Below are 144,179 nucleotides of genomic sequence, written 5' to 3'. Positions count from 1 at the left end.
ATTACTCACTTTGTAAGTGACTCTAAATCTTTATCATGACAGGGTTACTATGTTAAATTTAGGTTAGTGGAGACTTAATAATGAATTTACACAAGTTATCTTGCCCCAAGCTAAACATAGCGTGTACTATGGGTACAAGATATGGGTGAGTTCCTGGGTTCGAATCCCGATAGGTGCAAACATTTTTATGATGAATATGGATGTTTGTTTCAGAGTCATAGATGTTTATATGCATATATATTGGTTTAAGTAAGTATTTTGCATTAAATATATCGTTTTTTATTACATGTTGTGTTGGTACCAAGAGTGACCGACGATCTGGTCAAGATCGCCGGAATACGTTGAATACGGATAAAGGCAGCGCAGGACCGATCGTTGTGGGGATCTTTGTCCTGCAGTGAAGGTCTTCGGGCTGATGATGATGATCATATCCAATATTTTAATTTTTTTTAATTATGTATCTGCTTAATTTTTTTTTTAAATTTATAAATATTTAAATACAATTTAAAAATAAACTAGCTGACCCGGCAAACGTTGTTTTGCCATATAAAGTATAATTCACGCGATAGTTTTATAAGTAATAAAATATTGCCTATATTATAGCCTGTACATCATTTTGTTCTATTGTCAATACTTTTTGCAGCGCACGCAAAAATAGGTTTTCGATTTTACACCTTGTGTTACAAAATAGCAATTTTATTACGGATCCCTAATTTTGAAAAAAAAAAACATAGCCTATAGCTCGATAAATAGACTACCCAGCACTGAAAGAATCATTCAAATCGGACCCGTAGTACCAGAGATTAGAGCGTTCAAACAAACAAACAAACACTGCAGCTTTATAATATTAGTATAGATAAATACACTTTGATGAAATAAAATGGCCGACACAAAACTATATCTGAATAACTCAAGCTACAATATCTTGTATATAAAAGTCTTGCAAATTGCTAAGTAAACATCAATTAACTTGAGAACGGGATATACTAATAAATTGCGAGAACCTTGCCATTGTGATAATAATAATATGTCAAATGTTTGCGGAAAAGAAATGAGCTTCCCTCTGGCAAAGCTTTTATTTGTGAAATCAATATTATCTTTATTTGCCTGTACTATGTTCGTAGTGTAGTCACAGATAATGTGTTCTACTTATCTCTGTTATATTTTTTTCTTTGTACATACAACACAGAATTTATTGAGAAAAACATGTTATGAAAAGCTTTCTACAATCAAAATATAATTTATTAAGAAGTGATATTATTATGAATAATATTTTTTATTCTAGAAATTAAATAAATAAATAATTAATAAATTTTGTTTTTTTTTCAAATATTGCATATACATTTTAGTGGTAAAGACTTCCCAGTGAGTTGTCTGAGGAGAACAATATAGAAATAAACAAAAATGATTAAAAACCAAATTTTACAACTATCGCGATTATAATGTTTTTCCTGATCAATATGATTATTAGACTTTCATTATAATTTTTTTTAATTAAAAGAAAATATTTTTACAAAATTTATGTTTTGCCTTCACAATAAAGACCGAGTACTCGACAGGGTTTAAGACTTAGTAAAGTCTTTTCAAAGTCTAAGACTTATTAGTATTGACACCGGAGTAGGTCAGGGATTGGAAATAATACTCCGCTTATAGGAACGAGTCTTTATTTGCGTTCACTTTTTCTGAACTTGCACTTCGCCGATCTGCCGCTGTTCCTCTTGTGGGCGGCGGTACCTTCAACGCGTCACACTGCACCGAACACTACTTCTCTTCTGTCTTCTTCTTCTTAGAACACTTCCACTTTTCACTACTTCTTCTTTTCTTCTTCTTCTTCTTTACACTTTCGAGTCAGAACTAGAACTGCCGTAGGCCACGCTTAGTACGGCTTATATACCCCCGGATCTGTTCTATTTTCAAAATGATTATATATTATATATTCCCCCATTCCATCTTTAAATTTAAATTGAACTAGAAATTTCTTTTAACTATTTTTATCCTGCTTACACATTTTCCATCCCTTTTTTTCTGTTCGATTTGATCCTGAGCTAACTAGAAATTTCCTTTAACTTCACAAAACCCAAAAAAATCCATACACTGGTAAGTGTATCGAACCCGGGTCTACAGCGTCTAAAGTAAACACTTTTCCGCTGAGCTACGAGTAATGCTGACGGAGCTGTTGAAATTAACAATGTCTTGAAGTTTGACAACTCTCGTCATATACTTCGAAGGGTTGCTACGCAACAGTATTTTCATAATCATTAAAGAAATATTGAATTAGGCTTTATTTCAATCCATAACTATCCAAATGTTATGAGACTAAGATTCAATTCTGCTAAGTGCTGTCTTGAACGAGACCGGAGCAGTCTCGTTTCAGAATTCGACAAGTCAACATCTGCTTAACATGCCTCGTGTAGAGGCGAAAGACGTGTCAAATTAGTGATAGACAATACTTAATCAATCAGGAATTAACACTCAAGACTGGCTCATAACATTTGGATAATTGTTATGATCATAATGTAGCCGATCATGGTCCCATAAGAATTTTATATAGTTTGACCCAGTAGTTTTTATGAAATTTTTTGTTTACGTGGATGATGTAATTGTAGTTTGTGTACGTTTTTTTATGAGTTCTCATTCAGGTTAATTATATATTATTATTGTTAACTGAAACAAAACAGTAAGAAATTAAAAAAAACTACTTTTAAAAAAAACTGACTTTAAATAGTAAAAATGTATCACCTTTAATATTAATAAAATATTAATGTTTGTGTATGCTACATATTGATAGGTCGATAGTCGATTCCAAGCTAAATGTAATAGCAGGTACCTACACTTGCCACGCGTAACTTTGAGAGGGATAGCTTCGTCTAGAACCTACCGAACCGAAGCGGATAGGCACTGACTTAAACAATATCAATAGGTAGCACATACAAATAATAGGATGGTTTTGTCATTAAACTTGTGTCTACTATCGAGTCCTCTCTTGAGAAGGTCCCGGAATGGGGAAAATTGAACCTTGTCCAATTTAACCCCCAGAAGACTCAAGTTTGCGCGTTTACCCATTTGTCGTATCACCGCTCTTCGACAACACTTCCCTCAAAGCCTCGCACGACACGCCACAAGTTAGGATATCATCCTCACCATCTGGATGTGTGGCGGTCCTCCACAGTGCGGTTTCCAAGGAGCTTTCTTCCACGTACTACAAAGCTGTGGAATTAGCTTCCTTGTGCGGTGTTTCCAGGATGATACGACATGGGTACCTTTAAAAAAAAGCGCGTACACCTCACTTAAAGGCCGGCAACGCTCCTGTGATTCCTCTGGTGTTGCAAGAGATTGTGGGCGGTGGTGATAGCTTAACAACAAGTGACCCGTACGCTCGTTTGTCCTCCTATTCCATAAAAAAATAAAACACTACTAGCGAAAGCATACAAATATAAATCAGAATTAGTCACAAATTATTGCGCTGCCAGGTTGTCTATAAGCCTGTATATTCTAAATCTATATTCATTACAAAGTCTCCTTAAAATTATAATCTTTGAATGTAAAATATCATTTAAAACGAAATTTCGAAGATGTACTTTTGTTCCCGTGAACACAGAACCTCTCTTAATGGCAAATAAGGTTCATGCTGAATTCGCTTTGTGTAGAAATTATCTTTTGTTAGGGTTAAGTCTAAATTAGATGAAATGGAAACAATGAGGATGACATACACAAGTCGTTAGAGTAAACAGTTTTATTCATGAATAATAGTCATGACTAATGGAACGATTAAAATGTACAAAGCTTGAGTTTGAGATACAGAAAAATCAAAATAAAATGAGGCTAAAAATACGTGACACAACTATAATGAAATGAATACGGGTTTACATAAATTTTGATGATAATAAAATAGGGGCAAGGACTAACAAATAGCTAGGTAACACTGAAAATGTTTAGAAAATGAAAAACGTCTTAATGTAGAAAGTTGCCAATACTTTTATTGTTTTTCGAAGTAATCTCCGTTCCTCTCTACACATCGTCGCAGTGTCGCATGTCGCATCGTCGTCGGAACCACTGAGAAATGCAGTGGGCCTATTCTTCCTTAGGGGTCACTTCTATGGCATTTTCGTACGCTTTCACCGCATCTTCAGGGCTCGTAAAGCGAATACCTCGAATTTTATCTTTAGTTCTTGGGAATAAATAAAATTTTATTCCTGAATTTTAGTCCTGTATGGCGGATGACTCATTATATCGACACCTGCCATAGTCAAATATTCAACAGTCCGTTTTGCGGAGTGCGCTGAAGCGCACGTAGTTGTCGTAGTGAAGAAGGATCCTGTTTCGAGGGCGCTGCTGTCAAATTTTTTCCAAGACAACAGGCAAACAGCGATTAACATACCAGACTGCTGTAACCGTCCTTCAATCTTCTAGCACAACGGTCGCGAAATCACCTTTCCGACCAAAGAATGAGGCAATCATCTTTTTTCATTGACTTCTTCCTTTCTTTACCTTAGTTGGCCGATCCTCGAAAGGAAACTGAGCTGATTGTCTTTTGGTTTCAGGTTCGTAGCAATATATCGAGCTTTCATCACCTGTGATGATGTCAAATACCGCCGTTGAACTTATCATGAACATTGGCGACACCAATCCATGCGAAGGTGTTTCTGGTCGTCAGTTATGTTAAGTATGGGGAATCCATCTGGTACAAAGCTTCCTGACGCCTAAATGTTCGTTTAATATTTTTTAAACTTTACTTATCACTGGTCACTCTCTTATCTTACTCTTTCATGCGTCGCACAGCACTGATGTTATCTTCAGTAGTCGCTGTTAAAGGACGTCCCTCGTCATCATTGAGATTGCTACGTCCACGCTTAAACTCGTTAAACCAATTGTAAATAGTGGCAGAAGGTCGGATTTCATTAAGAAATGCTAATCGCAGCCTATCATAGCTTTGTTTTTGAGTAAGCCCACAACGAAAGTTATAATAAATCATTGACCGAAAATTATCTCGCGTTAGGTTCATTTTCACATGTAACAAGAGTTTTAGATTTGCCGCCAATTCAACAACAGACAACTGTATTCGTATCATGGTAAATATATTGTAATAGAGCTAATTTTATTTTTAATTTCATGTACATTTCCAAACTTTATTTACACTTCACCGAGACTATTTTTTTTTCTCAATAATATTTCTTGCAAAATAGTACAAACGAGTATAATTATTTCAGATGTAATTTTGTCGCGTAGAGGTTTGCAGGTCGACACTGCAGTGCTGTAATTTAACCAATTCATTTACATAGTGTTAACTACTGTGATAAGCAAACTTTATGTAAATATTTAAACCGTTCTTTGTGGCTATTTAGAACACTCTCTGTGGCGTATACAGAAAAAAAAATTAGTTATTGTGTTGCAAGAGAATGTGGGCGGCGGTGATCACTTAACACAAGGTGACCGTGTACGCTCGTTTGTTCTCCTATTCCATAAAAAAAAAAGTTGCACTTCGTAATTCGCTGCGGGTTTATCTTCTTCCAAATTCTTATGTAAGTTGTAAGAGTTTATGTGTGTAAGTAATAATAATAATTAATTATACTAGCCGCTCGCTAACTTACCTAGATTATGTTTGATCGTTTATTCGTACCAATCTGACCATTGATTTGGATTTTGCAGACACTGTTTGGGGGAGGCCTTTGTCGAACAGTGGACGTCTTCCGGATTAGATAACCGTGGGATGGAATTGGCGCTATATACCTACTGTGCTCGTGCGTGGACGTAGATGCAGAGATACCCCACATACGAGTATATGCTACGCTAAATAAGCCGGAGTCAAAAGGAAGAGGCTGGCAGGTACTGGAGAGCCGTAGGTGTGAACAGTACTCTATCTGAGACCAAATTTATACAATTTTTCCATGTTTTGCAAGTAACTTCTTACACAGTAAAGTAACTTCTTAACAAAATAATCATTTTAATGAGTAATTAAGTATAAAAATTGCAATATTTTATCACCTTGTTATCATCAAGCGTAGAGTTTGATTTTGTCACACAAAGTTCTATCCATTTGTAATATCTTTGAATGGTAAATCGCATCAAAATGTCAGAGCTTTCCCTTTGTTCGCGTGAACATGAATTGTTCTTCATAAAGAATAAGTTTTTAGGCATAAATTTTCTCTGTGACAAAGGCTGTAGAAAGCTTTTACTCAATATTTTCTTTAAATTTTTTAATGTTTTATGATTCTGTACAAGAGAAAAAATCAGTGCAAAAATAACTAAAACACATTCTCGGTGTCTTCTCACTGCCGAAGATAATTCAAATTCAAATTATTCCACTGAAAATAGAATTATACAATCACTCATTCATCTTCCAAATTCGAAAAGATACAAACCTGAGAGAAACAGGTGAAAGGAAATTCTTTTATGTGTGTGTAATTATTACATACATTTTTTTAAATATAAAATCACTTTTTTTTTAATTTGTGTCAATATTAAATTTTCAATGCAATGTTGATTGATTTTTTTTTAATGTCCAATACTTGACCATGGCCACCAATTCTGAAAGACATTCAGGTTGGGAAGAATTTGCGAGAAACTCAATGAATCGTTCCTATTAAAATTGTTATTAAATAATGTAATATGAAATATACAAATATGAACTGTTTTATGTATAGTGTAAAAATAGGGTATAAATTTCAAGGAAAACGCTGAGCCACGCCACTCTTCTATTCCTGTATAGTCACATGGGTACCATTAAAAAGCGGTTACTTCTTCCTAAAAGCGGGTATAGATCCTGTATTCTTTCTGGTGTTGCAAAAGAATGTTGGCAGCGGATACTGTCCATTTTATCTAACTTTTCCATAAGTATATGCCAGTATATACCAGTGCCAGGCTACTTATCACAGGATGCCGGCTAGATTATGTGTTCCACAACGGCACCTATTTCTGCCGTGAAGCAGTAATCTAAAGGGCGCCGTAGCTAGCGAAATTACTGGGCAAATGAGACTTAACATCTTATGTCTCAAGATGACGAGCGCAATTGTGATGCCACTTAGAATTTTTGGGTTTTTCAAGAATCCTGAGCGGCACTGCATTGTAATGGGCAGGGTATATCAATTACCATCAACTGAATGTCCTGCTGAAATATATAAAATACAAAATAATAAACACTCCAGAACAGATTACCTCCACATAATTTGTCATTGAAACAACATCGAACAATTAACATAGAAATGTATCAACATTGTCATAATGAGCAATTTGTATACTAATAGTACAGTATATACAACCCTGACGTAAATCATTCCACCCTTGAATATCTTTCAGCGAAAGTTTTATGTTGCGTTATGCTACGAGTATTGTATTCAGAGGTATACTGTCTACTTAGCCTGTGTTTGCCAATCATTATTGTCTTTAAATATCATGATATAATTAAATCTTGTGATTGTTAGGTTTGTTTAGTAATAAAACAAAAAATCTAATAAAAGATAATTAATATTTAGTCAATAAAGTCTAAAAAATATAAAAATGCACGCCCTTGCGTTTAATCATTTGTGTATTTTTTATTGATGTGACAAGAAATAATGCACATTGGTGACAGGGGCGTGCATATCATATAGGCAATGAGCCAGTACCTACCTCGTAAAAAACCTAAATAAATATAGCTCTAGTGTTAAAGTAATTTAGATTCATTTGGTTCCACTACACCCACTCATAAATATTTTCCTTACGCTGATACTAGAGTCCTACAGTAAGCAATCTTTGCATTATTCCACAGCTCAGTGCCTAACTTACTAGACAAGTAATGCACGCCCCTGATTGGTGATCACTTACCATTTTCACCAGTGGGAGGCTCCATTGCACAGGATGCCGGCTAGGTTATGGTTACCACAACGGCGCCTATTTCTTTTGCGAGGCAGTAATGTGTAAACATTACTGTGTTTCGGTCTGAAGGGCGCCGTAGCTAGTGAAATTACTGGGCAAATGAGACTTGACATCTTATGATCTTATGTCTCAAGGTGTCGCGTACAGTTGTAGTCAGACATATCAAAATATTCCAATATTGAATTATTTTAACAACATAAAATGTAGGATAGATTTCATAAAATCATTAAAAGGTGTAATATAAACAAAAGTGGCCATAAAATTGTTGTGTTAAGGTCTAAATTAGGGGATTAACTTTATTTGCAATTACGTTGATCGTAAGAAGACAGTGGGCGGTCCTAGCTCTTAGACGCTCATAATACAGATCCGAAAAACTTTCGTATTTTTGCGTTATGAATGGAAATAGCTAAAGCTTTCAGCGGTATTTTCCGTTGATTTTGTATAGGTTAGAAGTAAAATGAATTAATATAATTCATTCACCAGTAGGAGGCTCCTTTGCACCGGATGCCGGCTAGATTATGAGTACCACTACGGTGCCTATGTCTGCCGTGAACCATTACTGTGTTTCGGTCTGAAGGGCGCCGTAGCTAGTGAAATTACTGGGCAAATGAGACTTGACATCTTATGATCTTATGTCTCAAGGTGTCGAGTACAGTTGTAGTTAGAGAATTTTTGGGTTTTTCAATAATCTTGAGCCGTACTACTTGAAAACTACTGCACGCCCCTGATTTGTGATCACTTACCATCTTCACCAGTGGGAGGCTCCATTGCACAGGATGTCGGCTAGATTATGGGTACCACAACTGCGCCTATTTCTTCTGCGAAGCAGTAATGTGTAAACATTACTGTGTTTCGGTCTGAAGGGCGCCGTAGCTAGTGAAATTACTGGGCAAATGAGACTTAGCATCTTACGTCTCAAGGTGACAAACGCAATTGCAGTGCCACTCAGAATTTTTGGGTTTTTAAAGAATCCTTAGCGGCACTGCATTGTAATGGACAGGGCATATCAATTACCATCAGCTGAACGTCCTGCCCATCATTCGTTCATTATTCATTAAAAAAAACGTGGTCAATAATTCAATAATTGATCTTGGGAATGCTTACATTCAGTCACAAACAATGAAATGACTTGAAAACAATATCCAATTGAAAACAATAAAGTCCCAGCCACTGTTTAGGCATTATCTTTAAATAAATTTAAATGTTTTATAAAAAAATGGCTCCGTTGTAAATCCTATTACTCCACAGCAGAATATCTAAATGATCGGACAGCCTGGGACTAGATTGTGATTATTTTATAGCGATAGAAATGACTGTACAATATTGTATATTTTTATTGAAAATAGCGCAAAAAGAGAATGCTGGGAGAGTTTCTTGCGCCGCTCTCAGAGCGCCATTTTTTTCCGAAGCAGTAGTAGTATCTAGTATATTAGAAATGACATCAAAAAGAATTGTAAAGGAATCAATTTTGAGAAAATAAATGCCTTTATGCCTTTTATGTAAATTTTGCATTTGAAGATAATAAGAGTTTCTTGCGCCCTTTCTTATCAGGTCTGAGTCATACTTTTTCGAATGAGTGGTAGTTTGACTTCAAATAAGTGATATCATATCCTTTTTTGAAAAAAATATTTGAATGGCCATTGCGATAAGATACGCTATACAGATTATGTTAACATTAAAGCGGATTAAAGCGGCACAGCTATGAAATTAATAATAAAAATTATTAATTATTTCTTGAATTTAATGAAGTTCATACAGGAAGGTTGTAACAATTTACAATATTTGGCCAATAATATAATATTATATATTAACAATTCTGTTAGAAGCAAATTATTTAAATATAACCACCTAAAATCATGTGTTTTTTTTTTAATTTTTCAATTATTTGATTATATGTGTAGTTCTAAATATGAAATAATTAACTGTTCCCGCCCGCTTCGCTGGGCGAATTTTGAATGGAAATAAATGAAATTTTATGCATCTTATTACAAGTACAATAAAAATAAGCAGTCATAAAGTATCTAAGATAAATTTCGCATCGAATGGTGGTAGTTTATTGTCAATCCAATCAGTGGTTTAGACATGATTGAGCCTTAATCGAAGACCATTTTCATTATCATATATATAGATAACAAAATATGCAAAAGTATTATGAAGCATGAATAATGTGTATTAAAATCGTAATGGGATATTCGCCTTGATTGCAAATATAGTCGACTGCCTTGTGTGATTGCTTTAACATCGTAATAATTATGGAACAGAGCTAGAAATTAAACGATCTACACAATTTCATATTAATTGCAGTTGCAAATTATGAATCGTTGCGGCATATCTTGCTCTTAAATGTCATTACCTGTGATGGCATCGTAGGGCAGGTTGTTCCCTTCCCTAAAAATGGTCTAGGACAGCGATGGCTGGTACATGCAACATGCTCGTAAGCGGGCGCTTCTTGTGGTGGCTGGATGGTCCTGTTATAGGAAACACTGCTTTATGTTTTTAAAAATTAAATAATCTAATATATAAAATTCTCGTGTCATGGTATTAAACTTTGAACTCCTCCGAAACGGCTTGACCGATTCTCATGAAATTTTGAGTGCATATTAATCCTAAATGTTAAGGGTGGTCCACACGAATTTATTTTTTTATTTTTTTGACATTTTTTTTAATTTGTTTGATTATGAGTCAACATTAAAAAATACATGCAACTTCAATTTTCACCCATCTACAATCAACAGTTACTTTTGTGTCAGCTAGTATATATTTTATAGTTTTTTTTAATCATTTAATTTCTATTATATAAACTTTATTTACACATGACTTAATAAATAACACTCTTAATATAAAAAATAAAACTTAAATTATATGTTACAATTTCAAAATTCAATTATTAAATATTATAGATATATACATCATGAAGATCGCGATCGGCAAGTAAGATGCCCATGAAGCTGGTTGAAATTTAGTTTATTATGAAACGTGCAATGATTTGACATAAGTTTGAAATAGTAATTACAATTGGGCGACGAAGCATAATCCAGCTAAGTGTGATAGTGAACAGTTGCTTAAAGCGTAACGGATTTGCTATCTCCATTTGTTACAAGATTATTGGCCGTTTTCAATAACGTATCTCTAGTTACGGATACATTGCTATCACCGTTGAATGACAAGCTCTTATCTATCCGTAGATAAGTCCAATATAGTTATATTATTAGTTTTAGTCCAATGCTATCGATAGGTAATTGAAGGTTTGAAATGTAAGTAAGCGTAAAAGGATAGATTTTTTTTTATGGAATAGGAGGAGAAACGAGCGTACGGGTCGGGTCACCTGGTGTTAAGTGATCACCGCTGCCCACATTCTCTTGCAACACCAGAGCAATCATTAGAGCGTTGCCGGCCTAAAGACCTCCAAAAAAGCGCGTACACCTTTTAAGGTGTACGCGCTTTTTTTTTACCCATGTCGTATCGTGCCGTAAACACCGCACAAGGAAGCTCCAATTTAAACGGCGTCCACCACCACATTAAAATGAAAATGAAACTAATTCAAATTGGATTTGTCTACCTCTGGTAAGTTAAACTAGGGATAGATAGTTTATTGAAAACGACCGTAAATCCGTCATCTCTCATTCTATCGATGAATGCACGCTTCATACAATCGCGTGAATCACTTTTTTCTTAGAGAGTTTCGCTAGGCTGTTGAGTATTTTTGTTGCATCACTTTACATGGATTGTAATTAAATTAATTTGTACATTTGTGGAAGTCAATGTTGATTTAAAAGCGTAGCAATGAGTTTCCTGCCACTCCTTTTCATTAAAGCTCAACCTTTTCTATAGTGCTTGTAAATGGTAAAAAGAAAAAAAAATCATGTATTGTTCCTTGAATAAAATGAATAAAGTGATTTTGATTTGATTGTCATAAAAATCTTGCAAGTAAATACAACTTTTATTATATCTGAGTACAGACCCAAAAAACAAGTTATTTATATTGTTGTGCTAAACAATACATGGTGCAACTTAAAAATAAATAAATATAGTTTTAAGCATTGTTTATTACACTAACCAGCTACTGTCACCTATACTTACTTTTAAATTGCAATATTACATTAGTTTTTTTAGATACTGTGTCAGAGCACAGTGTCTGAAGACGAAGGTTTTCAAGCAGTGTGTGTTGCCAGTCGACATACGGACGACATACGGGCCTTATGAGGAAGCTCATTGTCGCTCAGTGGGCAATGCAGAGCTCGGAGTTTCCCTGCGAGATCGAATCAGAAACAAGGAGATCCGTAGGAGAACCAAAGTCAGCGACATAGCCCAGTGGATGCGAAACTGAAGTGGCAGTGGGTGGGGCACATAGCTCGACGGACAGATGGACGTCTTCCGGCTGAAAATGAATGAAGAGAACGACGTACATCTCATTAAGCGCATGATCTTCTCCAAACATCTTCCTTTAATCATACTGAACCTAATGCAAGAATTCAGAATAGTATCATATCAACTCCACGTATGACTTAAATTGCATCTCTGTGGGAAATTGTCCTCGAAACCGTAAGCGTTAACTAAGGTAGTTAAATGCACTTGCGAATGCTGAATGCGCCTTCGTTAAGTAGGGGCTTGATATCCTTAACTACCTTTCCTTAATATGTATGCAACAGCAAACTTTAATTAATGTGCTTTGCATTTCAGTTAAAGACTTACGTTGTATATCTACATATCAAATATATACAATTATATACCAACTAGTATTTTATTTCACAATGAGCAGGTCTCCTATTAGTTTCTAAGAGATAAAGGTATCAAATTGATATTTTGTACTGAAGAATATTTTTTATTGAAATTTAATTATCATACACTAGCTGACCCGACAGACGTTGTTCTGTATATAATAAATAAAATGATGTTTTTATGGATTTGTCAATAATATTTCATAACATCAAGATTTATTTCGTAAAATATGCACCCTGTTGTTGTAATGAAATTGTTTCAAACGTATGATTTATCAATCTACATATTATAGTTGGGAAATTCAATTTGTGACAAAACTTGGAAAGGATAAATAAGATTTTTGTTTTTACTTAATTCCGAGCATTTTCATATTTAAATGACCTTTAAACCTTCTCTGGACTTCCACAAATAATTCAAGATCAAAATTAGCCAAATCGGTCCAGCCGTTCACGAGTTTTAGCGAGACTAACGAACAGCAATTCATTTTTATATATGTAGTTTTCTTCTATAACCCTGTGATTTTTTTTTTAGGAATACAAACAGTATTACATGACATCCATACGTCAAAAAAGTATACATCTATTTACCATTGACAGTTTTCGCACATAAGATACTATAGGCGTCTTACAAATAGAAAAGTTATGGCTATTTCTATTGATTTTTTAAGAGAAAGATTTTAACAGCTTAAAAAATGGTAGTCGGTTGGGGTCAGGTCTATCTAAAGGAAGAATTAAGGGAAAAAATGAGTTAAAACGATTTTCATACTTTTTTGTTGCAGACCTCGAACGTGACAGCAATTAAAACAGAATTGTATTTATTTATTTTTTACTTCTTACAGATATCATGGTGTCTGGTAATATTTTACCTTGTTATATCATTGTTGTACTTATAAACTTAACACAAGTGAGATAATCGAGTATGGTGTCCTTATACTTAACCAAACCAGTCCTATATTAATGGGTTGTGAAAAAACGATTAAAAATAATATTTAGGATAGTTATATACAGTTAAATTATAGATTGCTGTAACTTGTATTTCCGCGAGCGAGAACCTATCTACTATTCTACAGTCGCATTACGAAATTTAAACAAACTTACACAGGATTCACCTGTCTGCTTGCTCACTGAACGAGTTTAAAATAGGGGTAGTTGCTGTATGTTCTGGTAATAGTAATTATGTAGGAGTACAAATTGAAATTTAAATATTTTTATTCAAAATAGAATGTGACATCACTTATTGAAAGTCAAAACCTACCACCCATTCCAAAAAGACAGGCCTCAGACCTGAGAAGAATGGGCGCAACAAGCTCAGCGGGATATTTTTCATCAAAAAATATGTTTACAAAGTAATATTGTACAATGCATAATATATAATAATATATAATATAGTACTGAGGGCGGTCGCTCCATTCCAATCTGAATAATCATTAAGAAAGTCATTTATTTACCTTGTCTTCTTGTCATGTCTTGAACATTGTCTGAGATCTTGTTGTAAAAGCATATACATCGCCCCACAAAAAACTTACTAACTCGACTTAGCCGAGTAGTAGGCATAACAAGTTCTGTTTGTCCCTCGTGTTAACATTATGATTGTCACAGTTTCTAGCAAATTACTCAATGTGCTTATGAACATATAGAACACTAGCTGACCCAGCAAACGTTGTATTGCCATATAAAGTAATAAAAAAATTCAATAATTAAAATTTTTTGGGTATAAAAATAGATGACGACCGATTCTCAGACCTACCAAATATACCATACATAAAATTTATCGTACTACAATCATTATATTCGATTGCCATATTGTAACTCTATTGCGTGTCTGTGGATGGATTAGAATAATATTAAAATCGCGATACAAAAGTAAGTGTTGATCGTAGATGGGTGAAAATTTGAAGTTGTATGTATTTTTAATGCTGTATCATAATTAAACAAATTAAAAAAAAGTCAAACAAATAAAACATTATAAACCACCCCTAACATTTAGGGGGATGAAAAATAGATGTTGTCCGATACTCCACCCTAGCCGATATGCACGCTAAGATTCCCGAAAATCGATCGAGCCGTTTCGGAGTAGTTCAATTACGTACACCGTGACACGAGAATTTTATATATTAGATTATCAAGAATTTATTGAGAAGTAACAGTCAAAATGTTTATTTCTTTAAATTTTTCTCTCAATGATTTTTTAGGACCCAAGTTATAAATAGCGCGAATAGCCCTCTTCTGCAGCACAAAGATGGTATTAATATCAGCTGCACCGCCCCCTTATAGTAGCTATAGAATTATAGATTATTCGTAGTCACTCTACGATTTATGTAGTTAATTTAAGTCAAGCCTCTATCGCAATAGATCACTCTGTAAGGATAGGACAGCACATTGATAGATCAATATGGTGAAAGAAACAAACTTATGTGGCAACTGGCAATTCTTATTATAACCCTTTACACCATTGGAACTATATCGTAGTCGGCCCTATATTTCATAAGACAACCTTTATTAAGTTTTATTGCTATTTTAATATATTTTCCCTGAGCAATTTGTGGGACATTCCTATTTTTACGCATTTAACCAAATACAGAGTTATGCCGATCGGCACGATTTTATTCACGATCAAATTTTCCTTTACCAATAATGCTGTCAATATTAATAAAAATGTCTCCGCGAATACTTTAATATCGAATTTGATTTGGTACTGTTTCATAATAACATAAATTTAACCGCTGTGGTTTTATCAATACTAATATACCTTATTTAAAGCTGAATTTTTATTATATTTTAATGAACGCTTTCAACTGAGTCTAGAAGTTAGTATTGAATAGTTCTTTTATGTAATTTTTTTTTATAATTACCTACCACTGTGCTTGTTATTCTTGATTGATACAACCACAGCGTGAATTAAGATTCTACCTATATAAAAATCAGGAGAAAAATCATGTGCCAATAGCTATCGCCCTATTTCAATTTCCAAATTATTTGAAAAAATTATGAGTAAAAGACTTATGTCCTTTCTAGATAAAGAAAATATCTTATCTAAGCATCAGTATGGCTTTAGGGCAGAAAGATCAACAGGGGATGCAGTATCGGATCTATCAGAATTTGTGGCAGCCCGTCTTGATGCTAAAGAAAAATGCGTGGGCATTTTTCTTGACCTTGCGAAAGCCTTTGACACCGTTTGTATACCACTTCTTTTAGACAAAATGGAGGCAATTGGAATAAGAGGAAAGGTGCATTCACTTTTAAGGAATTACCTTACAAACAGAAAGCAAAGTGTAAAAATAGGTGATTATGTAAGCTCTTTTCATCCAGTAACTCACGGTGTACCTCAGGGCAGTGTGCTCGGTCCTGCTTTGTTTCTGATTTATGTGAACGACCTTTGTCATCTTAATCCAATTAACTGCAAAACATTTATGTATGCCGATGATACGGCCTTAACTTTTCATGCCGATTCTTGGGCAGATGTCAAAACCAAGGTTGAAATAGGACTTCGAAAAACTTTTCAATGGCTTCAACAGAATTTGTTAACTCTAAACATTCTTAAAACAAAATATATCACTTTTGGCATTACTACAAGACAAATTCCCTCAGACGAAAATTTTTCCGTACAAGTTCATAATTGTAAGAAAGTCTTGACTCAAAATAAAGGATGCTCTTGTGTTTACCTTAATAAAATGAAAATAATTAAATACCTAGGAGTTCTTATAGATGAGACTTTATCATGGAAACCGCAAATTGATCTACTGTCAGAAAGGACTAGAAAACTTATTTTCGTATTTAAGACCTTACGTCAGTTTGCTGATTTCACTCTTTTGAGAAATGTTTACTTTGCATTAGCACAATCCTTATTAACTTATTGTATTAAATCGTGGGGTGGCGCTCGAAAATCATGTCTTTTGAAGATTGAACGGGCCCAATGTGCTCTATTAAAGGTTATTATTTGCAAACCCTTTCGGTATCCTACTTGTGAACTATACACTAAATGCGATGTCTTGTCTGTAAGACAATTGTTTATTTGGGACACTATAATGGCACAGCACTCAAAACTTATATTTGTTCCAGAAGCAGTAACAAAACGACGTAAAGATAAAGTCTGTCCTACAAACACTTTTAAAACTTTTTTTATACGTAAATTTCAATGCTATCTTGGTCCCATGCTCTATAATAAATTAAACAAAATTATTAATATCTACTCTGAAAACAAATTTAACTGTGAAAAAAAGCTAACTGTTTGGTTTAAAAATAAAAAGTATGATGAAATTGAAAATTTGTTTATAGCTATACGTTAAATTATTAATTATCCAGCCTTACTTACCTTACCGATATACGCACAACAGACAGAAAAAAAAACTTTAAATTTCATTGTTTATTTTATACCATTATCTTATAATATTATAGTATGCATAATAATAGCTTATATTTCACATCTACAATAAATTAATATTTCTATTTATCTATATGTATACATGTACCCTTATACATTTATCTTTAAAATTTTATTATCTTTAATACTTTATTATACATTATTACTTTAAAAGTTCAAAATAAACCCAATCAATAATACCTTACTATATTATTATATGAAAATAGCCCAAGTCAAGTTATTACTGACCGCTCAAGTACTAACCAGTAATATGTATGATAGACAAATGTTATTTATTTTCTCGTAGAACTGTTAAATTTTTTTTCCATAAGTTAAATTCTTATATACGCTTTTATGTATTGAAGTTATCTGTAAAAAACAATGTATCTGGAAGTAACTAGTATTAAAATACAGGCCCGGCCTAGTTTAATGCTAGTGACAACTAAAATAATATAAAATATTTTAACTAACTATTAGAAACACTACTTATCCTACGGGATTAGTGGTGCGATTATTTTCAAAAGCATTGTGAATATTTGAAAATTATTTGATGTATTTGGTGTTGTTTGTCCAGAAAAATGTCGTGTATGTTCCATTACTTGGATTGTTATTATAGTATAATAATATTAAATAGAATTAAGTGAACTAAGTAATGTATGAAGGATTTATAATAAAGATTATATAATGTGTACTAAAAAGTATAAAAATAATTGCGTTTTTTTTTAATTCTAGTTACGATAATTGTAATTTTTGGAGTATCATCGTTCGGTTATTTTGGTTATAGGTGAGATGTGCTTGAGTCGCGAGGAGGTGAGAGGCGAGGGCGGGTCGCGGCGGAAGGACACCGATTCATAAATTACATTAATCGTAACTAGAATTATATTGTAGAAAGAGGTCGGTTTTTTTTTGTTAAAATTGTTTTTATGGAAAGCGTGTGGATCACCTGGTGTTAAGTGATCACCGCGGCCCACATTCTCTTGCTATACCAGAGGACTCACAGGAGCGTTGCCGGCCTTTAAGGAAGGTGTACGCCCTTTTTTTGAAGGTACCCATCATCGTATCGTCCCGGAAACATCGCACAAGGATGCTCATTCCACAGTTTTGTGGAGGACCGCCACACATCCAGATGGTGGGGATGATATTCTAATTTGTGGTGTGTCGTGCGAAGATGGAATTCAGCGGCAGGAATCAGGTGAAACAGCTCTTCGGAAAACTCTCCGTGATAAATGCGGTAGAAGACACACAATGAAGCGCCGTCTCTACGCTCCTTTATAGCAAGTACTCCTTTAAACCATCACTGAAGCCGTAATGCTTAAATGTAATGATAATTGTTTAAATGTTTCCGGATACAGAAAAATCCATGCAACAATAAAACTTTACTATACGACTCTCTTTGCGTACAGTTTAAGAAGTTGTTTAGATGTTCTACCAAATTTAAATTATCAATAAAATAATGACGTATACCAAAATAAATGGTAACTAATAAGTAAAAACACAAAAATTATTATTACTCAGTTATTGAGTACAGTAATATCTATAGATGCTACTGTACTGAATTAACGTCTAAAGGTGCTACTGTAGGTACTCAATAATTGATGCATATCAAAACACACACACTGTGAATAAATACTTCCATCGAGTGAACCCCATGCTCGCCCGTCGATGACTGACAAAAAACTTATTTTCTAAATTGTATAGCATATTTCACCACTAGATAATAAATATAGATTATTTATTTGAATAAACACGCCTAAATATATCGTATTTGATGAGTGAATTGATAAAATACTCATTTGAATGTGCCGAAAAATGAGGTCAACATGTACTAAGATAAATACTCAACATGATAAATGAAATTCAATCACATTTCCCGTCAGCGCTTGTGATATCAAACAAATGGCTCTCGTGAACAACATACATTCCTTTCTATTTTAGATTTTACCACTTTGTTTTGTTTTAAAATAAAGTCTGCTCTTTAAAATTTGACGTAAAACACGACAGTAATTGTGAAAAATATTTATCTACACCCATGCCATAAATACTCTATTAAAGATTCTAAAACAGTTAGCTTTTGCCAACATTAAAACATTCAATGTCCTTACAACCGTTACATCATACAAAAGAGTGTTGTAATAAAATTCAGTACAACTTTACAACACTCGTTTGGATGATGTAATGGCTACTAGGACTAGCCTTTTTTAATAGTAGCAGTAAGCTAACTGTTTCAGAATCTTTTATAGAGGATTCATATTATGAGTGTCGATAAAGTCTTGTATGCAACTGTTGATAATTAGGTATTAAGACACTCATGTGATACTATTATCACACGAGGCGAATTCGAGTAAATAAGCATAAACCCACATTCGTGTTTTAATACCCCTTATTACACAAGAGTTGCATAAATAACTATTACAGAGCCGTGCTCTTGTGCCCTACGCCCGTATTTGTTTTATGCTCGAATTGTCTATAAAACTAAATTTTGTATAAAATCTTTTTTTTTTTCAAAGCAAATTCGATGTTATAGGATCAATGGAAATTACTGGGCCTAAAAGCCTAAAAGCCAGCGATTATGCGAGTAGCGCAGATATCACGAATTTTCTCAAAGCAATTTGTTATAATAATGACTTTTACGTGTGTATGTTTATTTTTTTCAAGTGAAAACTTCTAATATAGGGTAACTCGCTTACGTAACGTAACGCGTTACAGCGCAATCCTGTCTGACTTCCCTTTCTCTCACGCGTACGGCAGCGGTAGGCAGGCTCCTCCTCTCAATCTAACCAATTGTTACTTTTATAGGGTTAAATAATGATACCTACTAATAATATACCTACACAAAAATCTGATTTCCGTATATTCATATACATTTTATTATTCTATAAAGAAATATATGTAAAGAAAAAAATATATTTTATAATCAATAAAAGATTTTATTAATAAAGAACCTTTCCTTACATTATCATATTAATATACATACAATTTAAGTTATAAGATTTTCTCAAGTTGAACAATTTCTATATCAAATAGTTAAAATTAGTTTAGGTTATCATTTCTGTCGGACCCGAGACATACACGTTTTTTTTTTAATAATTGAAGATAAATATTTTGAGTGGAACCCCTGTGATTAGTGTTCACTTAGTGTGCACATGTGGTGCCGGTTTATTTATCTACACCAGCTGAGACTAGCTGCTACATCACAGGTTCATCTTGTACTGCGTCCTACTCGTCTCATCCCTTATTTTTGTAGTTGCGTCTTTATGTCTTCTACTGATTTTATTCGAAAGATCTGTATTACTTGCCGCCGAATTCCATCATCGCACGACACGCCGCAAACGTAGATATCATCCAAAGTCTCTTGGACATCAATCTATATGTGGCATTCTTTTACAGTGTGGTTTTCAAGGAACTTTCAGCCACGTGGTGTTTCCATGACAATTCGACATGGATACCTTCGGAAGAAAACACGTAAACATTTCTAAAAGACCGTGGTGGTCCTTCTGTTGCAGTAGAATGTGGGCAGTCGTGATCTCTTAACATGAGGTGAATATGGCTCACCTCATGTTAACTGCCCTCCTCCTCCATAAAAATGTGCTATGGTTTCATTTCAACACTACTTTTGAGATAATGAGACCGAAATGTATATGTTCATTTATTTTCGCCATACTTTTTTGTGTCATAACTGCGCATTGAATAGTACACTATTCCAAAGGCATATATAGTGCTTTTCTCAAAAGAATGCAGGGTAATAAACCACACATTAACTCTTCGAACTGAAAACATACAATCTTTTAAAGTTGTCCTGAAGGGCGCATAATTTTACTTAAAATATTTTTACATAAATAACTATGTTAAACATGAGTACCTACCTACAATAAATACTATTTATTTAAACAAACTTATTATTTATTATGCATATAAGGGATCTTCGAATAAAAAATTATGAAAAGAAATACTTCCTAGTTTCCTAACTTCTGGTTTCTCAAAAGAATGTTGTGACATTAGTTAAGACAAAAATTTACAATATTATTTATTTTCACTCTCCACGCCATCTATGCGTAGACGGTTAAAACTTAACGAGTTAGTGTAGCGACTGAAAATGAACTTCAGTAAATTACCTACATAATATTAGGATGCCGCTGTATCAATGTTACTTGATAATAAGAGTTTTTTTTAGTCGTTATATTATCACATAGTAAGGAAGGATACTTACGTAATATAATATCTAAATGATAATATTTTAACTGATTATTGAATATTTAGATAAAAAAAATATTAAACTTTGAAAAAACAAAAACAAACAAACGGGCTAATTTTTTATACTTATTGTTATAATATTTTATTAACTTGTGTTTAGATATACCATATTTATTTTAAATTTCTTAAGAACTTAGCTCGCTAATAAATTATAATTGTAACTTCTGAATGGAAATTCCAGGCCGTAACTTCAGTAGGAAACATTAATGTGAAAAGTAAAAGTGTATAAAAGCATTTTATTAAACGTGGAAACCAGAGACCAGGTACCTACTGACATTGTGGAAAATATAAACATTGTTTTTATTTAAATTTTGTATTCTAATTTAAATACTACAACAAGGGAACTACAAAGTGTAAGCAAGGGTCCATAAACTTAGTTAATACTCTCAACAATCTCCAAGGAAAATCGAAGACAAAGGAACTCGTCATCAAAGGGAGCTTTTGACCCTCTACCTTTGCAAAGTGGTTTACCTGATAAACAATTGTCCATCGTCCTAATTCAGACCTCCAAAATTCAAATATGTAAAAGGCTCGGCAATATTAGACAAATTATGAAGTTAATTTTCAATATTGCAGAGACTTTTGCAAGATAACGCGTATATCAGATCTTACAATTTGCTCCATTTCGCTGCCACAAGCAAGGTTTTTGAAATGCAAGTATTTATTTATTTTATTTATTTATAGGACAACCAGTAGTTGTTACATTCTAAATACGCTTAAAATATATCAAATATTAACAAATAATGAGTTGAATGAATAACAAATTAAGGTGTCACAACATGCACAGTCTTTGCTTCTGTGACACCAAGAAAAAAAAGAAGAAGAGCATCAATCATTGGGCGCCTAACAATCCGGTAATATTTTTTTAAACGCAGGTTTAAGAATCTTTAAAAATATCTATTTCACCACGGATGGAGTTATAAGTTTTTGATAGATGTGGTATGGTAGAAATTTTCTAAAGGTTAGTTTTGGCTGATGAAACAGACCAGCTCCGACCTGCGCACGCCTTGGTACTCGGCGGGGAACTCGTAAGCTGATGGAGTGCACGAGTGATGGACAGTCGAGCTGATTTCTAATTATTTTGTATAAAAACATTAGATCTAGCATTTGTCGTCGAACAGAAGGACTTTTCATGTTAAAGTGTTTCAACTTATCACCGTATGATGGCAATTGCTTATGTATGCACAAGAAAAAGCAAGGTGCCATAACAACCGTTTTTGAATGCGTATATTATAACTAAATGCAAGCTTGAAGCAAGAGGGGTTACAAGAATAGGACTTTACTTCCACTGGAAACTACATACACTGATAGATAGTCGAGAGTAGGTATAATATACACACAAGAACACGCACAAACACACAGACACTCAAACACACATAGACATTTTTTTGCTTATCAATAATGTTTTGTTGTTTTATATATTATAAGGGGTATCTTACAAATTCTGATCCTGAAATCTAGGGGTAGGATCTGTAACATAAGGTCAATCTACTTCAGACATCAGCTCCTCACAAATACCAGCTGTTATACAACTCTCTTGCATGTATCTATTGCATGAGTTTAAGATCTATTGTGAGGAGGACACGACAGACGCTGTTCTGTATATTATAATAAACAGAATAATGTTTATTATCAATTTGTCAATCATAGAAAATATGTCTATACAAAACAAATATTGGAAATAAGAATAATTTATAGATTTAGATAGTAAATTTTCTCTCACAATGACAACAGCCACTTCATCAATGGTGGGTGAATTAAACCTCCCTATGTGTTCACCGGCAGGTGTTTTGTCAGCTCGAATGACAATGTTATGGCTGTTTGATTTGCACGAACTCGATACATTCTAAGCCTATATACTTCATTGTCACTCTCAAACTTATGACTTATCAGTCTACATAAAAAATAATCTGATAGATAGTTAACAACTGTTGTTCAGGTACCAACTATAGTTAGCTAAAATTAGGTTTATTTTTTACCTGAGAAATTTAGAAAGATATAAAAATTATTATTAGTTATTCATTTTAAACTATTCGTTCAATTTGATTTCTGAACGACGGGGGACACATAAAAGGAAAAACAGAATTGTTGTTTTTATTTAATTCTGAGCATTTTCATATTTATTCACTTCCACAAATAATTCAAGGCCAAAATTAGCCAAATCGGTCCAGCGGTTCCCGAGTTTTAGCGAGACTAACGAACAGCAATTTATTTTTATATATTTAGATTATTATTACTTTATTTAACATACACCAAATTTAAAAAAAAAATCCTATGTGTTTCGTATGTGTATTTGAAATTCTTATATTAATACAATCTTTGTGATGCAGAAGAGGGTTATTTGCGCTATTTAGAACCTAGGTCCTAAAGAATCATTGACAGCAAAATTTAAAGAAATTAACATCTTGTCTGTTGCTTCTCAATAAATTATTGATAATGTTTTGTATGTACATAGGCACATAAGTGAATTTGCTAGAAACTGTCATAACCATAATGTTACCACTAGGAACAGACATAAGCTTATAATGCCTACTACTCGGCTAAGTAGAGTTAGTGAGTCTTTTATGGGGCGATGTGTATGCTTTTACAACGAGACCCCGGAAAATGTTCAAAACAAAATGTATTCCAAAATTCAAAAGAATTGTTAAAAAACGTTTGTGTGGTTAAGGTTACTATAACATAAACGACTTTCTTAATGATACCAAAGATTGGGAATGAAGGGACAGTCCTCAGGCTATTAAATAAAAGTTAATTGTACGATATTACATTGTTACCTTATTTAAAAAAAAAAAAGAAGTCCGCTGAGTTTAATGCGCCCGTTCTTCTCAGCTCTGAGGCATACTATTAGGTATATGTGGTAATTTTTGACTTTCAATTCGTGATGTTACATCCTATTTTGAATAAAAATATTGGAATTTGTATTTAAAATTTGAATTTGTATAACCACTGTCCACCTATTTAAGATTAGAATTTTCTTAATTAATTTTTTTAATCGTGATATGATATAAGTAGATTATTGGTAGTAAAAAGTAATAGATCTTACTTATTGTTTTATAGAAGATACCTCACTATCACGATTACAGTCCAGCATGCGAAAATTTACTTAGATAATAGTTAACGGTTTTCTTATTAATTTTATCATCGTGAAATAATAATCGTAATGTTACCAGTGGGAGGCTCCTTTGCACAGGATGCCGGCTAGTTTATGGGTACCACAACAGCGCCTATTTCTGCCGTGAAGAACTAATGTGTAAGCATTATTGTGTTTCGGTCTGAAGGGCGCCGTAGTTAGTGAAATTACTGGGCAAACGGAATTTAACATCTTATGTCTGAAGGTGACGAGCGCAATTGTATTGCCGCTCAAAATTTTTGTGTTTTTCAAGAATCCTGAGCACTACTGTATTGTAATGGGTAGAGCGTATCAATTACCATCAACTGAACCCTGTACCTTATTTTCATTACAAAAAAACATTGCGTGCGTGCAAAGTACACATGTCAGAAGTGAAACCTGCATGGTGCATGAACCTCTAAACTGCATCTGAATTCCTGGTACGTATTGCTAGGATGACACATGATTTCAACCGCTATGAAAGACATTCCTACCACCACTAATATATATAATAATATGTTCTCCTGGTGTCTATGTAGTAATACGTCGTGCGCTTGGAGTCAGTATATATTAAGGTATACTCGCGCCATACTTAAGATAATCTCTTCTTTAACTATGATTACTGTCGCTGTTTCGTTTCATCGACTTTCAAATCACAACGATGATAAAGAAGTTTTCACTTCAATAGTATGCATATTTCTGTCTCATTCTTAGCCAGCTTCATCCTACACATTTTTGTATTTGTGTCTTTTACCTGTCGTTTTTTCCGTTGCATTCGGTTTGAAATCACAACGATTCTAAAGAAGTTTCACTTCGAAAAATTCGTGTGAGGGTACGCCTCTTCTCCAACCTGTTATATAAATGCTTACAATATCTAATCAGAATTATGTCAAAAGCGCCAAATAATATTCTTTATCATGATTATATATTACGTCATATTACGTCATAAAATATAATTTTGTATTTCGTCGGGAAAAATAACTGTAGGCTGTGTGCCCTTTATAATGAAGTTGCTTGTTAACTTAATACAATATTGCGACAGAACCTTAATCAACTCCCCTTACGTGTGCTACAACCTTTTATAAGCAAAGAACTGAATTCAGAATTATGTTTGATGTCAACGAAAGTCCTCTGTCACAACATAGAGGTTATTCTTTGATTACTTGTAAGTAACTTTTGTGATAATGTAAGGACTATAAGAGTATTGTATGTAGTAATTAAATGTAGTTTTGTTATGTATTTAAACTATCACTATTTCTTTATTTTACTTCAATTAAAACGGTTAACACCAATAACCACCTTTTCGAAGAACAGTGAGAGGCTCCTTTACACAGGATGCCGGCTAGATTATGGGTACCACAACGGCGCCTATTTGTGCGGTGAAGCGTTATGTAAGTAATGTGTAAGCATTTTTGTGTTTTGGTCTGAAGGGCGCCTTAGCTAATGAAATTACTGGGCAAATGAGACTTAACATCTTATGTCTCGAGGTGACGAGCGCTATTGTATTACGGCTCAGAATTTTTTAATTTTTTTTTAAGAGCTGATTGATTGATTGAGTTGTACTTTTGTGAAAAAGGTATCAAAACAACACTATACCATTCATGAGAAAGTAGTGAAGCTCCTTAACAACACCTTGTTCAATAACTAAGAATGGAACTTCCAGTAAGACTCGGCTACGGGTCATAAATCTTGGTCTACGCATTCTGGGTTGGAAACGAACGTTTGGGACTTTATCAAAGCTGGAGACTGGTTGTTGTCTTCCCCCGATCTTAATCCGCTGGATAATGATTTATGGTCAGTTTTACAGAGTGCGGCTTGCACTAAACGCCATGACAATTTGGAGTTCCTAAAATAATCCCTACGATTGGAAGTGAAAAATTTTCCCATGGAAAGAGTGCATGTTTCAATTGATGACTGGCCTCAACTTTTAATGCATTCTATTGCAGCCAATGGTGACCACTTCGAATGAGGTTTTTATATTTTAAATTATTTTATATTTATATATTAAACTAGCACACTGTAAAACAAAATAAATATTGTTTGCAATAGAAAATGGGAATTTTCGCGGAATGGGATAAATTGAAGATTGTCCAATTTAACCCCCAGAAGACTCAAGTTGGCGCGTTTACCACAAAAAAACCGCATTCGTCGTTTCACCGCTCTTCGACAACATTTCCCATAAAGCCTCGCCTAGTATCGGAATACTGGGTCTCGAAATCTCGAGCGATTGCCTATTCCGTGTTTATCTGGAGGGCAAAGCCAAATTGGCTTCGAAGAAGCTGGGCGTCATAAATAGAGCACGGCAATACTTCAAGCAGGCCCACATTCTAGCGCTCTACAAACCGCAGGTCCGGCCAGATATAGAATATTCCTGTCATCTCTGGCCTGGCGCACCCCAGTATCAGCTCGATCCGTTTGACCGCATGCAACTCAGAGAGGCTCGAATTATCAGAGACCCATTGCTCTGTGAATGGCTGGATCACTCGACGTTGCGTAGAGACGTCGCTTCATTGTGTGTCTTCTACCGCATTTATCACGAGGAGTGTTGCGAAGTGCTGTTTCACCTGATTCCTGTAGCCGACTTCAACCTTCGCACAAATTAGGATATCATCCCCATCATCTGGCTGAGTGGCCGTCCCTCACAGTGCGCTTTTCAAAGAGCTTTCTTCCACGTACTAAAAATTGTGGAATGCTTCCTTGTGCGGTGTTTCCGGGATGATACGACATGGGTACGTTCAAAAACTCCACTGTTGTTGCAAAAGAATGTTGTCGGTGGTGATCACTTAACGCCAGGTGACCCGTACGCTCGTTTGTCCTCCTCTTTCCATAAAAGTTTTTTTTTTGTTTCAGTATTTATAGTAAGACTAGGTATAATATTTCTTATTGTAAGTTAATTTTATTGTCTAGTCAAGTTATTAAACATAAACACATGTAGGTTACCTGGTTGTTACTATAATTCTCTAGAAATTATAACATAAGTTTTATTATTTATTTAATATAAAAAGTTGGTACAGCAATTGTAAAGGGTAGTTGACTTGAAGTAGTTGTTATCTAGAGTTATTGAACAGGCTAGGTTTTATAGTAGATGCTTTATACATAATTTGCAGTCAGTTGTATGTACTATTCTTGCAGAGTGGTTGTACTCCTTTTACGGCCTGAATGCTGTTCAGTGGGTACCCTTGTATTATTGTAGTGCTGCCAAAGACGACATATAACACTACTATGATTGCCAAAATGCCGAGATACCTGAGATTGATTACTTCCCGCTTGTAACATCCCTACAGCTCTTTGCATTTCATTTTCCGTCAAATGACGTCGCTCCATGACTTAAAGAATATCCAACAATTAAATTTATAAAATCAATAGTAAACGTACCATTAAAATATTATATACTACTAGTATATTCTAATATTGTTAATTTCTGTTATTAAAAAGAACTTATAAAGACAACAGCTGTTATTTTTACATAATAGGACCCTAAAAATATTATTTTAAAAATAAAATACAACGTTTATAATGTGAAAAACGATCCTAAAATTTAAATTACGCGTTGTACAAAAATTTCATAATGTATAAGTACTTAAAACTTTTGGCTAGGGACGATTATTACCGTAGTAATAATGCATGTGGTATTATACAATTAGTAATAGTTATGTGCTTTTTTATAAGTTTTATTGTAATAACTTCTTTTAGACCTTAATCCAAATAAATAAATAACATTAGTTAAAGACAATTCATTATTTATTTAGACAATCATCTCGCTCACAGTACTTCAGGCATTCTGACATTATTCCCGTCCATTCATCTGCGAACAATTCACACTCAGGGTTTGCGTTCAGAAGAGCGTTGAGCACGGTAAGGATGTGGGGTATAGGTAGGGTTGCCAGCTGTACTCTTAAATAGAGTATTGTACTCTATATTACCTATAATCTATAACACTAATAGAGTACGCCAAAAATTTTATTTACACACAATGTTTACTATAAATGTATATAAAATAAAACAATATACATTATACTAGCTGACCCGGCAAACGTTGTTTTGCCATATAAAGTATAATTCACGCGATAGTTTTATAAGTAATAAAATATTGCCTATATTATACCTGTACATCATTTTGTTATATTGTCAATAGTTTTTGCAGCGCACGCAAAAATAGGTTTTCGATTTTACACCTTGTTTTACAAAAAAGCAATTTTATTACGGATCCCTAATTTTGAAAAAAAAACATATAGCCATAGCCTATAGCCTTCCTCGATAAATGGACTACCCAACACTGAAAGAATCATTCAAATCGGACCAGCAGTACCAGAGATTAGCGCGTTCAAACAAACAAATACTGCAGCTTTATAATATTACTAGTATAGATTATTGTGTTCTTGGTGTCACGAAAGTAAAGACTGTGCATGTTGTGACACCTTCATTTGTTGTACTGGTTGTCTTATAAATAAATAAATAGCAGCTATGACACTAGACCAGTCATGTAATATTAAACAAACCCATTTTATTTTTATAATTATATTCAAATTAAAAATATAATATAAAAGATAATCTTTTCTGGCAGACCGTTCTCTTTATTTTCCACTTTTGAAATCAGATATACTCTAATTTTTCTCATAAAGGTTGGCTAGCCCTAGGTAAAGGTGACTGTGCAGTGTGCATGCTATGATATATATACTATGCTATATACTATGCCTCATTTATTTATATATTTATTTATTATATAAACTTGTAAAGTTTTACCTAAAGCGTTTACAAGGTAGTCCTAGAAATACAATTAAAATATCAAATTTAGATTTTAAATTAAAGATAAAATAATACAAAAAATTTCAAGTTATATAAGATCAAATAATATCTATAGCGCTAAATAATCAACGTTATAAAAATTAACAAATAATTCAAGTACAAACACTCCTAAAGAACACAGTACATCTTTTTTTATTAAGCTTTCGTTCTTGAACCTTTTAAATATTTAAACATCGAACCCTGCAGTGTGTTTAGCAAGGCCAATCTTATAGCAAAGAACTTTACAGTTAGCGGCAGATTAAATTGGGAAAGTGCTGGCAAAAATGAGATAACTTTTAATCGCATCGTTCCGGTTGATTGAACCCATGGGAATTGGCCAAATCCTGCCCCAAGTGTAAGTTGACCCAGAAAAACCTACTTCGAAATGAAATCTCATACTATTGTGTTGATAAACAAATTTGTCAAAATTATGTATAAAGCATCTACAATAAAACCTAGCCTGTTCAATAACTCTAGATCACAACTACTTCAAGTCAACTTATACCCTTTACAATTGCTGTACCAACTTTTTATATTAAATAAATAATAAAACTTATGCTATAATTTCTAGAGAATTATAGTAACAACCAGGTAACCTACATGTGTTTATGTTTAATAACTTGACTAGGCAATAAAATTAACTTACAATAAGAAATATTATACCTAGTATTACCATAAATACTGAAACAAAAGAAAAGGACTAACGACCGTACGGGTCGCCTGGTGTTAAGTAATCACCACCGCCAAAATTCTTTTGCAACAACAGTGGAGTTTTTGAAGGTACTCATGTCGTATCGTCCCAGGAACACCGCACAAGGAAGCATTCCACAAATTTTTAGTACGTGGAAGAAAGCTACTTGAAAAGCGCACTGTGAGGGACGGCCACACATCCAGATGATGGGGATGATATCCTAATTTGTGCGAAGGTCGAAGTCGGCTACAGGAATCAGGTGAAACAGCTCTTCGCAACACTCCTCGTGATAAATGCGGTAGAAGACACACAATGAAGCGACGTCTCTACGCAACGTCAAGTGATCCAGCCGTTCACAGAGCACTGGGTCCCTGATAATTCGAGCCTCTCTGAGTTGCATGCGGTCAAACGGATCGAGCTGATACTGGGGTGCGCCAGGCGAGAGTTGACAGGAATATTCCATATGTGGCCGGACCTGCGGTTTGTAGAGCGCTAGAATGTTGGCCTGCTTGAAGTATTGCCGTGCTCTATTTATGACGCCCAGCGTCTTCGAAGCCAATTTGGCTTTGCCCTCCAGATAAATACGGAATTGGCAATCAATCGATTTCGAGACTCAATATTCTGATACTAGGCGTGGCTTTATGGGAAATGTTGTCGAAGAGCGGTGAAACGACGAATGGGGTTTTTTTGTGGTAAACGCGCAAACTTGAGTCTTCTGGGGGTTAAATTGGACAATGTTAAATTTACCCCATTCCGCGAAAATTCCCATTTTCTATTGCAAACAATATTTATTTTGTTTTACAGTGAGCTAGTTTAATATATATATAAAAAATTTAAAATATAAAAAACTTATTCGAAGTGGGCAACATTGGCTGCAATAGAGTGCTTGCGTGCGTGAGTGAGAAGCACGCACTCTTTCCATGGGAAAATTCTTCACTTCCAATCCTACGGATTGTTTTAGGAAAACCAAATTGTCATGGCGTTTTAATATCGCAAAATATTGTACAACATATTGGCGCCAAAATGAGAAAAATCAATCCAAAATCATTTGAAAATGACAGATTCCAAATTCAAATGTAATATTTCGTTTATTTTTAATTGTAACAGTATATTTTATTGTCAGACTTAGTAAGTATACACTTCAGTTTGCTAACCTAAACCACAAATGAATTATATTACCCAACGTTGACCTTCAATGGTTCTCTGTAATTATTACGGAAATTTTTACCGAGGCGAACGGATATTTTAACACACAATTTTGTCACCCTATATATAATTAGCGTGTTGACACTGGATTAACTTTCAGAGCAGATGCGTAATAGAGTTTGGTAATCAACTGAAATAAACTTTTGGGGTAATATTCCATTCGTACGACAAATAATGAATGAATTTATTTTGTTTAATGTGTTGCAGAATGAGTAAATGGGCTATACTAAATGTTATTAACCGACTTCAAAAAGGAGGAGGTTATCAATTCGATCGGTATTATTTTTTATGTATGTAAACCATCACTCTTAGATTTATGATCCGACTAACGTGATTCTATAGTTCGATGCAGAACAGATACCATTTGGTCCCATAAAAATTTTACATAGTTAGGCCCAGTAGTATTCATTTTATGAAATGTTTTTATGAAAATCTTTGTTTACCTCGATGATATAATTGTTTTTTGTGTACGGCTTTTTTAGGTTTTCCTTAAGGTTGATAATATATTATAATTATTAACTAACACTCAAAGGTAAAATATAAAACAAAACTACGTTAAAAAAAAACCGACTTCAAAAACTGAAAAGTATATAAATAACTAAAAATTTAATTTAATACACCTTTACCTTTAATATTAATAAAATACTATTATTTGTATGTGCTACATATTGATAGCGTTGAAGTCGGTGCCAAGCCAAATGTAAAATAGTAAGTATCTATACTCTTTGAGCGGGATAGCTTCGTCTAGAACAAAATAACCCAAGCAGACAGACACGCGTGGCTAGACAACCTTAATAATTACAGAAAGTAAGCTGTTTATGATATTAAGTTTTATTTTGTTTAGGGCTTGGCACCGACTTCAAAGCTATCAATATGTAGCACATACAAATAATAGTATTTTATTAATATTAAAGGTAAAGGTGTATTAAATTAAATTTTTAGTTATTGGATACTTTTAGTTTTTGAAGTCGGTTTTTTTACACGTAGTTTTTTTTCAGCAGTGTATAATCTGAGGATGGCGTAGAAGTAGTGCGAGATGGTTTCAACAAAATCGAACTGGACTATCCCTTTAATGTCCGTTTTCCGGATGTGGCGACATAGCACGTAATCCGTGTCCAATTACAAATATGAAAATTCTATTTTATGATAAATTATGTTTCCAGAGATGAAGTATTATTAACTATGAGTGTGGTTTAAAACATGTTCAAAAACGTGATATGTTTTACTTCACTTGATAAAAAAAGAAAAAAAGGGGCGTTAATTTTGAATATGTCTTTCCGTTGTATGTATGTCAAAACTAACCAATATACATATATTTTAAGTATATTAGAAGAAAGGTTGTTGTTTTCTAAAGGGTAAACTCTGGTTAGGTTTATTATAACAATAATTATTAATCAACATTTAAAGCTTCATTATTTTAGAGATTAATTTCAATTATTATAATGTAAAGTGATACATTAAAAATCGTCGACTTTGTAATCAATAAACTTGTAATTAAGGGTAAACGCTTTAAGGTAGAATTGAATCTTAAAAGATTTATTGTGATTATTATCTCGACACTTACTATATTTTGTGATCGTTGTTCTGGCCAGTAAGGATTCAGTACCAAACGTTAGCCCGCACAACTCGGTAGATTGAATTTTCGCATTGCCAATATATAGGCATTAGATGTGTTATAAATAAACGCGAAGTAAAGTTATTCCAAATTTAAAACTTTTTGTCTTAATCTTACCTTGGTCACTACAGAATTACATGACCGGTAGCAGTAATATTAAACTTGGAGTAACTTTACATCGAGTTTATTAATTAGACAGTAGATTTACCATTGCAAGGCTCCTTTGCACGGAATGCTGGCTAGATTATGGATACCACAGCGGAGCCTATTTCACCTGTGAAGCAGTAATGTGTAAGCATTACTGTGTTTCGGTCTGAAGGGCGCCGTAGCTAGTGGAATTACTGGGAATTATGTCTCAAGGTGACAGGTGCAAGAGTAGTGCCGCTCAGAATTTTTGGGTTTTTCAAGAATCCTGAGTGGCACTGCATTGTTATGGGCAGGGCGTATCAATTACTATCAGCTGAACATCCTGCCCATCTCGTCCCTTACTCTCATAATAAATAGTAGGAGTTTAGTGGGTTGTGATATGGAGCTCTTGGCATGGGCTTTTTAATATATTGGAATCTGTTTAGAGATTTTTTATTAAAAAACGATTTTCACCTACATTAAGCAAATTGGATGAGGGACTAAAATTCAGAGTGAAAATAGGTACAATATCATTTCCCTCTTCCCAAATCATTTAGGATTCTTTCAGTGAATTTCCCTTAAACATGAAAGCACAGATTCCGTACCTTTGCTTGGGCCGGATTTGTTGATTGATAGATGCTTTACGTTACTTTTGGTGCTATGGGAAAAAACTGTAAAACAAAATCACCGAATTCCAAACTGACCGACATACATATAAACTCAATATTTACTTTCACGAAAGTGTAATGGTAATGTGCAATTGACTCACTTGATTGAAGAAGAAAATAGTTGCCTCTCATCGTTGGTTACAACGTTACGTTGGTTAAAAGATAGATCCAGAGAAATTATTAAAAATGCGTTGTAAGCCTTTTAGGTAAGAGTATATATACCCTAGTCTCAAAACTGTTTTATCTTTCTTTTATTTTTGCATCAATATAGGAAAGAAAACTGAGATATATGTTTTCTTAATAAATTAAACATCTTCTGCAATATACTAAAGAGATTTGCAAACTTAATTGAAATTCAAATTCAAATATTTTTATTCAAAATAGGATTTAAAATGACTTATTGAACGTCAAAATCTACCACCCATTCAAAAGAGCCTGCCTCACACCTGAGAAGAATGGGCGCAAGAAACTCAGCGGGCTTTTTTTTAAATATAAAATATGGATTAGAATGTATAATAATATAATAATATATATCGTATAATAAACATTTATAATTAAAGAGCCTGAGGGTGTTCGCTTCATTCCCAGTCCGTGGTGTCATTCAGAAAATCGTTTATGCTATAATAACCTTTCCCACACAAACGTTTTTTAACAATTCTTTTAAATTTCGTAACACATTTGTTTTGTACATTTTTTGGGATCATATTGTAGAAGCATATACATCGCCCAACAAAAGACTTACTAACTCGACCCAACCGAGTAGTAGGCATAACAAGTTTATGTTTGTTCCTCTATCTAGTTAAAAGAGTTCCACTATCTAGTGGTTTTTCAGTTAACCGCCATTATTCTAGCCGCGTAACGGTAATTGTGACTTTGCACCTGGCAAAGAATTTATAATAAACCTAAAAAAGTTATGGCATGAAAATAGGTGCGAAACGTGGTTGGAGATCTTACCCTTCCCATTTTTTACATTACTGGTAGTAATGTTGGGGGAATTATATATATGTGGGTAAAATACACTGAACAAAATTTTATAAATAGGTGAAAAATGTCTTAATATCTTCTTATCTCACAGTGAAATTCGACAAAAAATTTGCAAAATTTGAGGCATATTTTTAATCTGAAAAAATTATTCAAATTTAATTTGTATAATATTTGTATCCCTAACTATCTTTCAAACAAACGATTCTCAATTGGTAAGTCTCAATAGACATGGTATTGGAGGATTTAAATTACTTTTGTATAATATTTTTTCTCTGGTTTTAGTTTTTAACTCACTTTAACATTTATAAAGTAATGAAAAGCGAAATTAGCATGTATTGTTTACCTTTAGATTTTGCCTATTCTGTGCGTGTAATGTAAATTGTAAATAGATTTAGAAATATTTTTATGTAAAATCGCTGGTAGACCCAATAAAGAAATAAATAAATCCTAGAAGTGAGGTATATATATCTTTAAAAAAAACAAATTAAAAAAATATATACTCATGAAGGAGCAATTTTGCTGCTGGTAATCGAAATTTCAAAATTGAAACTTGAATCTGAGTCGCTCTTGTATTACTATAAAACTGTTATATTTGACCGTAAATGCCTAAATCAAAGTGCCAAAAATGGGCTGGAAATCTTATTATCGATAAGGCACAGAATAAAAGTCAACAAGGAAATATCTCCACAAAACGTCGCTGTAGCGAATTTGTAAATAAATTTATAAACAGGTAATCTTGTGAATATATTAAAGAGCACGATTCCAAACAATGACTTATATTACGAGATTGTCTATATGGAGCTTTTATTTGTTTTAGCTTAGATCATTATACACCTAGATTTAGAGCTAGACTGTGATAACTGTGATAACGTCAAAAAAAATTTAGATTGACAGTTAACCTCTATTTTGAGCAATGCACGCACACTAACACAAATAGCGTTCTTAAAACATAAAATTTCTAGTTTCTAGTATGTTGACCTAAACATTGCCGTCAGTTGATGGGCGAGTTGTCTTAGATTCCGATATTTATCTTCAGATATAAAACACTAGAATATTGGATCAGATGCTGTGGCATTGAGATGTTTAACTGATATTATCTCCATTAACTCATTTTCAACAGAACATAATTTCATGTTAAGCTGACTTGCTATTTCAGTAGCCAATCCTCAATGTTTTTACACGAAAAAGGATAACTCATAAATGATGTGATATTTACCAATTTACTGAAATCATAAAAACGCATAACTCCCGCTGGGGCAGCAAGTGGGCAACGTCGCGATGTAAAAATTGCCTATTCGTATAAGTGACGTCAAGGTCACCGCATGACGCAACAGCTCGGGTTACAATATAATATTTAGAAGTTCTAAGTTCCCATGCTCAGGTATTGCAACTGATGCACGGCAAATGAGATAAATTTTCTTATCCTTTACCATAAAAAAGAAAAATTCTTCCTCCTAATCCTTATTAAAATAATACGTTTTACTTTTCTTCGCGGCACTCATTTTGGAATATTTACAAACTTCTTTTTTTTATGGAAAGAGGAGACACGAGCGTACGGGTCGGGTCACCTGGTGTTAAGTGATCACCGCCGCCCACATTCTCTTGCAACACCAGAGGAATCACAGGAGCGTTGCCGGCCTTTAAGGAAGGTGTACGCGCTTATCTATGTATTGCCTTCAAGTTACAACTAATACTGATTCCTATTTATATCGGGCGCAATATTTATATCAGCGCGAAAAAATCTCGAATGTTCCCGTCAAACAGGCCGCCCGAAGCTGCTAGAAAAATCGGCGGGAATCAAAAATGCGGTTTTTCTTTGACAAATACCGCGCGTTCCTTTGATAAGGACACCTTTTCCCGCTAGCAGGGGATTATTACGATAAAAGAAAGTGAAAAGGGCGCTTATACTGGCCTAATTGTGGATCAAATAAATGTTAGTAGTTTATTCAAACATACAAATTCTGTAAATAGATCTATACGAGTATCAGATTTATTTTCTCGAGATCGACCGTTTGAGCACCCTGCAATAGACTTTACTAATCACAAAAATTTCATAATTTTAGGTCAATTGGAGTCATTTAGTTTTTATTGCTTTGTTTTTCAATACTAACTAAAACAAACATAACTTAAACAAATATCTTTTACTTGGTATATGGTTATGGTTTGTAAAGGTGTTTTGGTATAGTTTAGTGCACCCCTGTTTCACTGCGACCAATGTCATCTATTGCCACTGTTAACTTTATAGCTCACTGCTAAGATTGATTCTTTTTATGAATTTTATTATATATTTTGCAGTGAGCTGACGTATCTCAAGTGTTTGAATAATTTGTCTTCCAAAAGAGATGTTACGCGGTTTACGTATTAAAGGACCACATTTAGTGAGAATGTGTAACGGGGTTTCATCTGCACTATTATAGAATCTACACGCTCTGTAATCTCTGAGGTAGACCTCATCTTAGAAGATTGAGAGGTGTTCGTTTAATTAGTTTTCTTGGTAAAAGTTGTAATGAGGAGGGCAATCAGTAATTCAATTTTTTCAAAACTGACCATTACTTAATTAATATAAAAACAATATTATTTTCTAAGCATGTGAATAAAAGTCATTTTTTTTCGGAAAATTGATTCCTTTAGAATTCTTTTTGATGTCATTTCTAATATACTAGATACTACTACCGCTTCGAAAACAAATGGCGCTCTGAGAGTAAAGAAGCACTGCTATTGATATAAAATAATCACCAGGCTGTCCAATCACTTACATATTCAGCTGTGGAGTAGTAGCACTTACGACAGAGCCATTTTTTAATAAAACATTTAAATTTATTTATAGATAATGCCTGAACAGTGGCTTATTATAAATAAACATTTACCCTTACAGCTGTTGTATATCTTATGAAGCCTACATGAATTAGTTACAAGCAATCCCTTATTTTACTTTTTTTATATGTACTACAGAATATACATGCTAATTTAATGAGAATCCCAAGACAAGATTAAGTAAAATTCTGTGTACGAAGTAGTTTAGCTTAGGTAATAAATATCTTACACTCAAAATAATTGTTTAAGTTTGAGATCAAGCTCATGAATAAACAACTAACTACTTACAAACTAATATATTTGTACTATGATCGGTTTAGTGAATAATGTAAATGAGCCTAAGTTCTCTACATTAAGTTCGACGTAAGATATTATTGTAATGAGTTTCAGACAGATTTTGGTTAGCTTAGGACGGTCGAGGCTTGTTGATATACCTTCCAGTTTATTTCTAAGAAGTACTTTAGGTACAAAAATTAAGTGCGTTTTTACGAAACGTAAATTATATATACATAAATATAAACTTGAAATATTTTCATTATGTTTATCTGAATTTTAATAGCCTTTAGCTATCTAAAGGTTAGTTGTCTTTAAGTTATAAGTGTATTATTATTGTTTCTGCTTGTGTCTAGGAATAAATACCTTCGGTGGTCCAAACATATATGAACCAAACAAAATTCAAATGGAATTCTAGTGTTATCTCCAGCCATCAGCTGAACATACTGCTTGTCTCTTCTCTTATTGTCATTAAAAAAACATGTTGTAAGGTGATGCTCGGAGTAAGGTAACCACCGTCTCGAGAGTATTTTTTATAAGAGTTAGTGAGGAGACTAGTAAGACGTTCACTTGATCGTGAACCACTATAACAACGCAGTGCCGCTCAGGATTCTTGATTGAAATCAGAATTGAAATCTGCCTCAAAGTGGTGATTAGATCTCATTCGGTCAGTAATTGAACTTATTAATATTGTTCTAATCATCCATTCCGATATAGCTCTGGTTCACCAAAAATTTGAGTTTCAACTCAAAAATTTAAAAATTTCATCGCGAATTGAGTACGCTTATAGCCTTTTATCATGAAAAAAATGAAAATAGTGAAACTACAGTTTAACTTTACATAAACACCTTAAATATTCAAACACAAATGTTGGCAAATGTTTTACGTTACGTTTTGCATAATTATGTTAGCTTAGCCATATCACCGCAGGTAGTATGACGCACAGTTAGTTTCAAGTGTTCCTTCTATATTAGAGAATAGTCCAGATAAAGAGGACAATTGATACATATACGATACTGATGTGAAATGGTAATTTTTTGGGTTTAAGTTTTTTCTATTTTATTGTTTTATTACACCTTTGTACTTAGCAGTTAGTATTTTTTCGAAAAGGTTGTAAATAAAAGTATTAAGAAAAATATCCTAAAATAACAGATGTTTAGTTAAGACAGATGCGGGGGTGAGAAACCCAGGTAGTAAGCAAGAGCTAAATGTGTGGGACTCGAGCAGGCAGTCCTTAACTACCTTCTATGTACGACAGACCTCTGTCCTTTAACTCTGTAACCTACCACCCTGCCGCAGTCCGCAGATCGCTCGCGACACTACGCGGGCTCGATCGCACTGCAGCAGGATACCACCGGACATGACACCACGGTCCAACCGGTCCCACCCAGCCTGTAGTTGCAGGCGGCGTTTAAACTACTGAAAGGGGCCATCGCCCCGAACAGTTACTCCGAGGCCCGTAAGGACCTGCGCGGAAGATCCAGGTTGTTGTTGTAACTCTGTAATTTTTCTTAGATAAACACCACTTAAATTTTAATCGCCCCGTGATTCCTTAATTACAACATCATAATAAAATATATTAGTTTCCCACAAAATCCGTTACTACACTGATATATATAGCAACTAGCTCACCCAACAGATTGGTCAAAAGAAAAAAAAATGTAAGTATTCGGGAATAATGTAGTCTAAATCCATTAGAAATGTGTAATCTTAGAATCTTATCCTTAAGAGATAGATATTTGCCATCGCGGACTTTTCTGTACACCTATATAAGATACACAATTCTACCACAGATTATTTTGTTATACCTCAAAGGGTTTAGACAGCGTTTTCGTTGAAAGCTCTCAGATATCTTATTTTTCCAACACCTCAAACAAATACCGTTAATATGTACAAAACAAAACAAATAATATACTAAAACCGTCATCGATAACTACGCTATCCAATGGTGAAAACAGCATGAAAATCCGTGCAGTAGACTTTGGGTTTATCGCGAACAGACAGAGAGACGCGGCGGAGGTCTTTGTTTTATAATATGTAGTAATAATATTTAATAATAGACATAATTATTATTATAAATTACTACTATATTACCTTTGTTACTATATAATTACGTGACAGTGCGAAGTAATTTTAAACTTGGAGTAACTTTTCAGTGCGTTTATTAATATGAATTACAATCAATCAAATCTATAGCTGCTACGAAATAATTCTCCATGAAACTCCTGTTGATGGGCTTAAATTTTCCGAACATTTACCATTGTAATTTATATTTTCTTTACAGAAAAACCTGAATTTTTTGACGGGTGGATTTTCGATTAATAATATTCTTTTTCGATATTTGAGTCAAAATAAGGTGAAATAATAAATATTTCAATTCTAATAAATTACAGTGTATTTGGGACACAGAAAGGTAAATTTACACCAAATTTCATGAAAAAAAATTTGACTTTTGAAAAGATAAAAAAACCAAAAACTTGTTTTTTCACATATATTTTGAGGTTATGTGAAGAAATTGTAAAAACAAAACTTGTAGATATTTTTATTACCTACCTACAACTGTGCCATTTGACTTATTTCTATATGACTTATAGTTTTGCCGGAAAACGAGATAAACCGTTTTTTACCCTTAAAGGTAAAAAAGCTCGATCGCCAGGGGTTTCATCCTACTATATTTTTTTCACTTTGTATCATTTTCAAAGGCTTCAGCACTGGTCTATATGTGAAATTTCAATAATATATTTTCGATAGTTTTGGTAATTAATATCCTTAGGGATACCGTGAAATCTCGTATAATCTTATTACCAGACGATAGTATGTACATGTTTACAAGTTGTAATATGGTTAAGCCAATATCCTCTCCGGGAGCCAGCTGATTGAATTAAGTACAGGGAGACAAGATTATAGAGAAAATTACTACATGCTCTAGATAATTCTTACTTACATAAAATGCACAGAAACATGTTGTCTATATAGAGTTAGTTTATTCGTTAGTTTATTTATTTTAAAATTATAATTAGTAATTTTATTATTATAGTAGTAAAATTTTTTCTATATTATTATAAATTGATATTAATACATTATTTCACTGCACCAGTGGGAGGCACCTTTGCACAGGATGCCGGCTTGATAATGAGTACTACAATGGCGCCTATTTCCGCCGTGAAAAAAATATGCATTTTTTGAAAGTGAGTAGGTAATGGAAATCACAATCAATCACAATTAAATGGGAGTGTTCCGAAGAGCTGTTTAACCTAATTCCTGCCGCCGAATTCCATCTTCGCACGACACGCCACAAGTTAGGATATCATCCTCACCATCTGGATGTGTGGCGGTCCTCCACAGTGCGGTTTACAAGGAGCTTTCTTACACGTACTACAAAGCTGTGGAATGAACTTACTTGCCTTCAAAAAAAGCGCGTACACCTTCCTTAAAGGCCGGCAACGCTCCTGTGATTCCTCTGGTGTTACTAGAGATTGTGGGCGGCGGTGATCACTTAACAACAGGTGACCCGTACGCTCGTTTGTCCTCCTATTCCATAAAAAAAAATCACTTCTTAACTTAACTTTAACAGAAATATTATATTTCAAAATTTTTGCAAGCGAGATTAATTATCAAGGTGCTATCCATTTAAGGATAGTTCTTACGCTTTATTACGATTATTATTTGATACAACCAAAATTTTAGCGGAATTCTTAGTTTTCTTTAACAACCATAATTGTATATTTAACCGAAAAAAGCCCGCACATAGAATAATTAACAATGTTTTTAAGACTGTGAATACTCTGGGGCACTCAACCGGCGTTGTTTGAAACTTTTTTTAATTAACTATTATTAACTTGCAAACTCTAGATTAAAATAGTACCGAATCCATCATATCTCATCAATGTAAATAATAAAAACTCACAAACACAATAACACACACACACACACACACACAAATGCATAACGCTTTTTAGTCTTATAAAAGTAATCAATTGCTTTTTGATATTACAGTAAAAGCTATTTATACGCTCTTCCTTCATTCGCGTTTTCACTACTATTCGAGGATTTAAAAAAATCGATCAATTTCTGGCTAAAGATTTCTTCATTCGCGGATCTTAATGGTACATCAGTACATAATACATATTAATTAAAGCATATTGCTATTGCTATCCAATCCAATCCAATCCTTTGTAGACCTTACTACATCCCATTGAAGGAGCTTTAAAAACTGCCACGCAAGACAAAATTACAAGATTCTTTGAACTATTACCTGAGTCTGAAGATAATAATGAATCAATAAAGTCTTAGATTTCAATTAAATAGTTTTTTTTATGTATTTGTTCTTTTTTTATCACCTAGGAACGTATTTCTATAATAATTCCACAAGAACTACTAATCCATGTCCACGATATCTTTATTCGCGCCATATTTAGGGAACATTTACCCCACGAATAAAGAGCTTTGACTGTATATAACTTCTATTAATTTTAACGATGTTTTTAATATTTTATTTCTTTAAAAAAACTTTAATTTTGAAATATTCCTACCACTCATAAGTTCATCGGTGCAATCGTGTTTGTTAATTTATTCATTTTTTTTATGGAAAAGAAGGCCAAACGAGCGTAGCACCTGGTGTTAAGTGATCACCGTAGCCCACATTATCTGCAACACCAGAGGAATCACAGGAGCCTTTAAGGAAGGTGTAAGCGATTTTTTGAAGGTGCATATTTTTTTTATTTAAGAGGGGGCAAACGGGCAAGACGCTCACGCGATGGGGAGATGTCGGGGACCATGGACATCCGCAGCATCAGGTGTCAAGAGATGTGTTGCCGGCCTTTAAGGTGGGAGTATGCTCTTTTCTTGAAGGTCCCTAAGTCTAAGCTGTTCGGGAAAACCGCAGCCGGTAATTGATTCCACAAAGTGGCTGTGCGAGGCAAGAAATTTCTTGCAAAACCTGATGCGGGTGGTCCTTTGCTCGTAATGGCTGGTGATGGAATTTGGCCGCTGGAATCAACCCAGCTTCTCTGAGCACTCCCCGTGATAAATTCGGTAGAAGATATAGAAAGAACCCACATCTCTAGACAACGCCAAAGAATCAAGCCGATCGGAGATGACTTAATCGTCGATGATAAGAGCCACTCTTCGTTGTTTGGGGTCAAATGAACAATTCACAGAATTACGTTTAGAAAGCCCGGGATACAGGTCGGCCTAGTACGAGGTCCATTGTAAGCCTTTATATGATTCTATTCCTGCTTGTAAATAGAGATTTTTGTATTGGTATAAAATATTTTTGATCTTTGATTGAACTTGGGGATCCAAGAAAAAGTTTAGAGCTCTTACATGTGATTCAGCTATTCTCAAAACTAAAATTAATTGGTTGATGGTAAGTCACGTAAGATGACAATGACGTATCTATCACACTCTGTTTTCGTCAATTATCCTAATAAAAAACGTGTTAGTAGACAATTTGTTTCACTGTATTGATAATGGTTCTTAGTTTATCTATCATTCAATTAGTATGCTAATTAACTGTTTTGTTGGAGTTAAGTTCTCGTTAACTTAGTAATTTCATGAGGTGCAGCCTTCAAATAAAAAGAATGCCACTGTAGTACCTAGCTAGCATCCTGTGCAAAGAAGCCTCCAACTGACAAAATTTGAAATTCTAATTTTAAAAATTACGAATTTTAGTTCTTAACAAACAACATCATTTGTTTTGTCATGTTTATTTTATTACTTTGTGTCCTTAATAGAATGTGTTTTAGAAAACATTAAGTGTACATACATAGTAATACAATTTGGTTCACTTTGTGTCCATTGTGTCTCTATCAAGAACGCTCCTAAAAATACAATATTTTGCTACAATTGTCCTTTATGTACCTTAATCCCGAACGTGGTAGCTAGAGATAACTGAATGTCATTTAGAAACTCACGTACACTTACATTTTTACCGTACCGTTCTTGGTATAGAATATCCGCATGAAAAATAAGTTTTGAAGGTTCGATGGCTTAAACCGTTCCCTCACACTACGAAGCTACCGGTTCGATGTTGTTTTTTTTATATAAAATAATGGACTGAGGTGAACATATACTATTTTTTTTTAATGAAAATCAGGGACGAAACGAGAAGGACGTTGAGCTGATGGTAATTGATACGCCCTCCCCGTTACAATGCAGTGCCGCTCAGGATTATTAAAAACCCAAAAACTCTGAGAGGCTCTACAACTGCGCTTGTCACCTCGAGACATAAGATGTTAAGTCTATTTTGTCCAGTAAATTCACCAGCTACGGCGCCCTTCAGACTGCAACACATTAATGCTTACACATTACTGCTTCACAGCAGAAATAGGCGCCGTTGTGGTACCCATAATCTAGCCGGCATCTGGTGCAAAGGAGCCTCCCACTGGTATGACCATGCGACCCGTATATATGCTTCTTTGGTCTTCTCTTTAATAACCGAAAAACAGATGTTTGCATGTCTATCTGTCAGATTCTTATAATCTAAGGTTGAGATCTATAGAGCGTACTTTGACTTTGCTTGCGAGTTGAGTCGAAGTCTTAAATCCTCCATAACGACGCCTTAGGAAAAACAGGGCAAATCCGAACAAAAAGAAGATCAACAATTCCTTCCAACACAACAGCTGTTGTTTGACTTTTCAAAATTCCCGTATAATACACTGTCTGCTCTCACCCATCTAATCTATATATATAAAAATGAATTGCTGTTCGTTAGTCTCGCTAAAACTCGAGAACGGCTGGATCGATTTGGCTCATTTTGGTCTTGAATTATTTGTGGAAGTCCAGGGAAGGTTTAAAAGGTGAATAAATAGATAAATGCTGCTAAATTAAATAAAAACAACAAATTTGTTTTTCCTTTGATGTGTCCATACATAATTTCTATGAGAGAATTTATTGACGCACGGTTTGACAGTTCTGCTGTGAAACAATTTCATTACGACAGCAGGGTGCATATATTACGAAGTAATTCTTGATGTTATGATATATTATTGACAAGAACAACGTCTGTCGGGTCAGCTAGTAAATAGTAAAAACAGATTGCTTTGTGAGCATTAATTTTGTAATTTTTAATTATAATGCTTAGGTATACTATAATATGGTTCGTCATGCTCACTGACTGGCATTGCTTGCGGTGGGGTCATGTGCCGGGTAGTATCGTTCCCTCAAATATGTGCGAAGGAAACAATGGCTGGTCCATGCGTCAACTCGTGAACGGGTGCTGCTTGTGGTGCCAGGTCGACCTGTTATAAATCATTGTATTTTTTGGATGCAATAACTAGTTGTTACAGTAATCACGACCATCATGTTTACTAAGTATCCTGAGTCACAAACAATGAGTTCAAGCTGTGTGTCTGTTACATCATTTTACATATTATATTTGAAATGATTTGTAAATCGATGTACTTAAATGTAAATCTTGATATAAAAAAGTGGCAATGAGTTTCTTGCTAATTCTTCTCATTAGCTCAACCCTTTACGAAGTAGCGGTAGATTCAATAAGAATTTTTTTTTTTTTTGACATTCATTAGTGTCTTTTCCGTGGCCTACGTGAATAAACTGATTTTGATTTTTGATTTTTGAATTTATACAGTTAATTATTTATTACTTCTTATGAAATAAACTATATTATTTAAACACGACTCATGTATTGAATGCAGCATCTTACAAACAATATATGGTATGCTTATTACAGCCATTGTAAAATACTCTATTTGAATGTAAAGAAGTGACCGTTGAGTTTCTTATATATTCTTCACGGGAGCTACACTTTTTACGAACATATGGTAATATGATAAATTCAGTAATTTAAAACAAATATTTGTAGTGACGATTCAAAAAGCGGTCAGTTTAAGCCTAATTAAATAAGGTTTGTTTGAGTTTGACTTTAATTTTATATTTCTTACTAGTTGACCCGACAGACGTTGTTCTGTAGGTATATAATAAATAAAATAATGCTTTTTATGAATTTGTCAATAATATATCATAACATCAAAAATTATTTCATAACATATGCTCCCTGTTGTTGTAATGAAATTGTTTCACAGGAGAACTGTCAAGCCGTGCGTCAATAAATTCTCTCATAAAAAAAAATGTCCACACAAAACAAATATCGGGGACAAATCAAAGGAAAAACAAAATTTTTGTTTTTAATCAATTCCGAACACTTTCATATTTATTCACCTTTTAAACCTTCCCTGGACCAAATAATTCAAGACCAAAATTAGCCAAATCGGTCCAGCCGTTCTCGAGTTTTAGCGAGACTAACGAACAGCAATTCATTTTTATTTATATAGATAGGAAGTATTTAATTAATTCAATCTATTATATATCTCTTTTTATTAATAGTAAATTTAAATAAGAAAATTTATTTATTGAATTTTCAAGTAAAATATTTCAATATTTTTGTCACAAATAAACGTAAGTCTAATCTATTTGTAATTAAATTTTAAATGAGATTTTAATAGTAAAATGTTCATAACAGTGGTTTGAGATACTCAATACCTTTCTCCCATTTTCAGTTTAGATCCCACCCAATGTAGTCTTACTTAAATAACACAATTAAGCAGCGATGGAACTATTTTGCAAGTAGCTAACCTTGGATAATTACTTTTCTAATCTAAGACAGTTTATTTATTCGCCAATATATTTAATATGTCGGCACACAGTTACAATTCCTGTGGAAGTAATAAATTGCAAATCGAATGACTCACATAATGGGTTTTTATGTTGAATATTTTTATAAAGAGCTAAAATACGGATTGTAAACAAAGATATTTTCAATTAAATATGATTTACAAAGTGCCGGAATCGAGTATCAAAGTTATTGTTTCTACGTCGCGGCTAAACTAAACAGAATGCTGTAATTCGAGTTGTCTGGCTTTATCATTTTTATTATAACGTTTTAAAAGATATAGTTGTGAAAAGATACATTTTAATTTTAACATCATAATATTATATTCCCTAAGCAAGCATGACAGTACCACACAGATGTCATGTTAAGCAATACTTAGCTTTTTCTATATGCAGCCATATCCATCGAACAAGATAAATTATAATACCTACTATATATCTGTATAAGATTGTATATCGTATAATATGTTAAACATTAAATTATATAAATATTTTATTTTATTTGTTTTAACTATATAATGTTCCCAAATCGGCAGTGCCCCAGGGCACTAGATTTTCCACATACACCAAAACTGAGTGTGCTGTACGACACCATATTCCCTCACCAAATTCTGACCTTTATTTTGTTGATAAGATTTTGTCTTATAGCTGGTATTGTTATACCTTTCAGATACATTCACTTAAATCATCCTAATTATAGGCAACCTATTGCTACACATAAAATAATACGCGTTGACAGAACGCTGCACGAGCGCCAATATCGCGCCAAACTACACCGTACCTATCAGAGGGTGCCGATTCGCTTAGGTAAAATTAAAGCACGTGTATATGTTTATTTTAGTTATTTAATCATCGTGTTCCAAAGTTACTTCATTTATTTCCTAGTTTAGTTTTTATAGAATCTTAAAAGCTTGAAGATATCGCTTGTTAGTGAGATTTGAGCTAAAATACTTTTTATATAAATATTGCTTTAATCTTTCAATGTAGTAAAGAATATTTCTCATTTCAATTGCAAGGAATGAGCGGCGGTAATCATATTCAATCAGATGACCACAAAATAGATTGTTTTTCTGTTAATTTAAAAAAATACAGTCTAGAAATGCAGGTTTTAATGTTATAATTTTTGGGGGACCTAAGGCAACTATTACGCATCAAACTAAAGAAGATTAACGTAAATCGGATCATAAATCTCAGCGTAACCTGTTTGTATACATAAAAAATATACCAATCGAATTAAGAACCTCCTTCTTTTTGAAGTCGGTTAATAAATTGTTTTCTTCCCGGTAATGGCCGGTAATGTACCGGCCATTTCAAAATGAAGCATAAAAAATTTCTTGACTGCGACATCAATAAAATTACCCGTGATATCAGTCTTGACTTCTTCAGTATCGCTAAGTATCTGAACGCGGCAGTCGGATGTTTTGAGTCTGCCAGTAAACAGCGTATTGTGCTACGTTCTGAGTTTACGCGGGAAACCTGTTTCCAAAATTTTTTTTTACTAGTGATAAAGAATTGTTTTTCAGTTCAAACTTACGCATTCTTACGTAGATTGGAAATCATATTTTTTGGTAAGTTTTTAGCTCGTATTTATAACTAGGTATATTGAAATAAAATTGTAGACTAAAATTCTAAACTATTCTATTAACTTTTTGTATTATTTATGTGCGTTCCAACATTTATTGATTTTATATACCTTATTTGTTTTTTAATTAATTCTATTATCACTTATAATAAACTTTTTTTTACAGAATATAGAGATTTAAATTTAATTGATGTTATATACTTTCTTTGTATTTTAATTAATTCTTTTATCTTATTCTTATTATAAATTTTGTTAGCACAGAATATAGAAATTTAAATTAAAAATAAATAAGGTAATTCTTAAAATTTTAATTTTTGAGGCGGTCTTGAAATAAACGATAGACAGCTATTTATTTTTTAAAACACATTTCAAATATTATTGACTAAAATGCAGAAGTAGAATAAGTCAATGTTTGATTTTATTAATTCTTTATAGCTCACTATCAGTTGTCTCCACCGCTGAGATAAAAATTTCCGAGATTATGGTAATACCATGATTATCAACATACATACAGTCTAGTCTTAACAAGGCATGATATTATCCTTTATATAACCGAGTAAACACTAATAGGTTTCCCGGCTTCGCTTAGGTTGGATCCGATAAACATAAGAATGTTGGTTTTTGAAGATGAGCGAATACGTCGAATATATCAGAAATGTCATACAATTTTCTAGGCATTTGCCTACTACTCGGCTAAGTCGAGTTAGTAAGTGTTTTGTGGGGCGTTGTATATACTTTTAGAACAAGATAATTTTCAAAACAAATGTATTACGAAATTCAAAAGAATTTTTAAAAAACGTTTGTGTGGTAAAGTTTACTATAACATAAATGACTTTTTACGGCTATTAAATAATACATTTTACTGTACGATTTTACGTTGGAACCATATTTTAATATAAAAAAAGAAGCCCGCTGAGTTTGTTGCGCCCGTTCTTCTCAGGTCACAGGCATACCTTTTGGAACTGGTGTTAGTTTTTGACTTTCAATAAGTGGTTCTATACCCTATTTTGAATAAAAATATTTAAATTTGAATTTAGTTACCTTTTTTTATTGCAAAAATATGAGATTAATCAACCTCATTCGATGGTTTTCCTCATTATTTCGCAAAAACTTTGTACATCTCGTTGGTAGATACGTTATAGAAAACTCAAAACATGTATTTATTATTAATTAAGGCAAAATAAGGCCTAATTCAATAAAATATATTAATTTTATTCAATTCGTTAAATATTTATTGATGAATTAAGTAAAGATAGTTTCTTTATGTTACTACGTCCACACGCTTCCCTGTACCAATAAACACATCTATATATATAAAAATGAATTGCTGTTCGTTAGTCTCGCTAAAACTCGAGAACGGCTGGACCGATTTGCCCAATTTAGGTCTTGAATTATTTGTGGAAGTCCAGGGAAGGTTCAAAAGGTGAATAAATAGGAAAATTCTGTAAATTAAATAAAAACAACAAATTTGTTTTTCCTTTGATGTGTCCATACATAATTTCTATGAGAGAATTTATTGACGTACGGTTTGACAGTTCTGCTGTGAAACAATTTCATTACGACAGCAGGGTGCATATTTTACGAAGTAATTTTTGATGTTATGATATATTATTTTATTTAATATATATACAGAACAACGTCTGTCGGGTCAGCTAGTTACTAAATAATTTTAAATGAGTTGTTATACTAACCAATTCACCTAATAAATATTATGTGGAAAACTATAATTCATAATAAATATTTTCAATTCAATGTAAGCCATGAACAGACGAGCATGATAACATGTTATCAACTCCACCTGATAATTTTAAAGTACTAAGGAAACACATAAATCCAGACCAAACCAAGTAAACCGAACTTTGTAACATTTACATTTCTCAATTACATTTACATATCCTCCACTAGTTTGCCAAAATTAATGAGATATATTAAGTAATAATAAACACGATTAAATCACCAATTTATTGCAACCAACTAATTCTTTCGTATTTTGGTCACATAATGCGAAGGGTTAATGAGAGCCTGGAGAAATTGATCGAAGTTGGATACACAAATGGCAAGCGAGGCGGAGGCCGATGTCCTACCAGATGGACCGCCTAAATAAAAGACTCCAGGTCCCTGAGGTTTAGCTCCGTTGTCAGGGCCGTGATGGAAACAAATAGTTCACTCCAAGTGTGGACCACTTGTTGATGACCACGAACTTCGGTCATGAGGGAACGACCACAGAGAAATTAGCAATCTTACAAAAAAGTCGTTAAAATCCATTTGAAATAAGATGAAATAAAACAGTTTAAATAATACGTTGGTCCTTTTTTATTTTTATGTTGATTTTAAAACAAATAAATATAGTTTAAGAAACTTGATTAGAGATTAGTTTACGTAGAAGTGTTTGTTTCTAAAAATATCTTTTCTAAATTTATGTGTCTTTTCAAAACTATGATTTATTTATATATAATATAAATAACATAAAATAAATCCATAAAAACAACGTGTAATTTATCATTTAAAATTACTTATAGTATAACGCCTCGCTTTCTTCATTCTTCTTATATCTTTGTCGATATTTCTTTAACTATCCTATTTACTATAAAAAGTAAAAAATAATGAAAATATTGTTTTGTCATCAGTGTAGATATAAGTGTTAAAATATTTAAATTATTCGGACGTCTAGAAGTGAATGAAAAACAAATTCAAAGATTGGAGATGAGAGAATTCTTAAACACAAATTGTCTTACACTAAACTAGGTAGGCATAACCTGTACTATGGCCAAACATACTAAACATACATATAAACATCCATGACTCGGAAATATACATGATGAATATGGGTATATTCATCATATAAATGTTTGCACCTACTAGGACTCAAACATGGGATCCAGGCATCCAGAGATCCAAAAGACAGGCTCACTAACCACTGGTCTATATGGGTTCTCTGAAATATAAAGAATGCCAACAAATTGTATTATTATAAAAAAAAGACCGCCATATCATTGAATGAATGAAATTACAAATCTCAATTCAGGATTTCTATTGTTGTTTCATGAAAATGGAAATTATGAAAATTAAACACATACTTTTATTTAAGGTTCGTTTGGTACACATCTAATTTAAGTCTACTAAAATTACAAAATTTTTCATAAAAAAGCCTCGGGATCTGATCTGAAGATCTCATTATTTAACATTTATATCCCACGAGTGATTGACACACAGTGGAATATATAAATTTATTTCAGCGGAACCGGCAAATAGCGCGATAGAAGTACTATTTGTAATTCTGAGCGCAGATGGAATATCCTAACAGAGATCATTAAAACTAACTGCAGTACTTCCTACATATATAAGCCAACCTTCACTTACTTATATGGGTTATTTATTAACGTAAATTAGACTTGTAGATAAATCGTGATCGACTATAAATATAAACAAACAATATTTGTATTCTGATCGCAATCAGTTTGAGTATATTAACAGAATGGCATAACATTAACAGAAATAGCAAATTGATATGTTTTTAAAGTCACCCTCACTTCTAGGATTAATGCATAAATAAGATTTGCAAGAGCGACATCTCAAGTCAATTTACTAATATGCTAATATTGGGGTTGAGAAGGTTATCAACTGTAAACTAGATCCTGTAGATGAAGCCACAATTTGAGAGTTGAACAAAGCATATAAGATTTTATGACGATACGTCACTCGACCGATTAGCTCAGTTGGAACAGCTCTCACACGGTTCGAGTCTCGCATCATTCATAAGATTTTGTTTTCAAATTTTATTTGTGTATTAACAGAAATATTTATTATGATTTCTTCTTAAATTTTCAACTTTAGTAATATAACATTTTCTATACGGAAAGGGAGGATAAACGAGCGTACGGGTCACCTGGTGTTATGTGATCACCGCCGCCCACGTTCTCTTGCAACACAAGAGAAATCACAGAGGCGTTGCGAGCCTTTTAATAAGTGTACTTTTAGTAAGTTTTCTAAAGATTTTCTATTCTATAAGATTGACCCTCATTATAATGCAGTATTTGTACATTAGATTTTTTTGTTTGAGATTTATTTTTACACGCTTTTTATTAGCTTCACCTACAGGTGAAGCACAAGCATACATACATGTATGCTTGTTTGTAACAGAATCATTTGGGCGCGATTTTGTCTCACTTTCAACGGCCAGAATTCGTTCATATGTTCGTATATTTCTCGAGGGCCGATGACAATACATTAATTTGATAAAATTATTCCATTTTTCAATTTGCAAAATAAGTTTTTTTTAATTTTATGTAATTTTCATCTTTACGCGGTCTATAAGGCAGGAATTGATGTTTAATTTAAATTACAAAATAAATTTTCTCTTTTTTTAGTTTGGTTTTCTATAAAAAATGTGTTTTTTAGTTTTATTTAATTACTATTTATTGGAACGAAGTTCCTTACGGCAGGCTTGGAGGAGATAGGGATTTTGCTGCGGGACCGAACTGAAAAAAATGTGATAGTAAAACCGTAAGAAAAAGTCCGTGGAATTAAACCGTTAAATGAGTCGTGCGCAGGCGCGACATTCGTTTCTATTTCTATGTAATTTTATGTTGTCAAACAAAAATAAAGAGACATATTTTGTTATTTTAATTAATAATTTGGATTACGATTTTTTTTTTATTTTACGTAATTTATTATTTCCTAAAATACTGAATTTCCTTAATACTTTCGTGTAGTTAAATAAAAACTAATCTGCAAAATTTAAGAGAAAAATCAAGAAAACCTACATAAAATTGAACACGATTTTTATTTCAAATGAACTCCCTTTGCGTTTGTTATTCCTCGAGATCGTTATAATAATTGCTGTTTTTGTTTGATATTAACGATTATATTAATAAACATTAATTGAATGGTTAGTTATTATTTTACTACGTCACTTCACGATTTCGGAATAAACCTATCACAATACTTAACTAAACTGAATTAAATTACCACGCCAATAATTTGCTTGCTGACACGAAAAAAGATGTTGGTAAGTACCAAATTTCTTTAGCATACACGCTTACGCACTGGCACGAGACTTATGAGTGAGAATTTGAAGAATCAACTCCTGAGGATACCTCGTGTAAGGGCGAAACACGGGTCGAATTGATTAAAGACAAAACTAAGCGGAATTTACACTGAATAAAAATCACAACACGTGGATAATAATGGACGGATGGATGCAGACATTACGGTTCTTTTTTTATTTTATTTGTTTAGATCATTAAATAATTATATTCTCTACTACTCTATTGTACTCTAGACCTGATTTACCGCATCCCCAATGTGTATTTTTTAATGTACCTACCGTAAAAAAAAAATTAACATCCAAGCCTATTATAAAGTGAAAGATAAAGATAGTTGGGACCAATGGTTTCTAAATTTATTGTTATTGAAAATTGATAAGCATATTTTAATACTATTTTTAAGTAACTTTTGTACTTCATGTGGACTTGTTATTTAGTATAACTTGTAAAAATCTACAGTGAATAAAGTTTTTTTGAATTTGAATTTGTATTAGTTCTTGTATTTAATAATAATAATAATAATATTATCTTTTATTTCTTTTTATTTAGTCCGGTCAATTTAGACATTCGAAGGTGCATAAAATCCCAACAAGCTGCAAATTAGTACAATTGTTCAAAACATAATCATAATTAATTAAAAGTTCCCCATTATTCCCGTGTATGGAAAAAAAATATTCAAGGTGAAAGGTCAAGAATATGAGTTTTTCGCGATTTTCAGCAAAACGCTAAGTTTTATCATAAAAGTATTTCAGACAAAAATTGTAGATCATAAAATTATCTATAAAAATGTTTCATTACTTTTTTTCCTATGAGCCACCGTTTCTAAGATATAACGATTCAAAAAATTTTAAAAGTTGTTAACGTCTTAATATGCACGCGTTTCCACGCCACCTAAGAGGTAGTGTACTAAGCGCGCTGAACGACGCGACGTTATAACTTTTTGAATCGCTATATCTCAGAAACGGTGGCTCGTAGGAAAAAAAGTACTCAGACATTTTTACAATTAATTTTATGATCTACAATTTTACAATACCTTTATGATAAAACTTACCGGTTTGCTGAAAATCGCGAAAAACTATTTTTTTTTACCTTTCACCTTGAATATTTTTTTTTCATAGCCTGGATTGACTTTTAAATACTATTTATAATTATGTTTTTAACAATTTTACTGATTTTCAGCTTGTTGGAAGTCTATGTACCTTCACTCTCATTTTTTGGTCTAGATTGACCGGACTGTATTTCATCATAACTTGTCGTATATGCAATGGATCACTTTTTACTATCTAGACTGTAGCTTGCAAGGTCAATGCGCTCGTCAAATCTGATTATGTGATCTGCAATAACGGTAAAAATGTTAGCACTGCTAAATATATGGCTTAACAATGTTACTGAATCATATACATTAATTTATGTAACTGCCTATAAATTTATAAGCTCGTTAGAGATTGAATATTATGCAGTAATGCGCAATGAACGGAACACTTAGCTTACGTAATGAATATACGAAACTTTTAATGATACAAGTATTATTTCGCTTTGTTAAGTCTCCGATTAAAAAAACCAAATTCTTATTTCATCTCTCGTGTATCTTTTTTTTTGCCAAAAACGTATGAGACGAGCAGGACGTTCAGCTGGTGGTAAATGGTAATTGATACACCGTGCCTCAGGATTCTTGAAAAACAGAAAAGCTCTGAGCGGCACTATAATAGCGCTCGTCACCTTGAGACATATGATGTTAAGTCTCATTTGCCCAGTAATTTCTCTAGCTACGGCGCCCTTCAGAACGAAACACAATAATGCTTACACATTACTGGTTCACGGTAGATAAAGGCGCCGTTGTGTTACACATAATCTAGCTGGCATCCTGTGCATACAAGCCTCCCATGATTCGATTCTTCTGGACGAAGTATAAAAAAATAATAATTAAAATAAGTAAATATGGAGTATTTCAGAAGTGAATTATTCTACGTATCGAATTTCTACGATAAAATAATTAAAATAATGTAGGTACTATATTTAACACATCAGTTTAACGGTGAAACGACAAAACTATATTCTTACTTGCTGACTCAGCAAACGTTGTATTGCCGATATCAAAATCGTTAAAGTTTATTGATAATACAAATTCTCTATTTTTATAAGACCACGTCAAACACTATTTTTGGGCCGAGCCGATAACTTTGAATAAAACCTCTTTACAAAAGCCATACTCCCAGAATTTTAATATGATTTTCAACGTTCCTAATTCAAATCATTTTACTAGGTTTTTTCTTCAATATCATTTACCTCTGCGTTTTGAAAGGAAATAAAGATTCTTACTTTGACATTTTGTGAAAATATATTATTGTCCCTATTTGGAAGACCAAACTAGCTATTTTCGAATTTAAGTGATAAAATGATATATTTACTTTTTGATGAATGGAAATTGGATAGTTTTGAAGAAAAAATCTGTAATAATAAACAGGATTTCGTTGCCCGTAGTATTTTTAAACACAGACGTGACTCTAAGTCAGCTATATGTGAACACATAACAGACCGTCCTAGCCACTACATCCGGTACAATCAAAAGTTTTGATAAGAGAGAATAGATGTCTCTCAAGGCTGGTACGTGAAGCCATTGAAATTAAAAAACACACAAATTTTAATAGAGAAGATAGTCTTAAATTATCTAACACCTGGGATCCAATAATCTCTAAATTCAAAACCCACAACTATACATTCCAAAAAAGAAGAGGATACTGTCAGTTAATTTGCCAAAAACCATCTGTTTATAGCAAATACCATCTCCGAGACAATAAATGGCGCTAAACTTCCATATCATCCCCACCATCTCGATGTGTGGCTGTTCTCCACAGTGCGGTTTTCAAGGAGATTTCTTCCACGTACTACAAAGCTGTGGAATGAGCTTCCTTGTGCGGTGTTTCCGGGACGATACGACATGGGTACCTTCAAAAAAAGCGCGTATACCTTCGTTAAAGGCCGGCAACGCTCTTGTGATTCCTCTGGTTTTGCAAGAGAATGTGGGCGGCGGAGATCACTTAACACCAGGTGATCCGTACGCTGGTTTGTCCTCCTATTCCATAAAAAAAAAGAAAAAAACTTCTTAATGACAACTTTGACAAATATACTATCTTTGCCTCATTTCATCTGCAGTCCCCCTGAAACCGAGATCGGGTTTTGAAACGGCGGGTTAACTAAAATAACAATAAAAATGTAACTTTTACACAAAAATCTAATGCAAAAACACAGTTACAATTATTTCACGCGTTGTAATCCTTTAAAAGTGTTTTATTTAAAGGATTCGGTAATATGAATGATAGACAAAATATTACAAAAGCGATGCTCTACTGTTATGTTTTTACATGTTCTTTGAGTCACGTTACGCGGAATTTATGGCTTTTCCATTTACGATGTTTCATCACTATGTTGGAATTTCAATAACATTACACTCTGAATAGTGCTCGAAATATCTTCAGTGGACCATCGACTATCGGCCGGTTTCAATAACCGTTCTTAAATTTAAGTTGATTTAGAAACTAAGTGTTATGAGGCCAGTGCTGAAGCCATTGAAAAAGATAAAAAGTGAAAAAAAAATAGTAGAATAACGCTTATTGGAAAAGGAAGAGAAGATAACAAAAAACCAATATAAAAATAAACTAAGAACTTTTTTGAATTTTTCACATAAATTTTGAGGTTATGTGAAAAAATTGTGAGAACAGAAGTTGTAGATCTCTTTGTTACCTACAACTTTGCCTTTAACCTTTTTTCCATGGGACTTGTAGTTTTTCCACTTCCCGACCTCAGATCACCCGTAATTCATATTTGTTATATTCTCTTCCGTTTCCAATGGGTTTCATCCTACTATAATTTTTTTGGTTTCAAAAATTATCGACCCTGGTCTATATCTCATTCGTCATGTCTTTTAAAATATACCTACTTAGATGATTTATACTTCTAGATAGGATGTGACAGATGTGAACACGCACGCAAATAAATACAAAGTAAGATACGAGTCACGAGTGTAAGTCGCTTGTCATGCATACTACAGTACTAAGCGTGGCCTATTTTCATGCGTTGCCTTTTTTTATGAAAATAAGGTACGATACGAGCAGGACGTTCAGCTTATGGTAATCTATACTCCCTGCCCATTACAATGCAGTGCCGCAAGATTCTTGAAAAACCCAAAGATTCAGAGTGGCACTTCAATTGCGCTCGTCGCCGAGATATAAGATGTTGTCGATTGAATATATAGATCGATCATTAGACACGATATTGTACTGAATAATGTTACTCTTTCGCAGATATTGAAATGAAAAATTTATTTCCTGTTTTACTATTTTTAGTTTGTCAACGCTTGTATAGTATATGTTGTATTTACTTAGGTAAAGTATGTTGTTAAGGTGTGCTATGACGTAATAAACAAGCTGTGACGCTGCTTTGTCAGCGTGGAACTTTATATATCTCGGATCTAATATAAAATAAAACGGAACATATCTTTTTTATCCGATACTATATACAAATTACACCATTGTATTGTTGAAATGGAAATATATTTATTCAACATAGGGAGTGACAATAACATAACATATTGGTAACGGAAAGCAGCTTAACGTGGGGAGAAGAACTGATAATTTTTTCCCAGTCAACCTTTTAAATCAACTTAGCCTACTTAATATAATATTACGAGTATACAGTTTTAGGTGACATGCGCAGAACATAAAAATAGCTTCGTTAAATTGTTCTTTGTACAAATTTAAAATAGCATGAGAAATTTTTGTATTGAAACGCCAAAGAAATATAACTTCACACACACTTTTTTGTCTTTTTTTAAGAGTTATGAACAAGATATATACCCGCCCAGTATAACAATACTATGGAGTAACTACTCCACGTAGGAATTTATTAATTAAATGTTGATATCTATCAAGCTTCCAGGAGCTATGTCAGATGAACGTCATATCAATGTCTTCGTTAAGTCATTGTTTGTAACCCAATTCAACATAATCGCTGTAAATGAAACAAATATTTGTAATTCACTCTGTAACAGGCTGTCATAGTTTCTCAGACTGAATGCCGACCTGTCGTTGTGTATTTTGTAATATAGAACAATAACAACAATAATCTAATATATAAAATTCTCGTGTCATGGTCTTAAACATTGAACTCCTCCGAAACGGCTTGACCGATTCTCATGAAATTTTGAGTGCATATTGGGTAGGTCTGAGAATTGGACAACATCTATTTTTCATCCCCCTAAATGTTAAGGGTAGTCCACACGATTTTTTTTTAATTTATTTGTATTTTTTTTTAATTTGTGTGATTATGAGTCAGCAATAAAAAATACATACAACTTCAAATTTTCACCCATCTACGATCAACAGTTACTCTTGTATCGCGATTTTAATATCGGCAATACAACGTTTGCTGGGTCAGCTAGTATAGCTAGTATTTTCTTTAGATCAAATTGACAATTTTAAGGACCTACACTTTTTTTTTCGAATCTGCGAAGTGAAAACTTTTTGAGGAGTGTTGAGCATTATTGGGATGTGGATATAGTAACCATTAAACTTACCACATTTGAGAGGAAATTGAAAATTTAAATAATGTTTTTGTTTCTTACCATGAGCATATAATATAGTGCATTTTTTTTTAATTAGATGATAATAATAAAAATGACAAATTTAGAGACTATTTAATAGAGAGAGATATTTTTTTTATATGTATGAGGAGATAAACCCGCGTATATATAACGAGGACCGGATGTTAAGTGCCGCCCAGATTCTCTTGCAACATTAGAGGCACATTGCTGGCCTTTAAGGTGTACGCGCTTTTTTTGAAGGCACCCATCTCGTATCGTCCCAGAAACACCGCACAAGGAAGCTCATTACATAGCTTTGTAGTACGTGGAAGAAAGTTTCTTGAAAACCGCACTGTGGAGGACCGCCACACATCCAGATTATTGGTTATTACAGAATAGTGGGGATGATATCCTAACTTGTGTCGTGTCGTGCGAAGGTAGAATTCGGCGGCAGGAATCAGGTTAAACAGCTTTTCGGAACACTCCCCGTGATAAATGCGGTAGAAGACACACAATGAAGCGATGTGTCTACGCAATGTAAAATTATATAATAAGTTTCCAATGAACTTCTAAACTAAAGAATGGATTTTAATGCGGATTATTACTTCATCGAGTGCAGTTTAGTCCAACTTGAGAATATTCCAAGATTGGATAGTATTTATTTCGATTTGGGACCCATAATTATTTTTATTTCCAATATTTGTTTTGTATGGTCATATTATTTTCTATGTTCTGCTGTGAAACAATTTCATTATAACAACAGGAAGCATATTTTACGAAATAAATAGTTCTTGATGTTATGAAATATTATTGACAAATTCATAAAAAACAGTTTTTTATATATTTTATACATAACAACGTCTCTCGGGTCAGCTAGTTATGCTATGTATATAAAAGCTTGGTTTCGAACACTATTTATTTCTATGTGTAGTCGACCATTTAAACCATCATTCGTTCTACAAAATAATCAAAGAGAGTAGGAATCGTATCTTTCATCCCCACTTGCAATGACTCCATTAGTGATTAGTTTACCAGTGGGAGGCTCCCTTGCACAGGTTGCCGGCTAGATTATGAGTACCACAACGGCGCTTATTTCTGCCGTGAAGCAGTAATGTTTCAGCATTACTATATTTCGGCCTGAAGGGCGCCGTAGCTAGTACTACTACTACTAGTACTGCTAGCCTTACTGGGCAAATGAGACTTAACATCTTATGTCTCAAGGTGACGAGCGCAGTTGTAGTGCCCCTTAGGATTTTTGGGTTTTTCAAGAATCCTGAGCGGCACTGCATTGTAATGGGCTGATACACCCTGTATCAGTCTGCTACCGTCAGCTGAATGTCCTGCTTGTATTGTCATAAAAAAAAGTTTGATGTTACCTATTCAATGCTTAATCTATATTTGTGTTCTTTTTTATTACTTCTTAATTAAGTTTTTTTGAATTTAAAAAATAACCAAAAAGAGAACACATAAGTATTTGATGACGTCTCATTAAATGAGCGAAGCTGAGCGGAGCTCCCACCGGGCGACTTCAATTGATTTCTGTGTTAAATTGTTTCTCGGCTATTTCTGGACCGATCTTAAGGAATTTTGAACTCATAGAAAACTTTCAAATTTTCTAGGTTATTTTCAAGACAGAATTTTGAACACTGCTATCAATCGAGAGTGATTCGACTTCCAGGTTCTTAATTATTGAATTTGCAAATCAGCACAAGTTTGGCATGTGACCAAATAAGGCGTTAATACCTCATGTTTAAATATGGCGCCAAATTCCAAAAGATTCTTCTTATTGTTTTTGTTTGGATTCATTTTATTTTGTTTTTGTACACAGACTACCTTTACCTTTACACAGTTTACCTCGCTTCGCTCAAATATACGCCTCAGCGAAGCGGTACGACGAGCGATTGCTGCATCCTGGTTATACTACATGGCTTAGGGTTATATGTGCCTTTTGTAACTTATTATACAGTGTAAATTAATATTAACGTTACATTGACAAAGAGACAAAAGAGTTTACTGTTTATCTCTAGATGACTTGATGTTTTATCTCGCTATCAGGGCTAAGATGATCAGTTGTTTGATAATAATAATAATGTGTTCATCCATTTAGTTAACAAAATTATCAATATTTTCATCATTCGGTTTCAAGTTTCAGTTATTCTAAAATTTTCACTCGTGCCCTTTCACTATAAATACAATGTTAACGGGTTTTTTTCCTTTACTTTCTGTGTGAGACCTTCGAACAAATGATATTATCTAATAAAGATAACTGGTTGCGCCAGGGAAGTTTGAGTGGACTATATTTTTAAAAGGGGTACTCAGGTGAACAGAGGGATTAAAGGGAATAGCACCGAGTACCGACTCAACTCTTCTGCAAGATCATGTGTTCTTCTGTATTCGCCTGAGTGTGCTGGCAAACCACAATATATATTTCGCGGGACACTTAACGAAGAAATCACTACGGGCTAACGGCGGCAAATCTACAGGAATACGAGGATATCCTGGATTTATATTGAAAAGTTCCGGTGCTCAACCTTCGCGTGCGGTTATTTGGTGGAATGTGTGTTACGCCATACGACCATAGATGTCGCGGCTCGCAGTTTATTCTTGACTTGTAACTGCTAAGTTGCTAGGATAAAGGTCTTAGGAGTTAGGGAAAAGGTTGTGTATTACATGAACAACTGCCGTTACCAGTATCGATCAAGCTTCAGCACAGAAAGAGGCTAGGGGCTCAAATAAGCATGGTGTCCTATTTGTGTTTACTATGGTCAAACAACAGCCAAAGTGCGGATGCCCTTGCGATCTGTTTAATACGGTGAAAGCTGAGTAAAAATGACACTTCCAGCAGACCAAAAAGATCAGAGTTTATTACTTTTCGTAAATAATAATAACTTTTTGTCACTATATTCTATATGTGAATATTGAGACAAGAAATTATCGTACAATAATATCGGAATCGACGAGGGATTCTAAATTGACATAGATGCATGCCTCCACCACCAAAATCTTTAAGGGTTGACTTTATCAAATTAGTGTGTTGAATCGTTTTTACATGGAGACTTATTAAAATTAAAAAAAAATAACAAAATTGTTTATTTCTATAAAAGTATTCTGCAATTTTTTATTTTCCTTTTTATGGAGTATTTTCTAGTCCTTTTAAACTATAATTTATTATCTATCAAATTCAATATATATGAGTAAACAAGAAATAGTGTACAAATTGTTTTAGGTGTCAATATAAATAGTTCCGATATGCTGTTAGATAACCGACTAAATCAGGCTAGGAATATTAGCATTGTGTGTGTGACAAGCTACGTCTTACACTCGCGATTTGTATAACACTTTGTGTTAGTGTGCGTGCAATGATAATATAGGATAGTTTTAAATTCTATTTATTTCGACGTTTTTACAGCTGTCATAGTCTATTTAGACGTATTAATAATAATAATAATAATGTTGACACACTTTTACACAAATTATCTTGCCCCAAGTTATATGCATATATAGCCTGTGTTATGGGTTAGAAGACAATGATATATTTAATACAATATACTTACTTAAACATACATAAATTCATATAAATATACATAAATACTTATTTAAACATTCATGACTCGGAAACAAACATCAATATTCATCATATTAATGCTTGCACCTACCGGGATTCGAACCCGGGACCTCTAGCTTAGTAGGTAGGATCGCTAACCACTCGGCTATACAGGTCGTCATTAATAATCTAAGCTTTTTATTTTTTTTTTTCGATTCGTTAATATGGATGATATCGATACACAAGCAACAAGCAAAAGTGGTATTTTTTTATGAAAATAAGGGACGAGACAAGCAGGACGTTCAGCTAATGGAAATTGATACGCCCTTCCCATTACAATGCAGTGCCGCTCAAGATGATTGAAAAACCCAAACATTCTGACCGGCACCACAACTGCGCTCGTCACCTTGAGCTCATTTGCCCAGTAATTTCACTAGCTACGGCCTTAGCCGTACGGGCCTAGCCTAGCCCTTTAGACCGAAACACAGTAATGTTTACACATTACTGCTTCACGGCAGAAATAGGCGCTGTTGTGGTACCCATAATCTAGCCGGCATCCTGTCCAAAATTAAGTTATTTTCCATTCGTATTATATATGGATGATATTGAAAATATGTAAACTTATTTTGCTCTACAAGGAACAAGCAAGAGTGATCTTTCTAGAGTTATGCATAATAATATTATGATCTTTCCTTTTATATCAAAGTGAAGTAGTATCTAGTAATCTGAATACGAAATATGTCATGTTTATAAAATATGTTTGATCTTATCGCCTGTACAGCAAAGCTCTTTTAAAATTTATATTTGGATTTAAATAACTCATAGATTATTATATATAGCTATTATATATTGAGAGATATATAAATCATGAGATTATAAGAGAAAACTTTTATTTAAATTAAAAGAAGTTGATTAAAAATTAAGAACATAAAGAATGTGTCTACTTATCAACGAACGCAAGAAGTTACACTTCTTTAACGCAACAAAAGAAAAATCCTTAGTAAAATATATTCTTCGTGCTTTTTACTGTTGGAAAAAGAAAAATATTGTACTTAAGGTGGTGTTTTCATACAAAAAATGAAAATATTAATATTATACAGCTTAATTTGGTTAAATAACGTTTAGTTTAAATTTCATTAAATTATTTTTCTTCAATTGCAAAGGAATGGTCTTAAAAGAGGCCTATGGTTGCTGAAGTATGATACAAATGGTCTAATTGAGAAACTAACGTCAGGGTGTCGAATTCGCGTGATGATGTGCGCGCGCACCGTAAAAGTTAACTCTGTTAATGTTTTTCTAACGCGTCAAAAAACTTCAAAATTATTCTCCACAACATAAAAATTGTATGATTCTTCCTCCAAATCGTCGTATAAATTAAGTGTTAAGTTTTTCGGGTCCTACGATCAAAACATATATTAAAGATTACAAAAAACAGCTTAAAAAACATTACATAATTAAAAACCGATTCCTAACATAGTATATAATATATAGATATTTAGAACATGGTGATTAAAAGTTTAAAATAAAGAGACTCGTATAAGTGTCCTAAAAGCCAAGTATTGTCGTGGGAGACCCGGTTGGAACGAAGTTTTTATAAATTAATTATGCTTAATATGCTGTTGGACAAATATTTCATAAACAAGTGTAGATAAAGTTATATTGCAAATAAAAATTAAAGTAATTTGTGTATAAATTTTTCATACATAAATTATCTTACCAGCGGCCGACGGTGTATGAATCTGCTAATACAACTTTTTGTTTGTGAACCGCATGGAATAAAACAAATAATAAATTTTACAGAAGCTTTATTGACCAATTATCTCCCACAATCTTTGGGGAGGGCGGAAAGAGGAATAGTATCTTTTACACATTAAAAAAAACGTTTTCTTCTGAACTTCCCGTCATCATATTGGGGCTTAAAGTATGAAATTGCCGATTTGTACTGAAAAATTGAAATTCGTTTTTTTTTAAATTTAACATAACAATTTAATCAAAATACCCTATACATTGCTGCCATCTAATAGGAAGTTCATTTATGCCTTTGGGATAGAACTGTGGTGATCTAGAGTTTAAACGGTTTCTCGTGCTGTATGAGATCTCGCGTTACCACGGAGCATTAATGGTGAAGATCAATTCAAAAGTCGGTCTGTTTCACTGTTAGTTTTGCTATAATTGTTCGGAGTTCAGCACAGTAGACTACTAAATTAAAAAACAACTGAAAGTCGATAATCTAATATTGCACATTTTTTAAAGAAGAAATTTCGTTTCATTTCTCGCTCAAAAATCAAACCATGAAGGTTCTATATCAAGTCGAAGTACTTATTACAATAAAAGGGCAACTTTATACTTTAAACCCTATTATTAATATCTATTTTTCATTGGATTGATTAGAACTGCTTATAAAAGTAACAATTACTCTCTCTCTATATCTCTCTGTTTGGCACAGTAGGTGTGGTGGCAGTACTGCCATACAAACACTGCGCATACAGTTACCAAAGTTATTGATAGGTATCAGATAGAACGTCATTGGGTATCAGATATAATACTGTTACTGTACGATATACGGTACTGCGAACATATAATATTATACAGTTTTCAAATTATGTAATTTATTCGTACACAGTGCACGTTTCAAGCAATGGTTATTATAATATGGTAATGAACTAATATATTACATATGAATCACAGATTTTGTTATGAAAAACCTGATGTTCATTCAATATTTTGCTTGCACAAAAGAACACATTGCATAAAATTACATCGATACTAGTAAAAAAAAAAAATTGAAAATGTATAATGATGGTCTATATTTTCATATAATAGTTCGTACTGTGTTTAATGCAAAATATCAACGGTTTTTATGTTAAAAATGTTTATAACCACTCGAAGTATTTCAAATTAAATACTTGAGCCCACTTAGAATTTGAATAAAAACTAGGATTTAATTGGTGTACATTCGGTTCGAATTATTGAAGCGTTTTATAAATTGGAATTATAAAAATCCAATTGAATATCTTTAATTCTCCTCATACGTAACTCGTAAAAGCCAAGTTGTTCTAGTAGTATGTAGGTACCTGCCTACCTATTTAAATAGTTTCTACTTTTTGAAGAAAAAATGAACTATGTTGAATATGCCTTCTTCCAAATCATATTGTCTTCAACTAATGTAGGTTTCACAACGAAAGAATATTGATTTAAAATAACGACTACATACCTATGTAAGGTATGTAATATAAATACATTTTATAGAAAAAACTAAGCTATTTTTATAAGGTTACCTTATCTATGTACATACCTACGTTCTAGGTAAAAAAGACAACCCTAACGTCGTCAGAAGAGGTAAGAGTCACGCGATAGAAAGAGAGGCAACTACTAGGTGAATAAAAATTTAGGTTGATAGTGCTGTGTGATCTGAATTACACCTTAATGTATGGCCGCAAGAGTTCCTATTTCTTTAATTGATTTTGCGAAGTGAGTCTTCTGGACTTGTACTATTACGTATTCTTAGGCGTAGCGGCAAATTAGAACAAAGACGTAAAATAAATAGTATATACTCTGGTAAATCTATTCTCAGATAATTTGTAATCCAGTAACATGCGTAGCGTAAATAAAATAAATAAATCAAGTCTCAGGTTGCTGATATAGAATTTTGCTCGGAGCAATCAGGCCCAATTGGGACCATTTATACCCATAGCTTGAGGCATTTCGGTAATAAATAATCACGTTTTCCATCTTTCTATACCGAAATAAATACTAATGAAAGATAATATTCTTGTTTGTTGTAATGTAATACATTTGATAATGCTTGTACGTCAATAATATGGATGTAATATAAAAGGGTTTTGTCTCGAATGTCCTTGCTTTTGTTTAATGTTTCGTAGCTTCAGCTGTGACGGTTCATGGCTGTGTCTTTCATCTTATGGATGTGGAGAAAGAATTATTCTTAGTAGTTACTTATCCCATGATGTAAATCATAATCATCAACATATATTTTGTATACTTTAAAGATTTAATTCATTGATTATTTTATAATCCCCAAAAGTTAACACAGGGAAAGGTCGCCATCTAAGTGACGTCATATTGACGTCTTCGACGATTCTATTCTCACCATAGACTTACGTCGTCTAACAGCCCAATGAAGCGTAACCAATTTTCATTACTCAAAATGTGCGTTAGCGAGTGGCTAGCTATTTTAACATTTAAAATAGTAAGAAGTTAATACCAATCGTGGCTGATTCTGACTTCCCAATCAAAATCAGTTATAGTAACAATATTTCCACTTTTCCTTCTATCTTGCTGTTTTTGGTCTGAAATGTTCTACTATCTTGCACGCTCTGATTGTCTAAACGCTAGTTATATTGTAAGTCTATGGTTAAGCAGGGTTATCTCTGGCCGATTACTCGTAAGAGCTCTAGATAGTTCTCAACTGTACAGGAATATACTCGGATACTGTTTCAAACACAATCGAGTCTAACATTCATGTACCTTGCATTCAAATTCAAATACAATATTTTGTTTTCAATTTGGAGTAAAGTCACTTATTGAAGGTCAAAAACTACCACCCAGTTCAAATAGTATGCCTCAGACCCGAGAAGAACGGGCGCAACAAACATTATAACTGCGTCCATCCTACCACTCTTTTAGCCAATGCCTTTGCTTAAAAGGCAACAAACGCAGGAAAGAACAGCACTAAAGCACGCTTACACTAAAAAGTATTTTATTGGACTCTAAAATAATATCCTCTAAGGATCAGAATTATAATACTGCACAGAATTAACGGTTTGTCATAAGTTTAATTAATTTTCAGTAAATTTACACTCGAGGTACGCAGAGGCTTAAGCGAAAACTTTGTCTTGTACGTATACAGCTAGCCAATGTAACGAACATTGTTTCAATATTAAGTACGCTGACAAACTTCCTCAGTCGCCGTATTAAATTTAAGCTTGTAGTGTTTTATATTTGTTTCAATAACAAAGTTAAAATAATAACTTAGTTATTAACTGAATTATAACGGTTGGTTAACAATTAGTGGTTTGGTATTTTTTATGTTTTTATTTTTTACTTTTACATCGTTCATTTCACTTCCCACCTGACCATGGAATCTGAGAGTAATTGATAGAACTTTGATAGAACAAATTTTAGATTTCTCAATAACAAGTTTTAAACTCTAAATAAAACAAGAATATAATAAATATTTCACAGATAGCTTAAAAATAGTTCAGCGATGATAAACAACAAAATTTAATGGCGTAAATGAAAATGGTCACTTCACCCGATAGAAGTCCGCTGCTGGACAAAAGCGTCGTCCAAAGATCTCCAGGAAGGTCGGTCTTGCACTGCCCTCATCCAACCCATGAAAGTAGTACCATAATGATCACCATCTGGTGGTGAAAGCTGGAGGTAGGCATCGGAACTCCTGGATAGAACCAAAGTAGGAGTATTTAGGCTTATTGGAATTAGGACCATCAACTCATCGGTACACTTTGATAAATGGAGTAGAAATCAATACCAAATAGATAGATAGAGTTCAATCACCAAAAATTAGAGTAGTGTATTTTACCAGTGGGAGGCTCCTTTGCACAGGATGCCGGCTAGATTATGGGTACCACAACAGCGTCTATTTCTGCCGTTAAGCAGTAATGTGTAAGCACGATTGTGTTTCGGTCTGAAGGGCGCCGTAGCTAGTGTAATTACTGGGCAAATGAGACTTAACATCTTATGTCCTAGGGTGACGAGCGCAATTGTAGAGCCGTTCAGAGTTTTTGTTTTTTTAAGAATCCTGGAAGGCCCTGCATTGTAATGGGCAGGGTGTATCAATTACCATGAGTTCAACGTCCTGCTCGTCTAGTCCCGTTTTGGCATAAAAAAAAATTAGAGCAGTCCTACTAGTGCGTGTCAAAAGTTTTGTGCTAATTCCTGAGTTTGCCAGATATGAGAACAATACTCCATAGTAAATGTCCGGATCTGCACCTTATACAACGCTTAAGTGTGGGCTAGCTTCAAATCATATTTTGCTCTATATTGGCCCTTAGTTTCTTTGAAGCCAATTAAGCCCCACCTTCCAGGCCACAAATTGATTATCGCTTAAGGAAATAACTACGGTCGAAGAGCGGTTAAATGGCATATTAGATTTTTATTGCTTTTCGCTCAAACTTGATTCTTCTATGGGATAGCTGAGCACATTTACCATTTAATCATTTTGACCCATTCCGCAACCTTCACAAGTATACACTGGATAGAAGATATTATAATTTAGTCGGCGCCTAGATTTTTAGTATCCCCAGTACTAATGCATGAAGATATCTAACATTTTATATTTTATATGCAGAAGAAATAGTGTTGGCGATAGCAACAAGCCTAGTGTTCACGGGCCTTGGGTTCGAGTAAGTACCATCCACAACAATCTGGACGCTGTAAATCAAATCAAATCAAAATCACTTAATCATGTAGGTCAAGGAAATGACACTTATGAATGTCAAGTTTTCATTTCTTTTTATATTTACCGCCACTTCGCAAAAGGTTGAGCTTAAAGCTTCTCATTAAATGAGAAGAAGTAGTAAGAAAGTGATTGTTACTCTTTTAAATCAACATTTACAGCTTCATCGTTTTACAAATCATTTCAACTGCAATATATGTAAAGTGAAGAACTAAAATACTGAAACTTCAAATACTTCAAAGTATTGCCATACACGAAGTCAAATAAGTAAATCTAAATTAAACGTAAAAACTAGAGTTATTGAGTACAGTAGATATATCAATCCACACATACCATAAATAAACATTACTCCGAGTAAAGAAGCTGATGAGCCACTTGCTGAAATCTCTTAAATCCAAATCTTGAAATAGATTAACACATCGAAATCCACATAAAAACAGGAAATCAATCGTAATTAACTGACACACAACCGCTTGGCCTATCAATCATCGCCCCCGAAGCAATCTTGTGTGAGGGAACTTTTGATGTTAGCTGTTACTGGCGTTAATGATTCTTACACACAACAAAATATTACTGCCCATTACAAGTTATGGATCGAATGTGGTGTAGGTATTTTGTTACTTAGATCACCTAACGGTGGAAGCCTTATGGTTGGTTTTAATTGTGTAATAAATGCGCTCTGTTAGTCTATAATAATAGTTTAGTTGACACATTACATTAATTGATATAATATTTCTGTAAGAATCTTGTGTAATATTATGCCCTATGGCTCATGTATAGTAGGGTTGCATCAACTAACTCTAGTAATAACAAACATGTTAAAATATCGGTTAAGCAAGAAATGTGTTGCACCATTTGACAATTTTTAGATGACGTCATAACTTAATCATCCAATCTTCGTCGGTTAAAGCTACTGTTAATGTTAAATAGTGACCTACTAAAGCTTAAAAAGAAACAACCAACTTCAAAAACAACTATTATAATTGTATAAATCTATAGAAATAAAAATAATTACGTATTTTTATACAATGTAATTATTCTTATCAATTGATCTAATTCTAGTTACAATTATTGTTATCTTTGGAATCGGTGTCACGTTGCGCGTGCTTCACAAGCGCATCTCAACTACAACCTTCCTACCACTATGTATACATATAGTTACAAGCCTAGCGCTTTTTCCAACTGAGCCAACCGTTCGAGTGACGTATCCCTTATAAAATCTTATAATATGCTTTGTTCAACACTCAGGTTGTGGCTTATTAAATATAAGCACAATTGCAAAAATATTTTTCATAGATACATAATAATTTATACACATATAACAGACACAACTAAATTTAATATCACAGAATTTCTCATTCATAACACAACAAAACCACTTGAAAGGGCTGTGTACTTGTAATTCAGTAGAGCCGACAACCTGTTGCCAATATTAAATATCCGTCTGACAATATTGACGAAATAATTCGCATTTACGTAACAACGAAACTTAGATAAGATTCCAATTAATATACAATTTGATGAAGGCGGAGACTTAACACCGATTATTTGCGAGTAAATGAATACCGCTGAAGAATCAATTACTTAGAGTAACGAACGATTTTACTGGAACAATTTTACGATCTAATTTACTGTTATTATATTATTACTTGGAAAATGAAATACAGTTATTAGACTATTTATAATTATTATTTGATTATTATACATTTATTATATGCTTATATTTACAATATATAATACTAGCTGACCCGACAGACCTTGTTCTGTTCATAATAAAAAAAAACTTGTGGGTGGATCGTAAAAATCCGTTCTTAGCTGACCTCTACTCGACGAAAGGAGTATTCCTACCAAATTTCAAGTCTCTACGCCTTATGGTTCCAGAGATATCGTGATGAGTGACTATATACGTGCAATTCTCTTATATACACTGGCCTGCAAAAGTAAGTATCACACTTTTCAATTTTTTTTTTTTTCTTAACTATAGAAGGTAAAGATTTAAGATTAAAAACGTTTTGTTGCAAATTTTATAGGCTTTAATTCTTAGAAACTAAAATTATACATTAGTAACATTTTTAACTTAAAAAAGATAAAACAATGAAAATAGACATTTTTAGTTTAGTGTAAAAAAATTCAACTAAAATGTATTACATGTTATTTAATTTTTAATAACTGGTATTGCCTTCTCGAGCTCTGATTACAGCTTCAAGCCGGTTTGGCATACTGAACACTAGTAGTAGGTGGTGGTCTGCGATTTCTGACTAGCCTCCCAAGCTCACCCAGGCGTGTTCAATCGGGTTGAGATCAGGACTTCTTGATGGCCAAGCCATCACGCTGATACCGACCTCCTGAATATACTCTTGTACGATATGAGCCGTGTGTGGCCGGGCATTATCATGCATCAGCATCGATCCATCACCCATATCTGCTAAATACGCCCCTGCATACTCATTGAGAATCTCTTGAGCATATCTTTGCCTAGTGTGGGTGCCATTTTCTATGGCTACTAGCTCTGTGCGACCTTCTGAAGATATGCCAGCCCATACATGTACACTGCCTCCACCGTATTGGACTCTTTCTGAGATGCAGGCTTGAAGGTATCGCTCACTAGGTCGCCTGTAAACACTTCGCCTTCCATCAGAAGTGTAAAGGGAGAATCGAGACTCATCTGCAAACAAAATTCTTGACCATTCTTCTTCATCCCACTGCATGTGTTCACGGGCGTATCGCAGTCTCGCTACTCGATGCTGTCTCTCGAGTTTTGGGCCACTCGCTGGTCTTCGGGGTTTCAAATTTGCTTCAGCAAGTCTTCTTCTCACTGTACTGTCACTAATGTACCCTCCGGGTCTGAAGTAGCTGTTGCTGGACTTCAACTGCATTTTGGTGGCGATTTCTTAACACAGTGGAAATAATAGAACGATCTTCTCGGGCACTGGTACACCTGGGTCTGCCATTACAAGGTCTCCTCAGATGGTGTCAGTCTCTTCGTACCTTCGCTTTACCTTCTGGACCGTTCGTACCGTCACACCCACCAGTCTTGCAGTGCGACGCATACTGATGCCTAGTTCCAGAAAAGCCATGATCCTAGCACATTCTTCAACTGAAAGAGGCATGATAAATAAATGTTATGTGCTTTTTAGAATAAATTTTTAAAACAAGACCCATCGATCTTGAAAAAAATTTAAAACAGAAAGAAAAATGTGAATGGTAAAATTGTAATTCGGAAACGTCCACTTTGAAAAAGGAATGGTTTTGTTTTTGAGGTTTTTTTTTCAGCCAATTCTTAAAAGAGGTTACCGACTATAAAGTTTTTATGTACAAAATTAAATTCTCTTTGGAGTCCTTTTTATTTCGTAAGTAATATATCTTGTGAACTTAAAACGTTATCCCAATTATAAAAGTGTAATACTTACTTTTGAAGGCCAGTGTATATATATATAGATGATTTCATGAATTAAAAACTGTCATAGTGACAGTAATGTACAAAGAATACTACAACATTTCCACGTAGGATAGCTAGGCTGATCCGTTGACTGAAATAGCTGCCAGCGCTTGGGTTTTTGGACACTGTATTTTGTACACTGTCCGTGCCTCTGAGCCCCATAGGCCAAGTGTATCAACACCAAACGACACAAAGACTCACTGAGACCTGTATTTTAGGAACGCTTGCAGTCTTCGGCTACAACTGTTACTTAGAAAGATTTTATTATAGGTGTTAGATAAAAGCTCTGATATGCAGAAGGCCACGACACGCGATAATGCCACGTCTTATTCAGAAAATGCCATTAACAGCTAATTCGTCGGAACCACCACTCACTGTGAACGGTGCGCAATATAATATACAGGTCCACCAAGCCCAAGTACTTTACGGGTAACATTATATTTGGGTAGAATTTCAATTGATATATCCTAGACTGATTTCAATATAAATAACCCATGATTTTTGCGATTTAGTCAAGAAAGATAATTCATTATAGGTAAAGGTATTTACTGGCTATTTGTCTGCAATTCAACGTCAATTTTGCGTCACAACTATTTTGGGTGGGTTTCAGTCCTTATAAGAACAGTGCGAATAGAAAAAGAACATTTTACACACAATATCTTCGCAGCTGTGTGTAACGTTTCCTCACAAAGGAAGGAAGGAAGTCTCCAGCTGAGAGTTGACATTTGTTCTTCTTTTTATTTTTGTAGCACTGTTGTACTTTTACTACATAACAGTTTTACCCACAAATAATACAATCTGGAATGGTTTTGTTATAATACATTCAAACTTATCTTTATAAATTTGTGCCACCATGTTATTTATGGATTAGGAGGACAAACGAGCGTACGAGTCACCTGGTGTTAAGTGTTACGTTACTCCTCATTCTCTTGCAACACCAAAGGAATCACAGGAGCGTTGCCGGCCTTTAAGGAAGGTGTACGCACTTTTTTTGCAGGTACCCATGTCGTATCGTCCCGGAAACATCGCACAAGGAAGTTCATTTCACAGCTTTGTAGTACGTGGAACAAAGCTCCTTGAAAACCGCACTGTGGAGGAAGGCCACACATCCAGATGGTGGGGATGATATCCTAACTTGTGGCATGTCGTGTGGAGGTTGAATTCAGCGGTAGGACTCAGATGAAAAATCTCCTCGGAACACTCCCCGTGATTAATGCGGTAGAAAGCACACAATGAAGCGACGTCTCTACGCAACACCAAGTGATCCAGCCTCAAGTCCTCGACAATTCGAGCTGCTTGCGTTGCACGCGGTCAGATAGATCGAGCTGACACTGAGCTTACACCAATATATAGATAAAATATTTTAGTTACAAATTCAAATATTTTTAATTAAAATAGGATTCCCAATCACTTATTGAAGGTCAAAAATTACCATCCATTCAAAATAGACTCCCTCAGACCTGAGAAGAAACAGGAATTAAGTAAATAATATAATTAAAAGTTAAAAAGAATATTCGGAGCTCGATATCTTTTATTTTTATATTATGATTCAATAGGCAATTATTAGCATAATTTTTTTATTAATATTGAGAATTAAGATGTCGTTATCCCTACTAATATTATAAATGTGAATGTATGTTTGTTTGTTACGCTGTTACGCCGGAGCTACTGAACCGATTTTGATGAAATTTGGTACAGCGATAGCTTAGAGCTTGGGAAAGGACATAGGCTACATTATCCAGGAAAATACCATTTTTCCCGCGGAATTTTTGAATAACTATGTTATAGCTCATCGAAGTGAATTTCAGTTTTGGTATAAACCAATAGTAGGATTACTTTGCCATAGCAATCGTCCTCGAAATAAGATTCATATAATATGTTGAGAACGGGAGCGAAAACGGGAACCGCAACTGGAATAGAACACGAGATAATCTTCAATTCCAAACTTGCTCATTATTTAAAAAAAAAAAACCGTTATCTACGTGGACGAAGTCGCGGGCATCGGCTAGTATTTTATATTATAAAAACCCTCAATTATTTTCTTTACTGTTCAGTTTTTTTGTGTTTTATGTATGTAGATAGTATACAGTATAAAATATTACCGTACACAGGGTCTAGCCTATAAGTTTGAATTTATATGTACACTAGCCGTTCCCTAGCCAGTCTATACCGCCCGCTTCGCGAATTATAAATTAAATTTTATTCATCTTATTACAAATACAATAAAAAATATAAATATAGCCATAAACCTTCAAGGATAAATTTCGCATCGAATGATGGTGGTTTCATGTCGATACGTGATCAGTGGTTTTAGGCTTGAAAGCTCCTCAAAGAAAGACCATTTTCATTATATGTTATATAAATATAGATGTATAACATAATTTGTGTACTTTGTCTCTTATAAGGGAGAACCAGTTATTGATTTTTTGTTTGTATATATTATAGTTTTACTTTAGATGTAAACAAAATAAAATAAAATTAAGTATTTTTTAAGAGCATGTTTTTGTACATTTTATATAACTTAATAAATAAAAATAGCGAATATTTTTATGGGCGCTTTTAAAATAATCTTACAGAACAATTTTTCTCTTACGAGAGTCTTGATTATTGATATAAACGGTACAATTTGTTCACAGATTCATGGTAGAACACATTAACAGTCGTACTGATAAGAAAGATTTATTCCAGACAGCCAAAAGTCGACTGACAATAAAGAAAATCTGTCTGGAGTCTGGACAGTAATGGTGCGACTAATGTAGCTCCTATTCGGTCTTGCTTTATTTATTATATCACAAATTTGGCTTGTTGATATCAACTAAATATATCGTATAAGAGATTTTCATCTATGTACTGACTCATAATGATATCTCCGGAACCGTAAGGGAGTTTTTGGGAGGCTTGTAATTTTGTAGGTTTCATCGAGTAGAGGTCAGGTAAGTACAGACTTTACGAAACTTTCACTCACCAGTGGGAGGCTCCTTTGCACCGGCTAGATTATGGGTACTGGGCAAATGAGACTGGACATCTTATGTCAAAGTGACGAACGCAGTTGTAGTGCCGCTCAGAATTTTTGGGTTTTTCAATAATCTTGAGCAGTACTGGATTGTAATGGGCTTGGCGTATCAATTACCATCAGCTGAACGTCCTGCTCATCTCGTCCCTTATTTTCATAAAAAGGGGTTTGCGGGGCACTTATACTTAGTTAATATGGATCGTTGAGAAATTAGTTTTTGTTTTTAATTCTTGTTTCTTTCATTGGCGTAGATTTCAAATTTATTAGATTTTTTATGAAAAGAACAACGTTGAGTTAGCTAGCACTTTATAAGTGAAGTATTGTTTGAACTTAGTTCATGAATTTCGTTTTAATCCAAATAATGGATGCGAAATAGTTCGTATTTCCTTGTGTGCTGGGAAATGATAGTCGTACAAGCTGCGTGGTGTTGTTCGAGCCAAGCTAGCGTGAAATCGGAACATCTGCCGGAATAGCTCTCATGAGTACATTCAATCTACTTCAATGTATGGTCTCAGTTCTGTAATGTATTTGAATTACCATAAATTTGTTATACTCCAAAAATGTTTTTATTTCATTGCATCATTTGAATTGCAACTGTTTTGATTTATTCATTATAGTTGTAAACTCCCGCAGAGCAACCCGTATTTTTTTTCCCGATGCTCTCGTTTTTCGTTTTGTACAGTTTCGGTTTTCCTTTTAGCTACCGGGTAGGTATAGAGCGAGAGATTATTTGCTATATATATTAAAATGCTGAAGATACCTTCATCATATCAGTTTTTTTGAGAAAGGAGGACAAACGAACGCGAATCATTAAAAGATATATCAGTTTTAGAAGTATGCGTTGAAACACTGTAATCACTTACGATGGGTTGGCCCCTTTTCAAAGCCGCTGGTTTATCAAAAATGACTGCGAGATGTCGGCATTTTATATCTTATTTCCTTTGTAGTATTTATTTATATAATACTCGTCATTGTGATCGTTGAGACTTGGTTTTATCAACACAATATAAATAGGGCTTTAGAGTTCGTGATAACCAATTACAAGATTAAGATAATATTTGCGATCAACAATGATTATTTTATTAGGTAGGTGATTTAATCCTATTGAAGGATATACCATAAAAAGGCATAAAAGGCATAAAAGGCATTTATTTTCTCAAAATTGATTCCTTTAGAATTCTTTTTGATGTCATTTCTTATACTACTAGATACTACTACCGCTTCGGAAACAAATGGCGCTCTGAGAGAGAAGAAGCGGCGCAAGAAACTCTCCCAGCATTCTTTTTTTTTGCGCTCTTTTCAATAAAAATATACAATATTGTACAGTTGCTATAAAATAATCACAATCTAGTCCCAGGCTGTCCGATCATTTAGATATTCAGCAGTGGAGTAATAGGATTTACGACAGAGCCATTTTTTTATAAAACATTTAAATTTATTTATAGACAATGCCTGAACAGTGGCTGGGACTTTATTGTAGAAGTGTATACATTTACCCTTAAAGCTATTATGTATCTTATGAAGCCTACTAGAATTAGTTACAAGCAATCCCTTATTTCTAGTGTTATAATAATGAAATACATTGGTATCCATATAGATATACATTGGTATCTAATGATACATTTACTTTACCATCACTAAGTATCAAACACGGCTAATGAAAAACACAATATGCATAAATTTCTTACGTTGTTTCTTATGGAACAAGATTTTTTGTTGATTGTCACTCAAATACTTTTGGTGATACAAAAAAGACACATATAAACAATTTTGACAATGTAACAGTTCAGAATGTTAACGAGAATTGTTATTACTTCAACATTTTAATAGAATTCCGTATCTACTTTATAATTCATATTATTTTCATGGATATCATGTGTTAACTTTCAGAAAAGCTGTGTGTCAAAGGTATAATAATATACATTATATTATGTCGCCATGAAATGTACAAAAACACATTGAGAATAAAAAAAAGCAGCCAAGTGCGGGTCGGACTAGCCCATGAAGGGTTTCGTAGCAGCAAGTAACAGAATATAAAAGTTCATGTAGTTCGTTGTAACTTTGATCGATATTTTAATAATAGTATACTTTTTTTATAATTAAGTTATTGATAATACGATTTATGACGTATTAAAAAAAAAAACTACTTTCTAGATCTCGTTCAAACCAAATTTCGGTGGAAGTTTGAATGGTAATGTACATCATATATGTTTTTTAGTTTTACCATTCTCTTATTTTAGAAGTTTCAGGGGGGGGGACACATTTTACAATAGAAAAGAATTATGTTAGAAAGCGTCATATCATTTTTGAAAACCTATCTATAGATAGACACGTATGGGGTTGATGAAAAAAAATTTTTGAGATTCAGTTCAAAGTATGGGGAACCCCAAAATTTATTGTTTTTCTCTATTTATGTATGAAAATCTTAATGCGATTCACAGAATACATATACTTACCAAGTTTCAACAGTTCAAACCAAGTTCTTATAGTTTCGGAAAAAATTGGCTGTGACATACGGACGGACAGACAGACAGATAATATGACGAATCTATAAGGGTTCCGTTTTTTGCCATTTGCCTACGGAACCCTAAAATATCCCAAGAATAAGGCTCAACAAAGCATTGTAATATAGTGCATATTGAAAATTAAATAACTAATTTATTATACATAATTAATGATAAAATAACACCGATACCTAATATTTAGTTACGAACAGATAACATTTTTGATGCTTAAATACTTGACAAGATTTTCCAATTGGAGGCAAATACAATTTGTACGCCCTAAAACATGTTTTTGGGTTTGAGCCTAGTCTCTAAACATAAAACCTACAGAGTGTTAAAAGGTTACACGGGAACGCCACCACCATTTATTTAAACTTATGGCCTTCATAACTTCTGTTAAAATATATATACTTTTATTTTCATAAAATATCAATGTAATACACATAAAATAAGTGCTTATAAATAAGAGTCATAGTTCGTACGCTTGTACATAATAATAGTGATCTAATATATAATAACTTAGTGCTTTAAGCAATCCATATACATAAGCCAAAATATTTTTTTACAAAATACCAGGGGGAGGCTCCTTTGCACAGGCTGCCGGTTAGATTATGGGTAACACAACGACACCTATTTCTTTTTTTTTTTGGAACAGGAGGTCAAACGAGCGTACGGGTCACCTGGTGTTAAGTGATCACCGCCGCCACCATTCTCTTGCAACAGAACCAGACCAGAGATGACAGCAATACTCCATGGTTGGCCGGACTTGCGCTTTGTAGACGCCCAGCTTCTTCGAAGCCAATTTGGCTTCACCCTCCAGATGGCCACGGAATTTGCAATCGCTCGAGATTTCAAGACCCAGTATTACGATACTAGGCGAGGCTTTAATGGAAATGTTGTCGAAGAGCGGTGATACGGCAAATGGGTTTTTTTTTGTGGTAAACACGCAAACTTGAGTCTTCTGGGGGTTGAATTGGACAAGGTTCAACTTACCCCATTCCGCGACCTTCTCGAGAGAGGACTCGATAGAAGACACAAGTTTCTCCTGGCACTGGTCGACGATTTCCCGAGAGAGACCTGCATGTCCCGTGTATACGGCATCACCAGTGCTATCGTCTGCATAGCAATGTATGTTGGCGGTGTCCAACATATCATTGAAGCTGCTCGCCAATTTTGACGACGTGCTTCGATTTCGTACGGGCGATTTGCCGCTTAAAAAATCTGGAGGCACGGTTATATTTCCTCTTCAGAACTTTACCGTGATGCAGTAATGTGTAAGCATTACATTATTTCAGTATCAAGAGCGCCGTAGGTAGTGAATTTACTGGGCAAATGAGACTTAACATCTTATGTCTCAATGTGACGAGCGCAATTGTAGTGTCGTTAAGAATTTTTCGGTTTCTAAAGAATCCTGAGGCAACTGCATTACTGATGGTAATTGATACGCCCTGCCATTTGGGCAGCTGAACGTCCTGCTCGTCTCGCCCCGTACTGTCATAAAAAAATACTGTTACGCGCTTGAAACAGTGAGACACGCCTAGCTATAAAGTATAATAAGGAAGCGGTATTAAATGGGAATATTAAAAACGTTATTACTCGATAAAATAGGAGTCACGTGCATTTCTGTGGAAAATTGGTTTCTCGGGGAACAACAAATTTGTAAGGTTTACAATTTATATTGGCATATTTTGGACATAAGTTATTTGAGTCTCGCACTTAAAATGGAAATTGTGCGGGATCGGGGCGCGAGCACTGGTAAGTTATAGCCTTAAGCTATATTTGCTTTGCCACTTGCTAGTCCGTGAAAAATATTGTAGAATGCTTTTGTTAATGTTTATGTGGTAAATTTCGTACGAAAGTGAAAATGTTTCATTAACTTTTTTTTGTTCTTGCAAAATAAACGACCAGTGGGAGGCTCTATTGCACCGGATGCCGGCTAGATTATGGGTACCACAACGGCGCCTATTTCTGCCGTGAAGCAGTAATCTGTAAGCATTACTGTGTGTCGGCCTGAAGGGCGCCGTAGCTGGTGAAATTACTGGGCAAATGAGACTTGACAATTTATGTCTCAAGGTGACGAGCGCAGTTGTAGTGCCACTCAGAATTTTTGGGTTCTTAAATAATCCTGGGCGGTATTAAATTGTAATGGGCAGAGCGTAGCAATTACCATCAGCTGAACTCCCTGCTCGTCTCGTCCCTTTTTTTGATAAAAATTTTGATAAAAAAATATTTCAAAATATCTTTAAAAATTGTAGTATGGCGTCCCAATTACTTCATTATTGATACTTTTAACTGGTTTAACTAATCTACCGGATACTTTTCAATAAAGCAGTGAAAACAGTTTTTTTTTCTTTGTCAGTGGGTTTTCTATTGTAAACGGATTTTGTGTGTTGCATGTGTATTTATTATTATTGACCAGACGTTTTCCGTACTTTACAGCCAGCATGGTCACAACTGAGACGAGACTGCAAGTTCTATCTATATAGAAATCTTGTTGCTGCTATCAGCAATAGTTGTTAAATCTAGTTACTTACGAACCACCTCCAATACATAATTCAGTTGGGATTAATTATATATATGTTGAGCAATATAATATTAGTGGTGTGTATGTCTTATAAGTGAAATTGTATGGACTTATTGAAAAGTTCGTGTTTTATTAAACAAAATACTGTTTAACTGCTAATTAAATAAATAATAATAAAATAAAACTTAAACAATCTAACAAAATTAATTAATTACAAATAGAAAATATCATTAAAATCGCTATCGGCAGGTAAGGTGCCCATGAAGCTGGCAAAGTTACCTCTTTGTATGGCCCAAACTTATCCTTTGACAGAGATACGTACCAGATCTTGGGTCACCTGTTAAATCGGTTAGACGCCTGGATAGCTCTTTAACGTGTTTTTGTGCCGATGAACCCCAAGGACCCATCGTCTCCACCCCAAAGGGAACAAATATGTATCCATCACCGAGTGATGCATATTTCCTCCGCTTTAGGTTTTCGGCAGATTCCGCCGCTGCACCTCCCGCTCTAGATGAATGTTCAATATGAGAGGGGGCTAGCGTGTCCACACAAGTCGCATCCCACACCAGTGGCTTTCCACGACTCCAAGGAATCAACGTCATGCCATCAGGCCTCTTACCATCGTCAAAATTAATTTGCAATATAAAATATTCCAACTTACAATATTATACTGCTACACCATATTATTCAGATGACCGAAGTTTCTTTTCATTTGTCAAACTACAAACCAGCCTAGCGAAACTCTCTAAGAAAAAATTTACTCGATTGTATGAAACGTGCAGTCATTGATAGATTGACAGATGACGGCTATACACTTGTAAAAAACGGAGATCAGCGAAATGCATTACGTTTTAAGCAACTGTTCGCTTTAAAACTTCGCCTGGTTATACTTCGTTGCCAATATCCATACTGTAATTACTACTATTTAACTATGTCAAATGACTGCACGTTTCATACTAAACAAAATATCAGTTTTTAATTAGAAAGTGCCGCCTCTTATATCGTAGCATTTACATCCTCTTTGCTACAAACTAGAATCCATTTTGTCATCACAAAACTGTCCAAAATTTAAAATTCAACTTTATTCCTTTGCCTCCCTGCCAGTTTAGCAAGCAAATTTTACATGTATAAGATCTTACTATCGTAGATATTGCGATTGCGAGATCCCAAATTTAAAGCCTTCATTTTCATTCGTTCATTTGTATTTCGTCTTAAACTGATATAATAAAATACCTACTCTTTCTTATAAAGAAGTACAATAATATCCACAACAAACTCTAAACCCTTAACAAACTCGTAAACCACGGCACAGAAACCTCGGAAAGTAATAACCCCCACATGCCGCTTTTAAGGGGGTCTCACGTAATTAGTATGGTCCCAATCGTTCATACCATAGGAACGTGAAACAAAATTAAAAAGAAATCTGAAACAACTAAACAAATATTTACTATGTAAAGAATACAGTACTAAGCATTTATTTGTTTATTTGGAAACCCAACAATCGCACACTAATACATAGCGTACACAAGAAAAATAAAAAAATTATATCTAAGTGTACAGATAACTTAAAGGGTTACACATCATTCATGAACCTGAAACCAACGTTAACTTTAATACTATATTATATAACTTGGGTTACATTATTTGTATACAGAGTGCTTTACCTTAGAATAATAACGCTTAGAACGTGAGTAGGCCCAAGCGAAATAAAGCAATTTCAATGTGGCCTTTTAAGGCCAAATTAAATTGAAAAAAGACGTACTGCGCAGTGAATGGGTGTCACAATGCATCTCATAATAAAAACCGATAAGAAAATCACATTTCATACCTAAGTACTATTTCGCAAAATTATATAACTTGGGTTAATAGTTAATGATGTTAGTAAAATTTAAATGTCTCAAATGTTCAATTTAAAATTAAGTACAATACAAAATAAGAATATTTACGTCTAATAAATTTAAAAACATAATCTTAATATATATAAATTACGTGACACGTTGTTTGTCCACGATGGACTCCTAAACTAATGAACGGATTTAAATGGGGATTACTTCATGGAGTGCAGTTTAGTCCAACTTGAAAGATAGGATAGTTTTTATTTCGATTTGTGGCCTATTATTATTTTTATTTTCAATATTTGTTTTGTATGGACATATTTTCTATGAAAGATATTTGGTGACGGACGCTTTGACAGTTCCACTGTGAAACAATTTCATTATAACAACAGGGAGCATTTTTTACGAAATAATTCTTGATATTTTGAAATATTATTGGCAAATTCCTATAAAACAGTATTTTTTTTATTATCTACAGAACTGTAACTGACTGGACAGACGTTCTGTCGAGTCAGCTAGTATATTATAAATGATTCGAGCCCATGTTGAAGTCTGGTATTTTATTTAGGTACTCATTATAGTCTCTTGACATTTGCTCGATTGGAGAATTTTTACCGAGGATTGTGTTAACTTTTATTAGTGCAAAAAATGGGCGTTGGCTTAGAGGGGCACTTCGAGGTACATTAGTGATTAGGAAACAGTTTCACTAGCAAGTCTGGTCTACCAATTAAATTGTGAAGCAGTTTATGAAAGAATTTGATGCTTATATGAGTCAAGATTTTTCTTTCAGTGCTAGAGCTAATAAGAATTTTATGTCTTGAAAAGTTTAAACACAAATATTAGTCCGCCATAATTACAACCTGAGTGCGATTTAAAATGCATCTTAGTAGCGAGCTTTTAAAGTAGCTATTTCCTTAAAAGGCGTAACTGAGTAAAACTTCTGATATATTTGTTACTTTTTATTTATGTTTACTAAGACTTCCCCACACTAACTTAAACACGACGACCCATACAGTCCAGTGGTTAGTGACCCTGCCCAGTGAGCTAGAAGAGCTAGGTCCCGCAGAATCCCGGCAGGTGCAAACGTATAAAGTATATAAGAACTAAGAAGAAATATTATGTCGATGTATATGGATGTTTGTTTACGAGTTATGGATATGGATGGAGGAATAGGAAAGTTATGACTAGATTGGGGCAAGATAATTTGTGAAAAAGTGTGTCAATATTATGTTATTAAACGATTAAAGAAATACTTTTACTTGGCGACCAAGCAATGGATTTAACAATCTGTTAAATTGTAGTGTATTTATTATTCACAAGGGTAGACTCAATTCCTTAATAATAACATTTTGCAGTCTCAATTAACATTAAGCTTTATGTATGTGTTCTATTAAAGAACCACATGGTTCAAAATGTAATATCTATAATTATTGACACGAGAATGGGTCAGGGATTGGAAAGAAATACTCCAGTCTTTATTTGTGTCCACTTATCTGAACTTACACTTCGCTGGTCTGCCGCTGTTCCTCTTACTTCGGCGGAACAAGTTCTCTTCTATCTACTTCTTCTCCTAGATCACTTACCACTTTTCACTACTTCTTCTTTTCTTCCTTCTATTCCTTTTCGCTTTAGAGTCTGAGCTCGAACTTTCTGAAAATTCCTTTAACTTTCCAAAACATAAAATATTCCATACGGTATATTGAACCCGGGTCTACAGCGTCTGAAGTAAACACATTGCCGGTGAGATACGAGTATAATTCACGGAGCTGTCGAATTTATCTATGCTTGTTTTGTGATGTTTGACAACTCTCGTCATGTACGGCGACATTTGTTAACTATCGTTGATTGATTGCCACATAGGTGAAAAAAAAAACTTTTCAGGAATTTAATTATTCCAATTCCATTTTCAAAGTCGACAAGCTTTATCGAATTCGCTGTAAAATACCTCAACTTTTAATAACTATTTAAAACGGCGAGCAGATTCATGAATAATTTATCTTTAACACCTTTCAAGGCGCAGATTGGATCGAAACAATATTATTAATGCTTGAATATTCAATCTGGAAAATTTCAATAAAGATACACCATGTTTTAGAGTTACAAAGGAATACTTTCCCCCTGCTAATTACAAAATGGGCGCTCGCGTTTTACACACTCAGATTACATTTACCGATTAAATCTGATTTTATTCGCAATGTCGTTGCTGTTGACATTTTGCACGGTGCCCTTATGTATTTTGTGAAGTAAAAGTAGCTTAATTTATAAATAATACGGTTAAGTGACGAAAATAACTGGTGTTTGAAATATTTCTTTATGGAAGAGGAGAAAAACGAGCGTATGTTAATGAGTCTTCATCAGACCTCGATGTTTTAAGGTGCTAAGAAGCTTCCCTAGCTATTCCTGCGATGGTGTTCATACGTTTGTAAGTATGTGTGTGTGTGTGTGTGTGTGTATGTGTATGGATGTATGTAAACCTCTTATAACTTTTGAGCTGTTCGACTGATTTCATCGCGGTTGGTGCCATTCGAAAGGGCTAGACCAAACTTAGATTTTAAATACAATTCGGATCGATTTGAACCTGTAGATTATAAGAAATCTAAAAAAAACTACGATATGATATTTCATTTTCGGTTTCTTGGAATATTTTTTAAATGGCTTTACCGATCGTTTCCAAAAACTAATCAGCTCTTAACATCAAAAACCTACGTTAATCACCATGAAACCGGTCAAAATCGGTTGATTAGTTCGTGAGTTCTCGTTGACGAAACAATACCGAAAAAAGGTTTTTTTTCGAAATTTCGAGTTCGATCAAGTAAAACTTGAAGATTATTTATGAGACTCAAAAAAATGTCGTGAAATTCGGTTCATTTATTCAAAAGTTATGGCCGTTTGAAAATTAAAATTTATAAAATAGGGTTCTATTTAACTTTTATCAGACTTTTGAGAAAAGAACAGCTTACTCTTTGAGCTTGAAATGCTCAAAATAACACAAATTATATTTTGAGCTCGAAGAGTTCAAATAGTCATAAGTACAATTTGAAGCGTTTCGGTATGGAATTAATGGGAAGTTGTAGGGTGGCCTTTAGGGTTAACGTTTTCCTATTTTTTTTATTATTTTTACACAACAGAAAACAATGACATTTAAAAATATATTTGATATTTACCTTCACTATTTGAAAATTTATAATCAACTAGCTAGTGACCGATGCAATTCACTTCACATAAACAAATGCATTTATATAAAATTTCATATCAAAATTTAAAATACTTTTTGTGAATAACGAAATTTGTAAAACTTCATTACAATAGTTATTTCGTTTTTCCCGTTTCTCGTAACGAAATTATATCACAGCAGAACTTTTAAATTGTACGTCATTAAAATATATTAAAAGGATTTGTGTTTACAATCAGAAAATACTCTGCCAAATTAAAAAGTCGAAAATTGTATATAAACTAAATAATTGCCAAATTATAATACTTTCAATTCGGTATTCTCTACCGCTCTCACTACTCACTTGATCTTAGACAACCTATTGACAATACCAATTAGGGCTTTAGAGCCAGACACACTTTTATCTCTTTCTCTCTATTGCCGAAACACCGCATGTCCTATACATTATTTTTATTACCAAACTAATACTATATCTGAAACCACTGACACTTAAACAAAACAAAGTGCTTTCTGTGAGAGCTACCGTAAAATATATTTTTATAGTCTTAGGTCGAAAAAGGTCGAGTGTAAAACGGAGCCAGCCATTAAAGGTTGAGAGGTCTCAACTAATAAAGTTAATATACAATCTATATTTTACCATTATTTTCATGTCATATCATTTATATATTGTAAGCGTTTCATGATACTACTACTCTACTACTACTACTTGGCCTTAATACTCCTCAAAGCCTCTCAGGCCTGGATCCTGGATGATACTGTTATTGAGAATGGATAACCTAACCACTTATCAGTGGGAGGCACCTTTGCACAGGATTCCTGCTAAATTATGGATATAACAACGGCGCCTATTTCTGCCGTGAAGCAGCAACGTATAAACTTACTGTGTTTCGGTCTGAAAGGGCGCCGTAGCTATTTAAATTACTGGGCAAATGAGACTTAACATCTTATGTCTCAAGGTGACGAAAGCAGTTGTAGTGCCACTCAGAGTTTTTGGGGTTTGTCTCGTCCCTTATTGTCATGAAAAATAATCTTGATGTATACTCTTCTTCTATTTGTTATTAAAGGATATTTTAAATTAGTTTTTTTTATATGAACAGTACAACGTCTGTCGCGTGCGGTACTTACTTTATAAATTAATGCTTATAAAGTGCTCGCATAATGCCTTTGTTTATTTACAGTTGTGTAAATTAATCCATTTGCTGTATTAAAAAACTTTGTGAAAAAAAATAGTCATCATTTATGTATTTAAATAAATTATTTTTTCACTTACTCGTATTTAACATGTGACGTTTGTGTAAATTTACATATACACCTATAAATATTGATTTGAATGAGTTTCAATATATTTCTTGCCACTTCTTCTCATTTAAGTTCAACCTTATCCGAAGCGGTGGAAAGTATTTTAAAAATATATCTTTTAACATTCATAAGTGTAATTTCTTTGACCTGAATGAATAAAGTGATTTTGATTTTAATTTTGATTCTTGATTTGATTTATAAAACGTGAGATACAAGTGTAATGCATTTTCAACTAAGGCATTCCCTTGTATATTTCAGTTGAAAGTTAAAAGCAATATTTTAACATCAATACTTTTTGCATTACAAAGATTATCTTATCAGCCGGAAAAAATGGAATTCGCTTAAAACTTCGGGCGTCCTTATAAGATAAAAAGTTAGATCCGTTTTAATATCAGAGAAAAGGGAAGAATCGCTTAAATACTTACGCATTGTTGGTTCTATAATCAGAAAAATTTAAATAACCGTTTTGGATGATAAATTATTGTTAATACGCTTCCGCCGCGACGGCGTCTGGTGTTAACTTCGACATTCTACTTTCTTTAAACATTTTTTTAATAAATTAAGGCCAGCTTATATATAATAATGTCTTCACAAAAGTAAAGTATGCTTTCTGCAGATTGATGCATTTTCTGATCTCTTAACAGTATCAGATTTTTTTATGATTTAGATATTTATTTTTTAATTTTTTACTTATACAATTAAGTCGAAACGTCTGATATCTTAGCATCCATTGTAAAAATAAAATTAAAAATAATTTAAAAGTAGTTGTAGTATTTAGAACTCTCGTAAATGGAAAAATAAATATCTTTACATTCGTAAGTGTAACTTTTTGATCTGAGCGAATAAATTATTATTTGTTTGTTTGTTTAAACAATATTTTCATATCAAATCGAAAATTTGTTTCTATTGTATTCTAATTTATTAAATTCTAATCTATTGAGAAACCTGTTAACCAGTGTTTTTCTGGATATATTTATTATGATTGTATAGTGATATGGAAATGTTTATTCTATTTCTCACATTTACGTAAAGAGATTATTTCAAAGATACTTTGAAGTGACGTTCTGGCCTGTGGCTCTTTAAAAAATCTCCAAACTATGTTTTATCATAACATCATTGAGGGATATAAAATTGTAATAACCCTAGTATAAATTGAGATATATATATACATATGGCACGTCGTATAGTCAGAATTCTCGTAGTTGTCGTAGAGCTAAGAAGAATACCGAATCACCTTCGTACTCGCTTTTAAGTACGACGGTCTGGACGAGGACATATATATACTAAAACAGGTGGTGCACGGTTCCTATGAACTCTCATCACGGAGGCCCCGGTTCGACCCTCGAACGTCACGTGCCAATGTGTTTTCAGATTTCGAATCCATATATATGTACGATTAATCGACGCTTTATCTGATACTCTTACGCATGAAAATCCCTATTTTGTTCGTGAAAGCTTCAGCGGGTAGGTAATTGATTCCGCAAAATGGCTGTGCGAGAAAAGAAGTTTCTTGCAAAATGCGCAACTGTAGGTTACCAAACGTCAACATGATGCGCTTGATATTTCGAATTTTGACGTAATTATCGATGGTGGGGGACGGGGCCTTATATTGTCTTTCATGTTTTTTTTTTATTTTGGTGGGTTTGCCATAATCGGGTGCGCAATCGCAGTTGATGGTGATGCTCTTTTGGAAAGATGCTGCTGACTATCCTCCGTTCTTTGTATCCCTTAGTCGCCTCGTACGACCCCCACGGGAGGGGATGGGGTAGTATTATTCTGGTGCGATACCACACGCAGATCGGAAATCGGCTGCTCATAAAAGCCTGACCAACTCCTCTGAGCACTCGCCGGTGATATATGCGGACGAAGATGCAAAGATAATCCAAATCTCTACGTAATACTTAACCTTCCGAAATCGGAAAGTGCCGCATTGCACTCGATTTTTCAGATACACCAAAATCGAAAGTGCCGTACGGCACAATACGCCCTGACCAAGTCCTGACTCTTATTTTGTTTAAAAGATGGATTATTTTGCATGGTCTTATAGCTTGTTTCAATAGCTTTGTGATACGTTTACTCAAATCATCATAATTATAAGCAATCTGTTATAACACGTAAAATAATACGCATTGACAGACCGCTGCGAGCGCGCCTAAATCACGCCAATCTAAGGCATACCGAGGCGCGGGGGCATAATAATTCTAAAAAATCCGATTGGAGATCACTTGATCGTCGATGATTCGACCCGCTCTTCGCTAGATAAATAGAACAAGCAAGTACTGGGGAGCTTGGGATGTGAGAACACTTTAGGGTGAATTTGCGCCTCATATAGTCGGTCAATATGTTCCGCCCAACGCAACCTCTTAAGCTGATCTTTGCACCATCAGATTCGGTACAAAACCCAATAAGTCATTGTATCTTATTATTCACCAGCCACCTCTCTGACACTAAACAGTACAGGCTACCAAGTACAGTCCTGGCAGCTAATCATGGTTATGTCGCATCAGTACTTCGATATGGACTCATCTTGTGGGGAAACTCTAGCGAGGCTAATAGGGCTTTCATAGCCCAAAAAGAGATGCTTAAGAGCTATGACAGGAGCTTTTTACTTATTCGTGTGAACCACTGTTGAAAGAATTACGTATTCTTCCATTTCCCTGTATGTATATATACGAAATATGTATCTTTGTCAAACAACATGACCATTTATTTACAAAAGCAAGAGATATTTATCCGAGAAATACAAGAAACGGTGACAGACTGGTGATTGCGCACAAATTTCATAATGCATCCTACGGAAAATGTAGCTTTGTCATGTGTATAAAAAATATTTAATAAACTCCCTCCAAGCTTACGCGTATTACCCGTCCAACGATTTAAAAAGGATCTTTTTACATGGCTTATAGATAAATGTTTTTATTCCATAAATGAAATGTTGACACATTAGGTTAAATTAAATTGACTTTAAAATATATATTAATTCTAGTCTTTAAATAATGACATTTAAAAATAATAATTATAATTTAAATTAACCTAAGTGCTTAAAATATAGAGTTTGTTAATCAATTATAATAATAACTAGAATTTTGTTAATAATAATTTTGCATGCCAGAAATGGCCGATAACATTGAAACATTAAAACTATTTACACCCATTGTTACATGTTTTCTAGCAAACTAAAGAATTTATTTATTTATTTAAAAATTCCGAGAATTTATCGTTCAAAAACCATCAGCGTAAGCTCCTCTTTTTTTATTATCACCTTCTGATCCAAACAAGAGTAGATATATCTGAGATAAGCAGTGTCAAAATTATTATTCAAATCGTAGCGATCGCAGAAATTCAAAGTTACTTTCAAGCTAAGAACTTTTGAGATTTACTAGGACATGCCATCAGGGAATGAATTCGGGATAGAGGTAGTTACGACGGTACTCACAGAGTCTAAATCCCTAACATTACGATGGAAAATTCAAACAAAACCCTCATGAGTATTCCCGCACAAAGTCTTATTTACTCGAATTAAGTCAATATATTTCATTCGCTTTTTTCGGTCGTACTAAGCTACCGTCGCATTATGGATAAACGAAATTACTTTTTATGAATACACGTAGTAAGAAACGACGTTGACAAATTAGCTGTTGAGTGAATAATGTACTGAATTGTATACAATTGATAGAACTGGTTTGATACCCGAAAAGGAATACAAATTGCTCTGTACATCCTAATCTACAATCGAATTATATTATGTGGAGTCCAAATGAAATGTGAGTAGCGATAATTAGTTAATAAACAAAATATTTTAACAAAAAAACAACCGACTTCAAAAACACTATTCCAAAACAATAGATATAATATTCACTAAAAAGTATAAAAATAATTGCGTATTTTTATAAAATCTTATTATTTAATCTAATTCTAGTTACGATTATTGTTATTTTTGGAATCGGTGTCCTTCCGCCGCGACCCGCTCTCGCCTCCTCACGACTCACCCCTCACCTATAACTACATAGTTATAGGTGAGATGTGTCCAAGATAAGTTTGTAACTACATAATATATATGTAGTTACAAACCTATCTTGGATTACACCGACTCCAAAAATTACAATAATCGTAACTAGAATTAGATTAATAAATTAGATTGTATAAAAATACGCAATTATGTCTTTATTTTTAGTGCATATTATATCTATTGTTTTGAAATAGTGTTTTTGAAGTTGGTTGTTTTTTTGCTAAAATATTATTTATTTTTTGATTTTAGTTAATTTGTAGAACACTCACTAACAATTTATCTAAATATGAGTAGATTGAGAGTTGACTAAGAATTGATGAGTTTTGATACTTTGTCATGGATTACGTTATCAAAACTAACCTAACCTAACCAAACTCTCACCCAACTATCTTTGAAGTATATCCTTTCCAATAAAAAAAATCATATAAATCGGTTGGCGCGATATTGAGTTATTCGTAAATTTACCATCCACTTTGCTATACGTATGTATAGCAAATTTAAGAATTTTATGGTTTTCTCATGTATGCCACTGTCAGATCTGGACCAAATTACAATGGGACCACACGAGAAGCACCAGCTTTCAAATAACAAAAGAATTATCAAAATCGGTTCACCCAGTCAAAAGTTTGGAGGAAACAAACATAAAAAAATCTAAATTTTTTAGAACCTCCTCCTTTTTTGAAGTTGGTTAAAAATACGGATGATGCGGGACTCCATCCCGGGAAAACCCGTGCATATCCCGAGAGTCACGGATTGGATACCGGTATCGTACATAAGTTTTAATACAACTTAAATATATGTATAACGACCCAGAAGTGGATGGACAGACATCACTTAATCACTTAAAATAATAGCGTTTTGTTTATATCACGGTAATTTCTTAACTGCGTACATGAAATACTCTTTTAAAGTACTAATATGTATGTAATTTCAAGAGAATCTTAGAAAAAAATATGACGTAGTGGTAAGCTATTGTTTTCAAGGTTTACACACCCCATCAAGGCAGCAAGGGTAAAATTATTATTTAATGCCTCGCAAAATTAATAAATAATGCCAATTCCGCGGTCGTTTGAAAACATCTGGCAAACTCCGAAAAAAACATAAAATTAATTTGACGTTACAAGCATTAGGAAATACATAACTTTCTTTTAACAGAAAAGGAGGACAAACAAGAGTGGTGTTGAGTGATCACCGCCGCCCACATTATCTTGCAACATCAGAGGAATCACAGGGGCGTTGCCAGCCGGTTTTTTTGAAGGTACCCATATCGTATCGTCGCTGAAACACCGCACAAGGAAGCTCATTCCACAGCTTCTCCATTTTATTAAGCCGGTCGAAGATACGCTTATTTCCATAACTTGAACCACCAGCATTTTATATGCCAATGCAATCAAAATGTCGTTACGAATCCTGGCTAGTGGTTAAAATACGGGTTTATTGATTTACAATAACACTCGGCCATCGTTCAACGTTCAATTTGGAAGTATAAACATTTTGCGTAGAGACCACATTTTAATATGTTGCATTTCATATCGGCCACTTTACACTTAGTACATAACTTATCTAATTATTCAAATAAAACAAATCTTATAACTATATTTACAACTAGCTGCTCCGTCAAACGTTGTTCTGTCAATTAAAAAAAATTATCTAAGTATTCGGGAATGATGTAGTCTAACGGCCGTTTTCAATAACGTATCTCTAGTTACGGATACATTGCTGTCACCGTTTAATGACAAGATCTTATCTATCCATAGTTATGTCCAATATAGTTATAGTCCAATGCTTTATGTCGATAAGTTATTGAAATGTAAGTAAGCGTTAAAGGATAGATTTGTCTACCTCTAGTAAGTTAAACTAAGGATAGATAGGTTATTGAAAACGGCCGTAAAGCCATCGGAAATGTGTAATCAAGATGAATGAGTTAAAAATGAAACAAAAACGTATTTCTGACTTAAACTCCTTTGCAACCGCTTGACCGATTCTCATGAAATTTTGAGTGCATATTGGGTAGGTCTGAGAATCGGACATCTAGTTTTCATCCCCCTAAATGTTAAGGGTGGTCCACGCCATTTTTTTTTTGACATTTTTTTTTAAATTTGTTTGATTATGAGTCAAAAGTAAAAAATACATACAACTTCAAATTTTTAGCCATCTACGATCAATAGTTACTTTTGTATCGCGATTTAAATATCGGCAATACAACGTTTGCTGGCTCAGCTAGTTGTATATATATAGTTTAGACAGCGTTTTCATTGAAAGCTTCCAGTTTTCCAATACCTCTACCAAATATCGTTAATGTATTAAAATATGTATACAAAAACTTAACAAATTATATACTGAAACTTTCCTCCAGCATCACGCTATCCATTGGTGAAGACGGCATGATAATCAGTGCAGTGGTTTTTGAGTTTATCGCGAACAGACAGACGCGGCAGAGGACTTTGATTTATAATATGCAGTGATATTATTGTAAAACGCTACATTACTAAAACTGTCACAATTCGATATAGTATGCATTGCTTATTAAAAATATGACGCACATAATACTCGTATTTAAAAATGTATCCGATACGAGAGTGAACACTTTAAGCTTCCTCGCATATAGAATTAAAACGTCATTGTTATGATATCGTCTAAATATTTTTTTTTTATGAAAATAAGGGACGAGACGAGCAGGTAGTGCAGCTGATAGAAATTGATGCGCCCTGCCCATTACAATGCAGTGCCGCTCAGGATTCTTGAAAACCCCAAAAATTCTGATCGGCACTACAATTGCGCTCGTCACCTTGAAACATAAGATGTTAAGTCTCATTTGCCCAGTAATTTCACTAGCTACGGCGCCCTTCAGGCCGAAACACAGTAATGTTTACACATTACTGCTTCACGGCAGAAATAGGCGCCGTTGTGGTACCCATAATCTAGCCGGCATCCTGTGCGAAGGAGCCTCCCACTGGTAACTTACAGTATACAAATAAGAAATGAAATGGTTGTGATAGCAAAGTTAAGAAACGAATCTTTTGTATATCTTTTGTCTTGTTTATTTATTTGTTTTGTATTTACTCATACAAGTAAAAGCGGAAATAAATAGATAATAAGGATGTCCTTTTTGTACGCGAATGTAACAGATCGCAGATTTGCGTGAATAGTGACGTCACAATTTTTTTCCATTCAGAACAACTATTACAAATTACTATTAAAACTTTAAAATAAAGTCGTTAATCGCTGTACATAGTCTTTTTTAAGTTACTGTACTTAGTTGTTTGTCTTAAGAATATGAAAAGTACAACTTACATGCAAAAAAAACACATACATGAACGTATGTTCAAATCATAGACTTACAATATACTGGCGTAAATACAAACAAAGCATGCGAGAGAGACGAACATGTCTAACGGAAAAACAGCGAGATAGAAAAGGCAAGTGAATGTATAGTAACTGTAACCGATTGTAAACAGTCAGCCAATATTAAACTACTAGCTATCGCACACTGACAAATTAAAATTGTCAGACTGTTAGGTCGTCTATACGATAGTATAGTCAAAGTCAAAGTAAAAAATACAATCCAAATACATGTTAATTTCACAAAGTTTACAACATATATATTTAAAAAATTACGCAGTCCAGTAAAACAATACATGGCTGAACCACAAAATCCATAAAAACTGGCAGCTATAATCCCATTCAATTCTACATTGTAATATCTGTAATAAACCTTCGACATGAGTCTGGATTTAATAAATGATTTTAATAAAAATACAAAACAAAGGAACCATGAGACTTTATTCAAAGAGAAAGATAGTGGTATCTATCATCATAAAATATTTCGATAGTAGTTCGATACGAAACAAGTGTATCGCAAACAGTACCTTTATTATACATATGGAGTAGTGCTGTTATCTCTGCTCAGCTCGATCCATTTGATCGCGTGCAACGCATAGCAGCTCGAATAGTCGAGGACCAAGTGCTCTGTGACGGCTGGATCACTTGGCGTTGCGTAGAGACGTCGCTTCATTGTGTGTCTTCTACCGCATTTATCACGGGGAGTGTTCCGAAGAGCTGTTTCATCGGATTCCAAAGAGCTGTTTGACACGACACAAATTAGGATATCATCCCCACCATCTGGATGTGTAGCCGTACTCCACAGTTCAGTTTTTAAGGAACTTTCTTGTGCGGAGTTTCCGGGACGATACGACATGGGTACCTTAAAGAAAAAGCACCTTTCTTAAAGGCCGGCAACGCTCCTGTGATTTCTCTGGTGTTACAAGAGAGTGTGGCGGCGGTGATCACTTAAGACCCTACGCTCATTTGTCATCCTTTTCCAAAAAAAAAATTATTATTTATTTCACGTAGGAAATGATGCACGCATACAACTGACTGTTGTAATAATAGACCGGTAAAGCCAATGTTTCAGTTTTTTCGATAGGCAATAAACAAAATACATCAGCCGTATCTGTAGAAATCTAAATAAGGAGGTAAAATAAATATACTGTCGCTTGAGTACTGAGTACTGAGCCAAAAACTAACCAATATTATATTTTAGTAAAAAAACAGCAAACAATGAATTCCAATTTTATTACTTAGCAATTTAAAAAAACAATTTAACTATTAAATAGTAACGAATAAAAAATTGTTTCAATTAATTTTTATCCGACGGAAGCGCGTTATATCAGTCAGATAAAAATTCTGATTAACCCCCAAGTCGCGCCTAAAGATGTGTTACTTCAAAAAAAACTTACTGATGAAATGTAATATAAGTTTTAAATTAAAATATGCTATATAAATAAACTTTCAGATTTTTTTTATTTATTTTTTAATTTTGATTGAAATAGGTCGTTGATAATTTTCCGTAAGCATACGGAATCATACATCAGATTATGGCATTGTTTCACGGCCGCTGTTTCGATTAATACTTAATCACTACTTACAGTAATGTCTCCTATGAGGCTACATGGCTAACTATGTCACTTCTAGAACCTTCTTATTTAGATTACTTTGGTCAACAGCCTGTGTACAAGCACGTTAACACCGTCTATATATGCAGTAGTAATGTGATACTGTTGTGACGTACTTTATCTAAATTAGGTGCAATAAAATTGCTAAGTAACGTATTTATCAAATGACACGAAAAAGAACTTTAAGCCCTCAGCATAAAGTGGTATTCTGCATTAATACACTTAGTAAATAGCAAACGTCAAAGGATTGTGTTAAATACTTTTGTACATAATATGAAATATCAAATTATGTAAATGATAATTGATATATTTTATCGTATCTGTAGACTTAGTTGCATAATACGTACATCACAGATACAAATTAATAACTGAATATTTTACTGTGAATCATTCATCAAATCATTTTTGACGGATTTTATTTATTACTTTTTTTTATTGGTCATTGATACGCCGTCCCCATTACAATGCAGTGCCGCTCAGGATTCATGAAAATTGTGCTCGTCACAGATGTTAAGTCTCATTTGTCCAGTAATTTCAGTAGCTACGGCGCCCTTCATACCTAAACCCAGTAATGTTTACACATTACTGCTACACGGCAGAAATAGGCACCGTTGTGATACCCAAAATCTAGCCGGCATCCTGCGTAAAGGAGCCTCCCACTGGTTAAATGTAATAAAAAAGGGAAAATCCTAACATTCTGTCATGAAAAAAAAAACAATTTCACACCTGCACATAATGCGTAATGCGACCGCTAGATTAGTGTACTTTAGTTATTTTCACAGCATCATGACGTACGGTATAATACTATGGGGTCATGCTGCTGACATTGATATAGTGTTTGCACTGCAAAAGAGAGCTGTTCGTGCTATATATCAGCTTGGTTATAGACAGTCTCTCAAAGAAAAATTTAAAGAAATAAATATTATGACTGTTCATTGTCAGTACATTTATGAAAATTTAATATATGTTCACAAAAATCGTCACCTTTTTGCTCTTAATAGTGATTTTCATTATTATAACACTAGAAATATGGGATTGCTTGTAACTAACTCTAGTAGGCTTCATAAGATACATAATAGCTTTAAGGGTAAATGTATACACTTCTACAATAAAGTCCCAGCCACTGTTTAGGCATTATCTATAAATAAATTTAAATGTTTTATAACAAAATGGCTCTGTCGTAAATCCTATTACTCCACTGCTGAATATCTAAATGATCGGACAGCCTGGAACTAGATTGTGATTATTTTATAGCGATAGAAATGACTGTACAATATTGTATATTTTTATTGAAAATAGTGCAAAAAGAGAATGCTGGGAGAGTTTCTTGCGCCGCTTTTTCTCTCTCAGAGCGCCATTTGTTTCCGAAGCGGTAGTAGTATCTAGTAGTATAAGAAATCACACCGAAAAGAATTCTAAAGGAATCAATTTTGAGAAAATAAATGCCTTTTATGCCTACGATAAAATAATTTAAATAAAAATGCTAACAATCAATTTATAAAGTAATTTTGCGTTAATTTATTTATTCGGAAGACCAACATTCGCACTCTTATACATAACTACTTAAAAATTAAAAAATATATCTAAATTTACAGATAACTTACAGGGTTACATATCATTCATGAACCTGAGACCAACCTTACCTTCACTACTATATTATATAACTTGGGTTATATTAGTTAATAATGTTAGTAAAATTAAAATGTATCAAATGTTCAATTTTAAATTAAGTATAATATAAAACAGGAATATTTACGTCTCATAAATTTTAGAACATATTATTGTTATGTTTTTTTTTATTTTATTGATTTGACGCAAATGAATCAATATTGTAAGTAAGTCAAATCAAAACAAATCAAAATCAGTTTATTCACATAGGTAACGGAAATGACACTTATGAATGTCAAAAAAAATAACATATTTTTCTTATTGAATCCACCGCTACTTCGTAAAGGGTTGAGCTAATGAGAAGAAGTAGCAAGAAACTCATTGCCACTTTTTTATATCAAGATTTACATATAAGTACATCGATTTACAAATCATTTCAAATTACAATATAATATGTAAAATGTAAAATGATGCAACAGACACACTCAACGTTAAGGTAACGATAAACCATGCCGCTAATTCCTGGGAAGTTTGGCTCGGATCGGCTTACACCATCTCTTTCATTGTTATTCACCTGTGTGGGTGTCTTCCAGGGTTTCGTTCTTCAAATCAAAGTTTCCATCACGGAAGCGTTTAAACCAAAATCGCACGGTGCGTTCATTAGCAGTCCCCTCTCCAAAGCCAACATTGATATGGCGAGCTGTTTCTGTCGCGTTAGTTCTGTGTTGGAACTCGTATTCAAAAATCACTCGAATTTTCGAACTATTTCTTGTTGAAGCTGAATAAAAAAAAACTGAAAGTCGATAATCGAATGTTGCACATTTTTTAAAAGAAGAACTACATGGGTTTTTGAAAAGAGTTTACTCAAAAATCACAAACCATGAAGGTTCTATGTCAATTCGAAGTACCTATTACAATAAAACGACAGTTTCATACTTTAACCCCTAACACGTTGACGATATATGCATTTTAGTCGCGATATATTAACATAAAAATGTCTTGTAGACAAACATTGCTTTCATAAACAGAGCATTTTATGTCCGAGTTTGCAAATCCCTATCTATTCAGTCCCAATATACTAAAATGGTTTGATATTCAACCGATTTTGCAGATCGAAAAGCCATAACGATTCTAGACGGACTGAAATACGCGGTGGACATTTGCATTTATTTTGCTTTACTGAAACAATAAAACCCTTTATCGTTTATATGTTTTCTCCATTTTAAATCTATCATTCCAACGGTTTTTTCTCTTGAACCAAAATACTTTAAAATTATTTCATTAATAAAATGTTGCTCAAAACAAAATCAAACTATTCTGTTTACGATGCATAGTGGGAATTTAATTTTTGAGATAGCCAGAATGTTGCACAGATTGAAATACTAAAATCATGAATTAAAATATCATGCATTTAAATATAGAAACCGGTTGTCAGAGCCGTTTACGTGAGCAATAAAATATTTATGTTAAAATTAAAACAAATAAAATCCATACAAAAAATAACCAATAAATCTATAATCCACACGAGAAAAATAAAAACTTATTTTAATAAGATGAAATACAATTTAATAGAGACTCGAGGAATAATACTGAAACGCCCCAAATCAAATCAAAATTACTGTATTCACTTGGGTCAAATAATTTTAAAATTTATGCTTCTTACTACTTACCACCAGTTCGGAAAAGTTTCAGCTTTAATGAGAAGAAGTGGCAAGAAACTCATTGCCATGCTTTTAAATCAACATTTACAGCTTCATCGTTTTACAAATTATTTTAATCACAATGTATCTAAATTGATTACTCAAACATCAAATACTCTATGACCTGCTTGAGTAAAAAAATGACAGTAGATGCATCAATCCACATACACTGTAAATAAATAAAGGTATTAACGAGCATTCGGGAAGCTCCGCAAAATCGTCTCGTCCTAAAACCACAGAATCTGAAGCCAAAGGTCTTCAACCAGTGTGTGTTGCCATAGATGACTTACGGTACGCAGACGCGGTCGCTGACTATAAGCCTGATGAGAAAGCTCATGTTCGCTCAGAGGGCAATAGAGAGGGCTATGCTCTGAGTTTCCCTGCGAGATCTAATCAGAAATGAGGTCCGTAGGAGAACCAAAGTCACTGAAAAAGCGTGAATGATTGCGAAAAACGCAGTGTTGCTAGGCCACAGGATGAATAGACGATCAGGTCAAGAACGTATATGTTGGATGAGGGCAGCGCAGGACCGATTGTCGTGGAGATCTTTGGTCGAGGCCTTTGTCCAGCATTAAGATTAACAGATTTACGATTGTAAGTTATAAATATCTAATAATAAATTAAAATTACATTAAATTTGACAAATTGAAGTAGAGTTTCCGACAGATCATCCAGCCATACGAGCATGACGCATGAACCAGCCACCGCCTCCCTCGACCATATTTTAGGGAATTTTTTTTTCGGCCAGCGGATCAGCATAGCTATGAAACACATAATTAATGTCAGTTTCATAGTACACATTCAAGCAGTGATAGTTTTAACTGCATATAAGCATAATATTATAATAAATTAGAATAGGAAATATCTTCAAACTGCAAACAGCAATAATATATTTGCTCTAGCGCCATTTATTTAGGCTTCTGGCCTGTTAATAACGACATGTTCAAGTTATCTTATCGTCGAAATGTTTCTGTGTACAAACCTGTTAATACATTTAAACCTTTGAGTATTATATACCACTATCATATTAGGGACCGACGTCATATTCAATATATTTTATTAACTTTCAACAGGTGCTGGCGTTTTACATGAGTCACAGCTACTATGAGTAAAAAATTATTTCACATATTATTTCTTTGTGTTGGTTGATGCTCATCAATCTTTTGAGATTTTTTACGATATTTTACCAGTGGGAGGCTCCTTTGCATCGGAGGCCGGCCAGATTATGGGTACCACAACGGCGCCTATTTCTGCCTTGAAAATTTAATCTATGACTTTAAAATGTACTGGTTTCATTTTTATAGTCTCCTATACCTATTTCACTTGCAAAATACACAAGAAAAACGAAAATAGCAAGCCAGAAAGCCCGGACCTAAGTCCGATTGAGCATCTCTGGGACACAATCAATTCGGATTTAATGTGAAGCTCCTGAATTTCGTCATACAAGACAGTTTTTCTCGTTTTACTATAGAACCTGTTTGTTTAATACCTTCATTGTTATATATTTTAGTTCCTCTAAATGTTAATCATACCCCTTTATCATCAGACTATCGACATCACTCTTCTTACAGCTACAAAAAAAAGAAAACGTCGCCGAGAATATTTTTAGTGGCATTAAAATCAGATGTAACAATCTGATTTTCCCCTTTAAATATGTTTTGTGATGTCAAACGTGAGCGAAACTTTACAACAAAAGATCTTAATTATAAGTTTAGTCCATACATGAATATCTGTGTCGTAGTATAATTCTTAGAAAACAATTTAATTTTAGTCACATTAAATGAAGAAAGTCTTAATATGTATATAACTGTAACCGGCTTTCTTCCACTTTAACAAATACGCAGCACATAAATTTTACAACATAACTAATTTAAAACCAAAACACGTAACTTCAATATAATTTTAGTAGCATTATAATTAAATGTGTGTTTATAATAATACAAGTGTACCTATTTCTTGCAAAATAGCGGTGCATTTTTAAGTTTGTGTATCATAATCTATACTAATATATAAAGCTGCAGTGTTTGTTTGTTTGTTTGTTTGTTTGAACGCGCTAATCTCTGGTACTACTGGTCCGATTTGAATGATTCTTTCAGTGTTGGGTAGTCCATTTATCGAGGAAGGCTATAGGCTATGTTTTTTTTCAAAATTAGGGATCCGTAATAAAATTGCTATTTTGTAACACAAGGTGTAAAATCGAAAACCTATTTTTGCGTGCGCTGCAAAAACTATTGACAATAGAACAAAATGATGTACAGGCTATAATATAGGCAATATTTTATTACTTATAAAACTATCGCGTGAATTATACTTTATATGGCAAACCAACGTTTGCCGGGTCAGCTAGTGGTATGATAAGACGGCAGTGTTGTTTTCGTTTCTCTGACGATTCAGTTGTGATGTGTATTAAGTATTTCTAGTCGTCTTTTAACTTATATACTTATAGAACTTTGGCATTTGTATTTTTATGTTCAATTTGTACACATTAAATATTTGAAGCGTAGTTAATATGCTTAACATTTTAGCCGACTTCAAAAAAGGAGGAAAAAAATACCCACGAGTTGAGAACCACAATTCGTCGGTATCTTTTATGTTTGTCACCTCATAACTTTCGACTGGGTGAACCGATATTGATAATTCTTTTTTTATTTGAAAGCTAGTTCTCCTGATCTGACAATTGAATCCATTAGAAAACCATAAAAATCTTAAATTTGCTGTATGTATTTGCGCGATATATTAACGAATAACTCAATATCGAGCCAACCTATTTTGATGATTTTTTTTTATTGGAAAAGATGGTTTAGTTAGGTTCTGATTATGGAATCCATGACAAAGAAACGGAACTCTTCAATTCTTAGGAGCAAATTAAAGATACTCGGCCGAATCTTTTATATGCTATCCGAATATTTGACTCACCTACCGTAACGTCGTTATGGTCAAGTAATTGTCATAGATGTGATAATCAATGGAACTCCTTAACGATTTACAGTAAGGGTTAGAAATTCTGCCAAAGATCGTATCTGGCAGAATTTCAAACCCTCTGTAATCAAATTGCAATGTGCATTGCATAATTTAGTAGATCTAGGTACACATATTTAGACAAATAAGTATACTTTAGATTCACTAATAAACAAAAAATAATTAAAATCCACAAAAAATAACAACAATCCTAAATAAAATTAGATTGTATGAAAATACGCAATTCTTTTTATACTTTTTAGTGCATCTATTGTTTTGTTATAGTGCTTTTGAAGTCGGTTGTTTTCTTGTTAAAATTTTAACTGAAAGTATTGTATAACTTTTGGTAAAAACTAGTAAAAGATTTAGTTTTAAGTTTTGGTTTTGTAAAACTGTTTTATTTCTTCTACATTAATATATAAATGAATTCATTTATGAATCAGTTCATGAAACAGTTCATATTATCATTGTTTAAGACAGATGTCGCTTAGATGTGTATTTAAGACCACTCAGTAGAAGTAATAAGACTTCATCAGAGTTAGGTTAATAATACGAAATACAACTGTATGCTCACCGAGTAATTCTTGCGTAATCAATTCGATACGCATTACATATCCGAGCATGACAGATCAGTCTCATTCGATACCAACAAAATAAAGTGCCCAGTGCGCCTTAATAATTTTAACTTCAAATATTTTACCAAGTACACAATAATTATTTTCCTCAAGAACGCCATATCGAATCATATTCAATGAAATATCATCTTTTCACTGAAATTTTCTAAACAAGCGAGAAAAAATGTTTTCTTCGTTTTTATCAGAACGCGAGAGTCGTGATGAAATGAGAAATTTTCTCATTCTATTCAACTCGAAAGAAGTCTTTATAAACGAACTATTCTCTTTTATGTCTGTTGTTAGAAAACTTTACCAATATCCAAACAGTGATAGACACCTTTATTGTAATTCAATCATTGTTTTACCAAACTTGTGTGTTACAATTAGGTACCTTATTTCGCACATTTATTGGGTTAATATGTTAACGTTGTAGGGAATCGGGTCTTTGTTATTTACTTCGATTCGTATAGCTAAAACATTTTTCGTTATTGTATTATCACGGTAATTGTGTGAAAATAGAATGGCCACGTGATTCAAGATAGGAAAATGTATATTATAAATCAAAATCTTTTAATTATAAGTCACATTATTACAACACGGGTATACTTACATTTAGATAATATATGACGCCCTGCAAGGGCATAGAAACGTTTTATATCAAATAATAAAGTTTCTTACAAAATATTATTAAGATGTAAGTTTCACGGATAATTATATTATTATAAAGATTATTATAAAGATATATTAATAACTATTATTATTAATATATCTTTATACTTCTTTTACTTAATTATGTTCAAATAAAATTTGAAAAACAAAATTTTATGAACGATGAGGGATTCGAACCTACGACATCTGGCGTTCCGTGCCGGTGCTCTAACCAACTGAGCTAACCGTTCGAGTACCGCCTCGTTATAAAATTCTGTTTGTTGAGATGTCGCTCTTGTAAATCTAAACAGTTTAATTCAATGAAATATCATTGTAATAAAATTTTGTTTTTCAAATTTTATTTGTGTATTAATCCTAGAAGTGAGGGTTATAACTTTAAAAACATCACATATTGCTTAATTATGTTGTTCATATGTTTTACTTTTTAACATGCAATATACTTAATTAAAATATCAAGTTAATACTGGAATTCGTATCTTAATTATGAATCTAGTTTTCCCTTTTTAAAAGGACATAAACCATCATTGATTTATTAATTTGTAAAACATATTTTTATATTATTTGCTATGGTTTTCTTTACTCTCGTTCCGAAAACCTGAAACCGTTCAATTACCGCGTCGTTATAAAATTCTGTTTGCTTTGTTCAACTCTCAGGTTGTGGCTTCGTGAACGGTCAGCGGCTTAGAGCACCGGCACGGAACGCCGGAGGTCGTGTGTTCGAATCCCGCATCCTTCATAAAATTATGTTTTTCAAATTTTATTAATGCAATTTCAGTAAAGTCCACTGCCCATATTCGCTTGTCAAACCAGAGTAATCGTTGTCAGTGAACGATGAGTTTTTTTTTTTATTATTATTTATTAGTTGCGGGCCTTTTCTATCAGTTAACGCGATTCTTCGGACCACAATATTTTTTTTATGTCTGAACTATGTGCCTTTCTAGTTAACTTGTTTTGGTACTGCAGTTAATAGCTAATTAATCAATTCTTCGTCGGACAAAGTCGTGCATTTTGAGTACGTACGGCAAGCGCCGAGTCCAAATTCAAATTCAAAATATCTTTATTAGTATAAAGTTATTTACAATAACAGACTGATACTGACTGATAGATTTAGATAATCTGTGTTAATCGCTCATTGCAAGTTATCGATTACTGACTTATACAAAACAATTCCAAGTATGAGTCCAAAAATAAGTTGCATAAAAATATTGACTGAATAATTGATCCTTTGAATCTTCTAAAATTTCTTATATCTTCGTTCCAAGAATAACTCATAAGTACTACTTTTTACTGCAACTTTAACCAGATGAAGTTTGAAGAGATCATTGAAGCAGCTTTAAGTTCTATTATTAGCTGTTATTGGATAAAATCAATAAATCTTTATTGTAAGCATAGGTATCATAAATAAACGTAAGACGTCCGATAAAATTAGAAGTGAAAATAGAATCGTTAACATGTTTATAGATTGAGTTTTATAACGTGTTTATAAAACAAGATAATTTTTAATTTGTTCATCAAAAAGATAAATATTATAGTGTTAGCTAATTAATATGCAGTAATACTGAATAAGTCGACTTTATCAATATTTGAGATAGTAATTTCGTAGTAAATTCGACCACATTTTAATATTATCATTACGTCTGTATCAATGATGAAGTATATATGACATGTTCAAATTCAAATTCAAATTCAATTATTTTTATTCAAAATAGGATGTGACATCACTTATTGAAAGTCAAAAACTACCACCCATTCCAAAATGAATGCCTCAGACTTGAGAAGAATGGGCGCAACAAACTCAGCGGGCTTTTTTTTTCATCGAATAAATATGTTTACAAAGTAATATTGTACAATTAAACTTATTATTTAATAACCTGAGGGTGGTCACTCCATTCCCTATCTGTGGTATCATTAAGAAAGTTTCATGGATGTGACATGTAAATAATAATAACATGCATCAACGAGACAACAAGAACTATGAGGAATAAAAAGGATGAAAACAATATTTTTTGTCATTGTCAGAGTTTTTGTTTTGTTTTTTGGTCGCAACTAACACTGGTGATCGGAGTTTATTAGTAAAATTTTGTTGTTTGGCGGTAATTCATAAACTCAACTTAAGAGTCATGGTACCAAAAGTTGCACCTTTTTATTTAAAATAAAATAACTTGCTTTGTCAAAGCACTAGCGTATTCATTCATGATTAAGAATTCTTTAACATAAAAGATGATTTATAAAAATGGTCATTCTCATCACAAAAGTAAGTATACATTCAACTTTTCGTAAGTTCAAAATATCACTATTGGAACAAATACCACCCCGTTTTACTGCTTTCTAATTTGTCCAGGTTCTAGGACTATTTCTCCCTTTTGAGTGTATGCGCATGGCAAATCCAGTTTGTACTTCATCATAGTTCTATACTATAAAAAATCCACTTAGTTTTCCTTTTCAACTAAGATAAACCACTTTTTATATTGTTATATAATAACCTCTACGTATTTTTAAATCTTTTTCTTCTTGTCAGAGTTACTTAATTAAATTATTGAAACTTTTGTGAGACATTATCAAAACTAAAAAATGAATACATGAAACATAAAAGTAACATTTCACTCCTCCTAAAGGTACAATCTACTATCCTACTTTTACCGATGGGATGTGAGTTAAGGCGTTTTAATTTATTAAGCTATTGCATAGCTTCTATCGCGGGCCTTGAGCGGGGAGACCGAATCCAGAAATACCGTAACAAAAATAACCTAACACTTACTTACTAGATCTATAATGATATTTCTATGTGTTTTTGTGCAGAATGTCTCAGGTTCGAGCCTGGGGTACGTCTTGATTTTTTTTAATTTCTTTATTTTTTTTATCACGTTTTTTAATTTTTATTATAATGACAAGCATTTTTATTTAATTTCACCTGTCCCGTTGTCTATCTGTAATCAAATCTTGCAAGTAAAATTTTACTCACTTCCCGTTTACTTTTTTTTTAATTAATTTTATCAAACAAAACTGCATAAATAAAATAAATAAATAATTATAATTGCGTAAGTTGATAAAAAATGCTATGCAATAGCTTTACCGCGGCAGTCCCCGAGTGCCACACGTCTTTTTATGTTTTTATAACGTGTAAATATATTATGTTGATGATAATTATCCTAAAAAAAATTTATTGAATTAGGCGTTACTTTGCGGAGATCCATAATTATACAAATGATTTAAGTTTTCTTTAGTAAATTTATTGAATTAGGTGTTACTTTGCGGAGATCCATAATTATACAAATGATTTAAGTTTTCTTTAGTAAATTTATTGAATTAGGTGTTACTTTGCGGAGATCCATAATTATACAAATGATTTAAGTTTTCTTTAGTAAATGTATTGAATTAGGCGTTACTTTGCGGAAATCCATAATTATACAAATGATTTAAGTTTTCTTTAGTAAATGTATTGAATTAGGCGTTACTTTGCGGAGATCCATAATTATACAAATGATTTAAGTTTTCTTTAGTAAATGTATTGAATTAGGCGTTACTTTGCGGAGATCCATAATTATACAAATGATTTAAGTTTTCTTTAGTAAATGTATTGAATTAGGCGTTACTTTGCGGAGATCCATAATTATACAAATGATTTAAGTTTTCTTTAGTAAATTTATTGAATTAGGTGTTACTTTGCGGAGATCCATAATTATACAAATGATTTAAGTTTTCTTTAGTGAATGTATTGAATTAGGCGTTACTTTGCGGAAATCCATAATTATACAAATGATTTAAGTTTTCTTTAGTAAATGTATTGAATTAGGCGTTACTTTGCGGAGATCCATAATTATACAAATGATTTAAGTTTTCTTTAGTAAATGTATTGAATTAGGCGTTACTTTGTGGAAATCCATAATTATACTAATGATTTAAGTTTTCTTTAGTGTTAGTTCCGCCAATATTTGTTTTAAAAAAAAACAATTCCACACGTGTCTCGCCTCTACACGAGGCATCCTCAGGACGTGTTGTCTCGCCAAAATCTGGCACGAGACAAAAATTGTTTGGAAACAAATATTTGCGGACTTAACACTAAAGAAAACTTAAATCATTTGTATGATAATTATCCTGGCTAGAACGTTTTGAAGTACATGAAAAATCACGGTTAAAGATACTGGTTTATACATTGATATTTTTTATGGCTATTCTAATTAATTTTAATTTTTCATATTTGTATCATTTATAAATGTGAAGTTTCATTTCAATTCGACGTTTATAAGTGGAGTAAAATTAAAGATTCCGTAAAGTATATACATAGATACAGATAAATATGCGTAAAGCATATAAACAAAATCTTGATCGCAATTAATGATTACTAGTTTTTCGATACTAATTCAGAACTTGATATATTCGGTAGTGGGCTGATAAGGTTTAAAGAAAGTGTTGATAAACACTTACCCCCTTATTCATAATAGTCTGCTAACTTAAAGCATTGCTAATTCTCACTCTGTCTTCTTCTATTGACCTAAGTCAGAATGAGAAAAAACACTCCTTAGCGGCTGTTTAAAGTTAGCGGACCATAATGAATAAGGGGGTTAGCTGGTACTCAATCTGCATTAGTCAAATAAATAGTTTTTCTTTTTATTTCGTCTCCATTATTTCAATTAGTAAGTTAAATTTATAATTAGTACTTGCATTTCTTATTTTGTTTTTACTGTAGCGAAAATCTATTTTTCAGAAGTATCTTTTTTTGTAATTTTTATGTTCACCATAATAAATGTCCTATACTTTAGAACTACTAATTGTAACATAAGATTAACATTATTAACATAATAGATAAAATAAATAATTCAGGTTTCACATATAAAGTTAGTTTCATGCTATTAATCCCCCATTTAAGTGCTCCAGTTGGCTCCTCATAACTGAACTTAAGCTTCTGAAAATGAAATGATAAGAATATTTTATTTCGACTATCACGGATTCCCATTAGAACGGTATTTGTCAAATTGTAAACGGAATATGGAGTACGTGCCTAAACTACACAAAGACGGTATTAGATACCCGAAATAAATTTAGGGTAAATAAATATTCCCATAATAAATATTTCATTGAAGTTCTGCCCAAAAATATCTAATAGGGCTATTGTTATCATTTAAGCTACATATTTTTATGAAAAAGGAGGACAAACGAGCATACGGGACACCTAATATTAAGTGATCACCGCTGCCGACATTCTCTTGCAACACCAGAGGAATCACTGGAGGGATGTCGGCCTTTTAGAATTGTACGCGCGATTAGAAAGTATCCATGTCATATTGTCCTGGATTCACCGCAAAAGGAATGGAATGGAACCTTCATTCCATTGTAAAGTTGTACGTGTAAGAAGGGTCCTAGAAAATCAAGATTTGGGAACGCCATACATTCAGATGGTGATGATGATATCCTAATTTGTGGAGTATCGGGGAAGGTGGAATTCGGCGGCAGGAATCAGGACAAACAGCTCTTTGAAACACTCCCCGTGATAAGGTAGAATACACACAATGAAGCGGGATCTCTACGCAAGCTCTTTTTACCAGTGGGAGGCTCCTTTGCACAGGAAACCGGCTAGATTTTGGATACCACAACGGTGCCTACTTCTGCCGTGAAGCAGTAATGTGTAAACATTACTGGGTTTCGGTCTGAAGAGCGCCGTAGCTAGTGAAATTACTGGGCAAATGAGACTTAACAACTTATGTCTCAAGGTGACGAGCGCAGTTGTTGAGCCGCTCAGAATTTTTGGGTTTTTCAAGAATCCTGAACGGCACTGTATTGTAATGGGCAGGGTGTATCAATTAACATCAACTGAACGTCCTGCTAGTCTCATCAGTTTTTCATAAAAAAGAAAGTCTCTAGATCCCTTTAGTGATCTAGCCGTTCCCAGAGTACTAGTCGTCCCTGTTAATTCGAGCAGCTCTGCGTTGCTCCCGGCATATGGTTTGAGCTGATACTGGGATTGCCCTGATCAGAGATCAGAGCAATACTCCGTATGTGTCCAGATATTCGAGGGGACATTTTACTAATCAGTATAATGTCGTGTCAAATTTATTAAAGGTTATAAGATAAATGGTTTTCTTAATATAGATACCACACACTGGGAATGGAGCGAACACCATCAGGCTATATAGTTATAAATGTTTATTGTACGATTTTACATTGTAACTTCTCTTTCATTAAGAAAGAAGCCCACTGAGTCTTTTGCGCCCGTTCTTCTCAGGTCCGTGGCACACTATTTAGAATGGGTGTCGGTTTTATTACGTTCAATAAGTGATTTTAAATAAAAAATATTTTAATTTAATTTATTTTTTATATTAATTATTATTTTTTTGAATTATTTTAAATAAAAATATTTTACTTTCGAATAAAATATTTGAATTTGAATAAAAAAATCGCTTTAGATTGCTGTCTGGAAAGAAGTAACTCAACGTTAGAAAAAAACAGATTTTCCTTTTTATTTTTCTTAGGAAATGTGAAAAAGACATAGTTTTCGAATTTCCACGCTTAGCTATATATTTGAGATTAACGTTCCAGCTATTGGATGGCCATATCCAATCTTAAAGCAAACACTCCATTAAATGCTCCGTACTTTATTGATAGCCGAATCACTTCGATAATTACAGTAATTACTCTTCTCTACCGAGAGGTCAACTATTAATTACCGCTATTAGTGTGCTATAAAATATAGACTTACTAATGGAATTGTTTTGGACATAACTTACAGCCCAACAGACATATACTTTAAATCTTATTTCTTTACACGAGCAATTCTTGTATATATTCCGAATCCCGGAAACGGCTCCAACGATTTTAATGAATTTTAGTATACAGGTAGTTTCGGGGGCGTGAAATCGATCTAGCTAGGTTTCAATTATAAAAAATGTAGTTTTATCCGTGTTTTAATGAGAAACTGCTACAATAACATTAGAATACAAAGATAAATTTCGCCACTATATACAAGACTATAATAGCTCAGATGGGACATTGGGTGATCCGGAAAGCAGAAGACCCGGGTACTGAGCTGTTGTTCTTCGATGTTTCATTCATGACTTAATAGTTCAATATATTGTGATTGGCATTTAATTTTCAGAATATATAAAAAATTGCGTAACAAAATTCGTGAGATCCATCATGATAAGCACCGCCTCACATGTCCGTAACGATATTTTTATCGTAGTCAGCCTTCAAACTAGGTTTTACTTTAACTCCGAGAGTGAGTCGAATCGGAAAAAATATTTCATACTTCATGTTTAACTTAACTTATATCTAAGTAATTATATTTGCTCTGTTCTACTTTTAATAATAAGGGTGTATTGAAATAAAATTAAAAAATATATACATATATATTTTCAATTGATTTAATATAATATTCAGAAAAATAACGTGGTAACGTAAATTGTTTTTAGAAGGTGTTGTGTACTTGCTATCTCTCTTACCTAGTATTTGAGTGAAAGGGATGCCACGCAGTTAAGCCGTGCCTATGTTACGGGCAATTTGATAAGTCCGGGCACTATTAATAATGGCCGGTCTGTATTTATAATGCCCGACTCAATTGGACAATGTGATTAAAACGGCATAATTATTCACTTTTCCCGGCCATTATGAATAATGCCCACCCAGTCTTGGGCAAAGTAATAAAATAGGTTTACTGTAGTGTTTTTGTTTAATAAATGAAATTAAACTCACAAAATTATCATGAAAAGCTAACAAAAAATAATCTTTTGAACATAGTAGTTAAAAAATTAAGATTATTTAAAACATTTTAGAATGTAATAACATCATTAGTTACCTACTTTTATTTTGACAAAAATATTACTTAAGAACAATAGTTTAAAAATTAGTAAATTGAGAAAAATCAACATAAATATCTAATAATTAAGGACTGTGCAAGAAAGTTATTAAACTTAGAATTATTTATTCTTGCAAGATGAGCTTTTGTGACATATGGAATTGCAAAGAATGTTTGATTTCTTGCATTTACAACGTTTAAAATTGCAGTCACCACTACAGTTACAGTGCTGGAAGCCTTGTCCATCAAAATGAGAGTCTCTTCGAGCACATTCTCGAAGAGTAATATCAACTTTTGGAACATCGTCGATCGAAATGAACTTTTCTTTACACACAGTAAACTGATTTCTGGAGTATGGAGTTGGTTTAATATACCGTGTTTAGTTCCAAACTTATAAAGTTTTTCTTTTTCGACAGATATAATTATAGCAAGTATATTACGACCTTGACCTTACGACTTTGGCCTATTTCTGCAATAGGAAATTTTGCATTTGAACGCGCCAACATTTTATCACATTGCCCGGTCCAAGTGATAGATTCAAGCTATCTCAAACACTGACTTATTACATGGACCACGGGCCGTCGGGCATTATTAATAATGGCCGGTCCTTATTAACAATGCCCAGTTAATCACGTTGCCCGTAACACCCATACCGTTTCAATACATTTTGAATATATACTCTTTAAGCTATGTGATTGAAGCTTCAAAAGTTATAGTTCGGTAGATTTCTCATGACAGGCATCGTCATGCTCGCTTAAATGCCACTGCTTGTGGCTGCGACGTGGGGTGGGCCTCGTGAACGGGCGCTACTTGTGGTGGCTGAATGATCCTGTTATCGGGAGGTCTGCTTCATGTTTTTTTTATTTCGTTTATTTGGGTAGGTGCCTTAAAATTAAAGTTATTATATATTTTATTTAATAACATGCTCGCATAATGCCTTTATTTATTTGTTGTATGTGTGGATTGATGCATCTACTGTACTCGATAACTCTTGTGTTTATAATTATTAATTTACTTATTTTTGACTTAATTTCTTCGTTTAGTTTAGTTTCTTTTATTTTTGACGGTTGAGTATTTTTGTTGCGTCACTTTGCATAATATATTGTAATTTTAATGATTTGTAAAATGCATTAAAAATAAGAACTTGTAACACCTAAACTGTTTTGAAAAGGGCAACCTTTCCCGAACAGCCGTTCCCAATATACAGTCAAGTAACTATCGTTGACATTTCTGTCCCAATAAACTTATCAACGGTAACTCATCTTATCCGTGCACGCATACAAGCACACAGCCGGTCTGAGGTTCGAGTCTCCTTAGGAGACGCCCCGCGACTGTTGTTGCGTAGTCTTTGCGGCCTCCACGGCCCACGTCCTACTTCGCTGTGAAAGCCAGGGCTGCTAACAGCACAGAGGAGGTTTTAGTCGGTATGGGGCGTCCGCTTACGCGACAACTCGAGTCCGACATATTACGCCCCGTTCCGGGGCGTAAATACGTAACAGTATTTCCTCCTCTCAAAAAAAAAAAAATAATCCGTGCACGCTGTCTGTCAATGGGACGACGTACAGTTTACCAGCGATATAAAATTGGTATGGAAATTTTAATTCACGCGTCCCAATATAAGACGATAATAATGACATATCGGGTATATTGGGACAGCTTCAGATTATTGACAGGTAATTACTGACAGTAGAAGAAATTACTAATTTATCGCAATCTGTAGATAGTATATTGGGAACGGCCGGCCGTAAGGAAATCTGCCTTCCGAATGAGCTATTTAAAAAATGACATATTTCAAGAGTAATATGATGTACCTATGAAATAAAAATATTTTTGACTTGATTTGATTTCGTTAATAAGGGCATAACCAGCGTACCATTAACATTAATGATTTGCTGATAAAATATTCACTGAGCTTAATTTCTATAAAGTCTTACTGAATGCAGCTTCAAGTTGAGTTAAGTCGTGATTACTTTATTTATTATTTAAGAAACACTCTTAAGTCTAAAGCATCAAGTAATTTACTGATTTAGAACTCTCTAATGGTTAATGGGACTTAAACTGTCTAGTATTAATTATGCAGAGCATTAGAGAAAATTTAATGATAATTAATTATATCTACTGTTTGAGTGAATAATTATTGTATTGATTCGGCTTATTCGGTAGTTGTACTTTTTTTATGGAATAGGAGGACAAACGAGCGTACGGGTCACCTTGTGGTAAGTGATCACCGCCGCCCAAACTCTTGCAACACCAGAGGAATCACAAGAGCGTTGCCGGCCTTTAAGGAAGGTTTACGCGCTTTTTTTGATGGTACCCATGTCGTATCGTCCCGGAAACAAAGCACAAGGAAGCTCATTCCACAGCTTTGTAGTACGAGGAAGAAAGCTCCTTGAAAAACGCATTGTGGAGGACCGCCACACATCCTCCAGATGGTGGGGATTATATCCTAACTTGTGGCGTGTCGTGCGAAGGTGGAATTCGGCGGCAGGAATCAGGTTAAACAGCTCTTCGGAACACTCCCCGTGATAAATGCGGTAGACAATGAAGCGACGTCTCTACGCAACGACAAGAGATCCGGCCATTCACAGAGCACTGGGTCCCCGACAATTCGAGCTGCTTTTACAACCTTACAAATAAACTTGGTATAAAGGTACCTGAGGATAAACAAAGCATATGCAAAATGCTTAAAATATCGTTTACTTAAAATATCGATAACACTGTCAATAAATGATAATTCTGAAGTTTTCCGAATGACAAGGAAACGTAGTACGTCTAATAAATGTATATTTCTAAACATTTTGCATATTCTTTAAGCCAATTTAATTTGTAAGGCCGTTACACTTGAAATAATACATTAGTCAAAAATTTGAGTTGATATCTGTCCTGTTCAAGTACATACATACACGTAGTCTTAAATATTTTTTTAATAAATTTTCTTAAATTTTGTCAAAGTCGTTTTCATAAATGATTCTGTTTGTTTCAGATCAAACAGCTTTAATGAAGTTACATCAAAACTAGAGCAGAATACACGTGAATAAGATATAAATGTATTCTGTTAGAAGATGGTAGCACAATTCGTGTCAACAGCAAGTCTCCGCGTTCCACACAGAAAAGTCCATCAATCAAAGAAATCACAACATGCCATCACACATAAACATAAAAGATTTATGATGCCAAGTTGAGTAAACGAAACTATGCAGAGCGAATGGAATGTAAACCAATCCTTATACAATAGCACCTTCAGCAATTATTCTGAAACTGAACAAAATGACAATGTCACTTCATTACAAGACCCTATTGAGGACAAAGCCATTCAGGCCGCATTTTGCACCGCTTACACGATCATTTTCGCCGTTGGGATCTTTGGTAATGCCCTTGTTTGCTACGCTGTAATTAGGAACCGAGCCATGCAAACTGTTACAAATCTCTTTATCACGAATCTGGCCCTATCCGACATTCTATTATGTGTATTTGCAGTTCCATTTACACCTCTGTACACTTTCCTAGGCCGATGGGTATTTGGTGGACCGTTATGCCATATTATGCCTTACGCTCAAGGCTGCAGTGTCTATATTTCAACATTAACACTGACTTCAATAGCTATTGATAGGTTCTTCGTTATAATCTATCCTTTTAAGCCCCGGATGAAAATAAGTACCTGCATTGGACTCATAATTTTTATATGGGTTTTTGCTTTAACCGTAACCTTTCCTTATGGTTATTATATGACCCTGCAAGATATATTCTGTGAAGAAAAATGGCCGTCAGATCACATCCGCAAAGCTTTTGGTGCAGTTACGACCATTATGCAATTTGCTATTCCATTTATAGTTATGGCTTTCTGTTATACTTGTGTTAGTGTAAAGCTAAATGATAGATTAAAATCTAGACCAGGCAGTAAAAATAGCAAGAAAGAAGATGCTGAAAGAGAAAGAAAGAGACGGACAAACAGAATGCTTATAGCAATGGTTGCTATATTTGGATTGTCATGGCTGCCGTTAAATTTAATAAATATTAGTAGCGATTTTTATTCATTTGCAGAAGATTGGAGGTACTATATGGTAATGTTTTTTGTAGCCCATTTCATTGCTATGTCTTCCACGTGTTACAATCCATTTCTTTATGCATGGCTAAATGAGAATTTCCGCAAGGAGTTCAAGCAGATATTACCATGTCTGAGTGCTTTAGTCACTAAAAAACCTAAGAGGAATTTCAACCAATCAGAGAGGACAGGGATGTATCGATCTGAAAAGACTTGTAATGGAAATGACACTGTTCAAGAGTCTTTATTGACGTCTACTATAAATAGGATACCTTCAGTTAGATATAAAATAGAGCTTAACGATAAAGTCAAGGTTTATAAGGACGAGGGTAATGTGAGTCCAGACGAGAAGGCCGAGGACAAGCCGAGCTCGAACGAAGACTGTATTAAAATGTACATGTTTGTTGATAAAACTGTTGTTACTTCAGACAAGGAGCCTATTGTTTCCGCACTGTAAGGATCGGTGAGTGTTTATCATTTTTTTATGATACTAAGTGACAAGACGAGCAGAACGTTTAGCTGATGGTAATTGATACACACTGCCCACTACAATGCAATGCCGATAAGAATTCTTGAAAAACCCAAAAATTCTGAGCGGCACTACAATCTCATTTTAAGTCTCATTTGCCCAGTAATTTCACTAGCTAGGGCACCTTTAAGACCAAAACACAATAATGCTTACACATTACTAGTGCGCAGTTTTATAATTTTAATGCACCATTTCATGAGAGTAAAGGTAATTCTTTACTAATTAAATAAAACATATTTTTAAATATTTTATTTGACTATAACAATAAACTAAAGAAGATGTTCTAAGAGCCCCCCTAATGCTCGAATAAACATTCGGCACTTCTTCAAAAAGTTTGTTCTATGGCGACGCAAATGAATAGTGGTGATTTACTGAGCAGTTTGGTAATGAAAAGTTGAGCTATGCATATTCGTAAATGCGTTTTAGTGATAAAAGGTTTCGAATAAACCTTATCCTCTAAACGTCCCCAATAAAAAAGGGAGGGAAGGGATTTAAAGGAGGTCGACGGGTATCCGGCTTATTACACCCGACAAATAAAGGACTATTTAAAACAAGCCTTTCCCGGGAGTTGGATTGGCAAGCTTGGACCAATATTGTGGCCGGCAAGGTTTCCAAAAAAGGAGAATATTTCTAACAAATACATACATCAAGATAGAAAAGCACACATATAAAACTGAAAACAAAATTTTAAAAACGATACGGGACTCAAACCCGCTACCTCTCGCGTTCCGTGCGATCGCTCTTTCCAACTGAGCCAAACTGCCAACTGAGAGTTGAACAAAGCATACAAAATTTTATAAACGATACGTCACTCAAAGGGTTGGCTTAGTTGGAAAGTTGGCTTAGCGCTCGCGGGAGGTCGCGGGTTCGAGTCCCGCATCGTTCATAAAATTTTGTTTTCAGTTTTATTTGTGTAATTAATCCCAGAAGTGAGGGTTATCACTTTAAAAAAACATAACAAATTGTTAAGATAGAGAAGGTAAGTGAATCTTTGTTATTGTTACCGATTTTAATTGAGAAGTCGTAAACAGTCGTATTTCGAATATTAAACCACTAACTAACACACACATTGACAAATCAAAATTGGTCATGCGTTAACGGCCTGGCAGATCGTATATACCGTAGTTTATTTAACTTCTGTGACGACAACAACAACGACAATATAGCAAACTTGATAGAATTTTCAAAGGTAACAGACACAGCATGAAACTATGCTGCAAATTTTTATTTAAAACGCGATATTATAAATCCAATTCAGTAAATCATAAAGCAAACACTGCTTAAAATAAATAACTCACAATATTGTAATATTTCATTTTATCTTTGACGTAACAAGACTAATATCATGAATAACTCAACAGTATTTTATTACACCGAATCAGTGGCAGTAAAAAACTCAATCGGAATAATAGTTTTTTCGCCGCCGCGTTCCTGAGTGCCTATAAAAATAGTTTATATTGTGAAAACATTGCAATATTATATTTTGTACAATATAAGGGGAGATTTAGATGCAGAAAGATGAGGAAAATTGTTTCAAATTCTTTATGATGAAAGTAAAATATTCAGTTTTCTTAATTATTCTTAGGTAGTTTATATTTTTAAATATTTTTTTTCGAATTTCAATTTAAAGCGCTTAACTTGCAATGTTTCTTTTTTATGGAAAAAGGAGGACAAACGAGCGTACGTGTCACCTGGTGTTAAGTGATCACCGCCGCCCACATTCTCTTGCAACACCAGAGGAATCCCAGGAGCGATGCTGGCCTTTAAGGAAGGTGTACGCGATTTTTCTTAAGGTACCCATGTCGTATCGTCCCGGAAACACCCCACAAGGAAGCTCATTCCACAGCTTTGTAGTACCTACGTGCAAGAAAGCTCCTTAAAACTGCACTGTATAGGACCGCCACACATCCAGATGGTGGGGATGATATACTAATTTGTGGCGTGTCGTGCGAAGGAATTGTTTGTTTAAATCAAATCTAGCAAGCATAATTATTAGATCTCTCTTTCTTCGTTTCTGTATGTTATGCGTGTCTGTTATTATAATTATGACAGTAATAGTGAAATGTTCACGAAGCATCCTTACACAAACATTGAATTTAAACTCTTACGGCCTTACAAAAAAAAACTTGGTATAAAGTTATAACTAAGCATAAACAAAGTATATGAAAATGTTTACAACATCGTTGACAACACTGTCAATACAATGATAATTCTGAAGTTTTCCGAATGACAAGCTGCCTTGCAAATAAACGCGGGAAACGTTATACGTCCGAAGTGTCTATTTGTTAACATTTTGCATTTTCTTGTTGTTTTTCTTCTTCTTCTTCATCATAAATGATTAGTTATAACTTTATGCCAATTTTATTTGCATGGCCGTTAAGGTGCATCTAATGCAAAAGAATAATTTATATTTATAGTTTATTCTTTATTACTTTTTATGAAATATTTAATATTTAAAACACTTTAAACTTTGAACACTAATCATATATTAGATACAGCACCTTACAAACTCATTTGTTTTGTATATTACAGCCATTACAAAACACTCAATTGATAAAAGGAATAGCCGTTGAATTTCTTGTATGTTCTTCTCAAGAGCTCCACTTACAAAAGAAATCTTTATAGTGACGATTCAAAGGCGCTTGGTTTAAGCCTAATTTAAGACTTTGACTACATTATAATAATAATATATACTATGTTAAAATTGTGTTAGTTTAGTTCCGATGTCGGATCCAGAATTTGCTTCAGATCAGTATCTCTAAGGTCTCCTTTGAACGCTTTGACAGCGACTATTGTCCATTGCACTGTTAGAGAAACGAAGGTTGGTATACGCATAAATTAAGAGAGAATTTTTAGCATTACTATGTCTTCTGACTGTACTCAATGTTGACTCATAAACAATACATTTAAGTGGTATATCTAGTCGATTCAAATTGTGATTTTTACTGTTACATTTGAAATAAGAATTAAACAAGCATACCCAATTGTTGCATATTAAACGTTGGCAGAAATTGCAGTTAAGAAATTGTCCGTCGATATGCTTAGCCATCTACTTCTGCAGATACTAATTTCGTGTCGTAAACACATTTTTCTAAATGATAACAATAAATTAACATATTTTAATCCAAATAATAATAAAAAAAAAACTTTACAACCCTATAATAATATCATCACTTCGTGAAGCTAAGAGGTTTAACTTTTGATGTGCAGTGCTTCTTTAAATATTTCTCTTTGTTACATTAACATATGATAAAAAAAACACAATTTTATTGCAGTAATAGAACAGTACTATAATTTCATTCTAGTATGCACCCGAATCGACGCACTCACACATACACACGATTTATACAGCCGCTAAGCAATCTTGGTATGACAAAGCTATTGAGTGCCACGTCGTACGCCGTTGACACTGTTTTTTTTTATTGAAATAAGGGACGAGACGAGCAGCACGTTCAGCTGATGGTGATTGATACGCTCTGCCCATTACTTGATTTTCTTGAATTTGATTCTTGAAAAGCCCAAAAATTTTGAGCGATATTATAATTGCGTTCGTCACCTTGAGACATTAGATGTTAAGTCTCATTTGCCCAGTAATTTCACTAGCTACGGCGCCCTTTAGATCTAATCACAATGATGCTTACACATTACTGATTCACGGCAGAAATAGGTGCCGTTGTGGTAGCCATAATCTAGCCGGAATGCTGTGCAAAGGAGCCTCCCACTGGTAAATCTTCTATCTTCGATCTTTATAGATTAAAAACTTAATCATTTAACTTGTAGATTCACGTTTTGCAATTCACAAATGCATCAGATCAGATATGTTAATGTCATTTATTGATGTGATAATCTTATCGGTTACTGATCGGATCATGTAGTACTTAATCTACGCTATAAGTTCTGTTACAAATAAAAATGCATTTTTAATAACGTAATGTAGTCTAATAAAATATTAATATGTATTAATTTAATAGTCATAGCAAAAAAGTTAAAGATTTCTAATTTTTATTTTGGCTTCTACCTTTGGCCCTAATCTGTCTGGCCACAAATTCATAGATTTACGACTTTGACGTACAATAAACAGTTGTACTCACAATCACTCTCAAAAATTGTCTATAAGGTAGAGTTTTCGCTCAGTTGTGTTTAGACCGCGCTTTGTACACAACACCACGCAATAACAAAGTGTTAACAGTGAATATCTGTCCAAATACCAGCATATCCAAACTTAAAAATGATGGAGTGTCGTATTTCATGTACGTGCCCTTTTCAAGTAATAAATAGTAGATTGTTAACCAAGGGTCGAAAGAATCAATTCCCGAGGTATTTAGAAGTTTGTGCTAAGTTCACACTGGCTGTTTAGAAAGTCACATGGCCGCAGCATTTTTTTTATTAGTTGTTTTTTACATAAAACTCTTCACAGCTGAAAGCAGTTCTATTTTTGAAGTTCATTCCGGCCCTTAGGTGGGAGTGGAAGTAATTTGTATGAGTTTTTCCCTCTCTATGGAGCGAAGCAGCATTTTCCACCCAATAAGTATGAGAAATGAAAATTATTTAACTTGACGTTTTTAATCATGCAAACACCTCTGCTCGGACATTTTTTGAGTAGATTTTAATAGGCGATCGGGAGTCTAGTTATTAATTCTACGTTAATTATTTACGCACTATTTTTATGAGAAATTAAGTTACTGCTAGTTCTAGAGATTCTTATACGACTTGATGTGGCGATTAAGACTGACCAATATTTGCAGCCTTGACATTATTTTTTCTTGGCATAATTTGACATTATAATTTCACGATGTATGATTGCTTTTTGCTTAAACGCTTCAAACATATCTGATGGCTAGGAATTAGATCGGCTCCTGGCCAGTACTGACTTACGTATTAGCTACAGAGTACAGACCCTCCAACGGCCCTAGGGGGTAAAGATTAGTAGAGTAGAGAGACTGTTCTGTTGACTTAGCCACGCTTAGGTCTTCGTTCCTTTTGACCAGTTGTAACTTGCTGAAAAGTTTGAACTACGTTTTAAAAAGAGTATTGCAAAGAGATTCCACAACATGATTTAAGACAATTTCTTGATGCACTTTGTCTGAAGTGTTTCTTCTTTCACAAAAATTAAGCTTTGCGACTGACACAGGATGATGATTACTTTGCAATTTTCCGACCATTTGTGACGTCCTTGGCTTTGTGAATTTTCATGTTGTAATGGTTTTCAATGGGGAATTCTTTTTTTATAATTGAATTGGATATTACTTCTGTACTTTGATAAAGCCACTATCTTTAACTAAACGATTGGTCTAGAGCATGTTCTGTATATTTACGATAGCACCAAGCTCCAAGTCTTCTGTGATGATACGATTCCTTGCGAAAATCTTCATTTCACGCAATTTAATAAAAAAGCAAAAATTAGAAGTTTTTACGTTATGTCATCAGACATAACGTAAAAACTTGATAGCAGTATCAACTCTAACCGTGCAGGCTAAGAAATAGGGAAAAAAAAGTTTTTGCGTTGTTGCATATATATCGCAAGACCAGTTAGTATGGCGATACCCTTACTGTTTAAGTAGATAAGATTGACAATTTCCGATTGTAAACTTGTTTCATATTTATAACAAATTGAACGAGTATCTTTCCCACATCCGCCCACATATGCAATATCTAATGCATATGTAGTGATTTAGTATATTGTTTTTTTTTTTCAAATCAAATACGTATTTATTTCCCAATATGTAGTACAGTTACAATAGTACAGCAATACTTATTCTTAAAATGTTAAAACTACAGTTACGGACTACAGGAGCTCAAACTAGGTAGAACCTGTGATATGAGTCTCCTGCCCCCCCCCCCCCCCCACACACACTCTTAAATAATTATATAATTACATTTTATTGCCTATTATTGAGACTAAATATAAAATATGTTTGTGTGTGTATTTGATCATTATTTTGAATGCTTTTGGAAGAGAGTGTCATTCTCACCTCACCTTATAAGAAAGATGCCAACAGACGATAAAATTTCTTCCGGCACTGGTCAAAAAGTTGAGGTAGACTTGCATTACCAGTTCATGGCATTTTCAGCTTTATCTTTTGACTTTATGGACCACATTTTAATTAACATGTTTCTTATTCATTATATTTTCAAGATTCTAATAATAAAATCTGATACACGTTTTGGCTACATCGAAGAGAAAGAAAAACAGCGTGGGAGATGGCTTTGAGAATTTAACATCGTTTACAATCTCGGGTTAAAAGCAACATTATTGAACCTACATTCAGAAAACCCTTTTTAAAATTAAAATATGTTCGTGATATGTCAGGACAATATTTTCTGTGGATCTTCAAGACTTTATAATGTTTTTGTATGCATCTAATATATAAAATTATCATGTCAGGGTGTTTGTTACCAGACTCCTCCGAAACGGCTGAACCGATTTGTATGAAATTTTGTGTGCATATCGGGCAAGTCTGAGAATCGGCCAATATCTATTTTTCATACCCCTAAACGATAACGGTGACCCACCCCTAATTCTGCTTCGAGCCTGCTTCTGCTCCGCTGTCAGTTCATGAGGGATCCAACGCTAAGAAAGTTGCAGAACTTTCAATTCTTCGTGTAAAATTATCTGAATTTGACTCAATAGTTCTCGAGTTGTCTGTAATTCGCGGGATTACTTCAATAAGCCGCTTACCAGTACCCATATTTTTCGTGGGTAGGTAGGCAGCCCTTCACGAAATTCGTCATGTAAAGAAACCCGACCTCTCTTAATTTCTGCAACCCATCTCACGGTGCTCAAGCAAGGTGCTTTTCTCCCAAAATAATTTTGAAGGCAAGCAGTCTTGCGGAGAGAGAGAACTTTTAAAATCATAAAAAATCATCGCTCTAAAATCTTTTCGACTTAGTTCCAATTTGGTTGCGTACGTAGAACTTTGATGTGTGATAAGGAACAATTGACAAATGATATTTTATTATTACCAAGAAGGTTGCAGCGTTTCAAAAAATATAACATTCGAAATTCAAATAGTTCCGATTAGCGATTAGATAGTACGTCAATGGTAAAGTCTTAATTTTTTATGGGGCAAAATTTTATTCAAACATATAGTAATATCAAATAGTATTATAATCAGTATTAAATTATTTCTTTATACTGTATCATCAAAAATTATTATATTTTACACTAGCTGACCCTACAGACGTTGTTCTGTCAATAAACGGTTAGAGAGAAATGGTAAATGCGTGGATGTGTCACGATACACGCAGGGTGGGATCGTGACACGACAAACTATATATGTAAACCTTCCTTGAGCTTCAATCTACTTCAAAAGATTTCATTGAGATCAGTCGAATAGTCTAGAATTATTAGGGAACACACAAACATACATTCTCTTTTATATATTATATAGATTTGATTAAAAAGAGCGGAAAAAACGAATGCTGGGAGAGTTTCTTGCGCCCCTCTTCTCTCTCCGAGCGCCATTTGTTTCCGAAGCGGTAGTAGTAAGGTCGGCAACGCTCTTGTGATTCCTCTGGTGTTGCAAGAGAATGTGGGCGGCGATGATGACTTAACACCAGGTGACCCGTACGCTCGTTTATCCTCCTATTCCAATAAAAAAAAGGGTCTAGTATATTAGAAATGACATCAAAAACAATTTTGAGGAAATAAATGGCTTTAAAGTATATTTTATTTGATTCATCACTGAATATGATCCTGTCATTAATTTGATATTTCTATTAAATTTGCGTTTTGAAACTCAACCGATTTATTTGCAAATGTACGACAAATATAAAGTTTCGGCGACTACGAACAAGGAAAAATACGAAATCCAATAAATAAATATTGGATTGTTTCGACTGTCCAACCCGATAGAAAATCGGAATTGCTAACAGCACTTTTAATGCCCATCCCAGCTGAACTTTTAGTGTTTTGTTTAACAGGAAACGTCAATTTTACTTACACTTCGATTTTACAATGTTTTTTAACTGTTGGTAGAATGTTTCTAGTTGACATACTCAAAATTAACAGAGTTTCGTTGTTTATCCCAGCTCTATTTAAATAAAACTAAATATAAAAAGCTTCAATTCATCCTGTTTATGTAAATATTAAGACATTTTAAATTTAGAAAGTATTTTTTATATCAAGTCAAACATGAATATGCTAGTAAGGAATTCCTTTATACGTTTGATGCGGCTTGAAGTATGTTAGCTGTATTTATGCTTAAGTTAGCTGGTGAAATAACTGAGCTAGAAAGACTTAACTTATCTCAAAGCGAGAAATGCCGCGCAGAATTTCGGGTTTTTCAGTAATCCTGTAGTAATATTATGACTGTTCATTGGCAGTACATTTATGAAATTTTCATATGTGGGAGGCTCCTTTGCACTGGATTACGGCTAGATTATGGATACCACAACAGTGCCTATTTTTGCCGTGAAGCAGTAATGTGTATACATTATTGTGTTTTGGTCTGAAAGATACTTGCATCTTACGTCTCAAGGGGACAAGCACAATTCTAGTGCCACTCAGAAATTTTGGGCTTTTCAAGAATCCAGAGTGGCACTGCATTGTAATGGATAGGGCGTATCAATTACTCATTCCGTACTATCATAAAAAAAATATGTATATATTATAGAGACCGCACGTTCGGCTGTTGTACAGAATGCAACTTTAAAAACACAAATAACTAAAGAATAAAATATGTATTAATATTATATATATTATATATTTTAACCCGTCCGTTGGGCAGCCTATGCCACTAAGCGCATGGCGCCAACAATTACCTTATTTTAAAAATTAATTAACTTTTATTTAAAATATTCGTCTAGGCCTTAGATTATTTTTTATTGATTCCGCTAAATAGTTATAATTCTAACTCACATAGCATAATAATTTCAGTTTCATTCATCTGTTTAATCATCGGTAAATTTAATTGATTAGGATATCTTATATTAAAGCATTTACACTCTTTTTGAGTTTTAAATAATTTTGGGAAGCTTTTTGCATATATTTCAATTTCAAAATAAAACAAAGTCTGCAATAAAGATCCCAAGTCTTTTGTCGGCGAAGTTCGCATTATCTTAACAAATGTACAATTCTACCTTCTATGTTACATGTAGCTCCGGTTCACAAACATTTGAATGTTTGAACAATATATCATTTAAATAAAACACTTTTAAAGGATAAAAACGCGTGTAATTCCAGATCTCGTTTTCAGGGGGTCAAAGTATTTGACTCATTTCATCTGCAGTCCGTGTAACACTCGCGTTACTCAAATAAAATACAACATATCATTTATTCAAACACAGCATAAACAACGAGACAAAACAACATAATTTATTTTCTTTCTCTTTTACAGGTACGTGGAAACTGCGTTACATGGACTTCAAATTCAAACTTCCTACGGCCTTAGAAATAAACTTGGTACAAAGTTATAACTGATAATAAACCAATAATGTTTTACAAGAATTAAAAAAAATATATTTTATAATAGTTTAAAAAAAATCTAAAAAAAAACACGATAAATGCACAAAATTCTCTTTGGTATGCGATAATTTCCTAATATTAGATAAATCGGTTAAAGATATTGGTTGAAATTTAAAATTAACATCTATTCCTGCCTTAGCAACGATAGATGAAAATTATATAAATTAACAATAATCTTATTTTCCCAATTTAAAAATGGAATAATTTTAACAAATTAATGTATTGTCATCGGTCCTCGATAAATCTACGAAGTGTGAAATTTGGCCGTTTAAAGTGGGTCTAAATCGGGCCCAAATAAGTCGATTACAAACAAATATACATACAGGTGAAGCTAATACTCGTAAGAAGCTTGTAAAGATTACGAATAGACATTTTGCATATGATTGGTTTATTCGAACGTTTAACGTTTCCCGCCTTTATTTGCTAGGCTGCTTGACATTCGGAAAACTTCAGAATTATCATTGTATTGACAGTGCTATTTTGGTTTATTCTCAGACTCAGAATACAGATTGTTCTGTATTCTGAGTTCTCATGTATAACTTTACAGCAAGTTTATTTGTAAGCCGTTAGTATTTTAGTGTATTATTAAAATTACAAACTTCAATTATGTCAACATAAACTAATATGTCTTATTAATCTAACTAAAAAATTTACCTAAAGCCATTACTTTTAATTAAAGTAAATAATATAATGATTAGTGTATGAAATATCAATGTATAGTGTAAATTATAAATGTATATTTTCGTTAAATACGTAACAGCTTAGACAAATATTATATATAATAATGAATAATAAAAAAAATCGTTGCGAAAAGAATTCACATCAATAATGTTCTAACGAACTTGAGCCCATTGATGGTAATGCTTTTCTCTTAGTAACCAATTTGTATGAAATGATCTAGGTATGATGTAAATTTTGTGTATTTTTGTATGTGTATGTATGCAAACTAAGGCCAATGTATGATAACGTGAAATTAGATGTTCAAATAAAATGTACTTATTATAATGTAGTTGTTTCATTTCATGTAGGTCCCTATTTAGGGTTCCATACTCTAAGCGGAACACTAACTAGGAAGGCTATTCCTAAGACTCCGCTGCTCGTTGTCTATGTGTCTGTCTGTAAGAAGGCTGTAACATCAATGATGGGATTAACACATTTTGAGTTTTCCATGTACCAGCCATAGACATTAACAATATTAATTATTATTATAAGTAGGAGATTTAGGTGCACTTAAATCCTAGGATCAATTGTGCCCCCTCCTTGCGCTAGCGCGCCTACCCTCGACTTCCTAAGTCTAAAAAAATACAAATGAGCTGTGGAAAAATCGAGGCTACTGACTGGGAACGTGTGCCTGTGTGTGTGCTTACTGTGCTGGGATTTCAATTATATTCTCAAACCTATTACTTTTAAGAAGTGTAGGATTCTCAGAAAGGTATTTTTAGACTATTATTTATTATTAGTATTTTAAGCTGCTGCATAATCCTTAAACCTTGATATGCTTTTTTTCAACTTAAATTTTAGTGTAAGTACTCACGTAATAAAATTAAATATCATCCCCACCATCTGGATGTATGGCATTCCTCCTCAGTGCGGTTGTCAAGTAGCTTTCTTCCGCGTACTACGAAGCTGTGGAATGAGCTTCCTTGTGCGGTGTTTCCGGGACGATGCGATTTGGGTACCTTCAAAAAATCTTTCTAAAAGGCTGGCAACATTCCTGTGATTCCTCTGGAGTTGCAGGAGAATGTGGGTGGCCGTGATCACTGACCTTTGCACGTACAACTAAACAATTAAATGTGCTTCCTTGTGCGTTATTTTCAGGAAAATACGACATGGGTATTTTAAAAACAACCACGTACACTTTACACTTTTCTAAAAAGGCTAGCAACGCTCCTGTGATTCCTCTGGTGTCGCAAGAGAATGTGGGCGGCGGTAATCACTTAACACCAGGTGACACGTACGCTCGTGTGTCCTCCTCTTCCATAAAAAAGTCATAATCACTGACTTCAAAAGTAAGTATTAGTTCAAAGGTAAGTATGTAAGTATTACTTGTTAATAAATATTGAGTGTATCTGTGAAAAGGTTGTCTATCGAGTTTTCTGGTGTCATTTAATTCAAAGAAGAACATCTATTGCGCTCGGAAAAGTTTATTTGTAATAAAAGTTGAGTAAAGTGTAAATGAAAGTGCATTTCTCATGGCTACAATATAGTAGTGACAAGAGAAACGCTAGAGGCATTAACAATAAAACTGAGCAATTCACTTAGAGTTGAGGAGATCTGTTAGTTTGACAATTTTCAACTTGTACAAGAATTTTCTTGTATCATTGAAACTTTTATTATATTAAAGTGTTTATTGCTCCATTATAGTTTTACTAAACTATACGTTTTTATTATATTGTTTATGATAAATTTCTCGATACGAATATGATAACATGAATGCGAAAGTGAAGGCAGGGCACTTAGTTGACGAACAGATGACCAGTGGGGCAGAAAAGTTCTCGAATGGCGACCACGTACCGGAAGACTTAGTGTTGGTAGGCCTCCTACAAGATGATCCGACGATCTGGTCAAGATCACCGGAATACTTTTGAAACATAAGCCAAATTTATATGAAATTTTGCATATTTGCATGTGGCAGCATAAGATCACCGACCTATATGGTAGCACTGCGGACGAAGTTGCGGATAATAGCTAGTAATAATATATATAATAAAATTAATTAATTTCGGTCAACGGATCAGCCTAGCTATCCAACGCGGAAATGCTGCCAGTATTCTTGGTACGCTTTCACGTAATGATAGTTTTAATTTTATGTAATCATAGTATTGTATTTACAATAATAATAGTTATAAGAATTGTTTAAATAAATACTTAATTGATATATTATATATATCAATGAATTAAATTTGAAAGATACATATTAAATTTAGTAAAGTCTAAAACATCGGTGTTATTACAAAAAAATATTTTAAACATAAGCCATGTTTAAAATAGACACGTGTTTTGTTAAACAGTGACCTAACAATAACGATTTCTAAAATGGAATTTTTCTTTCACTGTAACAGTGAGTAAGAGAGTGTAAAAAAGTGTTTAGCTTCTGTTAACCTAAAATGTCGTTAAGCACAACATAAACTGAAGTGTACAGGATCAGTTAGTTTAGTTTTGTCAGCTGTGATCGTAGAATCTAAATCTTTCATATGAATATGATCTATCCGTAAGACATACCTTAAGCCTCGACTCGTGTTTAGATATAAACAATGTCTAAAGGTTGTTGAACGCTAAAGAACAGAAAGACGGATTTGTAACAGAACTTTTTTAAAACAAATGTTCGACACACAAATGTCAATTAACATACAGCACTTGATTACTTTGGTCAAAGAAGAAAATAATAAATTTTTATGCGTTTTTCATAGACCTTATTAATGAAGAAAGAATATTTCCAAGGTGGAGTGTATATTCACTAATTATTAATGTAATCTCTGAATAATGGTGCTCCGTGAATTTACTTTAACACTTGTGAAATCAATTTGAGCACTTTTCTTAAGATTGCTTTTGAGTGTCTTTAAAACCTTATTATTAAACCCATTTGTTTGTTATGCCAACAGAAACTGCTTTAAAGGTAGATAAATTATTAAATTAGATTACAGAAGTTAAAAGGCTCCACCTAACTTACAGTTCTATTTTTATACTCCTGTGAAATTATTATGGATAAGATTGAGGATAGTTACAAAAAAAAAGTATGTGTACTTATGTATGCACGCAAGTAGTTATACTTCTTAGACCTAACGAAGCAAAAATTATTAAAATGATTTATTCCTCGTGCTATTCTACATTTTAGAAAGAACAATTTTGTAGAAATCTTTGCAAAGATAAGATGGCTTTGACAATTAATTATTAAATAATGAATACGGTTGTACGGGCTTGAACCCTTTGCCTGTTCTAATAATGGACGAAGAAACCAAAAAAATAACAAATGACGCAAACGTCAGAAAATTTTAGGAACCAACTTCAACCTTTTACCCATTTGTGTTACAGTGATACGCGCGCATCTTAAAATTTCACTCTCATAACTTTTTCATAACACGCCTAAAGAAGAAAAACTTCAAAAATTACATTTGCAAGTAAAACAACGCTCTTAAGTGTATTTATGTGGATAGATTTATATTTGCGATTCGGTTTGATTGATTGCATGTGGTGTTCCTTTACGGGGTAAAGTGTAAATCCATGTTGAGTAATTGAAATCGTACATGTGCTGAAATGTACTTTTGAAATGCAGACTCAATTATCTTTGCTGGTGCTGGCAAGATCTGCTTTTACGGGTAGCGGAACTTTTTTTTATGGAATAGGAGGGAGGACAAAGGAGCGTACGGGTCAACTGGTGTTAAGTGATCACCGCCGCCCACATTCTCTTGCAATACCAGAGGAATCACAAGAGCGTTGCCGGCCTCTAAGGAGGGTGTACGCGCTTTTTTTGAAGGTACCCATGTCGTATCGTCCGGAAACACCGCACAAGGAAGCTTAGTAGTACGAGGAAGAAAACTCCTTGAAAACCGCACTGTGGAGGACCGCCACACAACCAGATGGTGGGGATGATATCCTAATTTGTGGCGGCCAAAAGTTAGACCAGTCGGCAATCCATCAATATATAATATGGTAGTATATGGTAGTATATAGCGTTAAGAGTTCACAACTCTATTCAGTGAATTTTGTCAGTTTTATTTCACCACAAGAGACTTTCTGTATCCTTGATTTGTTGTTGAAAAAATCTATAAATTTTGAAGAATTCCCTTACTTTCTTTTAAATTAGACTAATATTTGAGTTTGAGAGACTTTCAATTGTAGTTATTTTTTTAATCTGTTCCTAAACGAATGAGATAAAAATGACGTTTGATAACATAATAATAATAATAATATTGACACACTTTTTACACAAATTATCTTGCCCCAATTTAAGCATATATAGCCTGTGTTATGGGTTACAAGACAACGATATATTTATATTATACTTACTTAAACATACATAAATTCATATAAACATACATATAATCATACATAAATACATTTAAACATCCATGACTCGGAAACAAACATCCATATTCATCATATAAATGCTTGCACCTACCGGGATTCGAACCCGGGACCTCTAGCTTAGTAGGTAGGATCATAACATAGCTTGCCATTGGATAAATGGCTTGATTCAAGGGGGCATTACGTGATTTTTTTTATCTTATATCAAAGAATAGTGCAAGGTTTCAGATAAAGAAAAGCCAGGGTACACCCTTCTCCGAGGTTTTTTAAGTTATCTAACTTGTTATTAAATGGTTATAACTCATGATATTTTGAAGTAAGCAGTTTCCATTTCAACAAAAATTTCATAGCACGTAGTTCATATTACAGAGTTATTGAGACAAATGAGGCCATTCGGTTATTCATGAGTCGGTCAAAATGTCGCAATCTGAGCATCTCTGTTGGACGCCGCGCCATTTCGTCGTGTTTTATTGACGATGGAGAGTTATGGTGGCACCAGGAGACTGAAGATATATAATCCTTTAAACGGTGTTTTTTGTTATATTTATTCCATTAAATAGATTTTATGTAATAAATAGCATATTGCATCACTTATTAGCTAGATAATACAATATAAAACTTAAGCTAACAGTGATTTTAGATTGTGAAATGATTTGTAAAACCATGAATTATTGCGCCGCAAAGCCCGCCGGAGTTACAAAATTACACAGTTATAATGTATAATGAAAATGTTTGCATTATGTTATTCTAGAAAAAAGCCCGCGACAGCATATATTTATCTTTTATGTGTAAGCTATTATCACCAAAATAGTGAACCATAAATACAATAAAAATTGATAATTTATTCTAACACACATATTTTGGTAGAAACAAATTGATCGTTATGTCAAATTATATACGTTTATCGCATCTGGTATTTTAATTAGAAAGTCTTTGTCTTTTATATTACATTATTTATAACAAATATCTGCATTGATATGACGATAAACAACCGTGTGCGCGATATATGGCGCGGTCCGGCGTTGGGTGAATGGTATGGGCGCGCGGTCGATCGGACGACTACGAGCTGGGGAGTTATTAATTTTAAAAGCATGCAGTTCCAATAAAAAGTTACATTTTCAATGACTATCAATACGTAGGGTCAAACCTTAAAAGAAGCAGGCATATATTCGATTTTCATGATTTTTATTTTGATGGAATTGTCTCCGTCCCGAATAACAGAATAATATAAAAACATTGAAAAATTTACGAAAAATAAAATACTTTCTTTCTTTTAAGATTATTATCATAATTTTCTAGAGGCTAATCTTTTTTATGGAAAAGGAGCCATCACGAACATTTCATTTATCAAGTTATTCTAGATAATAACATTACTGGCTAGAAACTTAAATTTATAAACATTGTTACATTTTGCCAGCTTAACGTGATCTATTATTTAGAATAAAAAAAATATTTTATTATTCAGTTTAAAGATCATTTATTCTCATTAAAAACATTACAAACTGTCACTTACATGAGAACAATATTTATAAATAATAATCTATGAATCGTCCTTATGATAAACATATATATAAAAAACAGGTATTAAACTAAATATAAGTGTGTGCTAGAAAAAGGAAGTATCATCTGTAATACATTTAGCTAAACAAAACTTGAATAAATTTAAAGTCCCTGCATCTTTGATATCCGAAGATAGTCCATTGTTATTTATTACTGTTTTTGTCGCAAAGAAAAGTATCCAAAAGTATAAATATGCGAATATTCGCTTTTGTTCAGTGACATAAAAAGAACATTGAAGCCCAGCGACCTAATTCGGTCTTAAAAGCTTTTATGCGATATGCATATTTTAATTGCGATCTGTGCGAAATTAACGTTTTTTATGCATTTCCCTGCCCTTCTTATCTAAAACAGTGTTATGAATGTGACTTACAGCGTTTGCAAAACATATATAGTATATTTCTATTTAGTATTTAAAATATACCATAATTCACAATATAAGAAGTTAAGTATTACAGAAAAAATGTCCTTTGAATTTTTTGTACACGTGAACATTATCTACGTGAGAATACGATACGAGGATACTAATCAAAGATATTTTTTTATGAGAATACGACTCGAGACGAGCATTACGTACAGCTGATGGTAATTGATACGCCCTGCCCATAAAAAGCAGTGCCGCTCAGGAATCTTGAAAAACTCAAAAGTTCTGGGCGGCACTACAACTGCGCTCGTCACCTTGAGACATAAGATGTTAAGTCTCATTTGCCCAGTAATTTCACTAGCAACGGCGCCCTTTAGACCGAAACACAGTTACGTTTATACATTACTGCTTCACAGCAGAAATAGGCGCCGTACCCATAATACCATACCCATAATATAGCCGGCAAAAGATATTAAATTATAAAATATATGACGTAGAAAACGTATGTAAGAAATCCTAGGCATTCGTGTGATAATTACTGAGTGCTTGTGTTTGTTTCTCGTAACATTTTGCCTAAAGTTATCTTTTACTTATTTAAGTTATTTTATTATTTAAACAGTAATAAGATATTTCTATAAGTTTATGTTTAATACAGGCGTTATTGTAAGAAAATATCGAGGTGTGTTAGTTTACTACATTTATTACAAGTTGGATAAAAGTAAAATCACTGCAAAAATAAATAGAATTTATATGAATGGAATTGTTGGAAGGTCATCTAGATTCCAGGCAATACACTGAAAGGACCGTCAATAGTACCAAACATAAGAGGGCTTGCATGAAAGAGTTGATGGGAGTGGAAAAACCAGGGCCATTAAGAACAAAGTTCTGTCTCTCTTCTTAGCTTAAACAAAAAAAGAATATTTGAAAAACGTCTAATATCAAATGTAGTAGAAACTGCAAAAAGAGGCCAAACAGATTTAATGGAAATAAAAAATCTCTAGAATTAATATCTAACATCAGATTCGATCTGAATTCAATTCTACGAAAACGAAATATTAGATGAATTGTAGGTAATGATAGTCTCCGGGCGACATCATACTGTTCGCTCAAGAAAGTTAGGGATAAAACACGATGAAATCACATGTCACTCGAGATAACAGCATCCTGACAAACCCATATCCAAATCATAAATAACCGGATGATCTGTTTGTCTCAATAACTCAGTAATACAAGAACTGTGTAACCAATCTATTTTGATAGGAAGAACACTTTAACGACTACTTTCAATATCCGTTAGATCATTTAATATTTTTTTAATCCAATTTTTATGTGATCCATCGATTGTTCCTGAATCTAAATTTCCTGCAAATTGTCTGTTAAATTTCATATTTGTATTTTAGCTATAATATTTCTTATACAATATAGCATACTGTATGAATAATATGTATTATATTAATTCCGAGCATTTAGAACTGGAGCCATTGTAGTGTTTAAATATTCGAGTTGGCTACTGTGCCCCATAACTCTCTCCCCACTCCGTATGTCCATATCGGTTTAAGCACGACTTCTACAGAAAAACTTAATTCCTAATGATCTTCGGGACTTTTGAATTAAAAGTCCAATACAATTTTCTCCCTTGATGACTATCTGTTTTTTAATATTATTGCTCCAAATAAATTTTACATCTAAGTGATTTCCTATTCGAATACTATTCGACGCTATCAGACAGACAGTAAGTAAGAAATACTTGATCTAGTTGAGTAAAGGGCACATTATTACATGGATTTCCTATTATTCACCTTAAAATTACAAACTTGCAAAGAAGCTTATCCAGATGAGGTTTAATCAACTGTTAAGACGGTTGTGTAATCCGCGTTAATTGCAGTTTCTGCTTTCGGGAGATCATATGTTTACAACAGATATAATAAGGGTCCCATAATGTTACCCTGAGGTACTCTTACTATAATCTTAATAAACTTAGCCATACAGTGACCATGTTTTACGTAAAGATGTCTTTACTAAAGGAGTTTTTTATAAATTTGCAATAGTTGAAGTGTAAGCTAATATCATGTAGTTTATAAAGGAATCCATCATATCGAAACAGCAGTCAAGGCAGCAAAAGACACGTTCTTTGAATGCGAACGCTGGAATGTTTTACGGTGAAATAATTACAAATAAACCTTAAAGTGAAATTTCAAGTATACGATAAATATACTGTTGTTGAAGTTTGGTTACTCGCTGTTTTTATATTTCTCCACCTGTCACTACAGGGAACACAGCGTACGCTCTTAGCTCTAAATTCTCGCCCGATTATAAACGAAATTTCACTTTGCTTATTTATTGTCCTCTCATTCTTCCCAGAGCGCCATTTGTTTCCGAAGTGATTTTAGTATCCATTATATTAAAATGACACCAAAAATAATTCTAAAGGAATCAATTCGGAGAAAATAAATGACTTTTATGTCTTTTATCAAAACGAAAACTAAAATAAAACCAACCGAAGGATGCAGTTACTCACAAGTCACAACCTAATAATCAAGATTTGATTGGCATGCTTGATATTTAATTAAAGAAAGATAATCACCAGACTGTGATTAATAAACGTATAAATTTAATTAATTCTTAAAATAAAAGAGCTGTTCAAAATATCAAAGTAAGCATTTCGTACACAGAAAATTTAAAATTACATCATCAACAACAGAAAATCTTCAATATTAAAAGTCACTCCGAAGTTTTTAAATAACAAAGCTCATCTTTACTAGATTTACCCACTGGTAGTTCATCAAAACAAAAATGTGCGTGTGGTGTCGCACCAGAATAGCACCACCCCATCTCCTCCCGTGGGTGTCGCAAGAGGCTACTAAGGGATTCAAAGAACGGGGGATGGGTGGCAGCATCCTTCCGAGAAGCACCAACATCCACTGCGATCGCCAACCCGCCTGCCAAGCGTGGCGATTATGGCAGAAAACACCTCAAAATGAAAACAGACATTGTATGGCCCTGGCCCCCAGTCCCCGGCGGCCCCACTCGTGGTGGCCACGGTAGCGGCCACATAAGCGACGGGGCAGGGGGTGCTAAGAATCCCCGGGTTTGACAACGCTACCACCAACGAAGAACAGCGGGCAATAGAGAGAGCTATGCTCGTAGTTTCCCACGAGCTCGAATGAGGAAATGAGGAGATCCGTAGGAAAAGCAAAGTCACCGACATAGAGAAAATTAAGTGGCAGTGGGCAGGGCACATAGCTCGACGGATAGATGGCAGTTGGAGCAGTAAAGTCCTCGAATGGCGAGCACGTACCAGAAGACGTAGTGTTGGAAGGCCCCCCACAAGATGGACCGACGATCTGGACAAGATCGCTGGAGTAGATTGGATGAGGGCAGCGCAGGACCAATCTTCAGGCGATTTTTGCGGGAGGCTTTTGTCCAGCAGTGGACGTCTTCCGGCTGAAATGAGTTCATCAAAACACTTGTTTATCAATACATCATCTTTCAGCGTATCGTTGATATAATAATGTGTTGCAACTCCGCCAACTCTTGTGGTTCTTCTCTATGTATATGTGTATAGTTGGATAATGGTAAATCTTTGTGCTTCGCATGCTTTGTTTGAAATATTTCGATTATACTCCTCATCAAGTTTGTCAGACTTCACTTACCGTAAACTTAATAGTTACCAAGTTGTATGTTATTCTCTCAGCATATAATAATGATGTATTCATACTACGTGACTTTCAACTTCAGTAAAGGATAACCATGCAAAAAAAAATAATAAGATATCAACGTATAGTGATCATTAAGTTTTTGCTCAAACAACAGCCTTGAAAGAAAGGGTTTTGTTAAACTGCTTAAAAAAGATACTATAACAGTAGAGTCATACTGTCATTCGCCTTCCTGAAACAGTATCATAATCTGTCCTTATTTTATATGATTAGTAGTTACGGATACTGTCTTTGCAATCGCGGACTTTTTTTTGGTAGGTAATTTATAGGTAGTTTTATTATTATAATCTATTACAGAAGAAGGCATTCGGATTAGGAATGATTCAATATATATTTATTTTGTCAATAAAAAGAACGATTTAACGTAAAAATTAAACAAAACTTAATAAGTTTAAACAATACGCCTTCATTAATTTGGTGGTTTTGCAACAAAATTGCCACCATTGTCTTATCTCTCAAACTTCAAACAACAAAGGAGAACTTCAAAGAAAGTAGGATCGATATATTTTAATAATTCAACTCTAAAGATATTTGTAACATTATGTATAAAAGTTTGTAATTTGGGCATAATTCTCTTTCGTTTTGGTAACTTAGTTTAATAATAAGTCAAATACTTGTAACTTAGAAGTAAACTTCTGAGATTAGCTTACAAGTTTCACTTAATTCTATAATAATAATTAGTTGGGTAAAACTGTAGAATTATAGTTCAGGCTATTCAACGTTTAGGGTATTTAAAATTGTTAATTATAATATATAGAAATAATTTTATTATATTATACTCCCTACTCTACGCTTGCAAGTATCTCACTGGTCTCCTCTGCGCTCCAACTAGATACCGCAGTCGTAATCATAAAGTGCGGCAACTAATACTACGACCAAGTGGGCATATTCGACCCAGTCTCGAACAATATGTGACGTTGATGTGCCAGAAAAAAACTTTGCTAAAATTGAAACTAAAATAACGGGTTACGTAGTAAAACTTTGTAAAAATAAAAATAAAAGAAATTATAAAAGGCATAAAAAGGCATTTATTTTCTCAAAATTGATACCTTTAGAATTCTTTTTGATATCATTTCTTATACTACTAGATACTACTACCGCTTCGGAAACAAATGGCGCTCTGAGAGAGAAGAAGCGGCGCAAGAAACTCTCCCAGCATTATTTTTTTATGCGCTCTTTTCAATAAAAATATACAATATTGTACAGTCGCTATAAAATAATCACAATCTAGTCCCAGGCTGTCCGATCATTTAGATATTCAGCAGTGGGCTAATGGGATTTACAACAGAGCCATTTTTTTTATAAAACATTTAAATTTATTTATAGATAATGCCTGAACAGTGGCTGGGACTTTATTATAGAATTGTATACATTTACCCTTAAAGCTATTATGTATCTTATGAAGCCTACTAGAATTAGTTACAAGCAATCCCTTATTTCTAGTGTTATAATAATGAAAATCAGTATTAAGAGCAAAAAGGAAATGATTTTTGTGAACGTATATTAAATTTTCATAAATGTACTGACCATGAATAGTCATAATATTTATTTCTTTAAATTTTTCTTTGAGAGACTGTCTATAACCAAGCTGATATATAGCACGAACAGCTCTCTTTTGCAGTGCAAACACTATATCAATGTCAGCAGCATGACCCCATAGTAATATACCGTACGTCATGATGCTGTGAAAATAACTAAAGTACACTAATCTAGCGGTCGCAACATTCGTGTACTCTCTAGTCTTTCTAACTGCATATGCCGCAGAGCTGAGTCTATCTGCTAGATGGGTAATATGTGGACCCCACTGAAGCTTTTTATCTAACGTGATACCCAAGAAGACCGTAGTGTCCACAAGTTCCAATCTCTGGTGAATTATAAGTACGTTGGTTTGTACCTCCGCTGTGTTTGGTGTAATGAACCGTAAACACTTTGTTTTTTTACTGTTTAAGTGCAGATTATTCGTCTCAAACCAACGCACTATCTTTGAGAGTGCATTGCTTACCTCGTCATCAATATCCGCACGTCGCTTCACTTTAAAAATAAGTGAAGTATCATCAGCAAACAATACAATCTCATGGCTTATATAAGAAACAAGAAAGGACAGAGAATGGAACCCTGTGGAACACCTATTCCCACAGGTTTACCCGAAGACCGTTTGCCATTTAGATCGACTATCTGAACTCTTTCGCTTAAATATGATTTTAACAGATTTAGGGCTCTATTTTTCACTCCATAATGCTTTAGTTTTAGGAGTAAAGTTTCATGGTGGACGCAGTCAAATGCTTTTGACAAATCACAAAAAATGCCCAATGCATCCTGTGACTCTTCCCAAGCGTCAAAGATGTGCTCAATGAGTCTAGTACCCGCATTAATTGTTGATAAGCCCCTAGTGAAACCAAACTGATTTTTGTTCATTAATTTACAAAAATGCATTTGTAGCTGTTGAAGCAAAAGTTTTTCAAAAAATTTACTAAAAACAGGCAGCACTGAAATAGGTCTGAAATTAGCAGGGTCAAAAGAACTGCCCGATTTAAACAAAGGTATAACTTTGCTGTATTTCATGAGGTCAGGGAACACACCCTCATCTACGCATTCATTACATATTATTGCTAATTCAGGTGCTATAATGTCAAGTATGTATTTAACAATATTAGTCGAATGGCCCCATAGGTCTTTTGTATTTTGTAGGTTAATTAATTTGAAGATTTTTATTATATCGCTACCTGTAACATACTTAAATTTCAAATCAGTAGAAGATACTGGTACGTGTAATTTAAACATATCATATGCTGCTTTTGGCGAAGAGTTAAGGTATTTGGTCGTGACAATCGGGATTTCGGAGAAGTATTTATCAAATTCATTTGCAATTTCTATTTCCGAATTTATAACGCGATTATTAATATTTAAACAGATAGAGGTGTTACGGCAATTCGATCTACCAGTTTCATTGTTAATTACACTCCAAGTCACTTTTACTTTATTATTACTGTTTTTAATTTTATCTGCAATGAAACGTGTTTTCGCTTCATGACAAACTATTTTAAAGAGCTTGGAGTATTTTTTTACATATATTTTAAATTCTTCACTATTATTGTAATGTTTCTCATAATAAAGGTCATATAAGCGTTTACGACTTTTGTGGATACCCATTGTTGCCCAATCATTAAAACTATGTTTGTTGTTTACTGTCACCGTTACTGGATTAAAAATCCTGTCAAATTCCTCACAGAAGGAATTGAAGACTAAGTTGTAGTGAAAATTTGCAGTTTCGCCACAGTGTAAAAATGGTATCGTATTTACCAAATTATTTCTAAACCTCTCAAGACGGCTACCCGTAACTGGTATAATCGTCACCTTTTTTGGTCTGACATTGTCCAATCTTGTATTTACTTTTATAAGTTGCCCACTATGGTCGGACTGAAGATTATTAATTATGCGTTTACTAGTAATAGTAACATCTATAAAAATATTATCTAAACAGGTTGCTGTTGTAGAAGTGATTCTAGTAGGTTCCCAAAATACATTGAACAAATTAAAACTTTGAAATAAATTTTTAAGGCTAGTACAATTGGCCGAAGGTTCAAGCAAGTTTATATTAAAATCTCCACACACTATAATTGACTTGCTAGTTTTGCTAAATTTTGATAGTACCTCCTCCATTCTATGTTGGAATTGTTCATATGATGCAGTGGGGGGGCGGTATACACTTACAATAATAAATTGCTCTAGTTCTATACAAGCTATCTCAATTAGTTCTTCTAAACTGGAGCTGATGACTCTTACGCCAATGTTCTGTAATACATAATATATCTATATTGCAGCTCAAAAACAGTTCAATTTCTAATTCCTTACTTGAGATACCTTGTATATTCTGGTGAACAATATTTATGAGCTTTATATTATGATTATCTATAGCAGTAACATTTATATTTGGTGAATGTTGCCTATTTTGTATGATATTGCAAGAGTTGTCCTCCCTTGTCAAATAACTTAATTTAAATTAATTGAAGAAAAGTCTTCATTGTTATATATTTGTACATTAGTACTAATACATTCCCCAATAGGGGCTTGTATGTCGATTATTTTCCAATTTTGCCCAATTTTGCCCAATACACTGAGATCGCATATCATCAGGAAATATTTTGTATTTTATTAATTTCAATGTAGTAAGTGTAGTATCTAATAAAATAAAGAAAAAAAAAACAAACAACACGAAGCTTATGTTACAAAATTTGAAAGATGCCATTGAGCCATCTTGACAGATGCCACGCACACAACATCTAATAGTTGCCGTAATAATAAGGCTATTGATCTTATGTAGTGCGATATCTAATTGGAGTGCAGCGGAGAACAATTCTTAATCTAAGCTTGCGAGTAATATATAGCATCGAACTTGGTTGTGCCACAGAAGTAATTTTACAGAAGATAGCTATTTTAAATGCCAGCTAATGAGATACGTCATTTTAAATTAGACTGTGTTCGTAGTTGTGTTGGATTCATAGCACAATGATTACTCATTTTACGTACAGTGGTGGTGGTAGTTGGTGTTCCACGTCTCTCTCTCTAGTAGTTCCCTCATGACTTTGGATCGTGGTCATCTACAAGTGTTCCACACTTGGATTGGTGTTCCGACGACGTGGGTGCTAAACCTCGGGGACCTGGAATCTTTTATTTGGTCGGTCCATCTGGAAGGAGATCGGCCTCGAGCTCGCTTCCCAGGACGAGGAAGGGGGAGAACGGAACATACGTTCCGACCTTAATGTCAACCTCACGTGCACGCAGCAGAGGCTAAAGTGGCCTTGGATTCTAAATCACTTCAAAAAGCAGAAGACAACGGGAAACCACTGCTTCAATTTCCCTTGAGAGTCATCATGGAGAGTTCTGCACCGGAGTTCCACTTCTACATATTATGAAATAGTACAAAAATAGTACAAAGTGTGTTTTTTACAATTTTATAAACACAGGCAGTAAAAGTGTTGAAAATTCTATTCAAGGATTATGAGGGAAGCTCTCCAATGAAGAGCTGCGTTTCTATCAAAATATTTCAGCTTTGCCTGTCCTTTGTGATCTTCAACACTATTATAAGTCGGTCATTGCACTTTGAAGGTCTGGAGTTACACAAGTACTTAGTAAATGCAAAATGTTTCCAAACTACGCTGCTACGCGATCAATATTCGCTAATGCGCGGAAAGTGTCATACTGTAAGTTGCCTTTCGATATCGTAGCTAGATTTTCTTTTCATCCAATACCGAAGGCATAGAATAACAAATCGACTTCATGTATCCGTCTACATATTCAACGTAAGTTTGATGTACTTAACTGGATTCAGAGGACACTACGCTTTTTATTAGCTTCACCTCTATGTATATTTGTTTGTAACCGACTCATTTGGACCAACTTTAAACGTCCATATTTCGTTCAAACTTCGTAGATTTATCAAGGACCAATGACAATACATTAATTTGATAATTATTCCAAGTTTCAATTTGCAAAATAAGATTATTGTTAATTTTTATATTTTTTATCTACCAGGAATCTACCTATCTAATCAGGTCTATAAAGCAGGAATTGGTGTTAACTTTTAATTTCAACCATTATCTTTAACTGATTTATCTAAAATTATGAAATTTTTGAATACCAAAAAGAATTTTTAATTAACAATGCAAATAATACCAACAAAACTAATAATTTTTCATTCGGTTTTCTATAAAAAGCGTGCTTTTTAGTTTTTTTTAACTCCTTATTAAATGCTGGACGGGTCACCTGATGGTAAGTGGAATCACAGGATCGGTCCCGGCCTTATAAAAACGTGACGCACGTTTGGTGTGGAAGTAAGTTCCTTGAAACCGCACTGTGGAGTAACATCACACATCCAGATAGCGTGGCTAATATTCTAATTTGTGGCGAGTCGTGCGAAGGTGGAATTGAGCAGCACGAATCAGGTGAAAAAGCTTCTAGTGATAATGTGGTAGAAGGATGACACACAATGAAGCGACGTCTCTACGCAACGTCTGGGGATCGAGCTGCTCTGGGTTTCACATGGTCAAATGGTTCGAGATGATACTGGGGTGCGCCAGACCAGAGATGTCAACAATGCTTCTTATGTGGCCGGACCTGCGCTTTGTAGAGCGCTAGATTGTGGTACGGCTTGAAGTATTGCCGTGCTCTGTTTATGACACCCAGCTTCTTCGAAGCCATTTTGGCTTTGCCTTCCAAATGACCGCGGCATCGGCAATCTTCTTCTTCTTCTTCAACTTCTCGAGCATCATGCACTAAACGATATAATTGCTAAAATGTTAAAAATTATCAAAAACCCAAACTTTATTTAACTATATTTTTTTCATAATAAATTTAAGGATTAATAATTTGTTTATTAATGTCCTCATAGTTAATAGATATTCTTTGCTCTTTGCAATTACGAATATGTTTAAATTATCAAAAACACAATCTCTATTTAACTATATTTTTTTCATAATAAATTTAAGGATCAATAATTTGTATATTCTTCGCACGAAACGCCACAAATTAGGAAATCATCCCACCATCTGGATGTGAGGCGGTCCTCCACAGTGCGCTTTTCAAGGAGCTGTCTTCCACGTACTAGAAAGCTGTGGAATGAGCTTCCTTGTACGGTATTTCAGGGACGATACGACCTTCAAAAAACTCGCGTACACCTTCCTTAAAGGCCGGCAACGCTCCTATGATTCCTCTGGTGTTGCAAGAGAATGTGGGCGGCGGTGATCACTGAACCAGGTACGCTCGTTTTTCCTCCTTTTTCCATAAAAAAAATATTTATTTCATCAAAGTTATTCGATATTATTTGCAAAGTGTATATTAAGAAAAATCAATTCCAAGAAGATTGTGCATAATCTCCAGCAATCATATATCTGAAGTGAAGAATTCGCTTCATTAATAACATAATTAATATTTCCGAGACCGCGATTAACGGCCGTTCCCAATATACTATCTACAGATAGAGATAAATTACTACCTTCTACTCTCAGCAATTAGTTGTCAATAATCTGAAGCTGCCCCAATATACCCGATAAGTCTTTCTTATCGCCTTATATTGGGACGCGTGAATTGCAATTTCCATACAAACTTTATATCGCTGGTAAGCTATACGTCGTCCCATTGACAGTTAGCGTGCACGGATAAGGTGAGTTACCGTCGATAAGTTTATTGGGACAGAAAAGTCGATAGTTGCGATTTTTATCTCAAGTAAGAGATATACCGAATATTGGAAACGGCCGTTAGTCTTATATATTGACTGATTCCCATTATCTTTATATTATCTTAATATGTCACGCAAAATAAACAGATTAGTCACATCGAATAAGTATATTCAAATGCTTATTCTGTAAAGTTGACCACAAGAATAGCACTTCCGTCAATAAAAAACCACGTCTGCGAACAGTAGGTCATCATTGGCAACACACACTGGCTTAAAACCATCGCCTTCGGACACTGTGATATTTGGTACAGTAACTTACTTTAACTCATTTTTAAAACTATTTTAATACGCGATGTATTTTACATTTATATTTATTACAAAACTTATTTTAAATTAACTAATGTTGATGCAGTTTTTATCCCAAGGCTGTTGTCATCTAAATAGTCATATTAGTAAAATTTGAAAATAAAGTTGCAAACAGCATACAAGATTTTATCAACGATACGTCACTCGAACGGTTGACACAGTTGGAAGTGCGCTCACACGCGGATAGCCGCGGGTTCGAGTCCCGCATCGTTCATAAAAGTTTGTTTTTAAATTTAATTTGTGTTATTAATCCCAGAAGTTATCACTTTAAAAACATAACAAATTGTTCAGATAAGTAAGTAGTAAACTAATGGAAGGTTGAATTAACCAAAACAATAAAGTAATAATCGATTTTCAAGAAGTATATAAATTTATATCTTATACTTCACTTCTTCTTACTTTACTTATCAACTTACAAAAAAATATGTTTACATTATTAACCATTTATTTCATATCAAGAGCAAATTATGAAAACCATAATGAAATAGTTAAATACATTTCATTTTTTATGTATATTTCGATAAAATTAATTTATTAATTTAAAAAAAATGGAAAATGCTTAGATACTGATTTTAAACAAGAATTTGTATACAATTTGTTTATAGCTGACTTTTCGCTACACAATCTCAAGCTCATGAAAATTGGCGCTACGAATATCAGAAAGTAAACAATATCTTTATATTTTCCAGTTCACTTAAAACTCAATTAACTTTTTCTTTTATATTAATTACTATTCTTTATACATACATACATCATATCATAATCACGCCTCTTTCCCGTAGGCGTAGGCAGAGACCACTTTTTTCCACTTGCTACGATCCTTACATACTTGTTTCGCTTCGTCCACTTTCATTATTCCTTTCATATATGCTCTTCGGTTTAGGGGACTCTTGACCTGGCCTGTGTTCAAGACGTTCCTGACTTGATATCGAAACTTCCGCCTAGGTCTACCCCTTCCAACACTTTCATTCACACTGGCCTTATACACTTTCTTCGTCAATCGTTCTTCATTCATTCTCTCGACATGGGCAAACCATCTCAGCATACATTTCTCAATTTTTGTCACAATATCTTCTTTCAGACCACAACGTTTCCTTATCTCACTATTTTTTATCCTGTCACTCAGTTTAACTCCTATCATACTTCTCGACTGCATTTATTCTGCGTTCATGTTTCTTCTGCCATACCCAACTTTCACTTCCGTACATGAGTGTTGGAACCAACACCCCCTCATGCACAGCAAAAACGAGCCTTATTAGACACCTTCTGGCTGTTCATAAAGGAATGCAAAGCTCCATTCACCATGTTTCTTCTTCTTCTTTCAATATCACTCTCATACTTTCCATATCTTGTAAATTTAGAACCCAGATACACAAACTCATTCACCTTTTCAATTTTTTCATCTCCAATCACGATATTGCAGTCTGTGACTACCTCATCTCTTTGAAACACCATCACTTTCGCCTTCTTTATGTTCATCTTCATTCCCTTTCTACCAAAAGCTCCACTCATAGCAGTTACCATCTCCTGCAACTCCTCGGCCAAAGACGCAAGTAATACTTGGTCATCAGCATAGAGAAAACAT

The 144,179-nt window shown here is 33.8% G+C and overlaps 1 protein-coding gene across 1 annotated transcript; it reads left to right on the top strand.

Annotated features, from left to right (window-relative positions):
• The first annotated feature begins 47,485 nt into the window (after window positions 1-47,485).
• Window positions 47,486-125,397, top strand: LOC126970314 (prolactin-releasing peptide receptor-like). Its single transcript, XM_050816158.1, has 3 exons — window positions 47,486-47,650; window positions 113,339-114,860; window positions 124,265-125,397. Exon 2 carries the CDS (start codon window positions 113,550-113,552, stop codon window positions 114,852-114,854), a length of 1,305 nt encoding a protein of 434 aa, XP_050672115.1. The 5' UTR covers window positions 47,486-47,650; window positions 113,339-113,549; the 3' UTR covers window positions 114,855-114,860; window positions 124,265-125,397.
• The last annotated feature ends 18,782 nt before the right edge of the window (window positions 125,398-144,179 follow it).

Source organism: Leptidea sinapis, chromosome 20 (assembly GCF_905404315.1).
Source record: "Leptidea sinapis chromosome 20, ilLepSina1.1, whole genome shotgun sequence".
NCBI lineage: Eukaryota > Metazoa > Arthropoda > Insecta > Lepidoptera > Pieridae > Leptidea > Leptidea sinapis.
The sequence above is the reverse complement of the archived record's forward strand: the minus strand, read 5'-3'. Positions and strand labels throughout refer to the sequence as shown.

Coding starts and splice junctions, on each gene's coding strand:
- LOC126970314 (XM_050816158.1), top strand. CDS start 113,550: ATGCAGAGCGAATGGAATGTAAACCAATCCTTATACAATAGCACCTTC.